Source organism: Teleopsis dalmanni, chromosome 1 (genome assembly GCF_002237135.1).
Source record: "Teleopsis dalmanni isolate 2A chromosome 1, ASM223713v2, whole genome shotgun sequence".
Lineage (NCBI taxonomy): Eukaryota > Metazoa > Arthropoda > Insecta > Diptera > Diopsidae > Teleopsis > Teleopsis dalmanni.
Window position 1 is genome coordinate 15,439,981 of NC_051846.1, and position 114,785 is coordinate 15,554,765.

At 30.2% G+C, this 114,785-nt stretch overlaps 6 protein-coding genes across 10 annotated transcripts; 3 read left to right on the forward strand and 3 right to left on the reverse strand.

The window, feature by feature from the left end:
- The first annotated feature begins 52,066 nt into the window (after positions 1–52,066).
- On the forward strand, positions 52,067–53,844 carry LOC119668704 (pyrimidodiazepine synthase). The gene is made up of 4 exons (XM_038078303.1): positions 52,067–52,323; positions 52,634–53,214; positions 53,267–53,388; positions 53,616–53,844. Exons 1-4 carry the CDS (start codon positions 52,296–52,298, stop codon positions 53,644–53,646), a joined length of 762 nt encoding a protein of 253 aa, XP_037934231.1. The 5' UTR covers positions 52,067–52,295; the 3' UTR covers positions 53,647–53,844.
- A 1,681-nt stretch (positions 53,845–55,525) lies between these two features.
- On the reverse strand, positions 55,526–64,053 carry LOC119669461. Of its 2 annotated transcripts, none has more exons than XM_038079359.1 (9): positions 64,021–64,053; positions 59,884–60,031; positions 59,678–59,807; positions 58,780–59,617; positions 58,184–58,713; positions 58,028–58,080; positions 57,857–57,958; positions 56,755–56,990; positions 55,526–55,954 (listed from the first exon to the last, which is right to left on the reverse strand). In XM_038079359.1, the coding sequence occupies exons 2-9, from the start codon at positions 59,958–59,960 to the stop codon at positions 55,923–55,925; spliced, it is 1,998 nt and encodes a 665-aa protein (XP_037935287.1). In that variant the 5' UTR covers positions 59,961–60,031; positions 64,021–64,053; the 3' UTR covers positions 55,526–55,922. The 2 variants fall into 2 exon arrangements, with proteins under 2 accessions (XP_037935287.1, XP_037935286.1); XM_038079358.1 differs by having other exon boundaries at positions 55,881–55,954; positions 56,728–56,990.
- LOC119669463 lies at positions 60,583–61,516 on the forward strand. The gene is made up of 2 exons (XM_038079360.1): positions 60,583–61,026; positions 61,083–61,516. Exons 1-2 carry the CDS (start codon positions 60,692–60,694, stop codon positions 61,405–61,407), a joined length of 660 nt encoding a protein of 219 aa, XP_037935288.1. The 5' UTR covers positions 60,583–60,691; the 3' UTR covers positions 61,408–61,516.
- A 2,932-nt stretch (positions 64,054–66,985) lies between the features above and the next one.
- Positions 66,986–69,562, reverse strand: LOC119669199 (pseudouridylate synthase 7 homolog). Its single transcript, XM_038079013.1, has 7 exons — positions 69,217–69,562; positions 68,888–69,163; positions 68,724–68,829; positions 68,479–68,667; positions 68,246–68,420; positions 67,988–68,176; positions 66,986–67,921 (listed from the first exon to the last, which is right to left on the reverse strand). The coding sequence occupies exons 1-7, from the start codon at positions 69,506–69,508 to the stop codon at positions 67,118–67,120; spliced, it is 2,031 nt and encodes a 676-aa protein (XP_037934941.1). The 5' UTR covers positions 69,509–69,562; the 3' UTR covers positions 66,986–67,117.
- Positions 69,563–70,633: 1,071 nt separating this feature from the next.
- On the forward strand, positions 70,634–72,187 carry LOC119668151 (negative elongation factor E). The gene is made up of 5 exons (XM_038077570.1): positions 70,634–70,779; positions 70,872–70,986; positions 71,115–71,514; positions 71,596–71,762; positions 71,895–72,187. Exons 1-5 carry the CDS (start codon positions 70,699–70,701, stop codon positions 71,984–71,986), a joined length of 855 nt encoding a protein of 284 aa, XP_037933498.1. The 5' UTR covers positions 70,634–70,698; the 3' UTR covers positions 71,987–72,187.
- A 54-nt stretch (positions 72,188–72,241) lies between these two features.
- LOC119668150 lies at positions 72,242–112,394 on the reverse strand. 4 transcript variants are annotated; one of them, XM_038077565.1, is made up of 8 exons: positions 112,124–112,394; positions 104,568–104,636; positions 86,223–88,009; positions 84,609–86,128; positions 76,519–78,553; positions 76,214–76,455; positions 75,925–76,140; positions 72,242–75,365 (listed from the first exon to the last, which is right to left on the reverse strand). In XM_038077565.1, the coding sequence occupies exons 1-8, from the start codon at positions 112,176–112,178 to the stop codon at positions 73,028–73,030; spliced, it is 8,262 nt and encodes a 2,753-aa protein (XP_037933493.1). In that variant the 5' UTR covers positions 112,179–112,394; the 3' UTR covers positions 72,242–73,027. The 4 variants fall into 4 exon arrangements, with proteins under 4 accessions (XP_037933493.1, XP_037933494.1, XP_037933496.1 ...); XM_038077566.1 differs by lacking the exon at positions 104,568–104,636; XM_038077568.1 differs by lacking the exons at positions 104,568–104,636; positions 112,124–112,394 and adding an exon at positions 96,147–96,183.
- Between the last annotated feature and the right edge of the window lie 2,391 nt (positions 112,395–114,785).

Sequence of the window (114,785 nt, forward strand, 5' to 3'; positions counted from 1 at the left end):
TTAAAACAAGACATAAGCTAATAAAATTATTTAAAAAAATTAACAATTCTATTGTGATGACAGAAAGCGATAGGATTCCCTATAACAGGAAGTTTGAGAATACATTTTCAACTACTTATCAGATTTTATGCGACGATGATGAGAATGTCGTAAATAACATTATAAAAGCCGAGGAATTCGTTCAACTATTACCAGAGAAGAGTGTATTAGATAGAGTTTTGAACTCAACTCAGTATTATCGTACCTTGGAGGATTACGTAAACTTGCTTGAATCTGCATTTACTGAAACAGATGAAGACGATTTGGTTTGGCCAGTACAGAGAAATTATTTGCCAGAAGGCATTTTTGAGAAATCCAAATATGATGTTAATGTCATATTCAGCGAATACAAGGACAATTTATGTGAAGAAATGGAAGGGGAACAAAAAATGGAAGAATTAGAAGAGGTGGAGAAATCTGAAGAGATTAAAAAAAAAGAAAAACATCTTAAAGAAAAGAGCGCTGAGAAAATAAGTACTCGTAAAAACAAACGTGGAACTTAAATTAGTGGAGAGAAGTCAAAACTGAATATTGAGTAAGGAAATTTTATGACATATTAAAATATATGGATATGTGTATAGTAAGCTACAAATTGTATTTTCTTTTAAATACAAATAAAACACAACCGATTCGTTTGATTCGTCTTTATTGAATGTATATCGTGAAAACAATAACTCATGTCTAAACCTTAGGATCTAAGCATCACTTCCAGCTTCGCATTTTAACATTACCATAAAAAGCAATGTTTCACAAAAGATACATTAACGCTGGGCTTGCAATTTGCGGGAGTCATTTCCGGTCTACTGAACTTATGTTTACAATAAATAGAATCATTGGTTCCAATTGAGATTATGCTTACATTAAATTAAAAGTCTGGAGGTGTGTGCACTACATTATATATTTAAGGTATATTAGTTGGGGGTATGACTATGTCACCGCCTTGTATATTGAAGTATATAAATTAAGTCTGTTATAATTGTATGAAATAAATATTGAGATAATTTAAATTTAACGATAAAAATACGGACTAATTAGTAAAACTAAGATATAACAAAATTTTGGTTTTAGGTTTTAGAAAAGAGTAAAAATAAATATAACTGAGGGTTTTCACTTTGATATATCCCTCAATAGAAACAGACTATATATATAAACAATGTTATAAAAATATATCTTTCACAATAAAACTTCAACAAATCTACCGAGTGAGCAGAGTTATTATTATACCACCGATAATAACGGCCTAGAAGTAACTCCTAAAGAAAACTTCACAAAATTATCAAGCAAAATTACGTTCTGTAAGTGGAGTACATACACTTTGGCATACTGATTCACCCTAAAACTAACCTCACGTAAGCATAAAATAATATAAGTTCAAAACCAATAATAGGTGAGATGCATATTACAAGTTCAGAGTTAGGTTAGTGGTGACAGCCCTGTACTAACTTTTCCACAGCGTTTTTGTGAGATGGCGTAGGTGTTATTTCAGTGAATATAATCTATATAAAAAATATATACATTATATAGAACAAATACAATAATCGTTCTATAAAATATTTAAGGATTTAACAAATGCTGCAGTAACAGAAAAGGATATAAAAAATAATTATATATAATCCATATAAAAATACATTATTCGTTATGCGTAGAATATAATAGAATAGAATAGAAATAAACAGGGTACCAGCTCCCACCGGAGAAGAGCACTACGGCTATAGTTGATATTTTGTGTTACTAAAGACCCTAACCGAACAGAAGAAATTTTGCCTTCCGAATGTAGAGTAGTTCTTGACGAACTCCTGACCCAGATGAGCAAGGCTGGGCAGTCACAGAGAATGTGAATAGTCAATGACAGAATTTAGTCGTGCATTATATTGGATATTTCTTGTATGGAATTATGTTGGAAGTCTAGTACCTATACCTAATGTAAAATTAACAAACAGCAAATAATTAAAGTGCAATACCTACTAATAATTTAAAAATAATTTTTAACAAAATCTGTGGACTTATCATGGTGGAAATTAAATAAATCAAGAGCATATTTAACTTTTCGTTGTTATTAAAAATTTTTTAAAAAACGAGTAGTTAAAATTTTTAAGCTGCGTGGTATATTAAATATTATTATTTTAATATAAACTAAACATTTTATGCAATCTTGTTTAATTTGGCGCGAAAAATGTACTCGTTTCTAGCAGTTGCAGCGACTTCCGCCGGGGCTTGAAATATTAAGTAATTATTTTTTTTTTGCTCAGTTTGAATGCACAAGAGTACAACTCGTTATGCAATTGCCACTGAAAATGAAAATCTGCAATTCAAAAAACAAAAAATATCACAACAAAAATTAAAAAAAATTAAAAACAAGAAGCGATGTTTTCATTGGACCAAATGCACTCGTTAATCTTCGAATGACGCAGATGCTTTTCTCAATGGCCATATATGCACATTTTCTCATCAGAAACGAGTTGGACTCCGACGAGCGCTTCATGATTATTCACGTGCGCAAAGTGTTCACCTTGACTTGGTAATTTTATGAGTTGACGTTGTTTTTTCTAAATTTGTTTGATTTTATATGAAGTTCATTGGACATCGCAAATATTGGACCTGTTATATATTCCAATATATAATTAATTCAAAACGATTATTGCGAACTAGTCTAATTCAATAAACAGACGAGTGTCCGGATTTTCCACCGAGTGAGCAACTTCAACCGCTTCAGTGATCTCATTGGTCTCATTATTAATCGGAAAAAGATAAAAGTTTGATAAAAAATTATTACAAATTTATGAGATATGTATAGTAAGGATAACAGAGAAACTAGTTTATTTTTATTGTCGTTTGTTAACATAAATATGTGATGCATTTGAAATTTTATTTATTCATTAATTTTTTTCTTCCAATAATTTTGTAGCCTCAATAGCGACTTTGTAAGAGGATATTGATTGAAATAGTAATGTCATTGTGAGATTTTGTAAAGATTGACAAATGCATTGCAATTCGTAAGGTTAATGAACGTATAAAATTATTTGTACCCTCAAGTGTTTCCTAGAAATTTTTCTATTTCTGTAACAAGTTTTGTCATTTCCTATTCATGCCTCGTATCTATGCAGACTGAAAGTGAGGTCTAAAGAAAGGAAGTGCATATCAAAATTGATATATTGCGAGGCATTAAAACTTATACATATTTTCTTGTTAATAGTTTCTTCACAATTTTGCAATCATTAACAGAAAGTATTATCGTTAACAGTTTTATTTGCTGAAGCTCTTAGTTTGGTTATTTTACACTTTTGTAAAAAATTTGTTGAAAAGGCTTAAGAATAATATAATCTATGAGAAACGATAGTATACCAACCAAATTTTGTAAGAAATGAATGATACATCTTTAAGATATATACAATAATGAAGACAAGGACGAAGTAAAAAACGTCGATACATTAAGAATTAGTCAACATAACTAGACCCAGTAACTATAGTAACTAAAGACCCATTACCTTGTTAAAAACATTATACTGAATGTTATAAAGTTTGAATTATAATAAACTAAAATTTTATATATATTCGTGCTAGTTTTTAATTCATCTACTTATATTCATCTACTTGTATCCATTTGCCGTCCAACATAGGACTGTACTACTCATCACTCTGTCAGATGTGGAAAACTTTACTTGATTCAAAAAAATTCGTTCATAAAGTCGTAGCTGTGCTTCAATTTGTGTTGTCTGAACGCTCAGGTCTTACGAGTTTATTGCTTTAGAATATATGTATGTAGATTAGTTTAAAATTGTTGGTGATCTAACCACTCTTCTTTACTGTAGAAAGGATTATTGAAAAAACAATAGATCTAATAGATTAAAACCATATTTCATTTCAAGTCTTTATACGGTAGTATCCGTATAACGCCAGGATATATGTACGACGTTCTGTACGACGACTTAGGAATAGTAAGTTGAAGAATGCAAAATCAATACCATTAAATAGAGAGATAAAAATTACAGCAGAAAAAGATACAGATGGGATTCTATATTAGGATGGATATTTTTGAATAATTAACAATTTTACAATGTATGGTCATCCCAGAAAATCTTTTTGGTTTATAATTGATCGAACTCATTCAAAAATGCAATTCATGGACAATTTCTGATATATGAGTAAGTCAATTATATTCATAACAAAATATTTAAAAATAAAGTAAATATTTTACACAAAAGCAGCTTTTTTTTTAATTTAGACTCAAGTAAAAGAAAGTATTCTTATAAATACTTTGCATAACAAGTAAAATATATTCTTAAACGATCTGAAATTAACTGATGAACTCATAGTTTTTGTGGTTTTTTATAGGAACTTTCAATTCTTGAATTATTTATTGGAAAATGATTTATTTGTATCTGGTAATTTATTTTAAACATATAAGCATGAACTTTAAAATTCTTTGTAACCACGAAAACCTTCAAGAACACTTATACCTTGAAGGTGTTGTACTAGAGATTCAGAAGTGTAAAATTAATGTTTTACACAGCAATAAAACTTTTAAGAAGTACTTATAAAATTATATAAATTAATCTTTAAAATATTTAAAATGTGTTCGAAGTTAAAAATAAAAATGAAATATAAATCATAAATTCTATAAAAATGTTCAATATTGTCATCACTTTATTATGTATTTACCCCATATAGGAATAGGAATAAACGGGGTACCAGCTCCTGCCGGAGCGGAGCGTTGCGACCATAATTGGTCTTTTGTGCTGCAACCCATATAGTCCAATATAGTTTGAAAGTGTGCAGATGATATATGAATTGATTTCGAATAAGTGGTTACTAGTGGTAACTCTTGAAACTTAGAACGAATGATATTGACACTCAATATCTTGTTTCTTAGATTCTTAAATATAATTTTTGGAATGAAACGGTTTCCTTGCTGACATTAAGCGCAAGGTTAGCGTAGCATAAAATGCTATTAAGTGTCAGTTCCTGTAATTGGTCAAAGTCCTCAAAAAATGGGACTCCTAGAGATTTGAGTCGCCGACGTGTATGAGCTGGGCAAAAATATAGTAGATGAGAGGCACTCTCATTGTCTTTCCCGCAGCTGTTACAGCATTGATTACAAGGAAGACCTACCATCTACCATGGTTCCGTAGTTTACAGTGATCTGTAAGTTTACCTACCAAAAGATCGATATCTCTATGGGGTATCTCCATTTATATATACCATCAATTAATAGCAAATTTAATCACAATTGGTAACTATTTGTTGACTTTTAATTATATTTCGTTTGCCATCAGTAGTACTTTTTATTATATAGTTAATTTATAGTGATTACTTTTATCATTTATTTATTATTTATTTTCTTTTGTTTTTGCAAGTATGGAATTATGTTGATTGAAAATATAGTAAATTTAAATCAGATTATAGATTGGAAATAATATCATGCAGTCTAGTACCTACCGCACATTGTTGTGAAGATTATGAAAAGATAAGTCAATCGATTCAATGTAAATCGTTGTGGATCATGACAAACATTTTAACAAAGTTCTCCATTACGCTATAAAAAGAATTATGACAGACAAACAAGATTTGTTTATGGGACGAATGAAGGTTTAATCTGCCTTTAATAGTCAAGCAGACTTGGAACTTCCTTAAACACGCACGCAGCCCGGTCACAATCGAGCACTTTGAAATGTTGATAGTGTTATTGAGGTGCTGAGAATGCTAATTAAAGATGAAAACCAATAAATTGACTGGAAAATAAGCAAATTAACATGCAAACTGTGCGCTTCAATGCATTTTCCATGCGTACTTGAAACGCATTTTTCAATTTAATTAAAAATCAAAAATAAAAAAACAATAATGAAGCACGACACACCAAACCTGGTCACACCAAATGTATTTTGAGTTAATAAAATTATTATTTCATAATTAATTGCATAATTGAAATTGTAAAAAGCCAAATTTAAATACAAAAGAATATTTTTATTGCTCAGTCAAGGCCAAGAGCCGAAATGAACACGTCAGGTTTCTGAACCACGTCAGGTTTCTGAACCGATTACGTTGGCGCTTGCGCATATGCTTGCGGAAGCCTTTCGACACTTTCGTTTTTATTTCAAAAAACCAAAATTAAGACCAGAAAAAAATGTGTTTGTTTTTATTAAATATAAAATATAAAATATATAAAAAATAAAATAGCTCATTAATGTGATTGCATTATTAAATTATGTAAGGTAGCGGCGTAACATGGAAGTCGGACCGAGAACACGATTAATTAGCCTCAAAGAATATTTTTCTGCTGTGTGGTTGCGTTTGTGGTGCTACGCACCGCTTCACCTGTCTTAGCTCGATCTGCTCCAAAGATCGTTAGAAGAGTTTATGATGCATGCTGGTACGTATGTGGGACGGCGTTGGACGTGCTCAGAGTTTAGTGCACCAAGGCGTGAAATTTGCGTAATCTTGAATGCATTATCTGACAGATTTGCACGTATGCGAAATACTTGTAAAAACAAAAACTTTTTTATTTATAATTTTCCTAACAAATTTGACAATTATTTTAATTAATATTTTGGGCTTTAATAAGGTAACAACTGAAGGTTGAGAAAATTGTAGTAACATTTTAATTGTCACTTTGTTAAGTCAGTAATCATTATGAGAAATCTAGTAATTGTCATTAGCATTTAATTATTAAATTATGAATGATAAAAGGTTGCTGTGAGAGTGACATGAATGTATGGTTTTTGACCCCTTTTTAAGAAAGAGTATTGTATATTGCTTTCTATACATATAGAAACTTCAAATATTGTATGAAATTTTTGTTTATTCATGCACATAATTATTATCCCACTAAACTAGTTATATCTTCATTGTGTTGATATTGTGGAAGAAATACAATAGAAATTTTTTTTAACACAATGAAAGTAGCTAGTAAAACTAGTAAAAATATCTGACCAATCATCAGCATACATTGTGGATCTAAAAGAGAAGCTTCTAGAGTGCATAATAATGAAAAGTCTCCAGCAGTTTCTGGAAAGTCTTTCTAACCACTGGTCTTTCTAATAAACAGGCCAGGTCAATGGTAATAAATATGGTGAAGGACATTGTAATGTATTACTCATTCGATAGTCAGATCGAGAGTGAGATTATTGATTAATTCATTTATACATATTCTTTTATTTTACATACATAGCAAGATAGTAGGTCTCTTCCACGATCTGATCGTAGTAAAACTCAAGTAAACAACAAGTAAAGTACAAACTGAGAACGTGACATAAATAAAGTGTCAAATTACGCTCTTTACACAGATTTTCATGGAACAGCTTTGTGTAAAGTCTGGTGAGAGCACCCGTGCCGCGCAAATAAACAACATAAAAATTTAAATTCAAATCAAAACAGCTGATTCACACATCAATACAAATTTTACTTTAAATAAAATATATGAGTAAAGTCCGTGCAGCATTTTCCATTTTCGACAGGGATGTTACACTCTCTCAGATGCTCTCATTTACTCGAAAATTTGCTGGTGGAAGGCACTTGTGTATACACAGTATTACTCAAAGTTACTACGAGTAGTTCGTGAAACAGACCTAATGTTAAATAATTCAATACAAGATGTTGACCTTATATTACAATACCTAATAGACATGATGCAATGAAATGCACAGTATTAGATGATCGGATTGATGAAACAACTGATCAATGTGAAATACGTCTTGAATCTCAACCTTTAAAAGCCGTATATTAATGGCAAGTAAAATTCCCGGTCAATAAAATATACTTAATGGAGCTTATAAAGCGATCCAAATTGTCCATCTGATTCGGAACAGATTACCGTCCATATCCTACGTAGCACTTTTTACTGCGACCAGGATACAATATATGGACAATATATATATATTCCTGGACAATATGTGTAATTTATTATTTTCAGTAAATTTTGATACTATAAATAAAAAAAATAGAGAGTAATCAGTGTGGGATTATTAACCCTGGAACCAAATCTGAAACCATTTAAGTCTACACGAACGAAATCATCTGGGCAGTTTATCTGAGAGCACACTGGAACAAACACCATCAGATGTTTATATAGTAGTCATTTGGGCAGATTAAATGCGATCTGGTGAGCATAAAGATGCTACAATATTCCAATGATTAATGATAATTTTGCATATGTCATGGCCAAAAGAAAAAAAGTAAACAGGAATTCGCTTCTCAAAAATTTTTAATTTCGCGAAAAGCTTCTAATGCGCTTATGTCAGAAGTTGTCAAAATGATCTCAAAAATTCAGATTCGAGCCCCCTCAAGCACGAGTGTTGTCAAATTATTTCAAATTTCGTCGTTTTCATACTTATTTTGTGAGTATTTTTTGCTTTGGGAATTTTGTTGGCAGGCCCACACAGGAAATCAAAACGCGCTGTTAGCCGCTGTGCGTTCATTGGCGGTGTTTTTAATTGAAAGAGAGTTCATCTGTCATTTTTGAAGTGATTTTATTCGCACGTCATCGCTAAACCGTCATTTTTATTATTTAATAAAATTTTAATAATTTAACACTCTTGGTTATATAGGTGTATTTTGTAAGTAATTTTTTTAGCTCTTCAACATTTAAGTACTTATTAAAGTAGCTCTTTTTTAATTTTAAATATAAAATTACAACAAAACATGTGCTGGGTTCATTGAAATTTTGCTAAGCCTTTTATAACTTAATTACACAAATCGCGTGTAAAAATACTGAAAGCAGTGCGAAGATATTCATTTTGCAAAGATATTATCTTTCTTTTCAGCTACTGTTTCATTATAAATTAGCTGTGAATATAATTAAAATTGTGTTAACAAAACATTTAATGGGAATTTTTAAGCCTACATTTTTGTTTTGACACCACCCGCGCTTTGTTGATGTCAGCGATGCAATTACTTTGGAATTTGACATTGCTTTAGTGGAATTTAATTATGCTTTACTGAGATACATAAACGTGAACTGAAGTTTTTATTTAAAAGAATATTTCTTTAATATAAATTTATATATTGTGAGGTATTCTTCTGTATTCTCTTTTAATAAACCCTTTAAAGAACTTTTATTAAGAACTGAAAAAGTTTTCATTAAATGAGCACAAATTTTTTTTAAAATAAACTCCGGAATATGTGTTAAAGTAAATCCAAAGATCATTAAGTTTATTGACCTTTTCTATATGTCATTGACTACTGGTATGCACTTCAATTGTTGTTGTTGGCCCTTTATGTATCGCTGACTATTGTTGGCAGTTGAAGTTTAATACTCATTTCATAAACTATTTCTATAAACTAATTTATCTATTTATTGAATTTCAATACATTAATTTGTATTGAACTGAATGTATGTAAATAATTATCTTAAAAGTGTTAATAAAAACTTACCAAAAACAGTTCATAATTAAAAGCAGTTTACACTAAGGCCTGAAGCAATGCTAAATCTTTTAAAAATATTGGCAAATTTTTCTCCTTGAAACGTCCAAAATAAGCTTATAAGATTAAATGTGTCTATAGAAGGGTCACTGAAGAATAGGAAGCAATTGCTTTTAAAATAGAGATTTGTATTGATTTTATGATTGAATTGATTTACTAATTAAAACATAAGGTTTTCGCATAAAAGGCACTGAAACATCAATATTTCCATAGTGAATGTGGATCGTGCAAATTTCAAAAATAAAATTTAGCTGATTTATTGCTTATCATCGCATGACTTAAAAAATCACATTTCATTGTGATTTTTACAAACTTTTAATAACAAATTTTGAACATAATTGCAAATGAAAATCCATGACTGTAAGTTGAAGGTTGAATATTTTATTTTAGTTAAAATTGGCCTTTCAATTACGAGTATAATTAAAAAAAAAAATAATTAGAATATTTTTGCTTTCTCGATTTTAGTTTAAATTTAAGTTTATATATATGTATACAAAGAATGTGTGATAATTAACAAAAACACTTAGAATCAATGCAATGGTAGATACCAGTTAAAGGCAATTTCTCAACAGACAATGTAATGGTTGTTCACTGTCTTAATTCGGTTGACAAAATGAGAATAAAAATTTAGCCAAAGTAACCTTATTCAAATCGAAAGTATCCGAACAATGATTATCATCTTAATTAGATATCGACTAAGTTCGACCAAGTATTTCAAATTTGAGTTTAAATTAGACGGTTAATTTTTAATTAAAAATCCACATAAATTTTATGAAGCTTAGAAATGACGAACTTATCACTACTCATAGCCAAAATATAGAGCTTCTTAAACGCCATCAAAAATGTCAACGGCTTTTTTATTTCGGACAGAAAAAGACAGAACAAGGTATAACTATGTTCTAGTACTTATTCGAGATATTAAAATCACTTAGTTAATCACTATCTCGCAGTACCAAACTTAAAATTTTCAATATGGTAATTAAAATACTTATTCTTTTCAGTTGATACGTCCCCTCTAATTGTTTTAAACTCAAAATCTTTAACATGTTCATTAATACATTATGTGGTTTTTGCGTTCTTTCTGATCATTTCATACTCAAAATCTCCAACGAGAGCATCGAAATAGTTCTTTACTTTGGTTCGTTGCAAATGAAGATTACTAAATACTTTCACCGTACACTTCATACGTCTGCCGATAAGTTCCATAATCGTATATGTAATATTTTCTGATTAGGAACTAACTCGAACAATGATCTACTTTGTTTAATGCCATATGAATCTGTGGAAATAGAGATAAGGTGAAGAAAATGGCTTCGACAAGAATATTGTGAAAAAGTCCTTTATGAGGAACAGTCAAGAATCTTGTAGACCAGTTGTCTTCGTACTGGTCATCCTACCAATCAATGGACAGACATTGTGCCTACCATTAACTCTTGCTAAGTATGGTAATTTATGAGTTGTAAATTGAACTGTACTTTCATTAGAAAAATAATAATAATGTATGTAAACTTCAACTGGATATAAAGTGGATGTCTAAAAAATTATGCAGGTGTCAGTATTCTTTATACACCTGGCATATATAGAGAGTAGCAGTTTGCTTGTTCAATCTAAAATTTTAAATAACCTTAACATGTTTTTTGTTTTACATATTTGTATGAAAACAAATTATATTGTTTATATAAATTTTTTTATTTATTCTTACATACAAAAATCGTATGCAAACATTTTAGATATTTCATTTGTCATTATGTATTTAAGGGTAATTATGAAGAAACATGCAAAATGTTATAGAATTTTATTTCGTAATGCTCTAATAATATATAAAGTGATCAATTTTTTTTAATTGAGCTAAATGACTTATTGAAGTGTACAAGTATATAAAAAGCTATGAATAGAAACAAGCACACCTTGAGCATTTCACAAGCACAGATTTTCGCCCACTTGAAACCAAATCAAAAGACTTCAGCAACAAACTTTTTTAATGCAGTGCAGTGCAATGCAATCTAAGCGGAATTGCAGCAGAAATATGAAGATAAAATATTTAATATTGACAAATACCTATTCGTACAACTCTTAACATGTTTCCACAATATATAACTATTAAGTAGTAAAGTATATACATCATGTAATTTAATAGTAGGCAGCATATTTGTATCTTTCACACCTGCTGTAGGCTTGCAACAGGTTCATTTACACGCAGCGCATGCAACAAGCAATTACGATGATTAATTTTGAATTTACAGCGCTATTTAATGCCCTCTTTACTTAAAGAGTACAACAATTATGAAACGCACTTCAGCATTTAAAGTATTTCCCAACAATTACAGTATAGTATTTCATACACAAATATTTCTATAATTGAGCATAAAATCGAAAAGCTAAGAAATCCCAAAAGCCAATAGAAAAATGCATTGGATACAAAATTTGTGTTGGCTTGCATTTTAAGTTCCTCGGCATGGAAGTGTGCCAATGCGCTGGGAATGAGTGCAAGCTGAACTGGACGAAATGTGCTATGCATAGAATTTCCATACAAATCGTTTGACTTTCACTCTCTTCTACTGCTGCGCTGCATTTTTCTGGGTTCGTGAAATTGTTTTTCGAATACTGTGGCGCCCATTTTTAAGTAGCGCCTTTTCAATATAAAAATAGAAAAATAGAAAAATTGAAAATCAGAAACATTTGGAAATGCCATTCACATATCCGCAGTATGTTTTTGCCAATATTTATGAGCGATGAGAAATTCTGATAACCCAGTAATTGTGGTCAAGATACATTCGGAATGATTAAATTGCACATAAATACAGTATCTTTTGAAGACTATTTATGTTTGAATAATTAAAAATAAATCAGTTGCACAAATTTGCTCTATATTCTATGTAATATGAAAAGTTAAGATTAGAAAGTATTTTTAAATTTTATATTAAAATTAAATAGTATTAAATTATTTATAAGCATTTATATTTAGCAAATAAATTTGAATATTATATATAACAAAACTTATTTAAATGACAAAAAACATTATATTAGTAATAGATGCTTTTACTATATGCATCGTATAATACTCTATTAGCTCATTTTTATCCTGTCAAAAACGAAAAGTCGGTGTTTCGGAGTCGGTATCATATACAATATTCACTGCGAATATGCATTTCTCTAAAAATTGTTCTCTAGTTAAAGTCTACGTCATAATTCGACAATGTAAATCTGTAAAATACATTGGGATATATACAGTAAAAAAAAAATAAAGCATATTGGTAAACGAAATTTTGCTGTACATTCATATTAAATCGGTTTAAACATACGCCATAGAGATTTGGACTACTGCAAGTGCTGCTAACATGTTTCTATGTTAGGAGCATTGCACATACAAAAGTACTAATCCAAAACTTTAAGTATTATTCAAGCTATGTATCACCTATTAAATTACTTTAATCTTGTAAATTAAAATAGAAAGATATATAAGTCTCCCAATTAACGAGCTGATAAACTGAACTAATCTGGAGAATAGGCTGTCTGGAAGCAGATTGAAAAGGTTTCAGGTTTTAGACCTTCCACGCAGAATTTCAATACATTTAAAATAATATATTATACATAATTGTAAATGTATAATAGCTTATACCAATGGAGATCAAAGAATCTTGTAATTATGGTCTTTTGAAAAGTTGTTGTTGCAAATCACTAATACACGAAGAATCATATGACCGTACATCAAAAGTTGTGATATTTTGGTTTTATTGATATGAGAAAATGATTAATATAAATATGTTCTGAGAATATAGTAAATAATTCAGCATTGTTTTATGTTGTTCAATTATGTTCCATTGATGAACTGAATACATGTGTTCAAGTTCTAGATAAAGTCCACATTCTTCATTTTCACTTTTTTTAAATAGAGTGAGACGTGCGAGATATGAAAATCAGTGTTCTATCTACTTGCTCTATGATATCTTGTCAGTTTGCGTACATGGAACATTTGATATATTAAAACAGCCCTGGTCTTTTTATTCACTTTAAGGGATATATTGAGATTGCGTGACTGTGACTGCAATCATAACATGTCCCTAAGATGTCTTGCCAGTTTACTTATCTAGAATCTTTGACAAACTAAAACCGGGGTTGTCCCTATTCACTGGACATTTGACATATTGAAACAGCCCTGGTGTTCTAACTCACTCTTAGTGGTATGTTATGATTGCGTGACTGTGACTGCAATCATAATATGTCCCTAAGATGTCTTGTCAGTTGGCTTATCTAGAACATTTGACATACTCAAACCAGGGTTGTTCGTAATCACTTCAAAGTGCTAAGATATCTTATTAGTTTGCCCTATAAAAACTACATAAAGTCGTTTTATTATTTTTTAATTGAAATTGTTCTCCTTTCCGTCTGTGGTACAAATTATATAAACTATGTAAAATATGTAGTCGTTATCAATTAAAACAACACAGATTATGTAAACGAAAAGTAGAAATTTTATGTACAAATTTGTAAATATGCAATAAACCGGCATAAAAAAACAACAAAAACAACAACAAAATAAATGCGCGGACTTGCTCTTATATTTGGCAATATTTGGAACTGGCTGCCGATAACAAGAGTAGCAGACAGTAAACACAATACAAACTTGATTGAAAAAACCAAAACAAAAATTTTAAAAACGACAACTGCACTAAGGAAATTAATAAGAAACAAAAACAAAAAATTAAAATGAAAATATGAAAAGTAAAGCACAAATTCATTAACGAGTGCAACGATTGAAACCTGTTGGAATATGCAATCAAAAAGAAAAAAAAAACAAAAAAGAAAACATGAATGTAAAAAATTAGCACAAAAAAGGAAATAAAACTACAGCAACAGCAACAGCACCAACAACAACAACAAGTCTGAGAAGCGGTAAAAACAACAGTAGTTTTGCTTTTCCAACTGAAAACGAGAGTAAATTGCATTTAAATTAGTGCAAACCAGAAAAGATCAAAAACACTTAAAAATACTCTGATGCAAGTTTCTGCAAATTGCAATCGAAAAACGCATTTTTCTTGCACATGCAATATTGCAAAATCCTAATAGCAAAATAAATAAAAAAAATTAATATTAAAATGTGTAAAAATAAAATAAATGTGTAGCAACTCAGACTTGTTAATGCAATTTTATTTAATTTTTTCGTTTTACAGATGAACGTTTTAGATTGATGCGTTTACATGCGTAAACGTTTGTTAAGAAATGCAAAAAATAGGAATAAAAAAAATATTTGTATATAATAAATTTTGAATGTTTACCGAACACTTTTTTAATTAACTTATTGAAAATTACTGTCAAAATATAATATTTGATAGATTGCAACAGTGATGCCAACACATTTCACCAGACTTTAACAAGATACTTGATGTTTTGTTGTACAGTCAGTAGCAAAAACGGAACATTTATAATTTCTATTGGAATTGTATGTGTTCTCTTGTTGCATGAACATATCGATTTAGTTTCTATTAATTAAATTATGACATAAAAAGCTACAAAGTTTTCATTTCTAACCTTCAATTACGTTAGATTATAGAGCGACGGATCGGAAATTCAATACAAATTATTATATTCAATAACTGACATTTCAATAAGATTGCTTTAAACACACGATTTGAATGAAGTACTTTAAAATTGATAACCTTAAAAACATTAATAAAATTAGTTGTGTTAATAGTTAAATTATTAAAATGACATTTTGATCATTTTCACAAACAGCACCAAAAAGCTTTGTTTTATTACTCTTTTAACAATTTCATTTGTTTATTTTTTGTTTTCACGCTATTGGGAGTAAATACTCCCGCAATTTACATCGATGGTGTTATCGATCACATTTCACGTTTACTCCCAAACAGATGAACAGTGATTTAATAGAATATCTGCTTCAAATCAGTTGGACAATTATTTTATGACATTTTCTGAAAAGTTATATATTCGGTGAGCACTACTATTGTATTATGATAGTACTCATTTATTATAAGACTAAATATATATCAAATTATATTTTGTTGGATTTACTTTTACTAGTTTATCCTTAAGTTTGATAAGGTTGGAGTGGTGATCTTGTAAACCAAACCCAACTTGAACTTAATTAATGGAGAGTTGTAATTGTACAGATAAATGTTGTTCATATATTAGACCAGAGCTAACATTAAACAACCTAAAAAACCGAAATAATCAATTTAAAATATATATCCCATCTGTACAGAAAACATTTAGCCTTTTGGATAGAAGACAAAAAATGGCTAATTACTGACCAGGAAATGAACTCAGAAAGACACTTTGTCATCTCAGACGGTTGTTATAGACCGTCAAATCAAAGCAATTATCAACAAACAAACAAACATCTTAAATTAAAGGATCCAATGGAATCCCCTTTTGGTGATATATATAACACAGGTAAATTTCAACATCTTTCAACATCTATTTATACTCTTACTTTTATTTTTAAAATTTTAAATTAAACGTGTCGATTTTTTTTTTTTTGAACAACGACTTAAAAATTAACCGATAATTTTTGAGGAAAAAAAGCGTGCAATGCGATTAATAAGCGATGAACGATGACCTCATAGAAACGTGAAAATGTTTCAATTCGTGCGATGGAGTGAATAAATCCAGAACATTAATTGAATTCTTAATTACAATTTGCGCTGTTTGTATGTCACCAGCATTACGAATACTTCACAAATAATTATTTATTTCACAATTCAGAATAAAACTCCCACAACAAAAAAAACAATAAATCATTTTTGGTGAATAGGATTTTGCAGTGCAGATATTTCTTTAGAAGAGATTGATTGGCTTGAGTTTTTTAGCTGACAGCTAATGAGCACCGATAAGCTTGTTTAGTGTATTAAATATAAAATAAAGCAACAGTTTTTTGAAGACCTCCACTGATTTACGTTCTAATTTGTTTATTTATTATAGAGTTCAACAATATTTGTGTCTTATAAATATTGCATTTAAGAAATTAAATTTTGGTTGTTGTATTTAAGCATTTGATGTTCTGAACGTACATCGGACCGTTGTGAAGATCCATTGTTTTGTGCTCATACATCGTAAGATGTTTGAAGTCAGATATAAACTAAATGTCCTCTGTACACTGATTTTGTATTATAAAATCAAATAAAAGGTAGAAAATTATAGTGCTAATTAAATGAAATTTTTATTATTCAAGATAATATATTATTAAATTATAACTTAATGCAGAGTAAAACTTGGAATAATACGGCAAAGTGCCCACGGGTCGTATATGGCGTGCGACATATAGCATATAGCTAATGTTTGTGCGGCGTGCGACATTATTTTAATCTACTACAATTACGAAATTTTCTTTTGATGAATTCAAATTGATAAATTAATAAAAGTAAATTTATCATTATAACCGTATTTTTATTTTTGTCGAAAACAACTACGAACGGTACGTTCACAACTACGTACAGTGATTTGTATTGACCCGGGATGGCATCTGGTCTGAACAGTCCTGTTATACGAAATTAAATAGATGGGTATATCAAGTAGAAAAACGTCTTTCTCCTCAAATAACTAGAAAGCCACTTCATTCCAATTTTCTCGTAATTTCGAGGAGAGGGTTGTGTGCTTAGATGTTGTGGAGTTAGTTGAAAAAAAGACATGTTCATATGTTAGTCATATGTTAGTTACACAATAGATGTTTCGCGTTTCTTTCTTAAGAATTGACGTACGCCATGTATACGAGATATAGCGAGGCCAGTACATGTAGTCCAATGTCCTGTAAAAACTGTTATTATTCTATATACTCGTATCTTGTTTTTATGAATTAAGTCCACAGTTATATGTTTGCAGAACTACGTCGTATTGCCCTTGATCAGGCTGGTCAAGTTAGTTTAGACTAATATTCATTGGTCTATTGCAAAAGTTAGTCATGAAGTGGTGCTAGGTCATCTGCGTGTTTGTCGCTAAAGTCGTCAGATAGTAAAAATTAATAAAAAAAAAATAAAAATTTTCACCTACATTTAAATATGCTATTTACATATATTGATATAATAAATACAATTTAAAAAATAGAACTAAAACAAATTATGACAGCCTTTCAAATTATGACAGATAAATACTGTTGTTGTTGTTGTTGTTGTTGTGATTTGAGTTAGTGCTATTGTGCACTTTTACTCTATTGTGGGTGGTGGGCTTATCCCTGCCCCATACTAAACTTTAACTATACTAGAATCATTATCATTTATTTATTTTCTATAGAAAATCTTCTACAAAATGTTATCTGTATTGACACATGACAGTGTTTTCGGTTACATAGGTATATCATATGATCACATCGAAGTGATTGTAAATTTCTCGCAATCTTCTTAATGGACTTTAATTTCCCTTTAGCGTTTTCTTTAATTTAAGTTAAGACTAAAATGCTGCTGTTGTTCTTCTTATTTTTTTTTTGTATGAAATATGGATTGTTATGTCAAGTATGGTTACATCTATGCGCATGTGTGAATGTAAGTAAATATTAAACTCACTAAAAAGTTAATTTATTATTCTTAATTTAATTTTATTAATTCAATTTTAACAATAGAGTTCAGCTTTTAAAAGCAGCATTAATACATAAATTTATTTAAACTAAATTATTTTATTTGATGATACTATTTTTGATCCAAATTACTCTTGAATCTTGCGTGATATGTGTTAAATTACCTAATATCAGAAATTATTTAAATAAATTTAAATTTTTTGACGGAATTACTCCGGACCTCTAAAGTCAACATATCATCTCATTCTCATTTATATATCTACCTACCACGATTGTACCAGATTGTAAAACTGCTGCGTGCCGCAAATTATTAAATATTTCTGTTATTTTAGGAAATCGTAAAATTATAATTTTTTTCCATACTCATGTGGTTTATATCTTTATTTGTTTTTGCAAGCATTTCCGATTTTTCTTTTTTTGGCAATCTGAGCTAGCGTGTCTCGATTATTATGAAACAATTGTTCGGATTCGTTATGAAACTTTAAATTATTCAGTGTTTAAAGTCCAGCGGTCATTACATTTTAAAGTATTTACTATTTAAACCATTTGGAGATGACTAATTTGAAATATTTTATTTCTTTCTAAGTACTTGTATTTAAAGTTGCTAAATTTTTAAATAATTGAATTGTGCATAATACTTTTACTATAGTACATTATTGTGCTATTAAAATTTAGTTGCTAAGCTGTTAAATTTGACAAAAGTTTATAAAGAATAAAATTTGTATATATTTATATATAATACTAATAAAAATTGTGGAAAAGGTAGTTTTTTTTTGTTGATTCATCACATGATGTGACTGTTTTTTCTCGCTACCATTTCAATAATCACTACCAAGACACAGAACCAAATAGACTACCAAATATATCATTGACAACAAGGAATGCATAGGTTATAGGTTAGGTTATACCGGTGATCCTATGGGGATCCACTTAGGCCTATAGGCCCATTGTGCTACCGTATTATTAAAAACGCAAGGGTTTAAAATCAAGGAATGAATACAACATTTAAATTTTTATAGATAATTATTAAGATAGGATATGTAGGATATGTTTTAGATAATATTTTGTATAATATGAATAGATTGCAGCTTGAAATTCATTAAATTTGTTTTATTTATAGTTCCTCGTTTTTTCCTTATAAATGAAAAATACATAAAAGTCTACAATCAATTTTTAATCATCATACGTTAGTACATGCAATATATCTATATCACTTATTTACGACAAGCATGTACAATCGTCACTCCCTTTATGAATTTACAGTTCGTAAGAATAGGGTCTCAATTTTTTTAAAACCCTTAATAATTAAAATCTATCGTATATCGCAGTAATGAAAATTATTTAAAGGAATGGATTCAGTAGAGAAGTTTATACGAAGTTTTGTAAAATAGTATTTATTATGATAGCATCTATATAGTAGTCCTAAAAATGTAAAGTATTTTAACTCACGAAGGTCTGGCAATCTCTTTGATACTGTAGGGAGTTAGAAGTACCTCCTCACATACCAAAAAGCTATCAATTAAATCAATTAAAAATATTTTCCAAAACTATCTCATATACCTCGATTTTCATAAGATTTATACCATTTATTTTTTTGAACTACCTACAAAGGTGGCATTGATTACAACCACTTGCTTCGGTCTGATGCTAGACTTTTGTTCATGTATCTATGTTTCGTGTGTTATTCTTCCAGTTTCGTTTACAAATCACAGATCGCTTAATTTTAGCACTTAATTTGATTTATTTTCATATAAATGCTTTTCACTTTGTCGTGTCAAATACATGACCCAGCCTCGGCATTATTTCGTTGAAAAAGGTCTAAATTACGATAATCTTAGATTCTTTGAAATATCAACTGCCAATTACCTATTGAACAATGTTTCTTTGAGGTACCAACCAACATTGTCTCGTATGTTACTACCTTATGACAAATACATTAAGATAAGACTATAACAACAAAGTATCTCATTTAGTATGCATTTGTAAACCGCTTACGACATCTGACTTGTTACGAAAGCCGTAGATACTGCATTTTCGCATTTGCTACACATTTTGAGAAATTTAGCAAAAACGCAAACATTTGTTGTGATTCGCTAATTGTTTATAATCACACAAGTCTGTTTAAAGTTGTTTGCAAAGATAAAATCTTTTATTTATGGATCATTTGAATCACTCAACTAGTTTAGAATTTCCCCACACAAATATAAGTTTTTCAGTTCGGAATGCTTGCTTTGAAATGACGTAAGCGCATTGCTCGTGTTTATAGATTTTAAATAATAGTTTTCATTTTTATTTTATTTTTTAAATATGAGTTATCTTAACTAAACAATTCGCTAGAACAAACAGAAAAAATTGTGTTTTTAGAAAGTACAAGTTTTTTTCCCATCACTGAATCACTGAGATTGTTTAAGCACTTTGGAAAAGGTTAGGTTGTACTCGTAAGGAGTGTGAAAATAAATACGGTTTTTTTTATTGAAGAGTGCTTAATTCGTGATACAATTAAATACCGGATTTAGTAAAGATTTATATTTATATGTATGATGTATTGCTTTTTTAGAGCAATTTTATTGGAATCTATATCTTAAATATCGCAATTGTTCTATATTCCATATTCTGAGTCAACTTTTCAAATAGTTGTGTGGTTTTTGTTGTGTCTGTAGACTGGGTAGATCATTTGTTTTTGAGGATTTGTTGACACATATTAGGAACATTTATCTGGTGTTGTTATTTGTAGCCATTTAGGATATTGAGTTTATATTCGATAGCCCAAAAGTTTATACATGTTTTGATGAGATCGGTGATCTTTGCTATCGAAAAAATTAGACCAAACAATTTATATCAAATTTTATTGAAAAAATAGAATAAAGTTCAGCAATACAATCAAAGTGTTGATGGCACTATTTGGAAAATATGCTATAAGTAATTAAAGTTTTGTAGGGTTCCTATGAGAGTCTTCAAGAAGCGCATCTATAATTATTTAAACCCTCAAAAAGATAAGGAAACGACCCTGTAAAATTGTCAAATTACTAACAATTGATGATGTCAATATATCATTTGGTTCAAATCAGTCATTTACTTGGATGTTTAAGACAAGACAAGAATATATTAGGTGGCAGTATATTCAGAAATGACTAAACTTATATTAATAACAACATTTCTGACAGACTTACCAACACCGCGTTATCTAATCTCAAAATAGTTACAGGCTCCTCGGTTAGGTATGCAGATCTGAGATCAATTACTGCTTAGTCTGGTGATGTGATAAACAATAATCTAGTCAAGGTTTTGAAAATACCTCGAGTTAAGAAAGAGTAAAAGTGCTTAACTGCACTGGCTTAAACAGCTTCAACATAATAATTACGATTTATTATAGAATTGATAATTAAAATCAACAATGATTTCGATATACTTTAAAAAATTAATACTTTCAATGGTAATAACAGTTTTTATGGTATACCAAGCCTACAATTTTTTGATAACCCTTTTTTGAGAACCAACAAGAACTATCAGAAACTGGTATCGGAATGCTCGTAAAATTATTTATTAAAATAAATCGGTTAAAATGCAAAGGTTTACTCTTCAATCAACGATACACCTATCTCTAAAATTCTTTAGGAAACCAAATCTATACTAAACAGGCATACATCTTAACACAAGAGCCATAGGGTGATGCATCGGACATATGGGCAATCAATGTGGCGTCTGTTGTAGACTCACTCTTGAACTTCATCTAACTAAAGCAAAATATACTAGATTTGTAGAGTTTTTACTAAGAAGCATGCAATTCTTTCGCGTTAATGTCTGGTTGTCAAGTAAATTATTTTAAATATTTATGTCTATATAGGAAAACTAAGAGTATGAAATTTTCTGCAAGACTAACATTGAATCTCTATCACTACCGTACAATACTATTGCTTTTAGTCAGCTTCATTTGAGTACTATAAAATTACCACGAAGTAATTATTTTTATGAAAGAATCCAAATTAATACTTCTTAATATGCAATACAAACCGATGGTCTGTGGCTGCAGAGGCAACACCCACTTAATTATGAATATAAATATCTTAATAATAATTCATGTAATTCAATTATTACTTCATATTTAAGATCGATTATTTATATACCTTACATATACAATTAATTATTTTTATTTTATTTAATTTCAATCGAAGGAAACAACTTCATTAGGCAAAACACAGATGTTGCAGATAAAAGTTGAATTGTTTTCCTTAAATTACGTCAGCATTTAACACATTTAATTTCTCTCTTTGACTGAATAATGAATAAAAGCTGAATACCTGAGATTATTTTAATTTTTTTTTTTTTTGGTTTAATTAATTGAAAATAGTTTCGCATTTAAAACAAGTACGCGTTCAATTAATCCATTTTAAAAAGGCTGAGCTTCGGCCACAATTTGGTCGTTCAAACATTCCAAGCGATCGCTGCGCACTTAACATGTCAGCAGTGCTTTTTGAAATTACAAGCGAAAAAAAACGTTTAAAATAAAATGAATTTGTTAAAACGTACATGCAAACGTATCTAGGAAAACAAAAGATACAAAAGCAAACAATGGTTGAATAAAACCTCAAATCAAATTAAACCGCAGCCCACGACATTTCTGTTTAAGCCTATGTATTTCATTTTGTTTTGCTTGACAGCAGCTGTCACTGTTTAAGGTAAAGTGTAACGCGGTCTGTCGTCTTACCGCTCCATTACCATATCACCATACCGCCATGGTTGTTTGCACACTCGCACAGCCAAAACTTAAACATAACACATCAAAAGGGTACGGCCAACCTAAGATACTGGCTATTTGGTATCTGCGCTTGAGACATGTGGGCGGCCGGACGCCTTATACGAGTACGAGTATTTGGTCAAAGTGTCAAAAATGTGTTTTGGCTTTATTTTATATTTTATTAGATCCGATCACAAATACACCATCACCACCATTGAGCTCTTTCCAATAAATTGCCAAGTGCGGTAATTTAATACCGCCAATGTTCTAATCAGTTTTGTTTACCTTTTGAATTTTCTTAGCATAAGAGCACAAAATTATAATTTACAAGATACTTATACTTTCTGCTGTGGCACATTTCCATTAAATCATGAGTTATAAAAAATTTTAGTAACTATTTACGCTTCATTATGAATGTCCTGATGCCATGGTGGAGGCGGTTATTAGAACTACAGCGTTTCTGGTCTCAAATTCCACTAAAGTCTAATGGGATTTGAAAACACCTTAGATAACTGTTTTTTGGAATAGAGCTTAAGCAGTTGTTACATTTACAAAAATGTTTACCTCAAAGTCTAAACAGAGGCATAACTCTATTTGATTTTACTATAGACCAATAGGTGTAAGTGTGGTTTGAGGTCAGTCAGTTTAAGTTAATTTAATATTATTATTTATTATTAATTCAAAGAAATTCGTACAGCACTTACAAAAATTATAGAATTTTACTTAAAATCTAAATTGACAATAACATATTTGTTGTGTATCAAATTGGCATACAAAAAGTGGTGTATATTATTCATATATACAGTATTATTCATATAAATTTTTCAAAGGTTAACTTAATATACTCTTTTCCAATGTGGTTGCAAATATAAGGTAATCTATCACAACTTCAACGTATATAATAAACTATGTATAGCTATGTTACGTCATCATAGTGATGCTGGAGATCGGTCTATTATGTTGTCTAATAAATCTCGGATGATTTTAGATAATATCAAAGTTTTATTACAGCCTAAAAATTTCTGTAAAAAGGGTGTATTGGACTTGACTAAGGTCTTATAACAAATAAGTTTTTGCAAGTGGTAGAAAGTGATTAAGAAAATGTGCAGCGTTTCCTTATCTTTCACACTAACGGCAAGAAGTGTCACGGAAAGAAATATTTAATCCTCCCGCATGGTTTCTCAACTGTCAGCGATCTCATAATAAAACTAATATTTATATAAGATATCTTAATAAGATTGGTCGATTTTTTCCAATTTATGGTAAGTCAACTTCCAAACTTCTTTCTGTTCATGTTTCCATACCTAATGGTTTTTTTCCATACCATTTCTTCCCCTTTTTAAAAATCTGTCCTTTTCCTCTTCGTCCCACATTTTAGTATCTTTTTTTTAACAAGTTAATTCATTCAAGTCGTTTTTGTGTGGTAATTTAATACCGCATAGTTGCCATCGTTTTGGTTTTGAATTTGAATTTGATCGCAAAGAATTTTATTTAAATTTTTATAATTTATTTTCATTTTATTTCAATAAATTTTTTTAATGACTTTTCACATATCAATTGCGAGTTTATTAATAACTTTTACAATATATATTTTTACTTACGAATTCAATACTCAGTATCGCAAGCATTCAAGTGTGTAAGCGCATTTTTCTTGAGTTGCTCATGCATCTGTGAGATTTGCTTCTAAGCATTTACCGCCTTTTTATATAAGCGTATAAAATTTAATACTAGTACGCTTCTTCGCTTTTGTTGTTAGGCTATACTTATCTGTAATATTAAATTACAACATTTGAATTCTTTAAATTCTATCTAAATATCTAACAATTATTCACCTTATTAAATAATTCATCTGGCTAAGTTTGTCGTAAAGATCTTATGTTATTTGTTAAAATAGTTAAAGCCATTGGGTTGAGGCGATTGGGAGGACTGAGGTGATCAAGATGCAGTTGAAATGATTTCTAAATTTGTAATCAACTTGCTGACTATTGTGCAATTCGATTATGATATTCAATTAAATAGAGCAAAAAAAAAATTATATAAATATTTATAGATCTTTGAGTGATTTACGACGATTAACCGAACTTAATTTACCCTGTATCACTGTGATTAAAAAACAAATTAATCTATTATAATTTCATCATATAATATTTGAGTCTCTAGCTTAAATTATTATTAAATAAGCCATATATGGTTATCAAGGAAATCTGCCCATTGTGAGAAGTAAATAAAATTGGATATCTTGCAAGGATGTAAAGTAAAGTATATAAAGTCAAAAATATATTCTTTCTACACGGTTTAAGATGAGAAAGTCAACTACAGATTTTCTCCACTGATGGTTGTTAGATGATATGCAAAGGAGCCTAAAATATTTTTTAACAAGCATATAAACTACAGAACAGTGCCACAATTCTTGGAAAACATTTTTCAAGGTCCCTGTAGAACTATCAGAAACTCATATCGAACCCCTTACAAAATTCATAGGAAAGAAGTATATTAATTGATTTAATTAATATAGATAGTTCTTGAATAAAAAATGTACACATTTTTTTATGTAGAAATACCTAAATTACTGGTAGAGACAACAAATTGGAACAATAGCCCCAAGATAACGCAATAGACGTTTTGCTTCCCATAACATATGTAACAATACAAAACCATCGTAGGTGTTCAAGTTCGTTAAAACTGTTAAAATTGGTTGAAACAACTAGTGTTAGGCAGTGGACGCGGAGTTCGATATACAGATTAAACTTAAAGCAAACTATATAAATAATGTTACATTACAATATTGTTTGAAAAATAATCAAAAAATTTCTTTGAAACAAAATTTGTTTGACAGCATTAATGTGAAGGTAATACCTGTTCAAATCTGCTTACAGTTTTCGGTATTATTAGATCAGCTAAGACAATGTGTCTTAAAAGTCATGGTGTCCCTTCTAACATTTATTAGCTTATAAATAATTCTGTTCAGTGACTCAATTGCTAAATAATTGTCTACAGTTTGTATGAATTTTATCCGTAGTTGATTGTTAGTCATTGATAGATTGTTAGTCTATCATCGCATGAAATAATAGAAAGTTTTTAATATTGTGTAGTGAAACTTTTTTGAAATAATATTTAGATATCAGGCAATATATGGGCATCCAATTTTTATTAGGCTTTGATTATTCTTTGAAATATGCAATTTTTTTGATTAAGTGGCTTTTCGCAAACTTTTCAAATTAATTTTAATGATTACATCTGTTAATCCGCACCTGAAACAAGCAATGACACAACATTTCTGCATACCAACGCCAACACATTCGTAAACTTTTGGCCATTTTTTGACAGCATTACAGGCATTTTTTGTCAAAATATTAGGCAAATCAATGATCCAAACAATAATTTCGATCTGTTATCTATGGTATTTTCGATGGTTTTAAGTGAATTTTCGCTGTTGGAAGATTTGTTAACACAGCTAATAACTCAGTCAAAATCCGTATGCGGCTATGACTTTGGCTTTGGCTACAGTTGAATTAATGATAATGTTAACCTATACAATTTATTATAATAATTACAAAAAGACAAGAAAAATTGATTTTATTCGATTTTTTGTTTTTAATCTCCATTAAAGCATTTTTGCTATTTCCTTTTCAGCTTTGCCAAATGCGAACAATATTTTTATGTAAATTTGAATTAAAAAGGCATTTGGCCGCGAATTTAGGTTAACCTGCTGGCCTAATCGGCAACAATAACAATTATTTAACAAATATTTCATAAATAAAAAAAGACGTTTGTGCCTTAGTTTCAATTTCAGCTAAATTATTGGCGAATTCCAACAGCCCAAGAGGTAAAAAATTTAATAGATATAAAAAATGCAATGCGGTGGTACCTTGTATAATTTAAGACATTCACATATTACACACATAAACTACATACACTACATACATACATATATTTAGTTTGTGAAAAATATCTAAAAACTAATTCAAAACTAAACAATTGTGGTAAATGAAATGCCGCTATTCTCCGTAAAATCAAACCAAATGTCTTAACAAAGCCGTAATGAAAGACTTTGCCACGGCAAGAGAAAGATTTTAAGGTCCAAAGTAAGTTGAAGCTCGATGGCAAACTCATTATCTGGACCATTTATGGTCTGCCAAGATCTATTGAAAACTTACAATAAACGCTATTATTATTATTAAACTAAAAAGCAAAATAATGAAATTAGCCTGTGCCGTTCCAAAGGCTTACATACTCGTTTTGCCTGCCTATTACTATTAAACGTTAATGATATTGCACAATGGGCCAGAAAGTAAAGGTCAGTTGGGAACTGTAACAAAGTCGTTTACATTACGCGGACCGGTATCTGTGAGATATGCTTGCCAATACACGTACTTCGGCTTAAAGAAATTTGTATGTAAATCTGTCTTTTTGTGACACATTTCCCCAGAGCATCAAGGTCACGCCATTCATATAACACTTCACAACGTTAACGTAAAATCGAAACGTCAAACTGTTACATTTCTACTGATTTTATTGGCCAATAAATCCAAATGTTACAAAATTTCTTTTTCCCATCGAAGTGCGAATAAATGACATAAAAATGGTAATCGAAATGATATAAAAATTAAAAGAAACGAAACTGAAATTAACAAATAATAACAGTTGACTTCGATATCAAATTTCAAATGACTTTTTTTCACTTCCATTTAAAGTTGTCTTCGACACCTCGACGTATGCTTTTGTTTATTTTTGTTAATTTTATGTTAATTGCCTTTTGTAAATATTTATGTCTACTTTTTACCATTAGATTGAAGTAATTCGATTTTCTGGTTATTAATATTAATTGCATTTATCTTATCTCTTACCGAAGAAGAAGTACTGCTTAAAATATATTTTTTATTGTAATTACCAACTTCACCACAAAGGGATTGAAGGAAAAATTATTACAGCAGACGAAGGAAGCTAACAGTTTTATGTTAATAACAGTGTAATTGAAATTTCTCTGTTGCTTTTGAAAATAAATACTTTGTAAATATTTTAGTATTAAAACGATATTAGGTTTGTAGATAAGTAGCAATATTTTGTTTTTGGTTCCGTATGTCAAACTACCAACACCCGCTACTATAGATACCTATATTTAAATACGAAAGTCTGGTTTTAATACTTTGACATACTGAACTGTGAAGAAAATACTTTATTTCCAAATATAATAAAAAAGGGTTAGATTTCAATAAAATATGGTTAATTGTTTGTGATATAGTACATGTGTGAAAGTATATAACAAACGTTACTAAGAATTATAATTATTTACAAAACTGTAACTTAGATTTCAGTGACGCTCAAGCCGACAATTGCGTGATTGAGTATATACATATAGTTCAATTAAAGCATAGCCATAGATACTATTATTCAGGAATGGTAAAATTAAAGAATGTTTAGTAATACGCTCACTGTAAAGTATATGGGAAGATGAAGTGGAAGAAGAAGAGAATCCTTCCTAATTAGCTCAAAAAGTAATTTTGATTCCACATTCCTCATAATTGTGAATAGATGGATAGGCTTATTAGTACCAGCAGAACGCATGGATAAATACAATTATCTGGCCAATACTAATGTTAGAAATATCGTCTGTGTTGAAGAAAGGGGCACTTAACACGTTATCTGCTGCTGGATAAGCCTGGACATAGGCACAACAGATACTTTTAAACTGGTCAAACCGCTGCCATAACAAACTATAACGTTATTTTCTGACGGTGTGTCTTTTCTTCGATCGCCGGAAGACATGCACTGCAGAAGATTTAACAGAACAAGGCGAGCCTGGCTTCATGTCGTCTCATAGTCCAGTATCCCGTTAGGACAGATATTAACCTAGATACTTCCGATTTACATCTATAGTACCTGAGAGTACCAGCTTACGGATAGAGCAATGTCAGTATTTAATACATTAATACATAATATATATGTTATATATTGTTTCACAATACTATATAAACGTTTGGTTCTCCTTCAGTAATAATTAATAACCAGGTAAATATGTGTTGAAAATTCTTATAATATACGATGGCAAAATAAACTCATTTAAATGTTATAATTCCACGTCCTACGTATTGTATATATAATACATAACAGGCAAAGCTAACAGCATAATGAACTTTGATAGAACTTCTAGTTATCGATCAATTCTTGAAATAGATAAAGTATCAAAAAATATCCAACTATATATTTCATATTGATAATGACTTACCAGTACGAGTATAAGTATTAACCAGATTACCAGATTTACTTATATTTAAGTTTCGCCCTTGGATATGTAACCTAATACAAGTGAATACTAAATACATTGTTTTCTTGACTTTTATTTTGGCTGATTTATTTAAATGCCCGTCTTAATTTATACTCCTCCGGCTGTCTAACACTTCGACCTCTATTAAAATTTTCAATAATTCTGACATGCTGTGCCTGATTATCTTTGTCTTTGTCTTTTTCCCAAAACTATAAAAACTATCAAACTATTCATCATTACCATCATCATCATTGACTAATCATCACCGGCACTGTGTGATCCCATAGATGAAGCCACTGAACTTTGCTTTTGTTAGATTCGTTCACATGCAAATTACATTATTTGCTTTTTTTGTTTTTAAATTAAAAAAATCCTAAAAATCAACAAAAATTAAAACTAATTTTAAATATTTTTAGTAAATATGCGAAATTGGCAAAAAATCTTGAAAAATTCCAAAATCAAATAGAAATGATTAATAAATCGTAACAAAAATTCTGAAGTAAATTTATCTGCTCCATTATTCGCCACAAAAGAGCTAATCTCTGAAATTTGATAAAATAAATATAAATTAGAAAATTTTAATAAAAGTATCTATAAACAGTTAAGGTCGAATCGTTGTCTTAACAAAATCTAACGCTATTTTCTTGATTTTTAATAAATTTCAGAGATTCTGTTTTGGCTAAATAAACGCTTTGTTTAACAAATTTAACCATCATCAAAAAAATTTAAATTTAACATCAAAAGTGTGGCAAAAAAAAATAAACAAAAAATGTTTATCAAAATTTAATGTTCTTCATGACTCACAGCATTTTTCACGGCTCAACTTTAGATATTTCAGATACTCACAGATACTCTCAGTCAGTCAAGAAGCTGAGGCTTCTGCCCCTACGTTTTCAAGCAAACCACCTTAATATGGGTCAAATCTACAGGTTTTAATTTTTAATTTTTAATTTTGCTAATTTCGTTGTTAGAATAACGACACCAATTTTTTAAAACCTCAGCAAGTACAACAACAAATCCAAATAAAAATGAATTATTCAGTGGCAATTAATTAAAAAAGTATCTGTGAAGCGAAGCGCAGAATTGGAATATACAATGACTAGAAATTCTTTTGAGAATTAGGCATCATTTTGTAAATTAATTAACACACATTTTCATGCTTCATGAGTTTTGTAATTATTAACAAAATATCTGAGGCTGTGTTTGTTTTCGTAATTATTCTAATTAAAATTGATTTGAAGAATTTATTCGCTTTTCGAGTGCTAGGCTCTTTTGAGTTTAATTGATCGCAGAATTTATTGCGAAACTCGCAAAATGTGGGAACAAAACAATTCGCAGAAAATGAGGAATAACCAAGTAATTTGATGAGATTTTATTTCGGTGGCTTGGTCAATTCATTAAACCTCAATTGCACGCTGGGTTTTGGATGATTGTGTTATTAGGTTCGATTTTGTAGAAGACGGCAATTTCCAAAATAACGATTCCCACATTAATTAGCTTTAATTAGCAATTATTTTTAATTTATATTATTAATAAACTTTAATATTTAATAAAAATAACAATCAGTGAAACAATTTAATTATAGGTGTAGAATAGGATATGATCCCAGTACGAGCTTAAAAGATACGAAGGGTATTTTCGTAACGATTAACTATTTTAACGATTTTATTTTACATAAAAAAGATTCCATTTACTTTAAGGCTCCGTTAGTCGGTTCGTACCGTAAGAATTTAGGTCGAAGTGAAATGTACAACCCACTATATCTATGTAATTGATAGTAGTAAAATAACCAAAAGCGGCGAACTTTGTTTATTTCGTTCCTATCAAACACACACGCTTTGGGTTAACTTTGCTTAAGTTCTTACGTTACGTACCAACTCCATAACTGAGCCTTTATGGAGTTCTTACGAGTGATAGACTAGTAAGCTTATTTAATGTAAAAAACATCTCACTTTCAAATACTTACTTATGTTTTATTGAGATTAAGGAGTTTAAGGCAAATAAATACAAACAGTAAAGGCAAATAGATAAGGTAAAAAAATGTTGATAATATTCCATTAGCGAGATTTTAAAAAAATTTTATGTCATATTAAATAGAATTTAGATGGAATACAGACATTTAATTAAAAATGAGATAATATTTCCGTATGATTCTTATCTTAAGAATATTGTTCGAAAAGAATAGTTCAATATTTTTTAGTTTTGTAGTCTTAGCTATCCATCAATGTATCTATCTGTGCATATATATATAAATTAAACTTTGTATTTAATTTCTAATTAACAATTAGAAATTGAGAGAGTACATTGTTTGAAAATAGATTACAGTCCACGTATTGTGTGAAATCGAGTTTGAGTTCCAAATTGTGTTGAGGCTGTCAGTAGCTATGGTACTACATTGATGGACACGTATAAGGGTTTGCGATTTTTTTAAATATCTGTGTCATTTACAAGAATTAATAAAGGTATGGATCTATCTTTTTACCACTTCCTCTGCTTTGTTTAAATTGTATCACGGCATAAAAGTTGGATTTCCATCAATATTTTTGTAGATCTCTTTATATTACCTAGATTTAAGAAATTGAAATGTCGTCTTGATATAAAGACATACAAACCTTTTGATAAAAGAGTGCCTCTTAATTCGTCAAACAGTTTAAAAACATGGACAAAGGAGTAGAACGATGGTGATATTGGTCATGATGCATTATGCATGAATTTTTAAATAATTAGTTTATACTTTAGGATAAATCTATAACAAATTCCACGCCATATAAACTTCTGGAAAAATGTATGAAATTTTGCATTTTTCGAAAATTTCAATAGTTATAAAAAGACATGATTTATGATCAATACCGTAAACCACAATTGTATTAATCGATCTTTTGATGAACTTTTAATGAATGTAAGTACCTTGAATGGTTTTATCTCGTTTCATATGTAATGTGGATCAACTGTTGTGTCCTGAAAATGAATAAAATGAATGCTGCGCTACTTCTAGGCTTTAAAGGTTCACAGCAAATGTTCTATTTCACGTTGCAAAGTTCGTTTTTCAAATGTAACAGTAATTAATCTCTAAAAAGAAAATTTTTTAGAAATGAAGCTTCAACTTGTACTGTCTTATCAGGCGCGGAATTTAGTTTCTGAACACTCTGAAGATTCACAGAAAATGTTTGTAGACGTTTCAAAATGCGTTTTTCAAATAATGATGCTTCGAATTGTAGTATCCTATCAGACTTGGAATTTAAGTAAAATTTACTACTAGTGATATCTTAATAGTAATTATCTATTCCAAGATGGTCTTCTCTTACAATTCGTTTGCGTTTAAAAACATATATAATGTAAAAATATTCTATAAAAAAAACAAGATATTGTTCAAAATAAGTTTTGTTTTCATTGAATCAATAAACAGATTTGCATTTAATAATTATTAATATTAACATATAATCCAGTACAATAAAATGTTATATTTAATGAGTTTGAAATGCCTTATTGAAAATTTCATCAACGCAATTAAAATTAATCAAAAATGTTAGCCTGGAAAAATTAAATCCGCCCACACAATTCACTAAGGTATTAAAAGATACTTCTGAAGTTCACATTTACACTTCACCCTTTTGAAATAAAAATTTGCGTAAAAATTTAATAATCATTTTATAATAATTTAATTTCAGCAATTTTTTTATAGCAAATGATTTTATATCGTAGCTATGCATAAATTGCCACCGCTTCCCTTCCAAACCGAATTAATCAACTGCAAAATTCTAGAGGGAAATTTGCTTTTTTTATTACAGCAAATACATTTAAATTATTTAAAATATTACAAAATTTCAAACGAAAGACTTAAGCAAAAAACTTGATTTGATCAACAAGGAAATTATTTCATATTTTCTAGTTAATATTTTATAATAAATGTGGTGGTAATCTTTTATAGAAATTTTTTTATAGTTTTTATTATTTTAATTAAAACTATGTAAACTTACCATCCAAACAAAAATTATCCAAAAATTAAACAACATTTTTAAAGAAATTTTTATATAGTTGCTGCACTTATTTAAGCCAATTTTTTCCGTTTGTTTTGTTTTTTGTTATTTGTTATTTGTTATTTTGTTTTTTATAAACAAATAAAATTTTATAATTTTATTACAACTTGTTTCAGTCGAAATATTTTATTAATAATGCAAATAATAAAAATGCCCAAATTGCAAATAAACACGCATTTATGAATTAAAAACGCGATTCAACAATTGTTGGCGGCTTTGGTTTATGCTTTTTAAAAAATTTTGTTCAAAAAACTAAAAGAAATTTTTAAAGATAAATAAAAATGCACTTCCGATCTTGACCTTTACTTAACCAAAACAAACCACGAAATCAATAAAATCACATTCGCATTTGCAATCGCAATCGCAAAAACTATAAACAAAAACAAAAACGAAATGCTAATTTATTACAAAATTTTCATAGTCACTTTTACACTTTTGCACTTTTACAATGCAATTCTGCTATTAACATTTTTGTTGTATTTTGTGTTTTGTTATGTTTTTCTTTTTGCAGCTGCACTTGCCTTTCATTTGCCAAAATTAAAACGTTTTTATTCAAATCAAACGAAACGAGCGTTACGAATTTCGTTGCACGTTTATTTAAAGCCAATAAAATGTTTAACAATATTTCGCTTCATGTATTGCACGTCTGCTAACGAAGCTGGCTAAAATGCCACTAATAATAAAATTGAATTATTTTAAGTTTAAAACTAACGAATTTGTGGCAGCTTAGCTCACAGCAAAATAAAGACGCGCACTGCAAAGCCAGCAGCGTCAGCAACAAACAGTGACAAACAGCGCCAGCGTAATATGCACATATTACGCTGTGTATTACGCTGTGGAGAACGTATAAAAAGCCACAGCGAATATATTCAACACTAACATTGAGTGTGTTGGGTTCAGTACTGTACGTATTAAAGTGCTGCTTCAAAACATTCGTTTTTGCGGTCATTCGTTTTATTTTCAAATGTGTACCATATTTACAAATTATTTCTAAAGCGAATACGAACGAATAACAGAAACGGTCCGATAGAATTCGTTTCCGCCGCATTCGTTTCAATGGAATGGGGGTTGATTTGTTCTCTATAATCGTTTGTTTTCAATTTTAAAATCAAATAAACAAATATTTTAGAGTATTTCAATCACTTTTAGAGTATTTCAATCACTTTTAGAGTATTTCAAATAATTCTATTTTTGCAAAGAAATATTTTATATATTTTGTGTGCGTTTGGTTACCTGCGCAAAAGTAAAGAAAGTTGGATGTGCGTAGAGATTTGCAATAATTGCAATAACAAAGCACGTAAATTAGGTTTAATTTTCTATTATTTTCAATGCAAAAGTTGTTTAAACAGGTAGATCTAATGCAAAAGGTTAACTTAAAAAAACGGTTTGCGCAGAATTTCCTTCTTTGTCGATAGTTTTTTATGATGTAACAAAATAAATTGCTTCACATATTTACCTTTTCCTGGAAAATAATTTTATGCATGATATGGTAAAAATATCTATTTATGACAAGAGAGATTTTTAGAAATTTCTTAAGAATTCCTTAAGAATTTCTACTTTACAAAGTTTCTTGTAAATTATTTGCAACACCAGCAAGTAGTGCATCTTCGGAAAGGGTTTTTTCAGTTGCTCGGAACTTAATATCAGAAAAAGGAACATTGATTTCATCTAATCAAAGATCTATCAATCAAATCATGTTTTACACAACAATCTTGAAAAAGAGGAATTAAGTCAGACGATGCTCAACATTTAATTTGAATATTAAATTAAATTTGTGAACTGTAAAAACTGTAAAAAAACTTATTATAATTTTTTTAAATAAGTTTTTGTTCAAAATTTTTTTTATATTTAATTAATATATTAAGTCATATTATATATGTAATCAACAAATTACTATTATCAATCAACATTTTAAATAATATTTAATTAATAAAAAAACTTAAATAAATAAATTTGGGTCTTACTATTTAAAAACACATAATTTTTGTATGAACTGAAAATCAAATGCTTAGAGTACTCCCAACTACTTCAACTACTTTTAGAATGTTTAGAGTTAGAGTACTCTAAACAAACGAAACAAATATTTATTCTATTCCATTTTGTTTTTATGCCTATACATTCGTATTTGTTCGTTGAGAGTGAGAGTATGCTACCATTCTAAACACAATAGAATGCTTTGAAACTGAAATCAAATGCGCGCGTGCAGTACTCTATTCTAAACACAATAGAATGCTTTGAAACTGAAATCAAATGCGCGCGTGCAGTACTCTAGTACGTATTCGTGCTACAAATAATTACACCACAGCAATAAATAAGTTTTTCACTAAACTAAGTTTCTAGTTAAATACACCACAGCAACAGTTTCCATGATTTTTTCATAACTCCACCACACTAGCTAAATATAGCGGGCTAGTTGTGTTTCTGGAGTTGGGTAATTAATAACTTTACGATATTAAAGATAACATTTATTTTTTTTGTAGTAATTATGGTTATTTATGTTTTTGCCATATAAAATATGAACGTTTAAGTGTGGTTAGTTGTGGTTAGTTATGGACTGGCAATAAAGTTTTATAACTAATTAATTTATTATAATTTTCGAAAGAGTTGTAATAAAAGATACAGAATATTAAATTTTAATCATTATTTTGATTTGAATTTATTTATATGCACATATGTGGTAAATGGTATATATATAAATTTCAATACGTGTTGAAGTATATATTTTTCATAATAAAAATAATTCTTTTTAGTAATTTAGTAAATATTTAGTAGATAGAAACAGGTTAATATAAGCTCAGGTTAATATAAGCATTATAAATAATTGAAAGCATATAAATATACTGCATTTGATTGTACGTTTCAATATTTGCTTAAAACTATTACCCTTAACCATACTATCTTACCTAATTGCTAATTACAACTTTGTCTTAACCGAGGAATATCAAGTGTTTTCATGTTCAAGTTCATGTTGAGTCTTTTTCGAGTTAGTGCATCTGGGGACTTTTACTCTTTGATAGTTGCGGGGTTTATACAGAGTCCCACCCTTCTTACTGACTAATTTAAGTATTCCTCAAAAGCTTCGTGATTATTCGGTGACTAATCTAAGATCTGCATACCGCTCCGTGTGGCTAAATGTTTTTCTAAGATTAGATAGGGCTCAGTAGGGTAACCTGTCGGTTTTCGCGAATAGCTTCAAGGCTCTGTCCCTTATGTATTTTTTGACCGATTACACAGTATTTGATGTTTGCACCAGAAAGAATGTGCAAAAATACTCTGCAATTTTCCTGATGCTACCTGTTTTAAACGTATTTTTATTTGGATCTTCATTTTCTATCTCCACGATATGTTCTGGCCATCGTAGCGAGTACAACCTAAATGTCGTTGAATATTTTATACAGGTCACAATTCATCGAAAATGATATTCACAATTAATGTAGTTAAGAGTAAAATTTTTTTTATAAAAAACTTTTAATAAGGTTTTAACGTTGATCTTTATTATTCATACTGTTGCGACATATAGTAGGACGGATAAAATAAACAAGCTGTAGAAGTTTATTTTTGTCCATTGAGTGGGTTCGACTTGTCATTTGCGTAGTGAGCGGCGTAGCGGCAGTTGTTGGCAAGAACGATTCTTTCTTTGATCTTGTGGTTAATGTTATTGTATGTAGCCAGCACATATAATACTATCTTTACCAATAACTGTACTAAGCAAGTCCAAAGCAATAAAATTGGGCAGATGAACATTTCTGTCACATCTCAAGATCTACCTAGTACAAATAGCACAATAAACGTATCAGTCAACTGCGTAAACTAAGGCGTTACCTGCTTAGCACTACGGTATCGATGCTGACGGGTCACTGCATATTAAGAAGATATGTTATGAGACAGGGTCTACCCTACAATAACTTTTACATTGGTTCTGCCTCTACACATGAGGAAAGAACTGTACTCCACCTTATGTGTCAGTGCATAAAATTCGCTAGGAAAACGTTTAAAGTCTTTTGGGCCCTTGTTCTACCGACTAAAAGAGCTGCAATCCTGTAAAAACAGTGTCAAGTTCATAGATTTGTCAAGTTCGTTCGTTTTGACTTGAATGGGTGAGTCGTGCGTTTCGATATTGCTCGTACATCGCATTATTTCAACTTAAGTGAAATAAGTTGGCTTTGGGCATAGTGCCGCCAATCCAACCTAACCTAAACAAGTCCAAAGCGCGCTAAAGAAATGGCAGCTCAGCCTGTTAAATCATAATTCTATAATTCACAACTTCGCATCCGACCACAACTTTCTCTAAACTGTTTTCTCACGACACTCGATAAATTCAGACTCTACGAGAAATAATAGTAGTAGAAAAGTATTCCATAAGCAGATCAAGAATCATTCGTAACATACAACAATGTTATCAGTCCATCCTTTGTTATCGTAATTGTCATTTTAACTAACTAAGTAGTTCCTAAATATCTAAGTACAAATATAGCAAAGTTTTTGTTAGAGATATTCTGTCAGAAATGCAAAAAATTAAATACTTATGCGATTGTCGTAAATTTATGAATTTAAAATAAGAATGCATAAGGCCGTACAATTCGGATTACGTTTCAAACGAGATATATAGACTATGACTTATGTCGTGACGTGAATAAAAACTTCCTAATCATTATAAAAATGAAAATAAAAAAAAAAGTATTAATATCAATAACAATAAAAATGAAAATGTAGATCTTTGTTAAATTATGTCATCAATAAAACTTGAAAATTTTGTAATTATTTTAATATAATTTACTGTCTTGGTATTAATTTATTTTTGTCGCAAATTTGAAAAACAAATTTTTATTAAATTTTTTTTAAAGTAATACGCACTGACTATTCGCTTCCATCCATCTAATCTATCAAATTTCAATTACTCAGAAATAAAGTGAGTCGATTGACGGAACACATTGGCAGTTAGAATCGAAAGCCGTGGAGGTTGTTGCACGCTGACAGCTGTTGCTGCTCCGAACACATAAAGTTTCCGTACACAAACCTACAATGCATTAGCTTATCTATCGGAGCTACTTTTTTCTTCAATATCTCACATCTTGTGTATTGTTTTTAAAACGATACCCACACACAAAGTCTTCAGATTGTTCATTCAGCCTTGAAATTGAGCGTAGACGCAGCTGCAAGCTCTAACGCAATCGGTACTAAAGTATCCGTTGGATAAAACTCCACGAACAGCAAAATGTGTTTGGCGCCAATTCGAAAACAGTTTCAGCGTTTTTTTTATTTATTTAAATCAATTTTTTTCAACCTTTGCATACAATCGTTTAATTTTAAGACAACAACAATTCGAAAAGTCTTCAGTGTATAGTGTTTAGGTATTTAATTAAGTCAGATACAATTACAGTGCAATTACATATCTAAATAAACTCTCATAATATGTACCGCACCGCTTCATTAGTACAACAACAACAATAACAACAACACACGAATGAATTATTTATAAAATTGTGGGTGCTTATGCAAATTTTTTTTTTTTGATTTTAGTTTTTTTTGCGTTTTGTTGGCGTTTTTGTGACTGTGAAGTAAATATTTAAATATTTTTATAACAATTAATTTAAATCAATTAATTTTGTTAATGAAAAATGCGTTACGCCTGTCATTCTTACAATTTTTTTTGCATTGTTCAGATTATTTAGATATTTAACACCAATTAAAATATTTATTTGTTGAACGCACAGGTATTCAATGTGAAGAGAAGTATCCAACCCATTACCATATCCATTTAGTTTATTTATGTTAGCCATTCTTATTAACAAAGGATTCTGTAAGTCCAGAACTTACTAGTTAAATGTAAAACCACTGAAAGACGTTTGCTTCATATGCAAGGATACATCAACTTTTACTTTAGTATATAGTATTTTGTCATATAGTTGAGACTTATGGGCTCTTAGCGATATATTAAACACATGATTAAGAGAGCCCTGGTAACACTAATTGTTATTAAAGGGAATGTACACAATAGACTTCTGTGCTCGTTATGGTTCAGTTAACAATATGATTTGGATAACCATGGTATAACTGATTGACACTGATACCAAGTAGACCTCTGCACGATTAGTGGCTTAGTTCACAATGTGATCAGGATAGCCCGATTGGTGGTACCGATTAGAACTAAAGGCTTCGCATGTAGTAGACATCTGAAACTTTAGTGGATTAGTTTTCATTAGGATAACAATGTGATGAGGATAACTATGGTGGCTCTCAATCATACTAACATATTAGACATATATAGTAGACATTTATGGTCTTAGCAGTTTAGTTAATCACTTTTTTAGGATTAGAAAAACCCTAGTTTCACTGATTGGCACTAATACAATGCTTATAATAGACCTATGCAACATTATAGGTCGGTGTAGTTAAGAATTCTGGTGGCACTATTTAGCACTAAGTACAATGGATGAAGTAGACCTCTGCACCCTTAACTGTTCAGCGAATTACGTGCTTAGGAGAATTCTGATTGCATTTATCAGCACTTTATGCTACACCCCTAATACAATAAATCTCGGCACCCTTAGGACTTTTTCTGACTGGAAGATTGAGTTCGAGTTTTATAATTGGAAGAGGTTATTTATAGCTTATAGTGTCAATCTTGATTGAATATTGACTACGTTGTACGACAAAAATATTGTCTTTTTTCTCTTTCAACGGTTTTAAGTTAATTTGGATCTACTGAGCTCAAATTTGCAACCCCTTTTTCTTTTAAACATCGGGGTATCGGGGTAATAATGAGAGAATGTTTAAAATTGAAGTTTTAAAGGGTTAAGAAAAATTATTTATTTAAAAGATACAAATTGATAAATCTCGAATAAACTTGCTATGAATGAATAGATGAACATTATTTTTTTAGACATCTTTTAAAAACTCTCATCCTTCCTTCTCAATGAGGATTTTTATGAACTCAAAATATGGAAAAAAACCGTTTTAAACCGTTTATTTGACAAATTCCTTACTATTATTAATAGAAATCTTCTAAGAGTTTTATGGTCTTCTTAAAAGCCTAAGAGCATAACATAAAACACATTATACCTTATAACGAAAAACAACAACTAATAAATTAGTCAACATAAAAGTCTGAAAGTATTTTTATTATATATTTTTATTATCATAAATTATTTAATTCTTATATTTTGCAGAAATTGTGCGAAATACTGTGTTTTTTCTTTTTTTGTCGTTCGAAGTAGAAAACTTGGATTGTTGTGGGTTAAAACGTTTGGTTTGGTAGCCAGAAATGGCAGCACTCATAATTCAAGTCTGTGGCCAAACCCAACTGAAGTAAAGAAATAAACAAATCCATATAGGAAATTAATGGAAATTATATAAATTAAATTAACTGAATAATGCTGAATGTAATATATAAATACAAATATAGATGTAACTTATATAACATAATGATTTTGTTAACTTATTTTCTTACTTAAAAGTTATGACACCAGTTCAACTTTAATGAATTTTAACATCAGTGATTCAGTTGTAAATTGTTAAAAATAGATCAAAATGATTTTACATATACCTATAATATCAAATAAATAAATCAGATATAAAAAATATAATTTATAGTCAATAAAGGGATAACAATAACTCGTATCGTTAAGCCGTCGGCGGCAGTTGATTGCTGTAAACGTGTGACTTATATCTGCTTCCTTACCAAATTGAAGCCTAGTTATTTTCCTATTTTATATAAAATAAGACAATTTAAAGTACTTGCTGCTTCAGGTTATTATTGAGACTACTATTGACATACCATCCATCAATCATTCCTATATAGGGAAAACTTGTTAATCTGTTTTCTGTCAAACAAACATGACCTTATCAGCTAAGTAGCATTTTTGTGTTACATCACATTTCGGATTGAAGATTCTTTTAACAACTATAGCCGTTGTGGCGAAAGAATAAAATGTTACGCATCTATTTTATCATTACGCAGCATCGCAAAATCCGTTTACAGAGATTCCCGTCATGTCAGAAATGGTCATGTTAACTGGCAGTCAATTTAGAAAATTAGATTCTGTAAGGGGTCTAATATCGAAGTCATTAATTCTATTCCTTCTCTGTTTCAAAAATAATAGCGGATCACAGATTTGTTCCATAACAGTGTACATAAACAAATCTATAGTTTCAGATAGATTTCTCTAAATTTCCAATTGAATCTTTTCCAACTAACTCAATGCCTTTTGCATGTAACCTCGGTTTCTACGTGTGATGAGTTTAATCGTTGCAAAACTAAGATTTACTATAGTTGCTATAGATTTAATGCAGTTGTAAAAATAAATGGTAATAAAAAGGATTGTTATGTAAAGAACTGTGAAACTCTAAGGCTAAAAAGGAGTTTCGATACGTGGCTTCGAAACCTAAGTTGACGTGGGTGCTTTTCAAATGAATTCTGTACTCATGGAATAAAGATGAAAATAATTTAAACAACTCATATATAAGGTCGTGTTATAACCAGGTTCGTACCAAGAAGTGCACTAAAAAATATTTTATTAACATTGGTTTTGTATTGTATTATCTTTAAATTACATTGTCCAGGGTATCTATCCTCTTATTCTCACTTCTTCCTCCTTACTAATATTCTTTCAATTATTATTAACATTGAAATTAGGAAGTTCAGTATTTAGGAATGTGAATAGAAATTAACGGAGTACTAGGTTCCAACGGAGCGAAGCACTGCGAACATGATTGATCTTTTGTGCTGCAACAGACCCTAACTGAACAGAAGACATTCCGCCTTCTGAATGAAAGCCAGAATATCGGCCGTTGAGAGCTTCTTAAAGTCAGAATGGGAGAGTAGTTCAGGACTCAGTGACCACCTCCTGGAGTTTAGTATTTATTGTCACTAGATTAAATACATATGATTTTGTGTCCAGCACTACGTATGAGTAACACAATATGCTTAAAAATTTTTAATTTCTGTTATCAAAAACTGAGATAATGCCGCTTTTTAATATTTTAAAATAATTTGTATAATATTCAGCAAAATTATTATAGTGTGAAAATGAAAGTTCATAAATTTTTTTTTGTACTTGAATTTTCATATAATTTCATTGTCACAGCAAATAGAAATAAAATATTTTAAAGCTTTGCACATTTCACATGAGTAATAAATTATCGATAAAATGTTACTATCTAATAAATAAATATAATGCGTATACTAAAAATAAAATATTTTATTTTAAAAAAAAAACATTTTTGAAAGCAACTTTGGAAGCAACATTAAAAAAAAACAGAAACAGAAATTGAACTAATTGAAATTCTTGTCAACATTTTACACCCAAAAAAGCAAAACACGGAAAACAGCGCTGCGTTACATTAAATTATTTACAAAAACAAAAGCGAAGCCTAAATAAAATTGCTACACAATGTTTTTTCGTTTTTATAAAATAAAAACATTAAATGACGCATCGACACGACTGCGTTTGAAAAAAAAGAAAAAAAAACTACAATAGCAAAACTACTTAGTAGCTAAATTATTTAATACAAATTAGCATAAATTGCAGAGCAACAACAACGTCGAACACAGCAATAACAAAATCAATGATAACAACAACAATGGCAGTAAAATAATTATTGTGTAATTGTGTAAAAGAGTGTTTACGTTATTATGCATTAGTATATGCCTTACGTTTTTCCGTACGTTTTTTTATGGGAAGTTACATTAAATTACCAAAAATGCAGTGGTAATGCGGTGGAACACACACACACACATACATACATATAAATGTAGTACGAATTACATACCATACGTGAATTGAAAGTTTAGGTATGCAAGCTATTGATTGCTTTTGGCGTGAATTTAGGATGAAATTGGCATGTGAAAATTTGTGTTTTAATGTGTGATTGTGTATGCGCATAAAACTGCTCCACTTTAAAGGCACAAAAACCAAATTGACACAATTTAGCATTCGAGTTCAGCATTTTTGTTATTGTTTTCGATTTCAATTGTCTTTTGCTTTTGCTATAAAGACATTGATTCATTTATTCAAACCTATTCATTGAATAGTAAATTTTTTATGTCCAAATGCATTAAGATTTACACAATACATTCAATATTAAATAAATGCATTTTGATATTTATGCAACAGATTTCATTGAAATCTGTTATAACTAAAAACGATAAATATACGAATATACGTGAAAAATGAGAGCAGCAGAACAATGAAATTGACTGGCTCATAAAAAAGGAATGATAAATTGCAACACTGATTTGTCGTTGTTAGAATTTAAAATTAGTAAATGTAAAGCTTGAGATTATTTCAACTTGCCTGAGTCATTGCTCTTTTTAATTACCTCATGTATTCTTCTTTCAATAAATTGGGTTATATGTATTAAGTGAAAAAGAATAATAAAATCTTTTTTTTAATTTCCTTAAGACATTAAAGATATCATAAATTCGGGTCAACATTGAAAGGAACATTGAATGGAACAATCCTTATAAGACCATATGATATCATTCGCCTAAACAACACATCGGTCGGTGTTCTTTAGTTTGCTTTCTATGGTATATGGCATATGGTGTATATGTGAGATTTCACTTGACCTACGCTAATACAGACTAATTTGGTTGAAATTTAATGTTATTAGAAAATTTAAAAAGCAGAAAGAATTAAAATATTTTTCACTTTTTTGTTTCTGTTGATTTGAAAGTTTTTAGCTAAATTTGGGAATTGCGACATCGGACATCAGAAGAGCAGCGAAGATTTCGAATAACAAAAGTTCGCTGAACTAAAGAAACACAAAAACATAAACATAAACATATACTAATATTTTAAATTACTAATATGGAATATGGAATTAACAACAAAGAATGCACAAATTAGCAAAAACTATTTTGTTTTAATTTATTATTAAAAAGAATTTTGTAATTGACAAAAAACTCAAGAAGTTTTTGGTCAAAACAACTCGAAGAACAATGAAATTGACTGGAATAATAACAAATTAGTGAGCGAAAAAATAATTTACCCAAACTAAATATTATATAAGCGAAATGGTATTTAAAAAATATTTGAATTATTTTTTCTATATACAAAATACAATAAATACAATATTTTAAAGTTATTATAGTGTCAACAACTGAAATTAATTGCTTTTTGAGAAAAAAGCAGAGATTTCTTTGAGTCTGGTGCGAATTTGCATTTAATCGACTGTGTCTTATGAAAAAGTCGTCGAACTTTCTTTTCGCTGTTTAGTATAAAAAAAACAAATAATTCAAATATTTCTTCTGAATGTCGTATTCAGATAAAATGAAATAAACCGACATATCGAGATTATATAGATTCTTGGTATACGAACATGCAGTGGCGTAACTACATTTTTTAGGCCTGTAAGCAAATTCTAACTAAGGGGCCCCTACCAACATACTAAGGGGCCCCTCTTTTTATACTCTTTACACGAAAAAATGTGAAAAGGATATATAAGGTTTGTCAAGATTTTCGTAACGCTTTAAAGGAAACGTCGGAAATATCATTAAGTATATATCAGTACAATATATATATACTTTTTCAGTTCAAACTACTCTCTCAGCTTTTGAACTCTTCGAACGAAACTTTACACGCATACTTTTCGGGAGCCATTTGGTTTGATTGAAATTGGACGTCTATTTCTTGTATCTGTGATATAAACTTAACAATCGGATATGAGGTTTCTCCGTTTTTAATAAAGGTATTCAAATGGAATTTGGTGTATACAGTACTGATATTTGCAAAAGACAACGTACAAAATTATTTTCAAATGGGTTTAAATCTAGATATAGCTTCCATATAAGTCTCTCGATTAAGACACATATTTTTCTTAGAAAAACTTTTTTATTTTATAATTAGGTTTAATATTTTATTTGAAGTACATACATATTATGTACTTTAAATTTAAAATTTACGTATCTTTTATAAAATGCAATATGAAGTTAATCCAACAAAAAACGTTTCGTCCCACTTTTGAGAATTTATTAAAAATAAATACAATGAATACAAAAATTTATAGTGGGGGCCCCTAAATTCGGGGGCCCGAAAGCGTTGCTTCCAGTTGCTTCCCTGTAGTTACGCCACTGCGAACATGGCGCTATTAAGAGAAATGAAGTAATAATAATGCGATTCTACTGTGCCACCACATTTGCTGTAAATATGTCGGCACTACGGTGCGCTGTATGGTGAGGGGTGAGGATGTGCGGTTCTTGCCTAAGTAGCAGCCAAGAGCTGGCGGCTGATACATGGTAAGCTTAATCAAAGTATCTATTGTGTTGCAAAATGATGCCCTTAAGATATAAATAATTTAAAACAATAATCTTGACCTTGGCTTATTAAAAAATATTATGCAAAAACCGTTTTTCAATGCTTTAAATATGTTGATGTTACATGCATAATAAAATCAATTCTATTGTAAAAAGTAAAACTCTGACATTAAGAAAGTTTTTAAGTACCATCAGTTTTTATTTAGTTAAGACTTATTTGGGCTGATCTGATCACATCATTAAAATATAATATAAATTAAAATTTTTATTTTCTAATTTTAACCCGATATTTCGTTTTATTTAGCCACTGTGCAATAAGAATTGACGGAAAATGTAATGATTTTTAAAAAGTTTGTCTTAATTTAATATTAGCTATTAATAATTAAATTTTAAAATTTTAATTTTAATTATATTTTATTGATTGTTTAATGCTTAATATAATTAATTGGTAAATTGATATTAATTATATATACCACAAAAAATTGCTTTTTTTAATCCTATTGATTATATTTGTGTATACTAATTGTTGTTGTTTTTTACTGTTATATTTTAATTTATATTAGAATTATCTTATTTACAACATATTTAAAAAAAAACTTTCCCCTTGTTATAAATGTTAATTATTAAATAAATAAAATATTTTAGATACCCCTGAAAATGTTAATAAAACCCAACTAAATGGCGAATTAAAAAGATAAAATAAATATTATGGTTTTTATTTGTATCCTAAAAATGAAACTAGGCTAGCCTGAAGAAGTCTTGCCGTAATAGTATAACGCAGTAATTAAAAATAATATTAATTTCACCATTAAATTGATGTTAATTAAATTAGCTACATTTAGAGACAATAAAAAAAATAAAGAATGATAGATAATTTGTTATGCTAATGGCACACCCACTATCTAGGAATACGAATAAGATTTAGGAAGAAAAATTTTATGCTATCTAAGACATATCTACATTAAAAGTTTAGTGAATATTGGAAAAATTTTAAAATAATAATGTTTAAAAACTTCTTTTCATTATTTATGTCAGACAAAAACTAGAGAGAAGAAATTAGTTAAATTTGAAATACAAAAGAAACGTTTACATTAGGATGTCTTAGAAATATTACCTGGAAGAATAAATACATGTTAATATAAAGAAAGAGAGGACTTTAAGAAAACCCAGAAATATCGGATCATTTAGAACTCAAGACTTGGACCATTAATTGTTAAAGAAACCAACATATATAACAAAAACTTAAAATAACATTATTAATAAATGAACATATAAAATCAAATAAAAACAAAATATGTATAAGATATATGTTTAGTCATAGATTGTCTATATTTGTTCAAAATTGTCAAACAAAGAAATAATCAAAACGTCAAGTTTCAACAAATCATCAAAACGGATAACAATAGTACTTCCGTCGAAAACACATACTTCATACTGATGAAAGCTAACTGATGTTAGCCCAGTACTAACATCCATAATAATTGATATAAGATTTAATATATTATAAAGAATTTTCTACAAATATGATTTGATATATGTCTTTAATAGTAAAATTTATGATTTATTGTCATGCATAATCACAAATTTTAATGACTTTAATTATGTTCAACAGATTTAGATAAAAAAGAAAAAAAATTTTTCTGTATTATAAACTTATTGCCAAATGATATTTTTAATACTAATTTCATCTAAAAATCTTTTAAAAGATGACAGTGATTCACTCTCTTCATTTTCGTTATTTTATCTGATGTCTATATTTATTTGAATATAGAATTAAGACAAGAATTAATATTAGAAAAAAAGAGGTTTTTCAAACAGTAGTGAACTACAACAACAACAATACATTTTATATTATTTTAATTAATTTAATTTTTAGCTAACTATACAGTTGTTTCGAGTATTGCCAAATACTCATATTCGTAATTAATTTTTTGAGACTGCAAGTACCAGGAATCGAACTTGGGTCCTGCCAAATTTAAAGCTCAGAGTCAGCGCACCTTAACCAACTGACCCAAAGCCGTACTTGACTTTTATGTTCACACATTTTTCTGGAGTTTTGTTCATTTGCTGTGAAAGTTTAAAATCATAAGAAAGATGTAGAATAATTGAATTAATTAATTATATTTTTATTTTTAATTTTTAAATTTCAAATTTTAGAAAAAAATTAATTTCATCAGGAGAAGTATATTTCGTTGTTGATTGAGTTAATGACAATAATGTTATTCTATGTAATTCACTAAACTTTAGCTGATATCATATTTTAATAAAAGTTCTTTTACAAATCACGCCAGCCCACATCTGTTTGGGTACACTGACAACCGACAACCGACAACCACAAACGCCTATACTTCAAAAACAAATTAAGTTCATATTGCGATATCGCGATATCGCACAGTAAGTGAAGTAATTCACACACATTTTCAAATTCAAATTTGTATGCAAATATCGGTAAGAAAAATAATTTCTGGTTTTCTGGTTTTCTGTCTTCTGAGCGCCACAGCTCCAGCTCAGTGTTTGGTTGCTAGCAGGATATGCAAAACCACAAAATCGTAGGCCCATACAAGAAGTCGAGTTGTTGCAGAAGTGCGTGGCTCGTGGTTGGGTTTCAAATTGTGGCTACCGTTCACCACCAACACCAAAAATCGTTTTAATTTCGTTTTGAATGCGTTTTGATCAGAATTTCATCAACATCGCGCCGTACAATAATCGGCTCGGCGTCTTGTGCTTTTATTCAGCAAAAGAATAAAATTATTCAAATCGAAAACATGCATTGTTACTCATACTCATATGCATTCATATATATGAAATACAAAACAAAGATTATTTGAATAATATCTCAGTTCACTATTCAAAGTCAATGTGCGCATTAAACAAAAATCAAAAAAAAAAAAGAAAAAAAAATTACTTTAATGTGAACCCGAAAAATGTAGGCGTTTTTTCTGCAATAAAAACTTCGATGAATGAAACGATTTTAGATTCATTTACACATTGAAATCGATTTCAACACCGTTTTTGGTTAAAACCACTTTGTGTATTGGTTTGCTTTGAGAGTTATGAGCTTAATTACTTTGAATTTGAATTTACATTAATAAACAATAATAATGTAGAAAAGATTTAAATACTTCTTGTCTGGAAACTAGAACAACAAAGTCAATGAAATACGCTGCACTTTATCCGCAAATTAAAATTTCTTTAAAAGTTTATTAAAAATTATATATTGATAGTAACAGCTATAGTTTGTCCCTTTATTGATATTTAAATAATTTTTAAATCTGAATTTTTAATTATAAATTAACAGAAAAAAATTTAGAGTTGCAATATGACAATGTGATTTCGTCTGTCCAACTTAATAATATATACTCGTTGAATTAAGAATATACTTTTAAAAATTCACAAAAATTATTTTGAATATTGAAATTTTTAAAAGCCTTATTAATATTTTTTAAAAAAACTGCTTTAGTTCGATTACATAAATTTCAACTTCTTTATTAAGTAATCAACATATCTGTAAAGTGTAGGTTCTACAGAATAATAATCTAGTTTTAGATTGTTGTTATAGATTTTTTCTAATGAATCCAAAATCATGATTTCAAAATATGTTTATAAGTAAATATATATTATTTTTTTTACTATTAATTTAATTTATTATTGAGAAGAAAATTATAAAAAAATTATGTAATTTCGATTTAAAGCAAAAATTGTTCAAATAATAATAATATTATATTAATTATATATTATATATAATGTTATATAAATATAAATTTTTTTTGTCAATTTATAAATTATGTATTGTATCTTTCATTTAGAAACTAACAATAAGTGCATTAAATTTTAAAACTTAATTTATTTTTTCCCTAGACCATTGCTTTGGAAAATACTATTGAGACATTAAATAATTTAAAATAAAATTAGGTTGAAAATTAGCACTAAAATTAAATAAAAATTTAAATCAAATTAAAAATCAAAAATATATATATTAATTATATTATATTATAATATAATCATAATTATATTAATAATTGATATCACTCTATAAATTATTCAATAAGAATCTGAAACTGGATTGATTAAAGATATTCCATGAAGCATCAATAAACGTATGAAAGTAATATAATATATAAATTTTTAATCAAAAATAAAGACTATACTGAACTAATAGGAGTACAAGTAAGGAGCACTAAATAAATACAGACGACTATTTGAAGATAAAAATGTTATAATAAAATGTGCGGCAATGGCTGGTAAGTAACATACCAATAACTGCAACAACCAGTAAAATCAAGTAAGCGAGTAAAATCGAGTACCTTTTGACACTCGCCCATAGCTGTCTTATCCGGCTCCACGATCTGCCCACTGACGTCTCCATCCCCATTACTCTTTCTGAAGACTTCAATCAAGCCTTGCGGCACAAATACTTGTCCCACTAATTCGATGAGTGCGACAGTAATCTCCACATCATTCCCCTTTATAATCGCGGCTTTCGTGACCCTAGGTATTAAGCCTATCTGTTCACATCTCTTCACATCATCTCACATGATTACTGGAATGAAGTTTTCTCAATGCTGTGGAAATCTCAATTCATTCCTAAGAGGTAGTTTTAGTGGGTTCAAGTCTCACACTGTGGCTTTCGATGCTTTCCTCCTGCTTGAAAAAAAAAATAAAAAAATCAAGCAATTTTTCTGTTAAGCGCTAGTTATTAGTTAATTGTAATTGTTAGTTAATTGTAGTTAGTTGGCAACTTCACAAATAATGTAATCATATGTTATTAAAATATATAATTATTTCCAATCCGAACTTAATTGAATAAGTTCCTTCTCTTGCCTTAAATACCTTTTTAAAATGCATTCCGCTCCGTTCAAAGATATGTTGAATGCGCTACTGACGAAAAAGAATTAGGTGTTGCTTCGTAGCACAACTTCAAGTTGTTTTTTACTTTGCTTAATCTAATAGTGCTTATTGTATATATAATAATTATCGGAATATTGCAGAAATCATTTATTAAATATTTATTATTAATAATAATAATAATAATATAATAAATTCGTCATAAAAACTGTTCATTTAATATATAATTAATTGGCAATAACAATTGTATTTTCTCATGCTTTCAAATTAAAGCATCTAATGTGATCAGCAACAATAAACCAATTATTTTTTAACTAGCTCTAACGAACTCTAGTAAACTATAAAACATGAATATGAATATTTTGTAGATGCAATGATATATGTGAGTTACGATCAATTCAATTACTTCATTGTTAATAAGCTTCAACACACCCCCAACGGATTTATTCTCTAGTTAGCATTAGCAATATTAGAACGTACTGTGTACTGTACAAAATTTTCATTGGAACACTCCTTAAATATATTCAAAATTTGATTGAATCATTCTTTGATTTGACAAATTTGCTGAGAGTTATATTAGGTTACGAAAAATGATAAAAAAAATTAGCTTTACTTTGTTATAATCTTTGACAGTAAATCTCATAAATAATAAAATCTATATTGGATTAAATCCATGATGTGTGTCAAATTATAATTAATTAAAGATTACTTCTCCAAATTTAAAAATCAGAAGTGAAATATGTTAACTCTTGTGCAATAGCATTTGCACAATGATTAAATAAATATATATTTTGTTAAATTTTGTTATCATACGTATGTTCCCTAACAATATAATATAAATGCTAAGATTAGGTAATAAGAGAAAATTGCTTGGAAGGAAGTTGTTTTTTAAATGCAAACTGAATTACAAAATGTTAAAGAAAAATCTACGCAAAAATACTTCTAGTCATGAATTCATAAAACAAGTTTTAGTGAATTAAGTTTAATACTGACTTAGATCATGTTTAAGTCATCAATTTTCTATACTTCATTTATACTTAACCCAGTTTTAATTGGATACTTAATACGTCTATGCTTTCACAGGCCCTCAATCCTTTTGTGGGTTAAACTGGGCCAGTACAAAACAAATCATCAAAGAGAGGGAAAATCATAAGCGGCTGGAGTGCTGCGAAGACTTCCCAGAGCTTAGACAAAACAAAGCACTGATAAAACCGTAGTCCTACAAAAACATTTTTAAATTCTCAAAATGTAATTTAAGGTTGATAACGGGTTTTATTACAGGTCATTATGCCCTTTAAAAACTGCGATTATCTGCTAATTCGAATTGCTGATTATGCCTCGAAATGAGAAAACTACTATGCATATTCTTTGTGACTGTCCAGTTTTAATAACGCACAGAAGAAACTTGTTGCATATGGAATTTCTGTCACCAGAACAGATTAAGAGCTCTTCTCTAGAATTAGTTCTAGACTTTGTTCCCAAAGCTTTAAAGGGCTTTGTGTAATCAATTGTGCAATTGGTACAATAGGACTCTTCTGGCCGTAGTACCGGCTGCTGGGCGATTTCACTTCAAAGCTTTAATAACAATAATAAATCGTCGATGTACTTAAACGGTTTCCGATATTATTATAGCTTACATTTGATGTGTTTGAAAAAATTTCAATGATTTTTTCAAAAGAGGTAAGTTTTCTTAAAATTTTTGATTAACTTTTTTAATTGTTCATATAATAATATCTTAAAATGTTCTGAACATTTCATGTTAAGAAACTTTTAAAAACAAAAAGCTTTCTCAACAAAAATTCCCAAATTCTTTTAATATTTATACGACTATGACATACGTAATATAATAGTATATTTTCATTTATGTATGTCATGCAAATATTTCTTTTAAAAATGTTTTTAAATAAAATTAGTCAACATATAAAAACTTTTTGAATTTGAAAAATATTTGTACAGCGGTGAATAATAATTAAATTGTGCACTAAAATCTATTGTGAATTATATTTGCACAGAGCAACACTGATTTCACAAACGCATCGGCAAAAATATCAATGAAAAAAAACAAAACAAAAGCCGAAAGCACCAGAAAGAACATATTGCATTAGCTTCAGTGGGAAGTTATAAGCGGTTAAGAGCTATTCCAGTTGATTGATTGTTGTACTTAAAAAAGAATTAAAATGAATGGTGGAAAACATTTTGCAAAAGGTTTGTGTTATGTAAAAACTATTAATTATATAAAAAAGCCAAAAATAATAGGTTTTCATTTGCTAACTCAACATGTCTTTAATGCAAAAAAAGTATGACGTATTAAGTAAGGAATTTCGTTGTTGTTTTTATCAAGTTTTAAATCAAGAAAACCACTCCAAAGTGGTTCAAGTGCATAATTTGTATTAAGTGAAAACCACTTTAAATTGTTGATAAATTGCTTATATACAAGAAAATGATTATAAAAATATATAAGTAAAAACATAAATTATTTTCGAACATTAAAATATGTTACTTTTTTTTGTTAAAGGTTCTCAAAAGCCGGAATTACCCGATGATGGTATGCTGCGTTTGTACTCCATGCGATTTTGCCCTTATGCGCATAGAGTGCATCTTGTGCTTGATGCCAAAAACATTCCATACCATACTATTTTCATTAATCTCACCGACAAACCGGAGTGGTTGACTGAGTTCAGTGCATTAGGCAAGGTACCAGCTTTGCAGCTGACTACAGATGAGGGTGCACCCGCGCTTATTGAATCATTGATTATAGCGGAATACCTGGATGAGAAATATCCGGAAAAACCATTATATCCAAAGGATCCACTTAAAAAAGCGCAAGATAAGATATTAATAGAACGTTTCGGTGCCGTTGTGTCACCAATGTACAAGGTTTTCTTAAGCGGCAATGAGCCAGGAACTTTACTTGAAATTTCCAAGGGTCTTGATATATACGAGCAGGAGTTACGCAGCAGAGGCACGCCATTTTTCGGTGGTGACAAACCCGGTATGTTGGATTACATGATATGGCCATGGTGTGAACGCTCGGAAATGTTGAAATACTTATTGGATGATAAATATAAAATGGATGAAGAACGTTTCGCACAATTGGTAAGTTTTCGAAAAAAATGGATTAAAGTACTTAACATTTTCTGTTTTCTAGTTAAAATGGAAAGATTTAATGATCAACGATGCTGCAGTTAAGTCCTTTTATTTAAACGGTGAAACACACGCCAAATATATGCGTTCCCGCCGTGAGGGTCATGCTGACTACGACATGCTCGTGTAAGATTTAGCATTTACCTTTTTGCACATCGGTAATACTCGGTGTTGGGCTTCATGCGCTCCAAACATTATCTTCCAACTGTTATACTCAAACTGTTTTAATGTACTCAAAGAAAATCATTTAATCAAAAGTTTAACTTAAAGTTAATAAATATGATACATTAAACTAATACGCATTTGTATTTAATATTTATTTTATTTATTTATGCATTTATATTTTGTTACAGAAACACGAGTAAACGACAAAGAACTTGTTGAAGAGTTCCGTTTCTTGGCGCAGTACCGTTCTTAACTGGTAAGAAACATGAAGTGGGAATATTTCCTTGTGAACTGTTACTGCAACAGTTATTTATTGAGAAGCTAATTTATCTACTATATATAAGATATATCTGTTGTTTATATACTCTTATGTTATTTGTAATTTTATAATAAATACAAAACATACATTTTTATACTTGAAGCACAACTGCTTATTTATTCTAAATTAATAAATGTCAAGTTATCGAAGCAGAACTACCAATTATCCATTTATCTACAAATGAAAGGAGTTAACATTGAAATATGATATGTTATAGATATGTGTTTATTGGTTTCTTAATGTTAAGCCCTTCAGTCACTATAATATTAGCTTATATTGAAAACATATGTATAAAAAATATATCTACGGGACAAAAAATTATGCTGACCTTCTATTTCACAATACTACTATACAATTATTTATCATACTTGAATATATCGTTTCGTGTGTTATTCTACTTTAGGTCTTCATAGTTATCGCTTGGGATAAAAATTGTAGCGTTCAGTAAGGCCTCAAACATTACTATTCACCAGCTAGAAATTGTACAAAGCTAGGCTCTGAGATGACTTCAAGGTACTATAGTACCTTAGGACGAATGACATCCTCAGGGGCCTCTAGATTGATTCGATTCAAAAATATATAAAGGGTAGACCCCTGAAATTAATTACGAAAACTGACAGGCTTACCAACACCGCATTATCGAATCTCAGAATGCTTACAGGCTCCTTGGGAGGTATGTAGAACTGAGGTCATTTATGGTTTGGTTTGATGAAGTGATAAACAATACTCTAGTCAAGACGTAGACTGGGGTTATGAAGAAATCCCGCAGTAAATAGAGAGTAAAAGTGCTCAATTGCACTGAGTCGACTAGCCTCAACATTTATGTATGTAAATGTATGTAATTCTATCATAAGTAGATTTCTGAGAAGAATTTATGTACTTATACTAGTATTATAAATACATATAAGGTTTTTAACAATATTTAGTAGTATTTAGATGTACAATAATCCCACTACCGCGATATAGGGGGAATTACTGTAGTTTCGTAATTCGGTATTCGGTGAAGTGATAAAACGAAAACCAGTCCTCTAAACGCCACTTCTTAATTCTTTGTGAAATTGTAAAACTGAACTCAAGGCAGCAGATTTAATCTCTGTTTGATTTGTTTTCTTATTTAATTTCTATTCCATATTAATTAGAGTCAACTGATGTTTTTATCAGACCTAATGGCTTGGTAATATGGTAGGTAACTCAGGAGCGTTAGAATTTCACAAAATTAAATACAAATATAATACAAATAAAATTTTATCAGTCTACCGAGTAACGTGTACATCTGAATATATCTATTAGTATATATAGAAGTTATGAATCGAGTAGATAGTACTAATTGGGGAAAATGTTTTTTTTGTTTCGAGTCTAAAGACTATAAATCCCAGGTAGGTGTTTTGTTATATTACAGTTATGTTATATGAAAAACATTGGTATAATAATTTAATTAACTTATTTGAAGTAATGACTAAAATAAAACACTTTTAATTCAATTTGAGGCAAAAATATTATATCATTTATTAAAATTAATTTAGCATAAATGCTAGCGTAAAATTTTATAGTTTCGATAAAAGAATTATCGTTTCTTTAAATTACTTTTTAAAATACTTTTGTTGACGATAAATTGTAAATTTTTTAATTTTAATAAATTTCAATTGGAATCAAATTTTCGTCATCTACACACACACATTAAGAACTTTAATTAGAGAAAAAAATCGTTTTTATTTACATTAATTTGTGTTGCAAAATTTTAAAACTTTAATTCATAATTTTAATTTATAAATTTCTCACATCAATAATTAGTTTAAAACTGCTTAACTGCTACGATAAATTTAAAATCTTAAAACACACATAAATCTGAGTTCCAAATTGGTTCAAAAATAGTACCGACAACCGAGCGCCACAGAACTTTTCAGTATTTCCTCAAAAAATGGGCACCGTTGTCAGCTTTGAAAGTGGGGGTTTCTTCGTTTGCTTCGATTTTTAATTCGATTCATTTAATTTTAAAAAATTAATTCGATTTGTTTTCGTTTCAAATTTCAAATTTCAAATTTTGTTTTAATTTTGATTCTCCTGGAACGACTTAGGTAAATTGTTGCTTCTCACTCCATTTTCATGTCTTAGTAAATGTCTTAGCTCCGTTTTAGTTGCTATTTTTGTGCGTTTACGAGTTAAGCGACGAAGTGCATCAAGCCTGTGTGGAGGCCGAGTTCAATTGCTCTGAAAAATAGAAATTGTTTTTAATAAAACTCATGGACTAATATTGACAGGAGTATATATATAATACACAACGACTTCACATAAAATAACTATAAATATGTTAATAAATTCTAATGGCATAAGCTCAGCTCATTGGAAATGAGAGAGAGAGAAATTTTATGGTGCTCACTGACTAGGAATTTTGAACATGAATATCCTTATTCTAGCCAAGAAACATCTTATGTTTGTTAGTTGCGAAAGGCAATGTCTTTAATTAATTCACCTTTAAGCGACTACCAAAGAGCGATTAAGCAGGTCAGTAACATCAAAGGGGTTCCGGCTTTTGATTCACAAATTCAACTGTAGTCTTTGAAGTGAACCTCTTTTTATTGAATTTGTTTTGTCTAATTTGCAAGTTTTGTCTATAAAACACTAAAATAATTCTCTAATTGGAGATTCCTCCAAAACCCATGCTTTCTAAGTTCTTTGTATAAATCAGGAGATACCCATTTATAGAACTTTATTGCCCTTAGAGCAGTCGATTGATTTAGTTATGGGGATAATGAAATTATAACCAAGTAGATAAGTCTATAAGACGATAATCGTAATGTTTGAAGGTATGACGAATGATACATAACTATAGATTCTATATTAAGTGAATGGTCTCTCATTCTCTAACAATTTTTTATTTAAGTTTTATAAGTTATTTTATGTATCATTATAGTGGTGAAAATGCTTTCGCTAATATATAATAAACTATCCAAGTAGTATCTTATTTATTATTATTAACTTACCATTTCTTGTACTCGTGGCAGTATTACCTGGTGACAAGGATCTAGTCGCGTGAGCGCTACTATGAGTGGAATTTGTACCATGAGTGTGGCTACGTTTGTGCTGCAACAGGCTGCTATTAGATGAAAACTTCTTCTGACAAATGTCGCATACACGATCTTGCTGATCAGTGCTATAGGGTCGATTTGAAAATTTTTTGTGACTTGATGACTGTTGCTGGTGACTGTTGGAAGCAGTAGAAGAGCTTGTAGTGGAAGAATTGTTGCTATAAAATATAATTATAATGGCTTATTATAATGGTTATATTTAAACATCTCTAAAATTATGGACAAATATTTAAAAAGATAAAAAATATATTTTATATTTTATGTAATTTTTTACTAACTACAGCAGTTTACGGTTAAGAGATGTTGTTATTATTGGGCATAAATAATGACGAAAATTTCTATTTCGAATTTGTTTATTAATGGAATCCATACGTGAATTAAATGCTTTGATTACTGTCTTTTATTTAAAGAATGTGGAATACAGCCGTCAGTCTATAACGTTATCAACGCCGGTCAATCAAACATTTTGTTTTCATTTGTCACGATATTTTTTACATTTTTTACAGATCGCAGTACGCTTTAGGTTGAAAAATAATGTTTTAGTGTATATATTCCACAAGTAGCCTTTAATAAAGACTGCTTCATTGGGCACCTCGAATCTTTATGTGGATTGTTAATATACTCATTGAACTAATAAATTTATTATATATAAAATCTACCATTTTTAAAAATTGATTTGTAAAGGACTTCTTTTAAAAGGGTATTGTGCAAATGGGTTATCCTAATGGGTGTATCTACACTGGATAAACTTTGGTAAGATTTTTTCACACACTATCACTGGAACGGAAACGAGAACTCTTTTCTTAGTGTTCTCATGCGAATTCTATAAAAAGCTGAATAGACGCCGATTTAGATTTGTAGTAATTCTATCAATGGATTTCAATTTAGTATTGTTCTGGATATTAGCTCCAGTTTTTATAACATTATTCATTTCGTAATTATATATAATTATCAAGATAGTTTAAAGTTAAATGATCTTCAGATATTAATATGTGTATATAATACATAAGCTTACGCTCATCACCTTTTTTGTTCACTGTCCTTTTTATTGTTGAAGATAGCTAATTCTATTTCGGTGTGCTGGTTATTCATGTGGCGCACCCACTCAGCCGGAGTTTCAAAAGAGCTGTTGATATGTAAGACAGATACGAACTTCAATGCATGAAATAAAATAATTATAAGTAATTGAACTTACGTGGAACATAAATCACAGAGAAGTGTTACGTGGTCTACATTGTTGTCGTGTTGCTATAAAATGTTATTCTTAGTACATACTTAGTATAGTAATAATAATATACATATGTATACATATTTACGTATATAATCGCTGTCAGTTTTATTTTCAACTTACCGATACTCTTCTACGCTTTTTTGGCACGAAAGTTTTAGCTAAAGTATCACCATTGGATGTAGAAATATTGCTACTTGTCGCTGTGCTAGTAGCTGATGGATTATGAATGATGGGTTGAGTTTGTGCGTGAGTTTCGAGATGACGGACCCATGTTTTTGGATCATCAAAGGATTTTTTGCAAATTTCACATACTAATCGTGTAAATGTATCATAATCATTTTGTGGCCTGGGCGGTTCTTCTTCATCCGCACTATTTGTCGATACTGTTTCTAGTTTTACTGCGGTATTACCTAATGGAATTTTGAAATCCAATGGTTGTTTCGGAGAATGAATTGGCGTGTTTTGTCTATTTATAATATCACTACTATTTTCACTTCCACCTGGTGTGGACCAATCTGCCGGTTCTTGCTTAATAGGCAAAAAGTTGTGCGCATGTGGTGGTGTGAGTCGGGGAGCCGCCGATTCTACGAATTGTTTGTGACCAGTAACAGCTTGATGTTCATAATGTTCAGATGTGTAATAATCTCTAACTATATATGAAGTAATTATTTTTAAAATACTTATGCTTTATACTCGTATATACACAAACTACAAACCTCGATCCTTATCACTCTCTCTGCGTAATCGCCGTCCATAATACATATTATTTTCATCACTGTCACAGCGCTCATCAGGAGGTGGTTCTATGAAATCTCTATCCAAACGGTCACTTGACATACGTAATGAAGACACTGCAGACTCTCCACTATGAACTCGTTGACGATTCCGTATATGTTCATTTTCTGTTGGTATAGGGCAACTGCTGCAGCCCACTTCATTGCATTGTGCTATATTACCCACAACAGGAGGCAGCGTTTCATGTTGATTTGCTTGGTAACAACATTTATCTTCTGGATCTATAGCTACATCTTTATTAATCGATATACCACCCGAGTGATGTTTATTAAGAGGTGCTAGGAGACCCATTTGTGAAAGTTTAGGAGATTTAACTATAACTGGACTATCTTTCGGCATTACAGAGGCTCCTAATCCGCGGATTTGTTGCTGGTGAGCATGTTCAATGGAATAGCGACTACCACAAACATTGTTGTCTCGTGCACATTTATTTGAAATGTAGATATCACTAGCGTGTGTGTTAGGAAGCTGATTATTATTGATAAGTTGCAGTGGTCGATTACCATTTGTGCCATAATTATTAGTTCCTGCTGGATCTCTATGGTGGGAGTTTGGTGTGCGACACAAGCCTCTTATTTTTAAAATTTCACCTCCACGTAAAACTTCACTTAAGATATCATTAGACACTGTTGCTTCACCACTGTACATATATTGTACTAAAATTTGTATTGCGCGATGGCTTAAATCCGGTGGAAGCACAACGTAAAGAACTCCATTGGGCGCGGCAATAGGAGCTGTTTCAAACATCGTTGCAAAGAACTGTTTATAAATAATATTTAAAAACACAATAAACCTTATCGAAATTTTTATAAAACGTACTTGACTGCATGAACTAAGTATAAATTTGTGAGCCGATATACCCACTGTAGGAATGCCATTTTCTGAAGAACTTCCACTGGCACAATGACTGCTTGAACTATAGAGAACTACATCAGCAAACTTTTCGTTTCTAGATTTAAAACATTATGGGGAACAATTAATCATATTGTTGATTATTCTAATAGAGAACTTATATTAATATTTACTTATAAAGCGTTGCAACAGATGAATTCAAATAGGAAAGATGGGAATCCCATTTAAGGTGGTAGTTTTCCGCTGCCATTGTAAGTTTGGCGAAATCTTTTTTGCCTCTGTGTTTAATTCATTTATATTTTTTGTAAAAGTTAAATTGTGCTGAAAATCATTTAATATAATATATTTATATAATAATATAGTATAATTAGTTAATGTGTCAAGCATAAAGTAAATATAATAAAAACAATTATAAAATGTTAGTTTTATATTGCTGTATGTTATTATTATTTCCTTAAGTAATATCATTCCTCCTCATAAGACTGTAGGCCGGAAGTTATACAATATATTATATATTGTTTTTCTGTTTTGATTTTCATTTCAAATAAAGCGTATATCACCAGTCATATATCATATTGATCATATTTGTGTGAGATTAAATTATTAAGTACATTGTATAGATTGAAGTTAATACGAATTATGGTGAAACAATTTTCGACATTCTGTTTATTATAATTAATTGATGTGATCATCTGAACATCTATTTCGATAAACTGAGTTTTTTTTTCAAAATATCACGAGACGAAAACTTAAAGTCTGAAGGATACTATTTCAGTACGTAAATTATATGAGAATTATTTATAGTACATTGGCAACCCTCCAAGTGTGTGTTTTGTGTCTATTGTGAATGTGTGAATTGACAGTACAACAAATTCGCTCAATGCAAAATAACTTTACAATCCGAATAGAAGCGCTTATGTCGGTTATGAAAACAGTTGAGAATAATTTTTAAATTAATATTATTTAAATGCTACAAATATAATGGAAACTGGAATTGAATTCGATCTAAAATTAATTGAATTTGTGAAAGCAAATCCAATATTATACCAAAGAGAATTGCGAGTTACGCCATACCAATGTATAAAAGAAAAAACTGAAATTTGGAAAAGCATTGCAGTCTCACTTAAAACAAATCATAAAGAAGTCATAATGCGTTGGAAAAATTTGCGTGAAAAGTATCTAACTATGTTAAAAAATGAAAGAACATCGAATCAACCAAAAAGTCCGACGAATAAAGACCCTTCAGCAAAGACGAATAATGCTTGGCCACTGTATGAAAAGATGCATTTCCTACTAAAACACAACATATGTTATGGGTATATCAAGAATTAATCAATCTAATAGGATTTATATAATTATTTTGTACTTTTAGTTTAAACACAAAGAGCGCACAACAAGATAATAAAAAGAATACAGCTGTTATGGATGCTGAATTATTAAGTGAAGACGAAGATATTGCAATACAAGAAGCAATGGAGGAGCAAGCAATTACTACCAGTGATAAAGTAAAGTTTGAAAATAATGCAATGTCAACTGCAGGACAAGCCGATAGAAACATGTCCAAAAGTATTGAAGCGCTTTTTGCCACTCTTGAAGGAAATAATCGGAATATAGCTCAAAAACGCATATTGGAGTATCTATGCAAATGTAATCTCAAAGCATTGAAAAATGAATCCATAGAAGACATTGTTATTTAATTCAAAGTTTTTAGTATTATTTTATAATTGTATTCTTTTGTACCTATGTAGCACTTAGTTTTGTATGATTAAATTAACGTTTTTAACTTTATAAAGAATTTTGAGTTATAGGAGGAATTCAAAATATAAATTTTACTAATACGATATCTCAATATTTTTTGCGTCATGTAAACGTAGGCAAAATTGTTTAAAAATGGTTTGTATACGTAATAATTATTACGGAAAACAATGGATCTTGTTATTGTTGTGACTTGGCTCATCATTTTTGTAATCAATAGTGGTGTGGTGAGCAGCACTTGGTTATTCTGGAGACGAAATACTATGAGATGTGAACTCGATCGTGCTTATAACATAGAAGAAACCTTATGAACTGGTAAAACAGTTGTCTAAATTTCCAGTCCTAAACTTCAATTAAATAGATTTAAATGCGTAGGCAAGCACATTCATTCCAAAAAGTTGATTATGGATGTCAATAATTAATAATTATATTGTTTAATCTTGTTCATGGTTCCTTATACTATGAAAATGTGCATGTGGTGTTTATAGCAGTCGGAAATGAGAAAAACTGACTATGCTAAATTTTAAATACGTCAGATTAGAAGTGGCACAAAAAGATATGAGAAGAGAATTATATTGGCAAGGTGACAGCAATAAAGTTCAAAACACACTTCCTCCTGATGTCTCCAGGGAAGAACAATATGCAGTAAAAACCACTAGCCTGATTTATGCCGAAATATAGCCAATGTTAAGCAGTTTCTTGTTATACATCAATTCCCAACGTATGCCCTAACTGCACCATACACCAATTTGAGCCCTTATGATCCTTGGCTCCAACATTACTAAAATAATAAGGTTTCTTAGAAAATATTCGGATTTCTTTATTAGTTTATATTTCGTATACAATTTGAACTGCAAGTGCCAGGCTTAGAACTTGTGCCTCGTTGGTGTACTGCCCAGTGTTTTCTCAAAATAATTCGTGACTCACTCCAATGATAACAGAAGGATATCGCATACTATTGTAAGGCGAATGCGCTTTGCAAACAGTGTACCTTCAGAACACATTCGATATATCTAAAAGGTTTGAACTATCTTTATTGAGTAATTTAATAGAAAGATGGCAAGATTCCATGAAATGTAGACATCCGGACGAAAGTTCTTAAATAAGATAAAAGTAAGCATTTCTTCACGTCGGAAAGATATCAGTTTTATTATAAGTACAAAAATTAGTTATTGTCGCTTGAGAAACCATGCTAGGAGAAACTTCTTGCGCTATTTGGATTAAAAATGCTACACTTATTTCCGAGAAAATTGTAGTCCTCTAAAGGTCTTATTTTTTCAGAATATCTCACACTTTATAAAAAGCTCCAAATGCTTTTAAAATCCTAAAAGATTAATTGTTATAACCTAACCTAACAAAATATTTTTGGGTATTCTAACATTGGGTTCTAACATTGAAAAGATCCTTCGAGACTTATACAAAAATCCAAAAGGCAAATAGATCTAAATGGTTTCTTGTGATTGCTGTTATAACTTAACCTAACAGAATATGTTTTCCATTAATAAACAAAGCCTTGCCGTTCCATTTCTTAAAATAAACGTGATTGTGTGTACTTTAAGTCAGCAAATGAAATCAAATCAAAATTCAATATATGATGTGAATAAGTCTAAATAGTCTATATTAATTCTAAATATTTTTTACAATTTTAATAAGAAACACATTTTCTTTCAATATGTATTCAAAATTAAAGTAATTTTGGTTAAAAGGATGAACAGTACGGAGATAATAGCATCCACATTCAGATCCAAAACACCATGTCACCATATAATTTTTTTCGAAATATTGCTTAAGTTTACACATAGATTACAAAAATAATATTTTTAGTTATTTTTGTATGTGAGATTTATTATTTTAAAAATGTTTCGACTCAAAAGCCTAACATATGCTGGAATAACTCAACAAGAACAAGAACAAGAAGATTGAGGTGAAGTAATTTTAATAGTCGATTAAAATTGCCCACATAAATATTAGAAATTATTTTACACATGTAGTGTTTGTTATTGTAATTGATTTTTCTTATTGGAAAATATCTATCAATATAAATAGTAATCATAACCACGCCCACATACACAAGCATTTATCATGATGACTTTTGATAATGTAACGCATAGCATTGAGCTTAATACGTCGAAATTGTGTTATTCGCTTCATGCCCACTATGGGTAATTCAGTGTCCTACCCACGGAGTTCACCTCTTTACTACACCACACATAAACCAACTCACAATTGCAACCACTTTAGCACCAAATTATCGATTGATTTTATCACAAAAATCAATAAACAAAAATAAAATGCCTTAATCCTATTGCAACGTATAACGTATCATTCAATAACTTTTAAAGGCAGTATTTTTAATGATAAAAGGAAAAGTTTATTTAATAATTGATTTTAATTAAACTCTTTCATTTATGCTGAGAAGACGCACTTTAATATTTGCGCCAATTTTCTACGCTATTTCTTGGCATAAACACAATAAAATTCGCATCGAATTTGCATTCGAGCTGAAATCAATCACATACACACACACACACACTCTTCTCCTTTCATTGGCTTACCTTTGTTCGGGCAGAAGAAATATTAAATTAAATTATTTATTAACTTTTAATGCACTTTCTATATTTATAATATTTGATTTATATATTTGATTATTTTTAAACAATCCAACACGTTAGTGCACTTCTTTGTTTCCTCTTTTCTATTTTGTTGGCGCTCACTTCGACAGTCAATCTAAAAATGCTGAAGAGTCCTTTTGAGCGAAAAGCCAAGCAGTAAAACTATGAATTCTCCTATTCGGGCGAGTAAGTTTCTAATGTTTGTGTGTTGGTGCTCACTTGGACGAGTGTGTGCTCAATTACTCACTCGCTCACTCAATAACAAAAACACAAACAAATAATTTGCACAAAATTATATTTTTGTTTGCATGGCTGAGCCGAGCCGAGCCGTACAAAGAACGTTTACGGTTCTTGAACGTAGTGGTTGTTTTTGTTATACATTATTTACGTGTGTGTGTGAGTGTGTAGCAGGGTTTGTTGCTGCATTGTTTTGATTTTACTGAGCGTATTATCGCGTTGGACACGTTCCGATACTGCAGCCACATACTTCTATGGCGTTTTCCTGTCTAAATAATGAATCAATTTCTGGTTTAATTGATAAATTTTATTAATTGTGCTACAAATTTCCAAGAAAATGTGATTTGTCCTATCGCTCTAATGAAAACCTAATGAAAAATGTCCTTTCGTCCAGGAGCCTAATGAAAAACTTTCTCCTCTACTATTGAAATGTCCCTGTTATCTTCACTTGTTTTTACCTCGTATAAAAAGCAACGAAAAAACATTCAATTCAACACAATATTATTAAATTTTATTATAATCTATATTATTTTTTATTTAAAAACAATAAACATGATTTTTAAATTATCTGATTTATGCACATATACAGATTTTTTGGAAAAGAATTTTTGAAGAGAAGAACCGATTGATACATTGCTAAATCAACTATCACTAGCATGAAATATTTATTTTTGACTTCATCACAAGCTGTGCAAAGATGTGAGATGTCAGTTCTTAAATAACGAGTTAAGGAGGCTTGATCATTTTTAAGGTTTTTAATTAAAATACATATATGCCGAATTCAAAAGTTAGATATTGGCTACAGCTGTACCCTTTATGTCCAGAATGATTTTCAGACTGCGAAGTACAGTACAAATATACTATGGATTGATACGTACAAGTTTTACTATTCCATATTAGGCAATACAGATCTCTAAATTTTAAGCATATGAAAGACGCATATATGCTTATATTTTAGACAAATGTTCACGTCCCTTTATGTCGTCAATGATTTTCAGACTGCGAAGTACAGTAGATATTTACTGTCGATTGATAATGAGAAAATTACTCTTGATGTCTAAATATTGCGTTTCACTACTTCAACCCATAAGTAATTTTACATAATCATTTTCGGAGTTTGGAAGAAGTTAGATTTAAAGAAATATCTGCTTTCAAGTCATTGTTTTATCAGGAATACTGCGCAAATGATTCTATTTTGCTGCTTTAGCCTGGATACATCACAGAAAACTGCTATCTTAGAATTTCAATGATTCATATCATATCGTCCTACAAACGTATGGTTATATGTACATTCCACTTAAATTTCATTCTTCAATCTGAATTTCACATATTTTAGAAACGATTTCAGTCTTTAGTCTTAAAATTAAAGCAAAATTTATAACTTTAAAAATCAAAGTCAATATTGGAATTTAAATTGCGATTTAAAATAGGTTATGTTTGATCTATGGTACCGAAATAAAGTCGTTATTGTTATTCAATATATTATTTAAAAAATAATCACAAATCATACAGTTTATTATTATATTCATTAAAATACTAAAAGAATAAATGATCACTTTTAAAATGAAGGTATTCGATCATTTTAATAAATTGATAGAAGTGCGGTACGTCACTCACTTTTAGGCATGTCGAACTTAAAACCACCATACAGACATAATTAGTGTAACTATAAAGATTTTTTTTCTCACTTACACTTTCTTCATATGGTAAGCAATCACTTCTGGTCAAATATAAAAACTACACGTATTTTATTTTCAAATATTCTTTGACCCTCTTCATCATAAGGGCAAACTTAATGTTAATAACTACTCGTACTCATTGGTTCCGGCTAAAGGAATTACGTCGATAAGTATTGCTTCTCACTCACAAGGCGGTAATTTGACCGGCTACACTATACCACATTCCGATCTTCATCATCACAGCATCGTTTCTCTTGGTTTGATATAAGCTATTGGGCACAAATTTCATCAAAATCACTTACTCAACTTTAATAATGTACATTCCGTTGTGAAGATATACAAATGTGATTTTTCAGACTCCGTACTTAGTGTCTGCACATAATAAACTTCGTAATTCTTGGAATTATACCACATTTTTGCAACAGTCTATTTTTCACTTCTGACCACTGTTCACCAATAAATTTTGATTAACAGATATTAAACTCGTGATTAATAAACTACAGTTCTTAGCAGTGGAGCCTTTAGTATCTAATGGTTAAAATCTTTTACTACTTAATTCTAAGTGAAGTTTAACACTTTTTATTTATCAGGAAATAAAAATCGACGAATATTTTATCGAATATGGTTTGTAAAAAGACGTTCATAAATTATTTAGTTTGGTGGCCTGTTGCGCGCTTTCTCTAGTCCGGACTTCTCCATTGAAATTTGACATACCTTTACATTCTCCTTCTCCAAATGCACACTCAAATATATTTGCGCTCGAACGTTGCTCTTAATTCTAACACGAAAACGTCAACGATATCTTTAGATTTTATTTCACGGTCGAAATTACAACTCATTCAATTCAAGCAAGTTGGGACTATAACTTTCCTGTTAAAGTCGGTATTATAAATATATAGTATAAATAATATTTTATTAGGCCAAGTAGTTTTAGTACATATATTCAGTCATTTACGTAACAAAAACCTAACATATTAGGCAATTTATTTCAATTTTGCATATCTAACAATACACACATAGGAAACATTTTTTAAAGATATTTTATAAACGAAAAACAATTTAGTTATTTTTTAGCTAAAGTTAAAAGTGTAATATTCAATGCACAAAATATGTACACAATAAAACTATGTTGTAGTATCATCCTCTTTCTGTTTCTTACTCGTACCTCCTTCCTCATCTAATGGTCTTTTTGTTCCTGCATTACAAGATCGTAACGCTTCCTGCTCTAGTTTTGTTTGGTCTGAAGAAGAAGTACTATTTTTTAACAGTTCTCTTATTAGTATTGTTGCATAGACTGAACTAGGCAAACAAAAATCCAAAAGTAATGCCTTGAAATCTCCTTCTGTGTATGGTAACTTTCCACTTTCACTAATACCTTTCAGTTTTTCTAAATCGGAAGTGATAAGAACGCTTTCCTGACTATTGTAACCACAATATGACCAAGACATATCTGTCGGTTTAATTAATAATTTTCTGTATGAACCAGCCAAGGAGTAAAGTTTCACTTTATGCTTTAACGAAGCTAAGGTAAGTCCATATTCTTTTAAATATTCTTCATACCAACTTGCGACCTCATTATCAGGATATGTAATGTCGTAACCGGGTAATGGGAGCACTACGTCAAACAATGTATAGTTGCCATTATCAATATCTTCTTGAGTTAGGGGCTTCACTTTCAACTTAAATGCAGATAACACTTCTGGTGTCTCAACTGTACTGCTCTCTTCGTTTTTAAATGCATTCTCATCACTATCACATTCCATATTACCAATTGCTGTTGTGTCTGCATCCATTTCATCCTTGTCGCGGTACACCAAATCACCTGGTATGAGTTTTAACCCAAATTCTTCGATTCGTCTCGAAGCAATACGATTGAAAATTAAACTTTGAAGAGAATGTGTATACAGCAATAGCGTATTTCGTGGCAGCTAAGGGCATATAGAAATAAATAATGTTATAGAATAATACATAAATATTTACAAATAATAATTAACCTGTCTCAAGGAATTTGCATAATCAGATTCACCAAACTTTTTCAACCCCTCTAAAATTTTTTTTTCAATAAAATTGCCTTGAATTTTTGCTGCGGCTCGTGCAGAATCGCGATCTTTCCACCATGTTTCTCTTACTTCACGCAAGTGATCATTATCAGATTCCCTGGGTTTTAATATAAGTTCAACAGCCTAAAATTAAACATTCAAATAAGTTCAAAGTACCATATTAGAATAAAATAAATCAATAAATGTACCAACCAATTTGTAATCATTTTTGAGTAAAGCTACACCAACATTATAAGTGGGTACAGAAGCGCAGTTTCCAAATCTTTGTAAACCATAGTAGTTAATAAAACCAAGTTTCATTAGCTCTTGAAGAGAGTACTCAATATCCTCTTTGTTACCTTTTAAATGACGTAAAACAATTCGAAATCTTAAATTCAAAAAAAAATAAGTGAATATATAACAGATTATGGAATGTAAAATGGTACCTGTTGCCTTTTAGGTCACCAAGTTTAAGAACCTTATCACTATTTTCGAAATTACCAACTGTAACATTGCGAAGGGTTTTCACAATACCAAAAATTTGTGACGGTGCTCTTCTTTTGATGCAAAATTTCTGTGTTGTTTTTGCACGCTTATCTTTAGTGCCACAATAATTAATGCAGGATGGAGTCATTCTTTTTCGTAATTAAATAATTATTTAATTGACTATTAAATATATTCAAAAATATACCTCATTTTTGTAGCCAAAGCAGAAACAACTTCACTGGTGTCCATATTTTCCTTGTGTACTAAGAAGTGCATATATTCCCCAGGGAATGTCCAAGTATTTCTGTTTTCTATGTTATATAAATTTAGACTATTTCACATTGATATTTTTTAATATAGAATAATTACCACGTTGAAATTTTTGTTTCGCTATTGTAACAAATTTTTTAGCTTCACCCTCCTCTTCAGTGGTTTTACTCACTAACTTGTTGCTGCTATACAAAGTTTTCACAATTTTATGTAGAAGCGTGCGTTGCTCCTTATTAAAAGAACTAACATCAACTTTAATAATTTTATCGTTTTCTGCAGACGATGCGGCAAGTTCTGCAATATTCTTCCACACATTTTCAGTTATGAGATCTTTGAACTGATCTTTACCTGCATTTATTTCGTCGATGCTCAAATCTAAAGTAAACAATTTTTAGGATAGACAATGCTACTTAATTTCCATTACTTACTATTTGGATTGGGCATTTCTGGAACTTCAAGATTATTTAATGTTAATATTTCATTATTCCAATCAATTTCATTAACATGAAAATCGGAGTAACGAGACTTCAGAACACCGGTAAAGCCAACACTGTTTGTTACATATTCAGTAATACCGACTTGACGTTCATTTATCGAATTTTTTTCCATAAAATTAGAGTCAGTTTTATTCTGACTACTAAAAGGACGTCTTACCTTATTATTATTGTTATTTTTACCTTTAAAAGGTTTCCTGTGTTTATTAAACTGTTTATCCCTCATGTTCGATTAAAATAATAAATAAGGCACATGCAACTTTTGACAATTGGGTACTACTCTCCTATTCACAATAGACAATTATTGAAGAATTAACATAATTAGCAATAGAGAAACATAATTAGAGCAATAGAGAGAAATACTCAATTGTGTGATTATAGCATTCAAAAGCAAGAATATTCTGTTTCTGAGGTTTGTATTTAATTGTCTTTATCGTTATATTAATAGCTTAAATTATTTTATTGTAATTTATTTTATTTATTATAAATATGGTATTCTGGTACTCGTTTTAGAAAATGGTAATTTTTTAAAGCGCGAACTTTATTGTACATTGTATTGTATTATATCATCCAACAAAATTTTTTATAGATGCAACTGTGCAATATGGAACTAATTAATTTTAAATATGGCTGCAGAAAGTAAAAGAAAATTTCGATCAGAATGTATTTTAAGAACTTAATTGATATTATAGTAACCAAAGAATTATTTCATAAAAAAGGTATGTACTATATATAGTCAGTAATAGATAGTCCGATTAATTAAATAAGAAAATGATTATTGATAAAAAGACTGTACTGTTCTATATCTTATGTACATTTCAGATATATTATATTTTCTTTTTTATAAAAAGACAATAGAAAAAAATTGGACTTCTATTTTTTTCAGAAATGATACCTTGTTAAATCACTTTTGGTACAGAAAAAAATTTTAAATCATACTTGTCCACTTTTGGTACAGAAAAAAATTTTCAATTATACTTGTCGATTTAAAGGAAAAGCGTTTAATTTTGTAAGTATTGTTAAAAATAATTATAGATAATATAATAATAAATTAGCATTATTAGAGCCTCTATGAGTTTTTTCTTGCTGATTTTGCCATGCCCGAGGCATATGGCACTTGGGGCCAGATGTGTAATAGCAAACGATGTCGCACAAGTTGTAGAACCAAGTCCGTTTAAGGTATTATTTGTTTTGAAGTACTTTTAGTAAAGCATAACTATAATGGAATGGTTAGTGTCAAAGAATACATTATTCTTTGGTTGATGTTATTAAATTATATTTTAATGTTATTTACTATTGTGAATTTACATATAATGGAAAAATTGTGAACGAAACATAAATTATAAATAAATATTTGTTTTAATGTAGTACTATTCGTCTAAAGTTTCTGTTATTAGTAATAACTATACAATCATCATGGTTTATATACATTTTCCTTCTAATCTAACTGAAGAAGAAGTTATGTTGCAAGCGAAATATCAAAAACTACGTAAAAAAGTACGCTATTTCATTGCTCTTAAAAGCAGATACATATATTGTTGATTATATGTTGACTTATTAAGTATCTATATTTTTTTTTTTTTAAACAGAAAAAGGCTTTACAAGCATTAAAAGCTCCAAAACAGGAGCCGGAAAAACCACTAAATCCAAAACGTACAACTGATGCTCGGGATGCACGTGAAGTGGCAAGAAAATTGATAAAAAGTAAGTCTAACAATGATAGTCTAACAAACTCATGAGCGGTTAGGTCCAGTGCTGCTCATCAGACCTTTCCGACATGCACGTTATAACTAGTAACTGTAATAACATTGCATATTTTAATATTTATTAAGGTGGCGCAATACCTGCAATACAAAAACAGACAAAGCAAGATCAAACTTCATTCAAGCGTCCAAAAGGACAAGAAAGAAAGCGAGTAGCACCAGAAGCTAGCGTTGCAACTTATCAACCATTTTCTTCGACACAAAATGATGTTGCGCAAGAACCTATTATCAGTGAAATAATTAAGGAAGAACCACGTATACAGAACCTTTACCAACACTTTGCATCTGAACGAGATCGAGAGGAACGTGGAATTACTGATAAGACTAATCATGATCCAACGCAACCAGAAAAGCCCCGTGCAGGAAATACAATTTTTGTCTCTGGTAATAAAGTAAATGAAGACTTCTTAAGAAAAACCTTTAACGATTATGGTACTATAATCAACATTTCAATGGAAATTGAAAAAGGGTAAATATGGTTAACGCGCGTTTATGTTTCTATATAAATACAATTTGTTCAATACAATTTGTTTTTTTCTACATATAATAGTCGTGGTTTTGTAACGTTTGCCAAACCTGAATCAGCTGATAGAGCGATTGCTGAAATGCACAGTAAGAATGTTAATGGCATATCACTGCAAGTGCAATTAGCACGTCGTCAACCACAAATCGAACCAATAAATGATGCTTCATCATCTGCAGCTTGGTCATCAATTGGTAAGTTTTCATGACAAAAGAAATTATCTTAGTATTTCTTCGGTTATGGTCCTTAAGTCGCATTTATTCTTTAAGTAAATTGCTTTAGAAAGATAATGTTTACTTCACGATATAATGGTTTATTTGTTACAGCTTCAAGTAAATCACAAAAAGGTACCCACAAAGATCGCCGTGAAGTAGTACAATACGATGAAGATATATTCGATTCAAATGGTATGGATTAAACGGTTGGTAGGTTATTTCGTAATTAAATACGAAATACTGGATATTGTAAGTATGAATTTTACATGTTTTACTTCATTTAGGATGTTTAATTTTTAGATTCGAAACAAAATAAAATAATTGCTTTTTTATTACTTAGAATCAATACTAATTTTGCAAAATAATTAAATATAATTATTTTTTGTTAAAAAAATAAAATAAAAAAATTGTCAAAGAATTTAAAACAAGAATGTATAATCAATGAAACTCTAAAAAGATATATTTTAAAAATATGTATTGCTTTATTTTTATCTTTAAAGTTGATTTAATTTTTGTAAAACAAATACTAAGCACCGCTCTAAGTTGCAATTATTAGCGGATTAAACTTATTTATATCAATAAATAACAATGAATTTATATAAAAAAATTAATAATCATAAAAATTAATTTAATTTATTGTAATAATTGTAGTAACACTGAACACTGGATAAATAAAATTCTTAATTTTTTCTTACAGTCGTAGTCCTCCGTTGCTGACTACTGCAAATATTAAAAATATGTATAAATCTTGTTTTATTTAAATCCAAGATGTTTCCAAAACCGAATTCCATTATACGTCAGTATCACTTAATTCAAATAATTGTTAATGTAGTTATGTGAAAATGTATTAATGTACCCGATATATGTATGTAATCTAAGTCATAAGATATGTGATGTCCTCTCTTGTCGACGCTTTTTGATAAATGAAAAATGTCAAAAAATCTTTTAAAGTTTTGATTGATTTAATGAAGTTTAAGTTTAAATGGTACAAGGCAACTTTTATTTCGTATACAAATATTTGACTGCACTGAGTTGCACCCATAATAAAAAATCTTAACTCACTGCTTTCATCCATTTAGAAATATTCGCAAATTCGTTTTTTACAATATATAATTTTTTTACAGTGTAAAAATTGAACTCAAAATGCAAAAAAATTATCATATGTGGTCTGAGACAAATTCTTATTATAGAACTGCAATAAAAATTGGCTAGACCTATGACTTTCGATATGAAAAATTTAACTATTACGTTTGATGGCGTCCATCATTCCCAGGTGGATTGAAGTAATCCCAATGGTGTGTGTGTACATTCTTTCCAGATAGCAGATAAAGTAAAACGCCGAAAGTTACAACTATAAAGAGTGCAACCAATACTGGCACTTGTCGCAAACGGGTGATTATATCCTGCTCTTTTCCGCCTTCACCTCTCACTATTTCGGTCAAGTGGTTTACTATGTTGACAACTTGTAAACTGCAAGCGCCTAGTAATTGTTTAGTCGCTGCTGCAATGCTTTGTCTATCTCGAGGACGTGTAGTACTGCGTGAGCGGTGACGTCGCTGTATTTGTGGTTCATCAATATCAGATGGTTCTTCTTCAATATCCGAACTAGTTGAATCACGTCTTCTGTGGTGGTGATGATGATGATGTCGCGACCGGTGTTGACATTTTGTTGATGCTGTCGTATCATCAATTGGGTCCATTTCTGTTTGTTGACGTAAATTGTAAAGCGCAAGTGGTGCAATTGATTGCAAATATTCGGCGGTGGGAAAGACAATTGGTGGCAATTGTGGGGCAGCAGGAATATCAGTTTGTGTTTCTTCATCAAGATTTTGTTGCGTTATATCGTGTTGAATGTCTGCAGTATATGTTGTGCTGGCAGGTGTGGATTCCAAATTTCTTAATCTAGGAGGTTTTGGTGGTGGCACAATTTCTGACACTGGTAATTGTGACACCTGCTCGGTGGGTATTTCTTCATTACTAGCCTGCAAGCTAGTTTGCGTTTCGGTATTTAATAGTTGACTGCGTTCGGTATTGCGTACTCGTTCTACAATATCTTCTATAAATCCTGGTGGTAATTCTATATTTTTGACAACAAGACTGCCTGATTTACATTCTAGTTCATCAGCACTTATCTCTGTTCCGTGTAATTGTGACACCATAATTTGGCCAGCTTGCAGTGCATGCACTCGTAAGTGATCTACTTCGAGATCGCCAAGACGGCTCGGAAGCTGTGATTGTGGTAATTGTTCTCTATTGACAACAGCTTGAACAGGTGTTAATTGTGTGGGTATTTGCTCAGCTATAATCAAGTCATTTGTAGTTTCAATCGCGGTTGTTGACTTACGACGTGGTGGTGGTAGTGGTGCTACCGCACTTGATGATTCTGTGTCCATTTGCTCTATTCTTTCAATACGTTTAAGTAACTCTTTTTCTGCTGCCGTAAATTCGTTGTCGTCTTCACTTATATCGCTTTTTTCAGTCTTATTTAATGCATCTAAAGTTGTTTTTTCCAACAGTTCTTGCAGTCTTAACAGTTCATTCTTTGCAGTCACGTTTTCTGTTGTAAGTTCTGACTCATCTTCATCGTAATGATTAGAATATCTTTCTGCTTCATCGTCATCATATGAGTAATCTCGCATTGTTCGCTCAATTTCGGCATCTTCTTCTTCAACATGTTGAGTCTCGCTCAGTTCTTCTTCATGCAAACGCAATTTTTCAATAGCCGCGTCTAAGTCACTAGAGCTTGGTGCATAAGAATAATCACTTAATGCTCCTTTAGCTTCTTCTGTATTATCTGCTTCCGCTTGATAATGGCTTTCAACATCGGATTTACTTTGTTGTGAACTGTCTGTGAGAAGTCCCTCTCGACGTAAAGCTTCTTCTTCTAAATCTAAATCATCTACAGGACGTACAATCAGTGCCGCTTCTAAAACAGATTCATTTTGTTGACTTGGAATAGGCGTTGAAACACGTCTTTCGATTATGACTGCAGATGGAGTTTGTGGTCTACTCAAAGATCTGCTACGATCTGCTTGAGATGAAGCACGTGACCTTTCAGATAAACTGCGTTGATTTGCATCTCTAAATCGCTGCAAACCTATTGCCAATTGTTCATCTTCTGTTAATAGCTTTGGTTCATTAGTTTCACTTTCAAGATGCTCTTTCATTAATTCGTCTAATGTTTTGCCTGATCGTCGCGGCGCAATGACCTTCATGTCTTCAGTTATTTCAAACTCTTCGCATATGAAATCATCCGGTAGTGGATCAGTTTGTGTGGAAACTTCGACTTCAGGTATGTGTGAATTGTCATCTGACTCCATATTTTGATCATAACTGTCAGCCGTAGAGGAAGTAGCTATATTTTCGTCTATATCCAACATGGTACTTTCATGTTCATCCGTGCGACTGCCTTGATTAGAAGCTCTGCTTTCAGCTCGATTTCTTTTATCTCGCGGTGGTCGAGGTGGTGGAGGTAATGGCCGATACTTCATTTTATTTATCACGTCTCCGGACTGTAAATCGCGTGGTGATTCTGGTCGTTCGTTAGCACTAATGCCAGGCTCTTCATAATCGTCTTCATAGCTGTTTAAAGAAATAATGAGTTTTAGACGTACAATTTTTAATTTTTGTAGTGCATCGGTATCAGTTTCTTAACAACATTCATTGCATGATTGCCAAAAATAAAAAAAATATATAAATTATATCAAAAAAGCTGGAGTAAGAAAAAAGTGATTCGTAAAGAGCACTTGATTGCTTCTTAATATCACTAGTGCAAATAAGGCTTCCGCGAGCGCATCGTGGTTGCAGCATGCATTCAAGCTTCAAAAATTTGCAACATCAAAAGCAAAAATATTTGAAAAAACAAAATGTATCTGTAATGTTTATTGTGTTTTGTTGTATTTGTGTTCTTAACCTAGATTTATGTCTAATATTGCACTCTTAAAACTATTTTCGTTTTAAGTGTGTGGTTTCTCACACATAAAAAGAAAAATGATTTAATTTAAAATAAATAAACTTAACAAAAATAAATCAAAAAACAAAATTCACTAAAAATGTACACAACAATAAAAATGTAAGGATAGTCGTCCAAAAAAAAAACGTATGCGTGTTAGTAAAAGCAACTTTGCGCAATTTGCCTTACTTTTGAGCCACGTCCGTGGTGTACACAGGTTTCGTGGGTAAGTCCGTGGACGGCGTATATTCCCGTGGTGGTGGCGGACGTTCGGGGGGCGGAGTACCATGTTTTGTGCGCATGTTGGGCATAGTTGCAAAACGTTCTCCCGGTGAGCGTGAAAACTTTTTTCTTCTGGCTGGTGGAGTGGGTTTTGGTAGTTGTTCTTTTCGCACTACTGCGTAACTATAAAGATAATGTGAAATTGCTGCTGTTTCAATATTCCATATATTTTGATTTTATTTCACTATATACTTACCCATCGCTTTCTATCATATCAATGATAAACTTTTCATCAACATCCTGTGCGTCAATATCGTTGTCAATTCTCATATTTGCATCTAAAGTTAACGAGTCCGCTCCTCTTGATGTTCGGTCATCTTCATCAAACCTTGATGTGGATCTTGATTTACGAGATGGAATCGAATTGCCATCGGTATAGTTTTCTGGAGTGGCAAGTGGTGGGATGGGATATTCGTGTTCGGTGCGGTAAACTATTACCTTAAAATTCACAAAAAAATAAATATCAACATTATTATTTCAATAATTATCATTGCAACTTACATCCTCGGGTTCTTGTAAATAGTTATTTGATACCGATCTGCCACTAAAGCCATTTATGTATGAATCTTTGTCCATTGATACGTCGCGCAATTGACGGCGTTTTCGTTGTGGTGCTTGTGGCTGCTGCATAACGCTGTCAACTTCATTATCTTCAGCAGTAAAAACTTGTTTATCTGCAATATCAAAATTGTTTTCCCTATAGTGTGCACTGCGTGGTGGGCGTAAATATTCTTCATCATCATCAAAGTATCGAGCATGTCTTATAGAGTCATCTGGCATTGCTACATCTTGGCTATCCATTGAATATTTGCTACGACTTCTTTCCTTTCGCATAGGCCTCTTAGGTCCAGTTAAGAAATCACTACCATTTTGTGACATTGATAAATCGTCTCCGTAATCACTTCGTTGAGTTTCGAATTCTTGGGAAATATCCTCAGGTCTATTGCTCTTGTGCAGTCGCCGTGGTTTCGGTGGAGGTACATCGTATTCACCAAATTCCATTCTTTCACTTGACTGACCAACATGCTGTAAAGCATTGATCGGCGTATCATAACCTTCTCTAATAGCATTAGTTATGTACTGTCTTAATTCAATATTATCTTGTGATATTCCTCGCTTACGCAAGAAGAATTCGTCGTCATCAATTTCTTCCATTACTACTTTCTTGCCTGAACTAGCAGTTGAGTGTGTTTCCTGTGCTATTCCGTCGTCATAGGAGTATTTTAAGTAGCTTGCTTCCGCCTCAAGTTCAGCGTGTCTTAATAGTTTATTTTTCTGAATTTCTTTATCAGTCCAACCCACTGCTTCTTTACTATCTTCTGACCTAAGGTCCGAGTCCTGATGCACCATTGGGCGACGCTTAAATTCCCCAGCTCGAAGATTAGATATCTCGTGTATTGCACGATTTTCTTCATCAAATTCCGCAAATTGCTTGTTATCAGCAACGCCTCCTAATATACCTAATTCCATAGGAGCTTCACTACCAGTGTCTTCCAAATCTTCACGCATACGTCTCTCGAGTGAAGACTCACGGTCGAAACTTTCTTGCTCACTGCCATAGCGACGATATCTTGAACCTTCACTATCATTGTAGCTCACGTCGGAAAATTTATCCGCCCATCGGGAGCGTACTGGTCCCGGTCCACGATCACCTTGTGGCGAACTTGATGATTCTACAGACGGTTGCGTTTCGGTGCTTGTTATGACACTCAAACCTTCTGTACCAGTGCCAGTGCCAGTGCCTGCATCAAGTAAAGGTTCTGGTTCAACTGGTTTCTTTTTCTTACGAAATGCGCGTGGATACGTACCAAAATTAAATTCAAATATTTTCTTTTGTGGTTGCGATTCTTGAACCTTTGAACTTGGCGCTTCTGTTGTTATGCCTGAAATTTCATCCTCTGGACTGGTTTCATTCTCTTTTAATGATTTGCTTCTTCTAAGTTTTAGTGTCGAAAATTTTTCTGGGAGCTTAAATTTAGACATATCTGGCTTGTTGAATTTCGTAAATTCAGGACGTTTCAATTCCTTTAGTTTAGACATATCTGGGCGCTTTATTTCTGGCATTTTTATTTTTGAAAATTCTGGCGCTTTAAAGCGCTTACGGTCTTTTGCTTTTGGACTTCCTGCTGGAGGCTTCTTTGCTGGTGAACGTAATTTTGTTTTCAATTTTCCAGCTTGACTTTTAAGGCCAGCTTGCATTTTGCGAGTTCGGTCCTGAGCGGAGGCCATAAAACCTTTTTTACGATTTTCTGGCTTAAGTGGTAATTCCTCAAGAGCACTGGTGTCTACTTGACTTGTATGTATTTCATTATCCGTGCGAGACTCAGTGCGAGGTGTTGTGGTTGCAGAACTGAAGTACTGTTCTTCAAAATCTCTTTGCAAATCCTCTGCTGCTTTCATTTCATCTCTAACTGTGTCAATTTCCATTTTTATTTTCGACTTATTTTGCGCTTGTACAGGCGCTGGAGAAGACTCCTTCTTTATAACTGGTTTTTCACCATTTACGGGCACTCCAATTGGTTCATATTCATGATCACTAAAAATGTTTAATATATAAAATTTGCATTATTAAAATAATATTCTGTTTTATAGTATTTCATACAGAATTCATACAGAATATGAGTCATTGTAAAAGTAATGGAGGTAAAAATAGTTTGCATTGTTTGTAAGTAAACTAATGTATTAGTTTTGTATGATGTGGTGATGTATAATGTATTAATGGAGTAACAATTAACATATTTGTTAGTATCAAATGCTTGATTTTAAAATTCATTTAAAATTTTAAAATAATTAAGCTTGCCGCCATTTACAAACCATAAGAAATATATAAACCAAGTTGTCTAGAAGGTGTTATTAATTAATTTATATTTTTAGCTTGATATTGTATGTACCTATAAATTTAGAAATCTCTGGCTCAGTTCAAGTTCACGTAGACAATACATAAGGAGTTTCAAAAGGTTTGTGTGTATAACATATATCAAATTTTAAGATGAGACAAATATTATAGGTAGCTTATAAAAGAAGATCAAATATGGGGTATCTACTTATAGAACTTATAAGATTGGATATATAGCATGTATAATGCAAGTGAGAACATAAAGCCAGTTACACGCTTCCAATCGTTTTATATTACTAACTAACTCTCTAAATTTGATTGTACTCCTTGAACACTATCAGAAATATACGGACACATATATATTTCGTGTTCATGCTATAATTCAAAACATATTAGTAGTTAATGGTAAAAAATATGTATTTTACATTGAATAATACCCGTAAATTATGCTAATATATACATTGGGATTTTGATTTTCTCATGTAGGAAATGTTTCAATTTTTATAACGATGCGTTCCATTGACCTGTGTAACTCATTCTTACCGGGAGAAATAAGTCCTTTCTAGAAAATCTCTTTGATCTTTTTGCTGCTGTGAAAGACTTGTGCTTTCAAAAGCTGATAAGCGTGATTTTCGTTCTTCAAAATTAAAACTAACCGTTTTTGTCATACGCGTGGTATAAATATCATCAGTGGATCCACGAATATGAGCACGATCTTGAGATTGTGTACGCCCTTCCAAAAAGCTGGTTTTTCTGCTAAGTTTGATTTGTGGCATTCGTTGCTCTGATGGTGATCGAGGTAAATTATGTTGTGATGATAAACCACTCGGTGGTAGTCCTGGAGTTACAATACTATTGCTACCAATATTAATTGGAACTGAAATCAAGCCCCCTTTTGAAAAACGTGTTTGATCTTGACTTGAGCTGTGCAGCTCGGATTCACTACGTCGACCATAAACATCCATATCACTGGCATACGAATTCCTAATACCAGCCACAAAACTTTCTCGATTTGCTTGTGGCAAAACAATAGGTACGAACGCTTCGGAGGGAGCTATCGATAGTCGCTCTGATACACTGACTTCATCACGACTGCTATATATACTACGTGAGGGTGTTTCAAAGTGTGTTGCTGATTGTTTGGCCGGTCGACTACAATATTGATCCATTTCATCAACTTTTAAAGAAAATGTTTCGGTTACCTTTACAGCCATTGGTTCAGCTTCGGGTTTTTTGGTTATAACAGCACTACTACCTGAAACAATTTCCATTGGAGTTGGCTTTGACTTAGAAAATATCGATTTAATTTTGCTTGGTGCTGTTGATGGAGATTTTTCACGTTTGGGTGTTGGGGAACGACGTTGAGTAAACGGAGAGGGTTCACTAGGTGCTTCAGAATTTTTTGCGCTAAACATTGACTTAATTTTAGAGGTGTATGAGGCTTTAGCATCCGGTATATTTTGATCTGAATTTGCAATCGATTTTATTTCAAGAGTTTGTGGTTGTAACTGCTGCATATCATAGGTAGGCTTTTTGATAGGTTTTGGTGAGGGTTGACGGTCAATTGGATGCTGACGTTTTAATTGTGTATTTGCTGAGTTTTGTGGTTGTGTTATGTTTCCTTGCGGTAAAGTAAGATTTTTAGGCACTTGTTCAAATGGTTGATATGAAGCTGGCTGTTTACTTGATGTTTTGGAATTTGCGGCAGACGCTTTAACATTTTCGTCTTGTACGAGCTTTTCAATATCTACAATCGGTATTGAACTTACTATATTTATATGAGTATCTTCATCTAGATGTAAAGATGGATTTTTGGTAGCTCCACTTACCACAGTAGGCTGGATTGTATTAAGTTTGATATCATCGCGAATATCCATAAGATTTGTATTGGCTGTTAAAGCTTCTAACTCGGCTACAGTGCGCTGTAGAGGATCTTGCTTAACAGTAGCCGAAACAGGATAGGGAGATGCAGCTCTCGGTATATGACTATGTTGAAAATTGTAATCATTTGAAATGGGTTCTTCTTGACTAAGTGAAATATTATGCGCCTGTGTATTGTATTTAGACACATCAATAGGTCGATTTTGTGGTAAAACTTCTCCTAATTGTAGATAATAAGCCGAATTTTCTTTATTTTCATCTGGCCGCATATAATCGATTGACGCTGGGGGCTTAGCTATGCGATAATCTTGTATTGGTGAAGGTGAACGTGCCGGTGAACGTGATCGTGCTGGTGATGGTGAACGGGTTGGTGTTAAAGCACGTTTGAAATCTGGTCTAATATCGGTCACTACAGGTGTCGGTGTGGGTGCTATCAAGTTCACTTGAGGAAGTGTGCTTATGGTATTAGTTACTAGCTTGTGAGAAGTAAAATGAGATAGATCTATATTTGAAGAACGTCGACTGGCGCTTACTGAACGTGTAGCGCGTTTTTCCAAGTGTGCGCCTGGTATGTTAATATCTGCCACAATCAGATCTGGTTTGGAAGGAGAACGTGATATTCTGCGTAACGACACTCCACTACGCATAGATAAGGTTTCTGGATCACGCATACCAAAACTTCCAGTTGAAAGTCCACTTACGGACATGTGGCGATTTCTATGTCCCGCTACAAATGTAGAACTGCCAGGCAAGTCAGGGTCTGTTGCATCAGATATACTTCTTACCACCAAACCACCACTTCGAGCGGCTTCCTCAAGTTCAGGGTACCTTTGCAGGAATGCAGAATCTACTGGAGGCGATGACGTGTGAAGGCCACCCATATTTGAATTTGTTGATATGCGATCCAAGTCCATAGCAGCATGCCCACCGATATTATAATTTTTATTAGACAATTGATCCAAATGTAGGGGTGCATTCGAGTTGAGGGATTGTAAGTGTGGCCAATTTTCCACCTGCTTATGGGATTGGTCATATGTATGTTGTTTCATTTGTTCATCAAAACTTCCTAATTCCTCGTGAAAGCCCAACTTTGAAGAGGGACGGGAATCGGCGGGGTTTACACGGTCTGGTAAAAGTGAATCACACTGAAAATATTGGCAAGCACAACGTACATCTAGTGAAATTCCACTTGCACTTTCGTTCCGGGAAACGTAGTGCTTTTTTTCATGCGGTAAAGCGCCGACAGAAGCCGAACGACGCGAATTCATTGCGTAGCACTTGTAAAAAAAATTTTAAATAAAACCGAATAAAAGAAATTAATAAATGAATTAAAATTTGTACGTAGCTAAATTCTTTTTAGTATTACTTTGGCGACAATTTGTAGTTCTCGCAGCGGTCACACCGCACCGTAAATCTTAGTTTGTTCTATGCCAAACGCTTATGTTGCTATTTTTAAGAATTGCTCCGAGGGTGGACATTGAATTTATTTTTATGTTATTTAATAGGTTTTTTTTTTTAAATAATTGGCGATTATGTAGTAGCTTTCTTGGTTTCTATTGATTTCACTTGAATTTGTAAGAATCTTTGAAGTAGTACGTATACTAATTATTCCCGATATTTTGCTTATGCGAGTGCATTTCTGACACGCACCTCAGCAATGTTCACCGATCGGAGGCAGAGCAGTATTTGATTTATTTTTAAATTCGCCCAAACGCTCACGCGACGTTCTTATACCGTCTTCATCGTTGCAGATTTCGGGCAGGACTGAGAGCTTTTTGCGCTGTACAATTAACTCAGCACTATTCGGGAGCACTTTTTGCTTGATTTCTTTACGAAAAAAGTTCATAAAATATTTACGAATTTTGTTAATTTTTTAAAATTAGCAAAAAAAAAGAAGAGGAACACCAAATGATCTTCTCATAGATGTCACCTCTTCTACATTAGCTTTGTTTCTGAGATGAAGTGATTTATTTTGCATATCACTCACTATATATATTTTTATACATATATACATATACAGCTATATGTATTAGGTTTAGAAAGGCTGTTATTCGTATCTCTTGTAAAATTCTATTTGTTCATATTTGTGTTTTCTAGTTTCTGGTATGTGGACTTGGCAAACGTTCTGATAGACAACTAAAAAAATAAATAAAATTAAAACAAATTTAAAAGGAAATTAACTTTAGAAATTTTGTTTTTTGGGGTCTTGAACGCGGTTTCTTAATGCATTTTGAACTGATGCCATTATATGAAATTATTTTAGTAAATGCATTTTAAGTATTTTTCTATAAAACAATAATTTTTCTATTAACCCAAAAAGTATTTGCGAATATTAAACAATTTGTGAAGACAACATTATTAATAAAGTTATTTTTAAACTGAACGATTTAAGATATATATATATATATATATATATATATATAAATATATATATATATATATATATATTAGGAAAATATATTATTAGCGAATTAATTAATTAGACATTGCATATGAATGTCTTAAGAAGTTTAATATAAAAAACCCCTTAAACAATTATAATGTATTTATAATAATGGTATAATATAATAGTATAGTATACTTAATGCTTTTCACTCTAATTTCAACCTAGTTTTAATTTACATAGTTCTAGATCTTGATTACTCATCGACAATATTCAGCAAATTTATTCTGATATATGACTTCGTTTATGATATGGCTCAAGCAAATAAGAGGCACAATAGCACTACGTAAATATTTAAATCTTGGAAGAGAAGAAGAGGAAACCAACCGTTTCCAACAGTTGCAGTGATATGTGTATGCAGAGATATGAATGTAAGTAAATATTAAGTACACTAGGAAGTTTTAATTTTGTACTCTTTTAAAAAAGTTATATGTGGACTAGTGCCAAATTTTACATTTAATTATTTAAGTATTTTTTAATTCATTTCAGTTTTATACAAATTTTAATAACTTTGTTTAAACTTAAAATCCGTTTCATTACCATTTCTAGTTTTGTAGTAAATAATGTTGAAAAAATTATGTTTATTCTCAGTTATAACACTTATTTCTGAATGAGAATGATGCGGGAACTAATTATAAGTTCAAAAAAGATAAAGATATAGTATATGTATTTAGCTCAAAAAATAATATATGGTACATGCTAGGTATTTAAAACTAGAATGGGATCGAGTTCCTAGTCATGTCTATTTAACATTATAAAATTAATATGTAATACCATAAATAATAAACTTCAGTACCTACGGAAAAATTGGTCTAAATTCAATTTCATAGTTCACCCTCGATAGTCTTTATCATAAAACTAGTACATTTCACATATTTAATAATGATAGTACAAATAAATATATTTACGTATAATGTCAACAAATAAAAGTGAAAATAACTGTTATATTAATATGTAATATGTATGTAACTCTATTTTGACAAGGAAACTATACATTTTTTCAAACAGTTAAATTTGGTCGACACATACTATGTATATTATAGATTTTGGGGTTTTGAGTTCTAAGTAGTATAAACGGGCACAGATGAGAACATCACAAACGACCACTTTTACATTTTGGGAATCGGCTTACCTTTATTAATTCATGTTTGACGCTATCAGTGGTTATGTATAGAGTGTTGTGTTGTGTTGTATGGTGCAGTGAGTAACTGACTGTTTGATGAATGTGTGGGGAGAACTGTGTGAAACTTTCAGTACCGATATATTTTTTTTCTTTTTCGACCCTTTCGTAGCAGTGTTAGTAACAATTTCATTAGAAAGCGAAATAAATTAAATTTTCTGAAATATCATAGTGTTTTGTATTAATTATCATTAGGAAAGAAAATAAAGTTAATCTATGTGATGACCTTTGTAGGAAGTAAACATACTTACTTTGTTGTTTTTAATTTACGTGCTGCGGTTGCTTCCATGATTTCGCTTGGCAGTTCAATATCTTCACGATGTGGTTCGGCTTCGTCTTCTACATGAGAGAATGTTACCTTCTTATCAGATGGTGCTGGAGATGCTTCCTTCTTAATAGATGATTTAATTTCGATTTGATCATTTTTTTCAACAATATCGACAGGATCGGGTTCGTTGAGTTGTCCATCAACACTACCCACATCGCTTTCTTCAGCGACAGGAGAAAGTTGAGATTTTGCTCTCTCTTTATCTTCTTCAGAGGACGTTGAGTCTATAGATGAGATTGGTGCAAGCAAACTTAAACTTGGTTTTTCTTCCGTACTAACATTGAAATTTTCTTCCTCACTACTACCCATACGATCCAATGGTAATGGTTTATTTGCATTGGCGATGTCTTCTAGTGCTGAATTGTCTTGGTTCACTAATGATTTTTTTAAAGCTTCCACAGAAGCCAATTCGAGTATGTCATTAAGTTGAGATTCAATAGTTTCAGGCTGATCAATTTCTTCGTAAACATGTTCTCTTCGTAATCGTGGTGCTTTTCTTGGTCTAGTTGCTTCTGCATCTGTTTCCGTTTCAACTTTCGTTTCACTTGCGTCTGTAATATCAATCATAACAACTTCTGACTTTTTACTTTCAGGCTTATCAGATGTCGTTTCAATTTCTATGATTTCATCTGGTTGTACTATTGTAGTGTTATTTTCTGCATGCTGTGCTACATCATTACCACTGTCTACATCTCTATTATCAGGTCTATGCTTACGACTTGGTGATTCATCTAATTCAACAATTTCAAGTACATCATCGGAATCCTGCTTCTCAATGAAATGTGGTATTTCTCCACGATCAGACTTGGGTGACTTTTTGAGCTTTAGTATTTTCGTTTCTTCACCCAAAACTATTTTTTCATCCTTTCTGAGAGTAATGCGCTTTATATTAAGCCGTTTCTTTTGACGATCTGCCATACTCTTTAACTTTTTCATGATTGGATAACAGCGCTTTTCCTTGTGCTGTGGTGTATTTTCGTTGCTAGTTAATGGTTCTGCTTCAATGTGCTCCTCACTTTGTCGTCGACTTGTGTTTGTTGAAGTTCCAGGCAGTGATTGTGCGTCTTCACTTGAACGTCCACTTTTTCGCCGCTTGAGTATACCACGTATTTTATTTAAACGATTCGATTTTCTGGGTTTACCAACAGCAAGTACTGAGTCTGACACACATGAAATGCTTTCACTGTGTATGCTGTGGTTTTCTTCGTCGTCTTCAGTTAATGTTTGGTGCTTTTGATCGTCTTCTTCGTCTTCAGATAGATCTTGTATATAACGCTCGGCCTCTTTAACTAGTACTTGCTCGTCAATGCGAACTTTTTTCAAAGATTTTGGTGATTCTGAAGTAAAACGCAATTCCTGAGATTTCCTAAGTAATAGTACTATCTCCGGTTCCTCATCTGGACCGAGCGGCCGTTTATATAAATGTGTCCAAGGATAACCACCCTTTAAAATATAATATAAATTTAATAAATATATCAATACTTAAATTTATATGTAGATAAAGATTTTAGAATACATTTTCTTACTCTTTACTTACTCTTTCTTTCGCACGACGCAAATCCTCCCACTTATAAGTTTGTAATGGCACTGGTGGTTTCTCCGTGCTGCTTTGGATTAAGTATTTCTTTAACGATTGATAATATTCACGTTTACAATCTTCAGCAAGTTTTTCAGCATCCGTTTTGGTGTCAATTTGTGGTAATGATTCAATAAACAGTTTACGCGCTTCTACTTCTGATTCGTTTTTAGGCGTAGGTACATCTATAATCTTCAATGCTTTTTGTGTTTCGATAATATTAATATTTAAGTTTTCATTATTAATATCACCGTTTAATAGAATATCTTCATGTCTGGTATTTTTCTTAAGTATTCCAGTTATTTCTGATATATGTTCATCTACTTTTTGAGATAAGGTGTCATTGGGGTCGTCCGCGCTATTTTCCAACTTCAGTTTGTGCTTATTTTTATAATCTGCTTCTTTCACTTCATTCAAAGGACTTCCAGTCTTATTTTCGGCTAGTTGTTGACTAATAGCGTTAAGTGCTTCACGCTCGATTTCGCTAATTAACAGTTCTGCAGTACGTTTTATTTCATCATTTGCTTCTTCTGTCAATTCAAATGCTACTGTAGTTCTCTTAATTAAGGAATCTGATTTGTCTTCAATCTCAATGCTTAGTTCAACTGGATCAACATTCCCATTAACCAAAACCTTTTCAATATTTTCTGCATTCTCAACTACACTATCTGCTTTGGGGATTCTTGTATCGACAGTTTCGATAGCCTCATCTACATCTACATTCTCAACTACACTATCTTCTTCGTTGGTTCTTGTTTCGGCTATTTCGACTACTTTATCTACTAATTCAGCAGCAGCGCTTTCCACTTTCTGTTGTGCAATCGATTCAGCCGCATCGATTATTCCATTCAACAAATCTTCAGAAGTACTTCTTACTTCGCTAACTATTTTGTTTAAATCTTCAGAAGCGTTTTTAAGTTCTTCAGCATTAGAATTTTCTTCGTTACTTTGTTTAGTATTTTCCACTAGGATGACCTTTTCTTCTATAATATTAGGCACTTTTATACTTTCTTTAGCGATATCTAAAATTTCGTCTATTAAATCGTTCGCAGTACTGTTAATTTGATCAGTTATAATATTATTGTCTTCCGATTCAATACCTATATCTGCTTCAATACCAATATCTTCGATAATTTGTGCTTGTACGGCTTGAATGCGCGTTTTAATAGGTTTTTTAATTTTGACACCGGCTGGCTCGACTTCGATTACTGTACATAAATTATGATCTGTTTCAACTTTGGATGAACCTAACGTTAATTCATCTTGTATAGGTTGTAGTTCTTTTATACCAACGCTTTCATCCTTTGCTTGATAATCATCATAGGTCTCAATCAAATGAGATTCAATATCAAGCACGTGTTCCCGACTAAACTGACGATCGTACAAGGGTGCGCTCTCAGCAACTGAAGCGCTTGGCAATGGACTCGATGGCGGCGAATTTATAGTATCACAACTTGTTTCCGATTTGGTATCACTATTATTGACTAGATTATCACTTGGTATTTGTTTCTTTTTTCTTTGCAATTTTACTTTTGCTTTGCGCTTTGGTAATTCTGCCGTTTGTGCATTTGTCGCTACTTCATCCGATCGTTGATCTTCTATTTGCGGGGACTCTGTATGTGCTTCTGTTGCAGATTTTTTTGTCGCTACTGAAGCTGAATCAATTGTTTCCTTCACTTCATTAACTTTATTGAGTAGAAGAATTGTCGGCTGATTGCTCTCATTCGTATCAGCGCCGGGTAATGACACTGAAAATATCGAAAGGGCATAAGATAGTTTATTTTTATTTAAAAATTTTTCTAAATAGTAACTTAAAATAGATTTCAGTGAAAACAGTGCATAAACGTAGATACAGACATAAAAATGTATTTTCTTATTTAAGTACAATTACGTAGAGAACGTTTACGTATACAACAAATACTAGAATAAAATATTACATAATCAACAGTTGTCGTATTAGCTACAAGTGATTTTTTGGATGCGTACTAAGAAGTCTACATAAATTCTGAAATCTAATAAAATATTTGTTATTAAAAAAATTATACCAACAATATTTCGTAATATCTAATCAAGAACGATATGTCTATAAATTTGGATTAACTTATGTTTTTAGAACTTTTTAAAATGAATGGGCATGTGGCGCATTCCCAATTCATACAAAGGCGTAGAGAAATTATTTATTTTACCGAAAGTTAGAGCGATCTCTAAATTATTTGTTTACATTTATTTTTTTTTGTGTATTACATTTTATATTTTTACAGTTTTTTTTTTTTGTACAGATTTGTTCGAGAATTAGGAAACTACTTTATCTACAACGATAACTGCTTACAAGCGCGACTTACAACTCCCGTCTGAATTTTAGGTTTTACACAGGAGGCAAATTGTATGGGTTTTATTAAGAATCAGAGAATAACCGGCTATAAAAGGAACTGATCAATTGCAGCAATTGCAGACGATCAATTGCAGCTTACGGAAAATGTTTGCGTTTAACCTTTCACAAAGGAAGCTCCTTCCTTCTTACAATAAAAACTGGCTACAACTTTTTCGAAGATCAAGTGCAGTTCACAAGCCTTGTCTAAATTAGATCTTTCGCAGAAAAAGGCCCAACAAGCAGATTTCCTAAAGAACGAAGCACCGACTTGGATTACAACTGTCTTTGACGTTATCGACAACCAAATTCAACTTACAACATCCACTTGATTTCGAGTGACTTCGACTGCAAAAGCGGGTAATTACTTTTTTCATTCGCATAAGTTAATTCCATTTGATTGATATAACAATCGTCTTTAAGCTATAATTTTTTCTCAGTATTAATTATAAGTAATAACAAACTAGAAAATATGTTTTTATTGGGTCCCGCACTCTACGCCCATGTGTCGGCACACGATTAACAAAAATTTGACATCTGGCCAAGAAAAGCTCTTTTAAACTTTGGTCCACAGTTACGAAATATCAATGCACGATCATTAAAGTAATTTTATGCGAAAAGCAGGCCAAAATACAATTTGCATACTGAAATATGCGACCAAATCTGAAATTTGGTCTGGTTTTAGTTATGCCAAGTGCAGGCAAGTCTAGCTGAGGTTCAAGTTTTAGTGCTCACTCACTCACTACTCACTCGTAGCCTACTTCATTTAACCTTGGATCGGAATCTGTGCAACTTTTTAATCGCTCAGATTATTACAATTCATTTTTCTTGTGCAATATTTTATAATATTGGAAAACTTTTATAAAAAGTCATTTATATTTTATTTTAATTAATTTAATTTACCCAAAGTTTTTCGTCTGCTTTAATATGGTTTTGCCAGTTTTATTTTACGTCCTGCGTAATGTTTTCTTTTTATTCTTTTTATTTTACTTTATTTCTAATAAAAGAAATATTATCAAATGCTTAGATATATGCAATATTTCTCAAAAATATTTCAATATACTTTTACGTATATTTTTTATCAGATGTAAACTTGCACACACACGGTATCTATTCGTACTACTCGTCCACAGTCCATTCGGCGTACAAATTTTGATCGTACTGCGGTCGAAGTTAATTTTTTGCAGGCAACTACCGAAGGCGAGCAGGCGAGTCTCTCGGTTTAGCTTTTTTCGGTTCTTAAACTTAAAACAAAAAATTGTTTTTATGTATATTTATATTTTTTTTATATTTTTGGTTAATGCTATTATTGTTTGAAATTGTTGTATGTATCTTTAGTTGTATCTTTAGTTGGCTTTTTGTGTATTTAGGTTTTTCTATTTGTTGCAATAAATCTACGAAATTTGTTTAGACGCCGAAGAATTTGTGGGCCTCGCGCGTTGACTCACGGACGTTCGAACGGCAGGAGTGGAACTGTTTTAGCCGATTTTGTATACTCAAGATTATGAAAAAGTTAATATAAATTTTGTATGTAGACATAGTTTGTTTGTGTTTAATAATGAAACAAAATAAACATTAAATAAGAAATATCGAAATTTGCTCTAATTTTTCGATCCGAATTTTCATTGTAAATGTACACCTCTTGAAAATCTGTACGTGAAGACATTAAAAAAAACTAATTAAAAATTGATTTAAAAAAAAAATAATTATGAATGCTTCTGCAATTCATTTTAAGTTTTAAAAAAGAAAAAATGTTTTTCATTCATTAAATTCGATTTTATAATACTTTTATGAATTATAATTCCATCCAAACGATTATTATCTCTATAGTTCTATTACTTTCAATTAATTTCTCTTGTTTTTTACAAATTTATTTATCTTATTACATATCTCAACGTAGTAGTATAAAGGTTTATATATAGTTAATATACATGAATCACTTTATCATCAGTGTTGGCTATTGGCTATTACAAGCTGTTACAGGTTAGAGTCTAATAAGCACAGCCAATAACCTTGATTTTATTATTTCGGATACTCATGATTTGTTAGTCCGCTTCTACAACGACCAGTCATCGATTCCATAGCTTTTATTTAGACCTATAGCAATCTTGTTCTCTTTTAAGGGTTTAATGAGAGCGATGTCATGTGACTATCAAAAAACCAATAAGTTTATAAACTTATTAGATTGATGATTAATGGATTTTTTTTTTTTTGTTTTTTTATTAACGATTCTTCAAATAAGACAAAAATCGTTTTAATATTGCACCTAGTACAAATAACAAAAAAAAAGGTACTAATAAGTAATTTGATTTGAATATTTAAGGTAAAAACAAAAATGAAGCTATTTTGCTACTCGCTGTCCTTTAAGTCTGCCACTGTTTTCCTTTTTAACCGTCTAGGTATTGCAACCACCTGGAGAAGACTGGATGCTGTAACGTTGACATGTGTTTTCAATCGCTGTTTGTGATGATTAATGGATTGATCAACTATGCTCGTGGTGCTTCTATTACGCCCAGTCATCGATTCTATGGCTTTTATTTAAACCTATAGCAATCTTGTTCACCTTTAAGGATTTAATGAGAGCGATGTTATTTGACTATTAAAAACCAATAAGTTTACAAACTTATTAGATTGATGATTATTAGGTTGATGAACTATGATCACGGTGCTTCGCTCCGTTCGGAGACGATACCCTGTTTATTTATATCTTATTAGATCGATGCTCTTTTATATGACTAAAAAAGTCAAGTATTCTTAAAGGAATGCTGTTCATGTGCTAGATGCTTCGCACTTTTAATTTTAGGACTACTTATATTTGTAGAAATGTGTAATGGGTAGATTAACGTACCGAAGTCATCTGTCTACAATGATAAACTGTCGGTAACCATATTAGTTAAAGTGTCAGTGTTCGCAGGACTTTGCCAAAGATGCTTGAAACGTAAAGTGTAACATAAATAATAATAGCCAACTACTTTCGTATTAAGATAACTATAATATTTATTTGAAAATCACTTCTCTCCTTTCTCGCTTAAAATCTACTTTTAGATTCCTATTACTCAAATCTCATAATTTAAAGTTTATTTTTTTTACATACATTTCATTTCATAATTAAAATGTGACAATTCGGAATATTTTGATTCAAAATCAAATCACTATTAATATTTAAAATGTTTAATAGAAAAGAAGTCAGTGAAACTACTGAATAAAATATATTAAGTTATTTCTTAGGTCTGAAAATATATTTTGCCTATTTCCCAGAACTCAAGGACACTGTTAATTGTAGTCATCTGTGTTCGTTTCAGGATAGTTTTATAAATTTTTTTTTTATTTAGTAGAATGTATAATGATTATATCAAGTTCCCATACATCATTCTTATTAATGAAAGACGAATTAGTTTTCGGGACTCATTTCCTGAAAATCACAGGGCAGAAACAGATAAAATACTTTGAAGTCTCACGTTGAATTTCAAAAAATCTGTGTTATATCTTAAAGTATTGTATTGGGCAGATATCGTAAGCCAACGTTATAATGGAAATGTGTTCGAATAATTTTTATTAAACAATGAAGATATTTTACTACCACCTACTACTACCCATAAGAGCAGAAATATAACAAATATACTTTTTTACTTTAATTACTGTTTCAATCAATTATTTATAAAAAATATTATTTATGCTTGCTGTTTCATAAAGAGTTCATCTTCAACGAAAGAAAACTGTTTAAAAGATTCATTAAGAAATTAGTTAAAATAGTTTAAAATTTTAGAAAACTTTGGTTTTTAAATTGATATTGCAAGATATTCTCTAAAAAAATAAATCTATCAAAATACAAATGATATCATTTAAAGTATTTAATTTATTTATATTCTTCATAATTTAAATTATATATAATTGATGCGCTGAAATGGAAACCTTGGCATTGACTAACAACTACGCAGGCATTAAATAGAATTAAAGAAAACCATATATGTTGTTCAATAATCCATGAAAATAATTACTATGTTGATTATTTATAAAGAAAGTAGTTCATATATTTAGGTACATAATATATATTTATATGATGTTTATAGGAGTACATTCAGTAATAATTTCAATATGGTTAACGTGATGTTATTCATTATGAAATATTACTTCCGTACTCTTTCTAGAGGTGGCCACCGGTCTATATGCGTCTATATGGGTACGTCATGCTAGTATCATACTCGTAATAAAGTGATGAATTATTGAAAAACTGAATAAGTCTTTTATATAGTATTTTATTATATAATCAATTTTTTCAATTTTTCTCCAATAAAATACATACATATAACACAAGTATTTGCTATTCACAATGTGTGATGCTACTCGTATATTTCTTTTCATAATAATGATAAAATTATTTTAAAATATAATTTTTTTAGTTTTACAATACAGCGTTTTGTATCTATACACATAACTTTCTACTTGACTAATTCATTACTTATTTGAGCTAAGCTATTTACGTATACTTTATTTATTAGCTTTAATATTTTTTTATTTAGTTTCGCAATAAGTAACATTCTACAAATAAATTTGTGTGAATTTATGTATATTTACCTAGGTAATTTAATGATTCAAAAAATTCATCATCTGATTCAAAATTTATATAGCGTAAAGTTTTTTTAGTAAATTTGAATATTTATAAAATTTACCTTACAAAAAATCTATAAAATCTTTTTATTTTTTATTATTTTAGTATAAGTTAAGTAGTTACGAGTTTCGTACTAATAGAAGGGTTTGAGATCTTATAACGAAATATATCAAAAATCTTCTTAATAAATTTTCATTAATATAGAATTGGTTTGATCTAATAAGATTAGGTAATATGTGATATAGAATCAAATATTTATATAAAAGTATTTCTTATCATAAAAAATATGTAAGACTTTATTAAGTTACTATTAGCTAAAAAATATCTTATATGTTATCTGCGGAGTTCTAACAAGATGATAATGAGCTTATATATTATCACAAACAATAAATTTATCCTAAGTATGGAGGTTCACACTTATCTACCTACAAACATTGTTTTATTATTAAGCTATCACATTAATGTAATGTAATGTAATTTCTCTATAATGTAAGCATCAAAGACGATATGCTTGATAAAGTCACTAGAATTATATAAAATTACACATATGATCAAGTATGGAACGTAAGAGTTTTTTAAAGAAATTACAGTACTAATTGGTACTGCTAAATTTTTGAATAGGACATAATACCCATAGCATTAAAATATTAAGCGTCTATCATAGTTTTAAAAAGGAAAATATACCAACAAATTACTAAAAAATGGATATGGACTGTATTGCATAGAAACTGCTAACTAGAATGAAAAACCAATGAACTATAAGAATTTCTATAAAACCGATGAACTATTGAAATAATTTTCACGTTCTGTCAACTTGGGGAAATCCAAGGTGTATTCTAAGTCTGTGTATCTTACCACTATAGACTTATTTATTGTCAAAATCTACTGACTATAGAAGCGGCACTACATTATACATTCGTTAATTATTCATCATAGATAACGAATTTCTGCTCACAATTTCAGTTAAAGTTTCATCATTCGTATAATAGATGAACTAAGCAGCTTGTCATAAAAACAAGGAAACTACTTGGACTAATAATTGTTAAGTACTTTCTCGATGTACATAGCAATTATTAAAGTGGAATAACTGAACTATCGTGGCAACCGCTTAGGTATTCATTCGAATGCTGAACATTGAACGCAAATATTAATTTTAAAGACATTTATTTTTTTTTTCCTTTGTATTAATTTTTTATCAAAAAGAATAAGCAGTGAAGTAATCTGTAATTACATATATAAAATTTATATATTTATATTATGGCACAACATATATTTAAGAATATATAGTTAATATAATGACACAAATGCCTCACTTTACTTCACTTTATTGTATATTCATTTGATTTAATCAGTAAAGTCAAATTCATTATATAATGCATTATATAATTCAATTCCAAATGCAAGTAATCTTAGTACAGGCGTGAGTTCCCTTGAATTTCAAGAACAAAATTCTTTAGTTTGAGTATTTTTAAAAACAACAGTTTTAAAGAAAACAATTATTCTAATTATTTTCTGATTATTCCATGTTTACAATGATTAATTGACTTTTAATGATATAATTATCACGTATATATTTGTTATTATTATCCAGACTAGATATGATCGCGGGCCAATATAAATCACTGAGCAGATTGGAGGGACACAGAAACACAGAAACAATGTTCATAGTTGTGTGGATAATATTAAAAATACGTTTATAATGTTAAATTTAGTTTTACTAATTTATCAATTTAAATTCATTTATTTAGTATACCATAAAATAGAAGACCAATAAATGGATCCAACGAATAGACGGAATAGACGGGCTATATCATTCCAAAAAATTCTTGAATTTTGATGCCAAAACAGCAAACACCGCTCTCAATCTAAAGAAGAAGAGTCTAAAGTCACTCTCTGGTGCACTAACGGGCCACGCCACATGTAATAAACACCTACACAAAATAGGAATATCCGACATTAACATTTGCAGATTCTGTTCTAATGAGGAAGAGTCTACGGAACATCTGATCACCAATTGTGATGCACTACGTTACAGGAGAAACATATCAACTTAAGTGCATACCAACTTCGAAAACATAGGGCCTTAGCCTAACCCAAAATCCGCCAATACTAATTCAAGCACCAATACCATAAAAATAAAATAATGTAATTTTACACCAAAAGAAAATTTGCGTAGTTGTAGTAGAAAACATATCGCGGGCAGTGCATTGAACAGCCCTGCTTTAGACTACGCCTAAGGATAATTTCAACGAATTTGTTGTTTTTTTTAACAACTGTAAGCTAAGTACCAGACTCTTCTTTACTATATCTTGAAATCCTTTAACATATTTTAATGCATGGATTGAGATATTTTTACAACTGACAATATTTTCCATTATGCATTAAAAAAACTTAGGTGTGTGCTAAGTTGTAAATTTAAAAGCAGAAATATAAAATTGCTAAAGTGACAAAGTAATGCTTATATTTTTAAAAGATTAATAATTTTCTTATAAGAATTTTGTGTAGATGAGATTGAAGCTTTTAAGTTCCTCTGAATAAGATGATCATATAGATATTTTTACGTTTATTACTTAATCTGGTGATTCTTGCCTTATGACATCGCACAGTTTTTGTTTGACTTTAGGTTACTCAATTGTATCTTTTAATGCCAAATAAAATTGTGTAACATTTTTCAGATTTTTTTTTTTTACTTTCATATATGAATTTTATTTATTGCATGTAATTTTATTATTAAAACATTTTAAGCACGTGAGCTAAATTATGCACTCCTCATAAAATTATAAAATATATTTTATCTATTATAATATATAGTATCTATGTTTATTGCATATATATATTGTGGTATAAATTGGAGCTCATTACTGACAATTAGCACTAATCGCAGTTGACGTTGAGGTTACGGACTCACCATAATTACCAGCCGCGCTTAAAAACAAATAAATCATTTTCACTTTAATTTAATTTAAATAAAATTAATTAATTAAACAAATTTAAGTAGTTGAAATAAAAATATTAATTTAAAATAAAAATCGAAATAAAAAAACTTAATGGAAAATAATTAAAAAATTGAATTTGTAGCTTTAGTTTCACATGTTAAGCGTTTAATCGCGTTTGAAAAACTACCACAAATCAATGAAAATACTGCCAGCGCCAAAAAAGCTAGCAAAAAGACAGACAAACACAGATACAGATACAACGCAAGTATAATTTGAAATACAATCAAATAAAAAACAATAACAAAAAAATTAATATTTTTTTCAGCATTTGAAATAAGAAACTAAAATTACCTCGTCACGAAAACCTTAGAAATAACATTTCTTTTTAGTCAAGCACTACGCTTTCGTAGGCTGGAAAATTAGTTCTACATATCAAATCAGAATGATGAATATTTAGATTAATTTATTTATTATTATAAATATTTTACATATTTTTTAATTTGGACTCTTTTTAAGTTTTATTCTTACTATATGTCACATGTACTGCTATAGTCATTATGAGTGTATAGAATATATGAGATATAAGTTAAGATACCACTTTAATCATGACTTTCTATATAATCGTTAACATAATACTTTACATTGATGTTTTAGGGGATGTAGAACATACAGGTTGTTTAATTTAGATTTGTAATTAGAGTTCCATTGCAATAGAAACTGACTTTTATCAAATATAACCATGCTTTTTAGAACTTGTCTATTTTAAACCTAAATCTGCTCCATAGACAATAAGAGTTGAAATAATATAGTAGGCCAAAATAATCTTAAAATGTTAATATGTTTTATAAAACATAATAGATTCTAATACAACCATTCTTATTGAATCTCATATATTTAAAATTTAAAAGTTCCTTATATTCTCTCTAGCCAGGTTCATTATATAAATAAATTTGTTAAATAAAATGTGTATTAATGAATTAAATTTATTAGATGGTATATTACAAATATTATTAATAATTTAACAGATATTTAAAAGAAAACTGCAATTATAAAATTAAAGAAGTGTTAAGAGCTTATATCTTCGGTAAAAAAGTAACTACGTTTTTTAACATATTCCCCAGAACTATTAAATAAATGGCACGTATATTCTTTGTAACTTATATATAATATATATACTATGAATGTAGTTAAATATTAAGCATAAGAACAATTTTTAATAACAGGTAACTATTTAGTTATTGGAATCTACTTTTAGAATAAACTCTGCATAGCATAATGAACCGGATATATAGATTCTGAGAAAATTTTATACTTATAAAGAAATAGACTCAGTTATACAAATTAGAATTTTTCATATATCGAGTCCCCATTATATCTCTATAACTTGAATAGATTCGTTATAACTACACACTTAATATTGTATTCTAGTATATATATGAATACATTCTGGCCATTCGTTAAGCGCATTTCATGCTTCAAACTGGCCGAAACAAATTTTTTATTTGTTTTGATTCATGCATTTACCCAATTACGAGTACTTGCAATGTATATGCCAGATCTATTAGAGTGTGTCCACAGATACGAGTACATTTGTCCGATTAAAAGTTCGGTTGGTTGGCTATTTGGCTACTTGGTTTGGTCACAGACGTAATGTCATGAGTGAGTGCTTCGCTTTTTGCTTAGCCACGTTCATCAATTAAGGTGAGCTATGTACTTCAAAAATATTTATAAAAATAAAAATACTACATATCTAAATATAGATTATATGTAAATTTTAATTACATTTCTATTATTATGTATTAATAATGATATGCATGATTTCTTAACAGATTTTTATTTTTACGAAAGTATAATAATAAAATTAAATAAGAATTTAATTTCGTTATAAAATAATTATAATATTAATAAAAATATTATGTGTAATTAAAGCTTTCAATTTATTGATTCTTTGAATATTTTATATTTTTTCGCATATATTTTTTAAAAAACGTAATTATTTCGTTCACTTGTTTTGATAAGATTCTATTGAGTACAAAATAGACAAAAAATACAGTGGAACGTATCAATTAACATTTCTATAAAAAAAAAACAAATTGGCAAGGTGGTGAAATATGTTGTAATCAAACGAAATTGATTTGTCCTCTGCTTCATCGATTAAGATTGCTTTCGACTTAACCTATTATACAAAACAACTAAATCAGAAAAAGTATTAAATAAGTATTAATAATAATATGTTCTTAAAAGAAAATATTATACTTAAAGAGCAGAAAAAATATATATAGGTATGCTAATATTGTTAATCTTTAGGGAGATAACTGAACCGCGTTGGATTTGCGTCATCGGGGTGTCAGGGCATACTAATACTCCAAAAAACAATACAGCATGTGTGCTGACGACATTCATTTTAAGGCTACATTCATTTTTCAGGGAACAGAAGAACGCCGCTAAAGTAGCTAATAATTGGAATAGTTGATCTGGGAAATCAATGCAAAAATGAGCAAAATAAACAATCTGCAAGAACACTAAATTGATGCAAACCAGATGAAATAAGAGACACCTAAAATAATTATACACAAAAATGTATTTTCTTACTCTACCTATAATGATAGGAATAATCATAGGATACTGTCTAATCGTCGCGATTGTAAAATACTATAGATGACAGCACCAGACTTTTGTTGAAACTTCGTAACGAAGAAGAAGAGGAAAGCATAAACTATCTGCTAATGCATTACTCTATTGTAAGAATCTTATAAGAAAAACTCAATTTTTGACGTTTTTTCGTGAGCTTAGCTGTAAATTACCACATAAAATGGACTGAATGGTGAAAATTTGTGTATTATGGTTCGATAATATAACAATTTAAATAAATACATATATATGTATATACATGCAATTATTATTACCTATTTACTCTTAAAAAATTATTTTTATAATTTTTTATGAAAGTAATCCAAAAGAAAATTAAGTATGTTTTAGTTATTAAGCAACAGGCGTTTAATTTTTTTTTTTTTGTATTAACATTACTCAATTCTTAATTGAACTCAGTCATATAGTTATAAAATACCTTCAATATACCTTCAAGACGATAGTGAACGCCTAAATCCACGTTGTTACTAAGCTACAAAAATTTCATATTTTGTTGGCGGGTACAAACAAATCAACATTCCTTCAAATATCTATAATGAGTAAAATATTTCGTTCACCGAAACCGATGAACTGTTTTTCCTAGTTCTCATTTACATAAACTTTCCACTGATGGGTCTAAAAGATACAGGCAACCTTGAATTCTCTGAAATGCAAAGCGATATAGAGTCCATATTATCTACTTGTGTACTTCGATTTTCTACAAATGAATCTTTTGTCTCCATCCAGTCTTCACTGAACTAAATGAGGTGAGAACTATCGAATCAAAGGATATTATTGGGTTCACCATGCTCTTTATTTGTAATGCTTACTTTGAAAAACTTTCTTCAGGGATAGCAGAATAAGTCTTAAAGGTTGCAATATACCCTTGATCCATCCTATAATAATAATCAGCTCAATTTCTGCATTATGTTACCACAATTTCAGTAGAAATATAATTTTTTTAACTGAAAATACTTATATGAAGTTATGGTTCACAACTATAACAAACTAAAGTGAGGATAGAAATAGGATTGGTTCTTAGCCCCGACTATTATATTCGTAAAATCATTTTAAAAATTTGTGCAAATGCATTATTTTTGAGTCAACATACACTTCAACTTCAATACACTAAAATTATTCCTATATGTTAGCAAAAACATTTCATACTATGATTCGTATTAATTTTTTCAGTGTATATTTGGGAAAAAGCTCCTAATCAGTGTTGGTGTACAAGGTCAAAGCGAAAAGTTTATTTTTATTGTGCCACAAAGCCCTTTCACTTAAATTAACCGTTTAATGGCGCTGTTGGCATATTTGACGCTAACAGTTCTACAGCACAAGCGTGCGGAGTGGGTAACTGAAAGCACTGGCAGCACTGGTAGTTGATAAGCATAACATTATGATCGCAAGCGCAGTGATAGTTGCTTGCAGAGCCACAAAACAAATGACGGCTGTACATTTTTCTCACATTATGGCCAGTCGAGCTTTTCCACGGAAAGCTTTTAGAACATGCAAATTTAGTACACGTACGACAGCAGCTAAAATTAATTTCTGCGGTTTTTTAATTTAGTAATTAATTTGTTCTTCTTCTTTATGCTTTATTGTTTATTCACTGAAAAAACTTTTTTTACTACTCGTTGCTGCTGTGGTTGTAGTTGTAGTTGTAGCTGTTGTTGGCAGCCATAAGGCTATTTACGTTAACTAAAATGTTATGTCAACAATTCGCTTGATATGCAACAAAAGAGTGAATAATAGCGCTGAGAATATAAAGAATTGGAAAATGTTTTTTGAACTTTTATTTATAAATTGAAAGCTTTTAGCTTAAACGTTCTAATGAATGAAATTCATTGTGAGACTCTCATTGTGCCGCTCTCATTGTAGTTCATTAGCACATGAGAAATTTGTTGTTGCAAATCAATTGAACAATTTTTTCAAATATAGCGAATTGCGAAAGAATTGCCCAATGCAATTAGCGTAAGTGTAATAAAAACATTATGTTAGAGATGAGCCCATGTACAAAAATTATGTTATTTTTAATGTTAAAACTTATGACATAGCATTTTAATATAGACGAACATTGAACCCCAGCGTTTGACTTTGCAATTTCAGTTTAAAATTAAGGATAAATTATAGAATTTCACATATAATTAAAAAACGTTTTTTAAGTAACTAAATAACTCTTTCTGATCAAGTATTTGATTTCAAAATTTTTAGCACTTCACATTTTTAGCAACTCACATGTTTTACTTTGGGGTAAATCAGTAACTAATTTTAGTAAAATTCATAGTTACTAACTAAACCAATAAACTTTATAGCTTTGAGCACGAAACTAAAACTGAACTCAGACTCTAACGGCTGGTTCTTTCCGTTTATCGTACTCAATTTGATTTTTAACCATGCCGAACACCAACCAATCCACTAATTAAATGCTTTCAGTTTTATTCAATTTTTTTTTCTTTCTGTATTTCAGTGTACATTTTCTTTTTTTTTTTGCGCAAATATTAAGTCGATAAAATTAAAATTTTAATTACTAAATTGGCTTTATTGCTCTTGAGTGCACCGTTCCAAGAACTTTGTGGTCTGATTTGGCTTGGCTTTATAGCGAACGCTAAAGTAGTTATTTTGCATTAATATTTCATTATACAATGTATAGACTTTGAGCCATAATTGCATTCAATATAAACTTATTACAAATATTCGCTTAGCATATACACACCTTTTGACTCCAACTATTTTTAATGTTGAACTTATTGACCATAATTAATTTCAAATACTTGCTATAAATTAAATGTAATGGTTTGATTAAGAATTGGGTAGTCAGGCAGCAGCAACATGTCACGCATAGACCTCTAATTCGGAACGATTACAGTTAGAGATTTAGTTTAAAGAATTTAAGCCGTTAGCTACAAAGGAAGTCAAATTGAGACCATGAACTTTACTTTCATTCGATATGGCGTTGCATATTTCAATCGGAAGCTGTGACCCATAGACCAGCTGAGATGCTAGATAGGCTTCGCTCCTCATCAAGGAGGAGGTATAACTTCAATTGGTAGGGTGAAATTCAGTGCAATTGCGAGGAGATCGTTATAGGCATATCATATCGAAAATTCTTTCAAAAATATCGAGATTTTGAGCTTTCATTACAGGTAATCACATTAAATAACTTAAGACTTCTGTCCCAAGAGAGCGTCCCCGCGGGAAATAGTTTACAATAGGGGACTACGATCCATTAAGCACCACCAAATACTGTTACGAGTATAAATGGTTTTCGAAAGAATTTCAATTGCAGCACCCAACATGAGGTGTAGATCTGATACCACAGGGATCAGGGCACATAGCTTCGGCTATCCTGACTAATTGATTTTGGTTCCTTTAATGGTAGTGTCTTAGTGGTTGTGGTTAAAACTCAAAGTCACGCGAACAGTATGACTCTATTCATTACTTACAATCGATGTGGAGTTGCATTCTACAATATGGTACTGTGCTCTCCATAAAACAGCAGAGATGTTTTTGGTGATAGTATACTAGCGGATAGTGGTTATAGTGATACCAGTGGATAAGTTAGAATGTCAATGGGGGCATTTATCATTACATTATGCTGATATGTGAGTTAAAAATACCGTGATGTTTTGAGTCTTAATGGTATGTAATCACGTTAAAAACTATGTATTCTATCCCCTGTAAGCGATCATTATGAGATTCAGTCTTTCAGATTTAAATTAAAAACTTTTGACTACTTTTTTTCGCTAGGTTCTCTAAATTGTAGTATTGTTTACAGCTAAGCCGATGGTTTGATAAAAAAATTTTAAAATTACTTCTTTGATTAACCTAAGTTCATATGACTAATATCTAATAAAAAGATGTTTCTTTTTGTAAATAAGAGCAAAAAGTGTATGGAATAAGGAGTGTTTGCTATTTTCGAATGCATCAAAATATAAACCTTGCAAGTCTGGTTTTGAATACATAATAGGTTTATACTATATATTATACGCAAAGAAATCTGTTGAAGGGACTCGTCCTTTCGATGTGTCATAAAATAAGCTGTAGTAGTACGTGCTATAAAGGAATATGGGAATGTATAAGTCATTAGATTGCAATATATTTATATCTGTCCACAGAATTTAAACATGGAGATCTACGATAAGACAGAAAGCTCTTTTTTTTCATTTTAGAAATGCTATAACATATGTATATATACGCATTTACATAAATATACTAAAACATGTTCCATTAAAGTACAAACATAGATTAAACATTTATTCTATTTATACTATTTAGATAATAAATACAACAGCTTAAATATTAAAAATATTAAAAATAGCTCTAAACGCTTCTGATAATATCTCAAGTATAATATTAGTATTTTATATTGCCATATGGAACACTTCAGTATTTTCAGTATATAATGCTGAATATTTATAGGAGTATTTACAAATATTAACGTATCTCCATAACGCGCAATACAATTGAAAAAGATAAGATACTAAACTTATATACGAATTATTTGTATTTTTAACAATTTTTATACAATGTGACGTGCTTTTTAACACATTTGTGCTTTGAACAAATGCGAAATGTTCATCATATGATCCAAATTGGAGTACAAATTTCAATTAGATAATTTCAGGTTCTGTCCAAATTCTAATCCGATAAAAATTTATTATGAAAAATTATTCAAAATTGATTATAACTTTTTCAATCAGAAAGTTAATTAAGGTATATAAAAAAACAGAACAAATCAAACAAATCAAGTCTTATAAATAATTTAAATGAAATTTTATACGATATATACAGTAACGCAATCATCATCATCATCGACTAGCAAATTATTAACTTGACTTACTCAGCAATTGACAGTGTCGGGCGCCAAGAACAGATTTTTTTGAAAATCCTATGGCAACATACTCAGCATCCAACGTTGGGCAACAGATTGGTGACCTTGTTTGAATTTTCTTTTAAGTTGGCGGCATATGAAGGCAAATCGACGAAATGAAATATTTGTCATGTACGAGTATTTTGGGTTCGAGCAAACTGACAAAATACTCGTATTCTACGGATAGTACATACTTATATACACAAAATACTGTACACAGAAAATGTACAAGGAAAAACACCCACAAATGAGCAGTGAAAACATTTAGTAATCATCGCAGATATAAAATATGAATAAAATAATGTGTACATGCGTAAGCGTATTTAAAAACAGAACAACAAATATATTATTTAGTATGACATATATAATGAAATATATGTATAATTCTGGGTTTTGGTCCAAAAGTACATGGCATGTATGATATATTCTATAAGTGAATTTAATTTAATTATAACATGTTTATATGGAATAATGTAATAACAATTACTTTTATTAAACACCAAAATGAATTTCTGACTACAAGAGAGTCATATACATGTTGCATGTTATGGCAATGTTTCTGCAACAAGTTGCTGAAATATGTGTGTAATGCGCAAGAAATGTTTATATCTGTAATATGCAATATTACAGAACATGATCGGTATGACCTCGGATCGGTAAACTTATAAAATAATTATTCTAGTACCAAGCACTCTTCCCATTATTAACTCCAAACCATAACAAAAGAAGATCGACATATATATTTTACTAATATAATATATTATGAGCACAACAACAAATGACGCGTTATGATTTGTTTATTCACTTCAACATTAATACATATATCAAATGGTGTAGCGCATATGATATACATATATGGTAATTTTAAATAGAAATTGTTGTTGTGATTTACCCATAACTGGTGCAATGCAAACCAAGAATCTTGTCAATGCAGCGCCGGTCAAACGATTTCTTGTTAGTCCTGCAAATATTTGAATTAAGGATTATTATTTATTTCTAAAAAATCAACTGTTTATATAGGCCATTTTTTGATTATGACCTTCTACAAAATATAAAAAATTCAGCAATTTTAATTTAGTTAATTTTTATAAATTAAATTCTTTATATGACTATTCTTTAATCACTACTTTAGTTTAGAATTTATAATTGTCCATAAACTTTAAACTAATGTATGGTTTTCCTGTTTATTTATAGAATATTTGGCAAAGTTCAACAGGAGAATTTATAGTTTATAGAAGAATCAAATGGTATCGGATATAGGTTTACAATCTCAAAGAATCATCCGAACTATTGATATATCAAGAAAACACTTCCATCAGTGATACATAAATTGTGGTTTGAAAATCGACATCACTGTTGTCACTAGACTGGTGACAACTAGATACAAATACTAAAACGATTTTATGTTAATAACGGGGAAACAACTGCGAGAAACCTTGAGGACTCTTGTTAAGTTGAAAAACAAAAAAACAATCCTATATTTGATCTGTAGCGGTAATTAAGAAATAGAAGTAGATCTGTAAAGCGGCTTGGTAGTTTTTAGTACTTTAATATGCAAATTATAGATTAGACTGAAAAAATATAAATATCTGACATACATAAGTGCCATACTACAAAATCATTTATTTTTATTTGAAATAATGATTAATAACTAGATTTTAAATATCTTTAAATAAAAGAAGTGTTTTTGGCCATAATTTTTGATGCTACTCTTATGTTTAATTATTTTCTTTTTAGACGATTGCTCAACATACTAATACTGTTCTTATTATTCGATTTATTTGTTAATCAACCCACTCAGCATATATGAATCTTCGGATTTGCATCAAATAGTTTAACTATGCAGATACTCGTTTACATTCAAATAGTTCGTATATTTTATATTCTGTAAAATAGTTAAAAAGATGAATGTCTTAAAATGCTCGTATAATTTGTATGTATAATAGCTTATATATATTTAGTTTTACTTTGTTCTTCTATCTTAACCCAATCCGCTCCACTAGACCCTTTGTACCTGCACTACGTCCATGCTTTCTGGCTTATATCAACCTAGTTCGCTAGGTATTAAGCCACATCTCTCTACCCTGATTACTAGAATGAAGGTTCTGCATTACTGTGGAAATCTTCTCAATTCATTCCTAAAAGCTGATTTTAGTGGGTTCAAATCTCACATTCTGGTTTTAGATGCTTTTCACCTATCGGAAAAAAAATGTTTTTGTAACTAGGTACAGATTTCTTAAAGAAAATAGATATAAATATAGATACAGTTCTGTAATACTATCGAGGCTTATTCAAAGCTAATTGAAAGGTACAATTTTGAATAAAAATTTAATACTTAAGACGCACTATTTTATATTGAAAGCAAATACAATATGTATTTTAGCTACACACAGACCAAATACAATAATGAATATATAATTGCATTTTATGTAACTTGAAAATATAAGTATCTATTTAATTATTGGTCTGTATTTTTGACTAGCTATACATATTTTACAAATATATATATATACATATATATATATATATATAAAATATTTGTATCTATTGTAGTGTACACGAATAAAAATATATCCAAGTAGTATACGAGGTAAGCCAATATGTACCTAGATTCAGTATCTAGATACTTGTAACTAGGGACATTACAACACTGGTTATGACACATTCTCGTTTTAAAATAAATGACGGCATTCTTCTTCACTTAAATTCATTAAATATATAAACATAGAAATCATAATTATATTAAACAATATTATTACTTTCATATAAACATTCTAAATTATTTCTGAATGTTGAACATACTCCATCATCGGTTTAAGAACTACTCATATTATTTTAATTTCAAACCATAATATTGTATTGTTTTGATAAATATTTCATAATTAGTAGTAAATAATTTCGTACTTAGTTATTTACTAAGTACTAAATTAAAAACAAATACGAAAATAAAAACTAATTGAGAATTCCATGCCAATGTAAATAAAATGTGAGAAGGTCGTCATATATATATATATATACAAGTTTAGATATGTGCGTGAATAACTTTTTTTATTTACACAGTCAAAGGTACCATATTCAGTAAATTGTGTGTAGTGTAAATGAATTTAGAAATCTTAGTACTCGACTTAGACTATAGCTTCTGGCCGAAGCCGTGAAAATATTCGACCAATAAATAATTTGGACTTTGCCAAATTTTATTACATAAACTCATAAGCTCAAATAAAAGTTACTAGTTGAGTACTAAAGCGTTTTTATTCTTCTATAAATAATACGTCAAATGTCAAATGATGATATAAAACCTAATCAAAAGCCAACTGAAGGCAACAACACAACACTGGGGAACATCAAAATAACAAAGCGCTAAGATTAGATAAAAATTCTACATGAATTTATTGCACAATAAAAAAAAATACTAAATTCATTCATATAGTGAGCACTTATTTCCTAGCTTAGTAAGTTTTATATAAAAATTATTTAAAAAATATAAAATTATTTTTATGAATATGTAATATTTCGAATCAATAAAAGGCTAAGAAGATTGTGTGAAAATCTCAATGCAAATATCTTCAACTCGACAGGCGAAACTTAAATTAACATAAACTGAAAAATTAACGTTTGTAAGACGTTAAAGTTTGCATGCAAAATTTTCCAACAATTGGCCCACACCGGTAACACCTGTAGCTATAACAGACTGCCTCACATCCACCCGCTTTACTACATAAGTCTACTTCAAGTCTATAAGATTTTAGGTTACGAATTACTCGCATGTAGTAAAAACTGTTGCTTTTATTTGCTTACAAACAAACTGATTAACTTCGTAAATATTCGTATTTTTGTTGTCTTATTCAAATGCGGTATGGTTTAAATACATAAACTTTATTTATATTTTGAAATCTCGAGTATGTTAAGGAAGTTATTCTAACCCACCTGAAAGTAAATTAGATAATATTAGAAAATGAATAATATCATTACTTAATGAGTATAAATGGCCACCATTATGTTTAAGTTAAAAATCATCTCAACTCCAATATAGTTATACAGAATCTATACTTCCGTAGAAGACATCGGGTATTAAAATCGTGAGAGACAGCTTTTAATACTCAAAAAAGTTGTGGAAAATTGAATTTACTTGACTGAAAACAGTTTCCTTCAGTACCATAAAATTATGTATCTATAAAAATTTAGCATATTTGCTCAAAATGTGTAAGTTTTTTTTTTTTAATTTAAATTTTCTTACCTTTTAAAAAAATTTTTACTATTTTAAACATACAATGTACTGTATGTTTTACTTTATCTAGAGATTAACAATCAAAATCTATATTGTTTGACTATGAATATACCCTGATTGTCGATCCCTTTCAATCATTAAGTGCCTTTCTTTTTCTATTTATTATGTTGAAGCTGTTTTGAGCTAGTGTACTTAAGCACTTATATTCTTTTTTAACTCGAGGTATTTTCAAAACCCCCCCCAATAATTTACCTCAGATCTGCATACTTCCCCGAGAAGCCTGTAACCATTTTGAGATTTGATAACGCGGTGTTGGTAAGTCTGTCAGTTTTCGCAAATAATTTCAGGGCTCTATTCTATATGTAATTTTTGATGGGATTAATCTTGATGTTCCTGAGGATGTCATTCGTCCTAATGTACCATGGAAAAGTCTTCTCAGAGCCTGGCTTTGTGTAATTTCTAGCTGGTGAATAGTAGTGTCTGAAGCTTTGCTAAACGCTACATAACCATTATTATTATTATTATTATTTTTAACATCTAAACGTTCAGTGCCTTTATTTTTTCACTTATGTTTTTCACTATTGAACTTTATGCCTTTTAATGAATGCTTTTTTTCGTGAATGCTTATTTTATTTTGTTTTATAATATATATAAATATTATTTATTATTTTTGTTAAGGGATGTGGCACTGCGAATGTCAGGTCTATTGTGCCCTCTTCTGGGTTTAGAGTATAGGTCCTACTTTACATATAAATATTATTATTCTAACAAATTTTTTTCTTTAACTTTTACATACTATTGAGTATTTGACTATATTATTATATTTTCGTAAATAAAATTAAACTGTTTACTAATTGTTTAGTATGTAAATTAACAAAAAAAAAATAAATAAATTATTTTCAGTTTTCAGTTTTTTACAGTAGTTTGCTTTAGAGTAATAATTTTTTACAAACTCAATAAAAAAATTTGGTGATTAAGTTTTAATATATATTATTTTTAATTTAGTTTAAGGTTATTAAAAATACAAACTATTTATTGATTAATTTGTTGAAGTTTGCTTTTCAAATAACATGTTTCAAAGATTCGTATTTAAATGACTGGAAATATTAAAAGTTGCTTTAGGAACGTGACTTTTGCTACGTTCAAAATTATTGCAGTCAAGATCAAGTGTTGCAAGAGTTTAATAAATATTAATAATATTAAAAAAATAATAATAATTTAATATAACGGAGCTTAAGATTTAGAAACAAGTTTAAGAACAAGAATGCTGTCCACTATTTTTCAAGATAAAAGACTTTTCTGACTGCAATGCAAAAATTTGTTTTTTGCTAAAGAAACGCAATCCAAATGAATTCTTATGAGACTAAGAAGTAGTTACCTATTTTAATTTATTTTCCACTTAAATGCAAAATAGTTTTAAATTTTTCATTTTATTTTAATGATATCATACCTACATAAATGTATATGTATACATATGAATGAATTTTTGTATTATATACAAGTATATATGCACATATTGTAATTACATTATGGACAAAAAGTTTTAATGAACAAATGTTTAATACTAGAGTATACTACATAAACTAAATACTACATTGTTTATAAAATAACTTGATAATTAAAACCGATATTGTTACTATTAGATACAAATTAGACATTTTAAATAAAGCTGGCAACTAAGATATTAATTTGCAAGACTATTTAGAATATTAAGATCATACAATTGAATTGTCTTAGACTTGGTTTAATAATAAAAAAATTGAGGAAAGTTCCAAACCAAATATTTCCTCATATTTGTCACTATGCTAAGAGGAGCTACTGTTCATTTAAATTTTAAATTTTTGTTGTCTTTCACAAATAATTTTTTTAGAGATTTTGCATTATTGGAACTAATAGATGCTTCTACCTTTTTGATGTCCAAATATGCTTGTACTTTATTATTTTTAAAATGGTTTAAATGGCTATTAAGCACCAGAGAGACTTTTTACTCATATTTAATTTATATGTTTCGTCAATTTTAGTTTAAAATCCTAGAAATATTGCCTTGATCATTGTCTTGCAATATATTTTTATTATTTAAATTTGATAAAATATGCTTTTATTCTTACAAAAAGTTTATAGTGCTTTCAACAATATTTCTTTAAAAAAAAAGAATTAATTTCAAGGCGAAAAGTGGACTTAAGATTCATAATTATTTTAATACCCGATGTCTTCTTCTGCACTACTGTAGAATTATACTGGAGTTGAGACGATTTTTAATTTAAACTTAATGGTGACGATTTATATTCATTCGGTAATCACTTGACCTACGTTGGGTTGAAATAATTAAGAATAAAAGGAATAGTACAGTAAAAGATATATATAAAGGCAGTAAATATAATTTTTTAATACTCATAAATGTGCATAAAATGAAATATTTCAAATATATATTATTTACGAAGATTATTGTTTAATTTTTTATTATTTTTATTAAGTAAGTACTGTTATAATAAAAAGAATTCTTACGAATTCGCTTGAATCTTATAAATGGTATTAACCAAAGTAAAGACTAAGCTGCAAATTCTATTGTTAATTGTTTGCAATAAGATAATATTTGTAAATAACAGAATTAAATAGCTAGAAACAGTGACGCTTAATAAAAGAAAATATCTTAACTTTTTATCTATTTTTATTTGTATATAACTCTTTAGATATTGCAAAAAAATATAATTAACCAGATAAGATTGAGACTTTCGGTTTCGTTTATATAGATGCATTTAATAAAAACTGAACAATTATTATTATTTTTTATTTTATTTGCATTTCACTAACAAAAACGCATATAATAATAAAAACATGACGCGAAATACATTAAAAAAGTAACTGTCTAAAGTCTTAACTATCACAAGAAGATAATGTACTTTAGAGTCTCGCTAGAATATAGAAAAATTAATCACATCTACTATAGTTTATTGGTATAGACAAGGTTCTATTAAATCCAATGTTTATTTACAGATAAAACAAATACCAATTTCTATTTTATAAAATAGTGGCATATATATAACACGGGTTGGCACCGAGTACTAAGTATAGAGCCCTACTTTCTTATTGATACCAATTAGAGATATGATTAATAAGGCTGTTGTGTTGTACTCCGACCCGCAGACTATAAATGTGCTTATTCTCTCAGTTTACTTAATACCAAGGAGTTTTACTGTATATAACAAAAACTCTAATTCGTACTTGTTTTTTTTACATAAATCGCAAATATATTAAGTAAAAACGCTTCTCAGTGCGTATGTGTTTATTAGGCAATGCACATTTATAACAAAGATAATATTCCTAAGTAAAATAGTTTGATAAATGGATTAATAAACAGATAGACTTTGTATATTCTTGATGCGATTGACCACACTATTTGTGGTTTCCGAAGGAAGTAAAGCACATCATAGATTTATAGACATCTTGAATAAATTATATACTCCATTAATGCGCTTTCACGTTCCAGTTCATTAACTCTACGGTTATTGCGTTAATCACTATGTCCTGATATTTAAATAATACAGATACGCTATTATATGTACTGTTTCCGTTCAGATCTGACAAACATTTATTTAATTTATGGAAAATCTTATAATACGTTTTGAAATGAATTTTTTTGCTAGTATATTATCGGCAACTTCAGGAGCCCTCAACTTCATTTCAAACAGATTTGGAAAGTGTAATAATAATATCAAAGCATTATTCTATATGCAAAATAGTTATAATTACTGCTTAATATATGTAAAGTTTGAAGTAATAGTGTATTTAAATAAAAAAATTTAAATAAAATTACTAATTACTTATATCTACATAAATAGTGTATCTTCTGATAAAACTTTTATCGTTTTGTAATTAAAAAACAAATGTGGCTTATATAAACATAATCATCTCAAAGATAATTCTTTATATTACACTAAAAGTCATGCTTACTTTTAATTGTTTCTATAAAAATAATACTGACATTAGTTAGTTAGTTAGTTGTGGTGAACCGGCCAGAGGCATTCATATATAGGAAAGAATCTGGCCAATTCTAAGGCTAGAGATATCAACACTGACGTGCTGTGATAAATTTAAGCACTCTTAACTTGTGTACTTTTTATTCAAACAAAGAAAATTAATGGTCACCATTGCGTATTAGTAATTTTTTGGATACTAGAATTGTATGTAAATAAATTGAATTATTTTTGATGATGTCGTACCTTCATCCCATGGATGATGCATCTTTTCTTTCTCTTTTGCGTCTTCGTTATCCATTTTATTTTAATTCCTTCTTGCTTTTATAGTTCAAAAATTTTAATGCGTTTTTTTCTGGATTTATTTTTATTCAATCTTTTTTTTGGAAAACCAACGCTTTCCTCTTAAGATTCTGCTAACGATCACCCACATGCAAATTGCTTTTGACGAAATGACATTTGCATTTTATTTCGTTTAATTTTAAGATATTTAATTTTTCAAAATATTAAAAAAATATTCAACTCGAAAAGAAAATGTGTTCTCAGCCACTTTTTGAAACAATTTTTAAGTTATTTTTAATGTGATGATTTAACGTTTTAACGTTTTAATGCTTTAATGTTTCTAATAAGACAATTTCTTTAAATATATTTGGGATGAACATGATTTTTTTTTATAATTTTTTTATTGTTTCATGAAATTTTGCGTGCGAGTACAGATTGAATTTTTAGTTTAGTTGGCACAGTTAACAAAATTTATTTGTTAATTTTATTACTTTTCACATATTTAAGTTAAATGTAAAAATGCAAAATAAATTCAAATATTTTTCACACGCGCGTATATTTGATGATTTTCAAATTTTTGCTTCGGCTTCTGACTGTTTATTTGACGGTTTTGATCAGTGGAGAGAAGTCGGTTGAGTTTCATATTCATTCAGTTTTAACTTAAAACTTTTAAGTACAATTTCAACACTACCGCCGCTTTTCATTGACTGCGTTGTAATTCGTTCCCACTGACTCAACTGCCGGTTAAGCCAAGTAAGTCACAACTAAGTTACTTTTCCATTCGCACATGTGCTGATAGCTCGTCGTAGTACTGAACTTCGTCGTACTACTGAAAATAACATTAAAGTATCTAGTATCTATAAAACTTTCGTGAATATCCGCGCGTCGCTTTGTGGTCAGCTCGGCATTATGTGTCGTTCGTTTCTGATTTTTCCATCCATTCATTGGAGCACTCGAACAGTGTGCCGACTGTGCATAGTGAGTGTTAGTATTGATAGAACGCGACAAACCCGACAATAAACAAAAACGACAACAACATCGATGACAACGAACACCAATTTCACATTTATCTTTCGCATCTACGTATCTATGTATCTAAGTATTTACGTATCTGCTAACATATTATATATTTACACATTATAAAAGAACACTTGTTATTGTTGCATTTGGCGTTACTGTGAACGAATCTGACTGAAACTCTTTTAATTTGAAATCATATTTGTAGGTTTTTGTATTTTTGGAAAATATTGTCTGTGTATTGCTGTGTATTCATTATTTCAGTTATTAACTCAAAGTACGTGGAAATGAAAAGCACAAATTTGAAAAAAAAATAATAATTATTATCAACCCTAGTTTCCTTTATTAATGAAAATGAATAATCATGTGCTTTCAAATCGAGAACATAAAAAACTATAAAGACAGAACATTTCAAAAATTTTATTTAATCAATTATTTTTGCATAAAATAATAATACAAGTCAAGTACGGCTGGCTTTGGGTCAGTTGGTTAAACGATGCCAACTGAGAACCTCAAATTAGAAAGGGTATAAGTTTAGGTCTTGCTACTTTGAGTTTAAGAAAATATTTATAAATAATTATATATAAGAAATATTTCCAATAAGATCGCTGATGATGGCTATTTGGCATTACTCGAAACAGCTGTATGATCAGTCAAAAATTCAATTAATTCAAAAATAAAATTTGTTGTTCACTACTCTTCACCTTGTCAAACCCACCCATTAAAAAAATAATTTTAATTAAGAAATAGTTTCTTTCGTCATAATTGATCTTAAAAATAAAATTTAATAATTATTTTAAATACTTTTATGGTAGTAAATTCATATTGAAATAAATTTAAAGATTTAATATACATTTTGAAGTTAGGAGAAATTCCAAATGATAAACACATTATCTAACATTAAGTTACTGATATATATGAGTTAACTATATGATAATAATATTAGTAGATACCAAAGCACTGCATCCTCGACAGTTTTAAAAAAATCCATCTTCAACAGTAAAATCCAAACAGAAAGGATTTTACCTTTTTTAAGCTAGCCGGATATATTTTATTAGGAAGGTATTGATTTCTAACGTACTTACTATTGATTTAGTATCTAAACCAAGGACAGTAGAGCCTAAGTTCCCCAAATCTAATACATAAGATTTGATCCATAAGAACAAAATAAAGCACAACGATTTTCCAAAGACACTGGACTATATGACAACATGGAAACACTTTGAACCTATCCTATCTGAAATCCTCTAGATCGTCTAATGGTGTCTATGGACAAGATATCTGAAGAGCTATTTTCCTATTGTCATTCCTTATCTTGATCTAATTTCAAGTATATTCTTCAATTCACCTTACAACCAAAGCAGTTAAGAAATCAAATAAATATTCACTTTCATAATTGCGTTAATGTTATAATCGTAGAGTTTTAGGTGTATGGAGTTTGATTGTCCTATATGTCTTACCCAGACCATTATAACCACCGCAAAGAACTCTCACTTCATCTACCTATCTAGAACTTAATATATTCATTCTTATATGCTTATATATAAGCATATATATATATATGTGTTATATATATATAGTGAAGAAATTCAAGAGAAAAACATTTTTA

Bases quoted from the DNA above. Each gene is read 5' to 3' on its own strand.
- LOC119669199 (XM_038079013.1), bottom strand. From the start codon at position 69,508: ATGAGGGATAAACAGTTTAATAAACACAGGAAACCTTTTAAAGGTAAA. The intron at 69,164-69,216 runs GTAAGTAATGGA...TGTTTACTTTAG, and splicing joins AGAAATGCCCAATCCAAATA to ATTTGAGCATCGACGAAATA. The intron at 68,177-68,245 runs GTTGGTACATTT...GTTTAATTTTAG, and splicing joins TCAAAAATGATTACAAATTG to GCTGTTGAACTTATATTAAA.
- LOC119668151 (XM_038077570.1), top strand. From the start codon at position 70,699: ATGGTTTATATACATTTTCCTTCTAATCTAACTGAAGAAGAAGTTATG. The intron at 70,780-70,871 runs GTACGCTATTTC...TTTTTTAAACAG, and splicing joins ATCAAAAACTACGTAAAAAA to AAAAAGGCTTTACAAGCATT. The intron at 70,987-71,114 runs GTAAGTCTAACA...ATATTTATTAAG, and splicing joins GGCAAGAAAATTGATAAAAA to GTGGCGCAATACCTGCAATA.
- LOC119669463 (XM_038079360.1), top strand. From the start codon at position 60,692: ATGGAAACTGGAATTGAATTCGATCTAAAATTAATTGAATTTGTGAAA. The intron at 61,027-61,082 runs GTATATCAAGAA...TTGTACTTTTAG, and splicing joins AAACACAACATATGTTATGG to TTTAAACACAAAGAGCGCAC.
- LOC119669461 (XM_038079358.1), bottom strand. From the start codon at position 59,960: ATGGCAGCGGAAAACTACCACCTTAAATGGGATTCCCATCTTTCCTAT. The intron at 59,808-59,883 runs GTAAATATTAAT...TTTTAAATCTAG, and splicing joins TCTGTTGCAACGCTTTATAA to AAACGAAAAGTTTGCTGATG. The intron at 58,081-58,183 runs GTAAGTTGAAAA...AACATTTTATAG, and splicing joins AAAAGCGTAGAAGAGTATCG to CAACACGACAACAATGTAGA.
- LOC119668150 (XM_038077565.1), bottom strand. From the start codon at position 112,178: ATGGATAACGAAGACGCAAAAGAGAAAGAAAAGATGCATCATCCATGG. The intron at 88,010-104,567 runs GTAAATCACAAC...CGATATTTTCAG, and splicing joins TTGCATTGCACCAGTTATGG to TGTCATTACCCGGCGCTGAT. The intron at 75,366-75,924 runs GTAAGGCAAATT...TTCTTTAAACAG, and splicing joins ACCACGGACGTGGCTCAAAA to CTATGAAGACGATTATGAAG.
- LOC119668704 (XM_038078303.1), top strand. From the start codon at position 52,296: ATGAATGGTGGAAAACATTTTGCAAAAG. The intron at 52,324-52,633 runs GTTTGTGTTATG...TTTTTGTTAAAG, and splicing joins TGGAAAACATTTTGCAAAAG to GTTCTCAAAAGCCGGAATTA. The intron at 53,215-53,266 runs GTAAGTTTTCGA...TCTGTTTTCTAG, and splicing joins AAGAACGTTTCGCACAATTG to TTAAAATGGAAAGATTTAAT.